Source organism: Rhineura floridana, chromosome 7 (assembly GCF_030035675.1).
Source record: "Rhineura floridana isolate rRhiFlo1 chromosome 7, rRhiFlo1.hap2, whole genome shotgun sequence".
Lineage (NCBI taxonomy): Eukaryota > Metazoa > Chordata > Lepidosauria > Squamata > Rhineuridae > Rhineura > Rhineura floridana.
In genome coordinates, this window is record NC_084486.1 from 34,706,185 (window position 1) to 34,828,080 (window position 121,896).

At 40.8% G+C, this 121,896-nt stretch overlaps 4 protein-coding genes, 1 long non-coding RNA gene and 1 pseudogene across 7 annotated transcripts; 4 read left to right on the forward strand and 2 right to left on the reverse strand.

Moving 5' to 3' along the window:
* Positions 1-4,216: 4,216 nt before the first annotated feature.
* LOC133388818 (uncharacterized) lies at positions 4,217-19,526 on the reverse strand. The gene is made up of 3 exons (XR_009763944.1): positions 19,456-19,526; positions 8,494-8,643; positions 4,217-5,046 (listed from the first exon to the last, which is right to left on the reverse strand). It is a non-coding gene; the product is annotated as an uncharacterized LOC133388818 (long non-coding RNA).
* On the forward strand, positions 9,928-22,639 carry SRGN (serglycin). The gene is made up of 3 exons (XM_061635197.1): positions 9,928-10,045; positions 18,837-18,984; positions 21,160-22,639. Exons 1-3 carry the CDS (start codon positions 9,955-9,957, stop codon positions 21,362-21,364), a joined length of 444 nt encoding a protein of 147 aa, XP_061491181.1. The 5' UTR covers positions 9,928-9,954; the 3' UTR covers positions 21,365-22,639.
* A 7,744-nt stretch (positions 22,640-30,383) lies between these two features.
* Positions 30,384-49,513, forward strand: VPS26A (VPS26 retromer complex component A). The gene is made up of 9 exons (XM_061635199.1): positions 30,384-30,680; positions 37,303-37,452; positions 38,660-38,735; positions 39,566-39,722; positions 41,350-41,514; positions 44,298-44,404; positions 45,156-45,224; positions 47,173-47,315; positions 47,917-49,513. Exons 1-9 carry the CDS (start codon positions 30,441-30,443, stop codon positions 48,028-48,030), a joined length of 1,221 nt encoding a protein of 406 aa, XP_061491183.1. The 5' UTR covers positions 30,384-30,440; the 3' UTR covers positions 48,031-49,513.
* Positions 49,514-50,972: 1,459 nt separating this feature from the next.
* Positions 50,973-71,311, forward strand: SUPV3L1 (Suv3 like RNA helicase). Its single transcript, XM_061635198.1, has 15 exons — positions 50,973-51,695; positions 52,484-52,561; positions 52,936-53,043; positions 54,946-55,060; positions 56,129-56,297; positions 57,159-57,270; positions 57,508-57,585; positions 59,230-59,321; positions 60,396-60,576; positions 61,894-61,987; positions 63,943-64,162; positions 65,092-65,172; positions 67,387-67,563; positions 69,207-69,355; positions 70,797-71,311. The coding sequence occupies exons 1-15, from the start codon at positions 51,425-51,427 to the stop codon at positions 71,275-71,277; spliced, it is 2,406 nt and encodes an 801-aa protein (XP_061491182.1). The 5' UTR covers positions 50,973-51,424; the 3' UTR covers positions 71,278-71,311.
* On the reverse strand, positions 66,003-66,134 carry LOC133389836 (5S ribosomal RNA; annotated as a pseudogene).
* A 2,705-nt stretch (positions 71,312-74,016) lies between the features above and the next one.
* On the forward strand, positions 74,017-114,315 carry LOC133388822 (hexokinase HKDC1). Of its 3 annotated transcripts, none has more exons than XM_061635204.1 (18): positions 74,017-74,302; positions 91,403-91,565; positions 92,510-92,658; positions 93,164-93,283; positions 94,661-94,756; positions 95,153-95,252; positions 95,495-95,678; positions 99,829-99,984; positions 100,670-100,903; positions 102,383-102,687; positions 104,280-104,428; positions 104,521-104,640; positions 106,179-106,274; positions 108,377-108,476; positions 109,906-110,089; positions 111,069-111,224; positions 111,911-112,144; positions 113,524-114,315. In XM_061635204.1, the coding sequence occupies exons 2-18, from the start codon at positions 91,424-91,426 to the stop codon at positions 113,663-113,665; spliced, it is 2,667 nt and encodes an 888-aa protein (XP_061491188.1). In that variant the 5' UTR covers positions 74,017-74,302; positions 91,403-91,423; the 3' UTR covers positions 113,666-114,315. The 3 variants fall into 3 exon arrangements, with proteins under 3 accessions (XP_061491188.1, XP_061491187.1, XP_061491186.1); XM_061635203.1 differs by having other exon boundaries at positions 74,017-74,157; XM_061635202.1 differs by lacking the exon at positions 74,017-74,302 and adding an exon at positions 80,952-81,033.
* Positions 114,316-121,896: the final 7,581 nt, after the last annotated feature.

The window sequence follows — 121,896 nt, forward strand, 5'->3', positions numbered from 1 at the left end:
ACAGGCCTTTTAAATGGAGATTTTTATCCCAGTCTATATCTGTATCTGTATTGGATTTGAAATTGTTTTTATGTATGAAATTGTTTTATATGTTTCCATTGATGATGTTTTTATTGTTAAATCAGTTTGAGATGTTTTATATGTAGCAATTCATAAATGGAAATAAATAAGCTGGTCATATTTACTCTTGTGTGTTTTGGCTGGGAAAAGTATTATTTGCTTTTAAAACAGTGTGCACATGTAACTCGTGCACATGCACAGAACAAAAAAGGGTAGTGGGGTGAGGGGTTAGAAGTGCCTGAGGTGAGGGACAAAAATACATAATAGGGATATATTTCATCAAGCTTTGCCTACTTGCATGGATGGCAAATGTCTGAATAGCAACAAATATCTTTAACTGAGCAAATGGAACATGTGGAAGCTAATGTGCTAGTTGTGCCTCCATAAAATCCAGATCTGAATGACCTGTTTGTGATATAAAGGCCCTGCCTGGAAGTACCCTAGAAATCTGGTATGCAGGAAAGTGGCTGAATTATACTTGGCAAGACAATAATAGACCATCAGTATATACCAAGTAGTTGAATATGCATCGTGGTAATAATGGGTTAAACTTGCAAATGGCCTTCTGCAAGAAGCCATGGTTTTGTTCTATGAATGAAACAGATCTTCTCTTCTTCTGGTCATAATGATTATGACTTACCAATGAAAAAAAATATACAAGACGTTAATGCAGTGGTAACATATGCTTATGTTTTGGACTCTGAAGAAGGGGTTAAAGACAGGAAGGCAGTTTATGCTCAAGAAAATATTACTGTTGAAGTGCAAGATAAGTCTTGAGGAATTTATCAACATCTTTGATAAGAAGGCAGCTTATATTTGATAAGAAGGCACTGTTTAGATTATCTTTAGACTGTGTCTTGGTGGCCATTTTGAACTCAGCTCTGTATCCATCTTTCACTAAACCAGCATCCCATTGAGGCACATATTTAGACTCCATGTTTTATCTCTCCCCAAATTTAAGCATTTCTCATATATGCCATTTATGGTTTTTGGTTAAATTAGCCTTCAAGAAAACTGTACAACTTACACCGGCAATCACACACATTAAATTTCTCTTCCACATTCTATCCTCTTTGAATAACATTCATATATGGCCCATACAGAGCAAAGGAGGTTCAGAAGCACTGTGTAGGACCAAATTACAGGATAATACTCAAATGTTGGGTTTGAAGTCTTGTGATATAACAGCTTTGAAACTAGTGCTTTAAAATCTACTTGGGGTGTGTATGTGTGTGTGTGTGTGTGTGTGAGAGAGAGAGAGAGAGAGAGAGAGACCAAATAATGGGTAGGAAATGCTCCTCCTGTCACTTCTCTGCTCCCAATCACCTCCTGTGAAGAAAGAGATACTCTTACACAAGTTTGTGCATACTGTAGTTTGTCTCTTAGTGTCTTCAGTTAAAATTGTTATAGCTTGGTTGGTAACCTTCTCTGACCTTGCTAGACCCCTTAATGGAGGATAGGGCTATCGATGGCTGTTACTGTCCATTATGGCTATGCATTCCCTCCATTGTCAGTATGCTTCTCTGTATACAGTTGCTGGGAATCACAAGTGGGGAGAGTGCTGTTGCACTTATGTCATGTTTCTGAGTTTCCCTTAACTTCTGGTTGGCCACTCTGGGAACTGGATGCTGGACTAGACAGGCCTTTGGCCCATTAGGGCTCTTCTTATGTTCTAATGTGTTTTCAACTCTGGCTCCTAAAGAGTACTTTCCATAATAGTTTCTTAACTATTCACTTTCTTATGTGCCTTCCTGTCAAGATTGTCTTTATCTACCCTTTGTACAGGTACATACAACCCCTTGCTGCTCTTTTGTATCCTTTCATTGATAGCACATAAGGCATTTCCTGGTGACATGAAATGTCTTGAAGTCATCATCACACAACATTTTTCACTGACCTCAGACATGCCACTTCGTTAAAAAACAACAACCATGTTTTGCTTCTTATATCTATGTTGGGAATTAATGGCTAAAAAGAAAAAGGAGGAGAACAAACTTTTCTAACATATCCTGTGCATGTCTTCTTGGATGGAATAAGTCCCAGTGAATTCAGTGGGATTTACTGCCAGGTAAATAAATGTGCATAGGTTGCAGCCTAAAGCTTCCGTCCTTTGTCACATGGAAATGATTTGCCACTGGGGCTCTATCTATCTATTTAATTTATATTCCACCCCCTCCTCCCAGTAGGAGCCGAGGGTTGCAAAGGACAAGCAATACAACACAAAAAACATCTTAAAAACAAAACATCTTATAAAAAATCATTACAAACAAAACACATTTAAAACATTTTTGAAAAAAACTAAAAAAAAAAAAAACTTTAAAAACACCTTAAATACAATTCCAATACAGATGCAGACTGGAATAAGGTCTCTCCTGCTTAAAAGGCTTGTTGAAACAGGAAAGTCTTCAGTCGGCGCTGAAAAGACAACGGAGATGGCGCCTGTCTAGGTGTAGAGACGCACTCACTGTTCTGCTGGATCCAGTGCATCTCCACCTCTCTCTTCTGAAAATGGGGGTGCACAACGCTAGTCAAACCCCACTCCTCTTTACTGTAAAACCTGGTGGGAGCAGCTTGAGTGCATTTTTTTAAAAAATTCAGCTTCAAAGAGATTTTGCAACTGATTGGCAAATCAACCTGTTCCCCCTCCAGGTATGGCTACTGGAAACACTTTGATCTGGCGACTAGTGTGTTTACAGCCTAATACCTAAGGGGAGTGAATTCCAAAGGGTAGGTGCCACAGCACTAAAGGTCGGCTTGCTATGTTGTGCGGAATGGACCTCCTGATGAAATGGGTCTGCAGGAGGCCCTCATCTTTTTACAAACCTAGTCTCAAGTTTTCTTATGACCTTCTCTCTGTTACCCATGTCTTGCAACTGAACAAAGGAGGAGGAGGAACTTCTGTGGCTGAGCACATACTTTGCATGCAGGAGGTGCTTGGTTCTACTCATGCTCCCTGGTTAGAAGGATCCAGTAGCAGGTAATATCTAACGCCTTGCAGAGCTTGGAAAAGTTACTTTTTTTAACAACAACTCCCATCAGCCCCAGCCAGCATGTGCTGGCTGGGGCTGATGGGAGTTGTAGTTCAAAAAAGTAACTTTTCCAAGCTCTGCGCCTTGGCCCGAGACCCTGGTGAGATGTTACCAGTCAGAGTGCTTGCAGATGGGAGCTTATTATGGAATTGGTACGTCTCATCCACACAAGTGTTTGACAGCATCTGCATGACATCATTATCATCATAATCGAAACGCCATCATACACTTTTAAATATTTAATCCAAATGTTCTATTCCAGTGGAAAATGTGCAAAGTAAAAATAACGCATTATACATGTTTTAAGTTCTTTAAATAACTCACAAGGCAAGATTTTTGGTACCCACCTATTTGTACTTGGGAGTAGGTGGATTGGAATGTATGAGATGGACAGTACGTGGAGGTAGAAGTGAATTTGTTGCGTGACCTTATAATAGCAGTCTAACGGAGGAGAGATTAACCAAAAAGGAAATGTCTGGGATCATGGCTACCTTTCAATGCTTGTGGAAGTGCAGAAGGAGGGAGTGTCGTATGTAGGTCTGAGGGCCCTAGAACATCTCTCACATTACGGCACCATGGGCTGTAACAGAACTCAAAGGATCTCATGTTTTCCCTTCTCTTTGGGAACTTTCCTGTCCTCATTCTCAATGTGAAAGACTGTTTTACCACTTATTCCTTACATTTGCAATAACAATTAATTAATCACAACAAAAGTCTCAGAGCTGCTACTTTTCTTCTTTCAGGGGTTCTGGGCATTTCACAGCTGCATGTCAAGGTGCATAGGAAGGTAGGAAGGTGCCTTATACCATGTCAGCGCATTGGTCAGTTCTGCCTCAGTGTTGTCTGTCCTGATTGGCAGCAGCTCTCTGGGGCTTCAGCCTGCCTTGGAACGGAACCTGGGCCCTTCTGCACGCAAAGCAGATGCTCAAAGGTGTGAGGATACAGGCATGGGGAAAGCTTCACATGTTGCACTTCTGCCTGTCACACAGCTGTTAAAGAACCAGGAGCCACATCAGGAAAAAGGGGCGATTCTACCAAAACAGCAGCAACAAAAAACAGTCCTGAGTCCTTCCCTGTCTGGTAAACCCAATACATTTTATAACGTGTGTGCTAGGACTGAGTTGCTATTAAGTGAGGGGACATAAACCACAGTATGGGCAGATGGGTGGGAGGGTGCTGTCACAATTCTGTTTTGGCCCTTCAATATTAGGCAAGAAAGAGTTAAAAGAATTTCAATGGCCAAAGGGAGGAGATGAGATGAATATGGTATATGGAGTAGCAGGAGCTCAGCTTGTATTGATGATTTTGGTGGGGAAGTTCTGTGTGCATGTTATTTCTTCAGTCTTTTGGATAGCTTCCATGGAAAGTTTGATAGCGGTATAAGAACATTTTCTGTGACATAAAGGAAGTTGCAGCAGATAGTGTTCAAAGCATTCAGGTTACAAAGTAATTCTGTCAAAGTTGTTTCCCGCTGAGGCTGGTTATCGTCTCTTAACATAAAGAACACAATTAGTAAAAATAGGAAGTAGCACATACTCTTACTGCTGAATGTGTGGTCTGTCAGTTCCTTGAGGTGTATGTGGTCTGTACTAACAGCACTTGTCCAGGTTTTGACGAGGAGAAAGATGCATACCAAAATACGTAGGAATAAAAAATGCTACATGTACAAATGCATCTTTAGAGTTTAATCTCTTCTTTTCTGGAAAAGTTGTGAACAGGAGGGGGGACATGAGGGGGGAACAGAAGGGTATGAATGGCAAAGAAGGCTCTTGATGCAACTGGTTGCTCCCATGTGCTTGTTTCTTGTAGTCTGCAGGGCGGTTGCTACAGTCTAGTGCTGCCTGGAGTCTGCCTGGGTTTGAACCACTCCACACACATACACTCTATGAAAATAATGTTCTAATTAATCTTTTCAGCACATCTGGGTCATGGTTCGTGCAAATGGTTTGGTGGTTTGCTGCGGAAAGAGAGAAATTACTATGGTCTTCTGATGCTCTCCAAACAAATATCTGCAGGATAACAAATTACTTTGTACAACCAATGATTGGTGTAGTTAAACTGACTGAGAATACTGGCACAATTGCCAGTGTGGTTTCCTTGTGTAGTCATTTGATTTTCCGCCAAGCTGTGTCATCAGGTCAAAATGGGACCATCCTAACTGCTGTCTAAAGATCAGCCCGCTACAGGTTGTTTTTGGTTTATTATTTCTTTATGTAAAATATTTCTAGCTTGCTTGTCACTATGAAAACAACCCCAAAGCAGGTTACAATCACAATAACTTAAAGCCATATATATTTTAAAAAGAAAAGATTAAAACATCAACATTATACTACAATTTCATAATATACTCCATGGTCAACAATTCACCAAAAGGCTGGGGGAAATAAGTAGGTTTTTTACAGGTGCCCAAAACTCATAATGGCTGGTATCAGCTTGGATTACAGCCTGTTTGTTATGTGTCTTCAAATCAATTTTGACATGGCAACCCTATGAATCAGCGACCTCCAGTAGTATCTGTTATAAACCACCCTGTTCAGATCGTGTAAGTTCAGGTCTGTGGCTTCCTTTATGGAGTCAATCAATCTCTTGTTTGGTCTTCCTCTTTTTCTGCTTCCTTCTGTCTTTCCCAGCATTATTGTCTTTTCTAGTGAATCAGGTCTTCTCATTATGTGTCCAAAGTATGATAACCATAGTTTCATCATTTTAGCTTCTAATGATAGTTCTGGTTTAATTTGTTCTAACACCCAATTATTTGTCTTTTTACGGTCCATGGTATCTGCAAAGCTCTCCTCCAACACCACATTTCAAATGAGTAGATTTTTCTCTTACCCGCTTTTTTCACTGTCCAACTTTCACATCCATAGAGATCGGGAATATCATGGTCTGAATGATCCTGACTTTAGTGTTCAGTGATACATCTTTGCATTTGAGGACCCTTTCTAGTTCTCTCACAGCTGTCCTCGCCAGTCCTAGCCTTCTTCTGATTTCTTGACTATTGTCTCCATTTTGGTTAATGACTATGTCAAGGTATTGATAATCCTTGACAAGTTCAATGTCCTCATTGTCAACTTTAAAGTTACATAAATCTTGTTGTCATTACTTTAGTCTTCTTGACATTCAGCTGCTTTTGTGCTTTCCTCTTTATTTTTCAACAGCATTCATTTCAAATCATGACTGGTTTCTGCTAAGAGTATGGTATCATCTGCATATCTTAAATTATTGATATTTCTCCCTCCAGTTTTCACACCTCCTTCATCTTGGTCCAATCCCGCTTTCCGTATGATATGTTCTGCATATAGGGTGCAAATAGGGTGATAAAATACAGCCCTGTCTCACACCCTTTCCGATGGGGAACCAATCAGTTTTTCCATATTCTGTCCTTAAAGTAGCCTCTTGTGCAGAGTATAGGTTGCGCATCAGGACAATCAGATGCTGTGGCACCCCCATTTCTTTTAAAGCATTCCATAGTTTTTCATGATCTACACAGCCAAAGGCTTTGCTGTAGTCTATAAAGCACAGGGTGATTTTCTTCTGAAATTCCTTGGTCCGTTCCATTATCCAACATATGTTTGCGATATGATCTCTGGTACCTTTTCCTTTTCTACATCCAGCTTGGACATCTGGCATTTCTTGCTCCATATATGGTAAGAGCCTTTGTTGTAGAATCTTGAGCATTACTTTACTTGCATGGGATATTAAGGCAATAGTTCGATAATTACTGCATTTCCTGGGATCCCTTTTCTTTGGAATTGGGATATATATTGAATGCTTCCAGTCTGTGGGCCATTGTTTAGTTTTCCACATTTGTTGACAAATTTTTGTCAAAATTTGGACAGATTCAGTCTCAGTAACTTATAGCATCTCTATTGGTATGCCATCTGTTCCTGCTGATTTGTTTCTTCCAAGTATTTTAAGGGCAGCTTTTACCTTACGTTCTAAAATTTCTGGTTCTTCATCATACGGTTCCTCCATGAATGAATCTGTCATCCTTGCATCTCTTTTATAGAGTTCTTCAGTGTACTGCTTCCATTCTCCTTTTATTTCATCTAGGTCAATCAGCGTGTTCCCCTGATGATTGTTCAACTTCCCCACATTTGGTCTGAATTTCCCTTTAATTCCTCTAATCTTTTGGAATATGGCTCTTGTTCTGCCTTTTTTGTTGTCCTCTTCTATTTTTATACAATAACTATTGTAATAGTTCTCTTTGTCCCTACTTACTAGTTACTGTATTGTTGCATTTAGGGTTCAGACTGTGCTTCTATCTCCTTTTGCTTTCCTTAAGAGTTTTGTCATTCATCCACTGAGGTCTTTCTTTTTAACTAGAGGTATTGTCTTTTTGCATTCTTCCTTGATAATGTCTCTGACTTCAATCCATAGTTCTTCTGGTTCATCTCGGTCAGTCAATGTGTTCCCCTGTTGATTAGTCAACATCCCTACCCTTGGTTTAAATTTCCCTTTAATTTCTCTAATCTTTTGGAATAGGGCTCTTGTTCTACCTTTTTTGTTGTCCTCTTTATTTCTATGCAATAATTATTGTAAGAGTTCTCTTTGTCCCTATGTACTAGTTGCTGTATTGTTGTATTTAGGGTTCTAATGTTTTTGCTTTCCTTCTCTCTTTAACCATTTTAAGAGTTTCTTCAGTCATCCATTGAGGTCTTTCTTTTTAACGAGAGGTACTGTCTTTTTGCATTGTTCCCTGATAATGTCTCTGACTTCATTCCATAGCTCTTCTGGTTCTCTGTCAACTAAGTTTAAAGCCTTAAATCTGTTCCTTATTTGATCTTTATATTCTTCTGGGATGTTATTTAAATTGTATTTTGGCATTATGATTGCTTTGTTCTTCTTTAGCTTTACTCTGATTTTTGATATTACTAGTTCATGATCTGTACCGCAGTCTGCTCCTGGTCTTGTTTTCGCAGAAAGTATGGAACTTCACCATCTTCTGCTACCAATTATATAATCAATTTGATTCCTATATTGACCATTTTATCACACACCAAAACAAGATGTCCTGATAATCATGGGGTACTGGAATGAAAGGTAGGAACTAGAGTTCCTCTAGTTTATTACCAATGGCCACTTTTAAATCCATCATCTCGTAATATGTATCAGCTAATTCAAACTGCATCTGCCTACTGAGCAGGAGATAATACTGAGGGTTTAAGCCTGCATATATAGGCTCCAGCATATCTATCCTACGCTTGTGCATCTTGCAACGCCTCTCATAATCTTCTTCAAAGAAAGCCAGCACCTTGAACAAGGCACTGTGGTCCTGAACAATTTCAATGTGGTCAGTGACATACCCATCCACCTGAAAAAACTCTTTTGCTTCATTGACATAATTCTGACCCACTAAGAAGACTTCTCTAGCTTCTTTGAAGTCTAATGGAAACACACAGCTCACTTTTTCTTCCATGGCCAAAATAGAATCACACAGATCACTAGTTCCAAAGAGAACAGCCTTCTTCCTGCCCTCCTCCTTCTCATCCTCTTCTTTTTTCTGCTGGGCTTTAAGCTCCAACTGCCTGTCTGGATCCAGCTCACCAATGTTGTCCTAAAACAAGAACACTTTGTGTAAAATATTTTGCCAGAAGAGGTCCAAAGATGAAATACTGCCAAGTTGCTAAGTTAATCACTTTCAGAGGAATATCCTCTGTTACCCCTATGATGGTAATTAAGAAGAAACGGGGTTGCTTTAATAGTGAGAAGTGATGTAGTAAAAGCAATTAGGAGCTATAACGCAAGGTTTGAGCAAGTTATATCAATGACATTAAATGGAAAATCTATTAACATAACCATCATCCAAGTCTACGCTCCAACAGCAAATGGAGAAGAAGAGGAATTGGAAAGATTTTACACAGAAGTACTGGAAGAAATTGATCATACACCAAAACAAGATGTGCTGATAATCATGGGGGACTGGAATGCAAAAGTAGGGAACAGAGAAGAACTAGGAATTGTGGGGAAATGGACCTTAGGAGATAGAAATGAAGCAGGAGAAAGACTTATTGAATTCTGTGAAGCCAATAATTTGTTTCTTGCAAACACATTTTTTGAGCAACCAAAAAGACGACTGTACATGTGGACATCACCAAATGGTCAATATAGGAATCAAATTTATTATATAATTGGATTGCAGCCTAAGTTACTGAAAAGACGCACATCTCCAAGGCTCTCCCCTTCAAAGGAAACCAAGCATAGGAAGCTTTAGCAAGCAATAGCCACTGCTTAGAAAAGAAGGTGAGAAGGATATTATTTGTTTCTTTCTTTCTTTATACTGGTCATCATCTGAAGCTGTTGTGGCAGTTTGCAATATTTAAAATAGTAATAGGCATTATTTAAATATTATAACTGCATTGTATTATATTACAGTTATGATATATGGTATAATTTTTTCAGCTCATTATTAAAAAAATATTGAGGTTGATACAAATGGCTAGTAGACACCCTTATCTAGAGCTGTAAAACCAAACCCTTAGCTGCTGTGTATTGAATTGACTTGTGTGTATAGATTCTGAGAATTAAAACTTCAAGGCTGCATCCCTTAACGTGCAAAAATTGTAACTTATCGGAATGAAGGCTATAATTCAATGTACTTTTACTTTAGAGTAACTCCCATTGAATTTGATGGGACTTACTCCAGAGTAGGCATGCATCAACATCCTTCCTGTAGTAAGTGAATTGAGCTCTGTAGAATTAGGGCTCTAGGTTTTGATATTAGATGTGCCACTTTTGTGTGCTCAGGAAGTTGTGACGCAAGTCATGGGTTGGGTTTGAGGTTTTGGAAACCTTTTGTAAAAGCAATCGCTCTCCTTGCCCTGTTGCATTTGCAAAGTAGCTGTGACGGTTGGCGGAGTGCGGAGGTATGCAGGCCAAAATGCAGATACTTGTCAGACGTAATGGGAGGATTTTCATGGCTCTTTGTGTAATCCTCTTTATGGGATGCACAGTACAAGGTAAAATTGCAAGTGGCTGTTCTTTTTGTAATCTCCTTGTTAAGCTGTGTAGCACTATATACCAGAAACCAAATACGAGGCTAGCTGTGAATCCTACACGTGTCTACTCAGAAGTTAGTCCTATTGAATTCAATAATACTTAACGTCCAACCAACTATGTAGAGGACTGCAGCCTAAAGCACAGGACTGTTCCAGACTATCTCCTTCTCTTCTGGATTTTAAGTTCAGCACTTTATACAAGTGCTGACATCAGCAATGGGATATCCCAACCCTAGGTACGAATGTGGAGGTAGCCTTGCTACAAGAGGGTCAGCCTCTTGTGGATGTATGGGTGGCAGCCCTGGTGTGTTGCTCTTCTTTTTTAAAAGGAGATGTGTGCTTCTGCTCCAGAAAAGCAGGAGCACACAGCTTCTAAAGACTTAAATAAGTAGAAAAGAAGAAGAAAAGTTACATAAAAGGCTCACAGAGTTACAGGGTACTGCTGAAGAAAAAGAGGGTTGTCTTGTAAATGTTCAGTATTTGTTATTATAGTAGTTTTATTTACAACGGGCATGATGTGCTGCCCTATGTTTGAGTAGTGTAATAGAGGAACACTCAACTTTTTTTTTCAAAGGTCACAGAATGGCACTGTTATGGGGAGGGGGGGAAGTCTGTCACTTGTCACCAATGATATCATGGGCATTATAATGTTCAATCAGCGTTCTACAGTTCAACCCAGCACTCTACAGTTGCAGTGGATATGCAAGCTCTGTGTGTGTGTGTTGGGGGCAGGGGGACAATCACATTTTCACAGCAATATAATAGAGTTTGAGTACTGCAAAAATGCACTACACATACTATCTAGGGAAGCAGCTGAGTAAAAACTTGCACATTTGTTACACAGTGAAATAGTCACTGGGAAAGAGAAACATACTATAATTCAACTATAAAGCAATAATACTTAAGGTTTTCAACATTAAAAAAGTTTCAATCTCTGTAATGTTAAGATTGCAGAATGAGCCATACATATTCCATTAGCAAAGAATAATATTTTTTATCTTTATATAAAAATGCTATTTATATTGTTTTAAAATCATCAATAGTACATCAAAATATGATGTGCATGTGTACGGTAACTTATGAAAAGTTAATAAAAACACTTTGCAAGGGATCAGGACTTTATCTTAGGCATATTTCACCTATGTCATCGATATTATAATAACAAAAAATGCACCAGTCAACCCAATCCTACGTAGGTTTACTCAGAAATAAGTACCACTGAGTTTAATGGGGTTTATTCCCAAGTAACTGTTAGGTTAGTCATAAATGCACTAGCCTAAGTAAACATATTAAGATTAAGCTGTTCTACATAGGATCATTTGTTAGTCTTCTGAGCCATTTCTAAAAAACTGACTCCGTTGTTAAATAATTAGCTGGAAAATGTACAAAGTTTGAAGTGGAAAAAATGTTGTTCTAACCCATTTTTCTCTCCGCTAATATCTAGGTATCTCATTTATTTTATTTGATTGTCTTGTGGTATTAAACAAAATAGTAAGATATTTGAAAAGGCATTCAACTTCCTCTCTTGGGGCTTCAGGTTGTCTTCTGGTGAAATTTATGTAAGTGTGAAGAAATTGAGGGTCCGGTACCTCAGAAGTTACCACACAGTCTACACAAACAGTTAAAAAGAAATGCTATTCACAAACTTCCTAGATGTATTTATCCTATATTCTAATAGCAACTCATTCTCTGACCATCATTCTCTGAGTGATGGTCCATATGCAGTGAATGTGGCGCCATCCCCACACACAAGAGGGGAGGTATCAGCAGGCTTAGGCGCACTCTAAGATTGGCAGAAATAAAAAAAAACTTTAGATAAAATTCCCTAAGGGTAGACCCCCTCCCCATAAATGAGGACAGCATGCTCAGCAGGCAAAGAGCACTAACTGACTTTTGACGGGAGAGGAAATGGAAACACTGGGGTAGGGAACAGAATGGAATGTAGTAGAGTTTCCTGGCAGGAATTCTGAACATGAGTTCTTAACACTGCAGCACTTTGTTGCAGGTCCCACTTGTGAGACCTCTCATTTTCTTTCCTGTTGGGCTGATGACATATTGCTACATGCTAAACTGTTGCTGATCTTATAGCATTGCCATAAGATATGATGAAATGTCTTTGATTCAAACCATTGAGCTCTACATAGGGATGGTTTAATGTCAATTTCGGTTTCTCTCTCAATTTCTAATTTTTCCAGTCTTAAATTCAGTTCTCCAAATTTCCACATCAGTCTGTGATTTTTTTTAAAAAAAGTACTAATGAAAATTCATCATCATTTTTGTACAAAAATAACTTAGTGCAAACTTTGAAGTACGTGTAATAGGAAAGACACTGCCATAAAAACTCAGTGGAAAAACATGGGTAAAGAAGCAACAAAGGATAGACAAGTAAAAAGCTTGCTATGTAATCAGTTAATGCTATTAAAGAGCTGGATGAAAGGTTAAATCCGTAAATTGTTCAGCATGATTTCAAATGTTTATTTCTGCTCCTTTGAACTTTTAGGGGGGAAGGCCTACATTGGAATGTGGTTAAGCTAAAAAGGAAGGAGTTAAATTGAAATACTTCAGTCAGTTAAGTCAGGAAGTAACTAGGAAACATCTGCACTATTTCCCACAAGAGGTAAACAGGCATTTACAGTGTGGTGTAGTGGTTAAGGTGCTGGACTACAGCTTGGGCCAGTTGTTGCCTCTCAGCCTCATGAAAACCCTGTTAATAGGGTCGCCATAAGTTGGAATCGACTTGAAGGCAGTACATTTACATTTTATGAGGATATTGTCTCTTCCTGTTGCCTTCATCTAAACCGCTTCCCCATCTTTAGTATTAATATGCCTATTGGCACTGGAAGATCTGAATGGAGGAAATATTTGCATATTTGGGAACAGACACTGAGGCTGAAAGTTCCCTCTTTATGTTCCTCCCTGCCATAATTCTCCCAACATGCAAGTCAAACATCCTCCACTTTATCCCACATTCGCCTCCTTATGTTTCTGATCATTTCTTTTCACTCTTGAGCACCAGGCATAGCAGCTTTTGGTTCCACAGGATTTGGTGGGTCCTGAAACTGGGGGGGTGGGGAAGGAATAGGCTAGGCAGCTAGCTGTTAGGATGTCTTAATACACAAACCTTTCCACCTGGCAAAGGTGGAGATACTTGGCAGTACTTTTTTCCTGCTCAGAATTGCCCCTCAGTTGGGGGCAGGAGGTGTCCAAATTTTTTTCATTTCATCATTCAGGTCCCCCTTCCATATGTAAAATTTAAGAATTTTATATCACTACCTAATGATTAATGATTATTTGTTGTGAAGTAATAAAGGGGCATATGTTTAAGCATGCACAGAGTACTTTTTCCAGACTCACTATATCTCCACATACATAGAGGATGGGGTTGGATTGAAGCAGGTCTGGAACACAGCCCATTGAGTCCACTAATCTTTTATCCTCACTTCCCTTCTAGCCAGTTTCACTCCCCCCAAAAGTTTCTTTTCTATGACTTTTGTCACTTGACGTGGACAAGGTTTTTTTTACAGAAAGGTTACACACACCCCAAGAAGCATAGTGGGAGCCTGGGTTCATCAGCCCAAGTCTTGGGATGGCTGTAATAATAAATAACACTTCCGAGCATGCGTAGAGTGCAGTTTCTTATTTTTTTATTTATTTAAAATATTTTGCTACTGCCCTTCATCAACATTGATTCCAGGGAGGAGCCAATCCTCATCACATACAATCAGCAAGCAAGAGTGTAAGATCCCAGGGCAGATAGCATGACTCTGATGCAAACCTGGACACCTTTTTTGGTCATGCAGAGACCCCACTTCCTTTTGGGTGCGTGCACAGAACACAATGCATGGATAAGCTGGAACACAGACAGCCCATTCCTTGCTATACCAAAACCCACACCAGTTTTCCTCACTTTCCTTCCTGCCCTCAACAACACAAAAACTGACCCTTTTTCATTATCTTTCTTCCCCGTTCTTTACAATAGGCAGGGCTCTGCACATGGTTAATCGGCTGTGGTGATGACTGTTTGGGTTCTAAGACTTCTGTCATAGGATCCCAGAAGGCTTCTTAGGTAGCTGATATTTAGCTTTGTGTTCCAGGATTTTAGATTTCTTAGCTGCTTTTGTTCAAAATAACAAACGCTTGCTTGCTTTGATCAGATAAAACACATGCTCAGGAAATTCTGCTTGGCCCCAGCCACTGACCAGAGCAACCTTCCCCAACCTGGTGACCTCAAAATGTTTTGGACTACAACTCCCAGCCAGCACAGCTGTCTGATGGAAGCTGTGGTCCAAAACATCTAGAGGGAGACACAGCTGTTGAGAGCTTATTTCCTCATCTTGCCCAAGAGACCTCTATGGCAACTGTCATTGCCTGGTGGGTACAGCTGTTAGGACGACAACCTGGCCCATTCACGGATCAGATAACTAACAGTTTCATCCTTTCTCTTCCAGAATAATTTGCATTATGACCAAGAGCTGATCTCTGAGTCACTGCTGTGTAGCGCACAAGCTGATTGGGAAGTTATTTAAAGAATATTCAGGGAAATTCCATTTCTTTGGGGCTTCTTCCTTGTTTAATATAAAAATATGCATATTGATGTTATCTGTATGCTAACCTGACTTTAAGGAACTATGGGAGGTTTAAATTTGATAGGTTGGGCTGACAGAGAGTGACTGGCCCACAGTCATCCAGTTTACTTCATTCAGAGCAAGGATCTGAAGTTGCCCAAATGTAACGTGTAGACATTGGGAGCAGGGCAAATGGCTATAATCCTACTGCCTGTCCCATGTATGGGCTGTATGAGTGGAGCTCTCTCTCTCTTTGTGTATTTTATTTGTGGCATTTATACACAACCCTTTAACCAAAAAGCACCCAGAACGGGTTACAAAAATCAGTACACTACTAAGATGGTCCTTACCTTCAGACTCACAATTTAAAAAGACATGGCACATGAGGAAAAAGGAATGGCAGGGAGGAGGGGAAAGCAAGCTCGTTTTTCTGGAGTTCTTACAGAGTTTTGTCCATGCAGATCCTGGCTGTCTAGCAAAGTAGCAACTCCTAGCCAATGTCAGTGACGGTTTTGACAGTCTTGCCCCTGATAACAAGCAGCTCTTCCTACTCCCCCACCCTCACCCCCCATATAGTGCTTGTTTACAGCCATAAATAACGTCCACTTTGGTGGCTGCTCACAGTCTGGACAGTTTGTCAGCAGGGCTTTAAAGGGAGAGAAAGGAAGTGGGATGGTTTTGTTTCAAATTTGGCCAGACCGAACAACATTCATTGAAAAGAAGTCAGATTGTTTTAGGTCTGCATGACAAGAAATGGAAGGGTATCCCACCTCATTCTGAGCAGTGTGTTGGGGATCCTGAGGGAACTGGGCTGTATTCAAGGAAGTGCTAAGCAGATCGTTCCATCAGGGCAAGGGCTCCTCCACGTGCAACAGTACAATCTCCCCCTCCCCCCCATGTGCCCCTTAAATCTGTTCGGGGGGGGTTCCACTGTTTTTGATCTTCCCAGGTCAATCTGCTCCTTCTGAGTTGTTTGTCTGCTTGTGTCAGTCCTTCTTTTGGACTTTCCCATTCGTCTTTGGCCTGACCCACTACTGGGTGCAATCTGGCTAGAGATCATGCTTACTCTAAGGTCCCAGGAGCTTTGATTTGCTGTTGGAGTGATGCAATTCCTTCAGTTTGGTCTGTATTTCTTCCCCTGCATCCTGTTGCCATTGCTTTGAGGTCCAGGGAACCATGGGGAAAGTGAGATATGGCTGATGGCAAAAGGCTGCTAGTGTGCACGATTTCAAGTTTAGGCAAGAAATTAACAACAATGCTTAGGGAAGAAACAGTGATGAAACCAGGTAATTTAAACTGTAGACTAATGGCGCTTTCAGCATGGTGAACTGTTTAAAGACTATTCAGTCTGATTTGTTTATGGAGAGATTCAACGATGCTGGCTATTTAATGACCATCCAGCCTGTTGTTTGCAGAGAGGTTAGATGCTGTTGCATTAAGCATTATCTCACACTTTCCCCTCATTTTCCTTATAGCAAAAAGTCCAGTCTCTTCAGAAGTGGGTTTGTTGCTCAGGAGCACCAAATCAACTTTAATTGCACAACCTGAGTTTGCAGGTATGCGATTGAATTGCACATGAAAATAGGGACAGCCTGGAAGTGCCCTTATTGGTCTTAGGCTTTACAAGGGTTTCTACATTCCTGACATGTTAGAGCAAACAAACAAAAAGCAGGCTCCCAATCCTGATTTAAAAATAATAATACTTTGAGCATGTGCAGTTTTGCATGTTAAATTGACTTGCACTGTCATGACTACAGGAATAAAATGGAGTTTATTTCTGCTGCCCTGATGCTAAACCCATTTACTTGGGAATAAGAATCATTTTGTTACAGAAAAGGACACAATATTTTTAAAGTGAAGAGAAATAAAAATAGTATCGTTAACAATGTTCTTGCCTGGCCAGCCACCCCTGACTATAATTAAAAAAGAAGAAGAAAGGATGCAGTAGCAACCTGTGTCATTCCTACTGGGCCCTGGGAAGCTCAGGTCTGACACAGAACATAATAATAATAATAATAATAAAATTTTATTTCTAGGCCGCCTATCTGGCCGAATTAACGGCCACTCTAGGCGGCGTACATAGACATGTTTGCCACTGTCCCCATCATCTGCTGCTTCCTAGGTAGTCATTTGGGGGCCCCTGGGCTATGGAGCCCTGGACTTGGCCCTGAGGTCCAGCCCTAGCTGCACCACTGGAAAATAAAAGTGGTCTGGTTGCCAAAGCCACTCCCTCTGGTTGCCCAGGTTCAGATTCTCCTGACGGGCTGGGGAGCCCTCTCCCCAAAGCCAAACTGACCGTGGCTTACTAGCAGAGGGCTCCATTCCTCTGTTCTTTGTTGATTGTTCTTCAGGCCCAGAATCTGTGGCTTTAAGAATTTTCCAGCGGATCAAGTATGAGTTTCCACCTGCCAATTCTGAAAGCTGAGCAAGAGAAGTGGACCCTGGACTTTTGCCCTGACCAAATCCATCATCCACCATTTCTGCTCTTGTTGCCCCCAACCCTCCACCCGTAGCCTCCATGTTTCTAAATGTCACTATGCTTTTAGGTGCCAATTTAAAAATGAAGCTATTCATAGTACTCCAATGATGTGGTTTTGTGAGAGGCAAATTATCATCCAGTGCAAAAAGTGCAGGGTGCGTACCTTCAGACCTTTGCAAAACACAACCCTGTTTGGAATGTGAATATTTCCAGCTCCCTTAACAAATGACAGTTCCCATGAATCTTTGGGGGAAGTCATGTGCTTCATTTGTGCACTGGATGTGCTTGATATGTATGGTTTGTATCAATATTTAATACAGGGCATTTTTAACATATAATGTGCAGGGGAAATTTGCCCTCTCCCCCTTCCCCCAACTCAGAATTCTCCCCTTGAAGTGTCTTTTCAATTCTGTTTGGCCCCAGTTTACATTTGGGGAAACCTAAATGCAGATTTAGATGCTGCTTGTGTTCTCCTCTAGACTGTCATTTAGGATTTGCTGCCCTGTTTTAAGCAAAACTTGGGCTTCCTTAGCCCATATGGCTTAATTATACCTGTTACTTCAAGCAGACTCAAGGCTTTCAAGCTCTTGTGTGCAGACTTGAGCGGGGAAGTACATGGGAGGAGAAGGCTTCTAGGGCTTTGGAAGCCATTTTAACTAAGAGGTCCAGGAGTCAAATTCAGGGCAGGCCCAGCCTACCTAGGTATTTTAAAAGATAAGCCCTACTTAAGTAGTTGTTATTCCTCTGGGGTCTCTCCAGTGCATATGGAAGAAGAAGGGATACTTAAAATAAAATTGTGAGTGTTTTTAATTATAACTGTTGTTTCTAGTACAGTGGCTCCCAAACTTGACTACAGACCACTTGAAAATTGCTGACCACTTAATGATTTTTCTACCCCTTGAAGCAATTATAATGCACTGTACTAAATGCTGTATGATTTAAAAATGTATTTTATTGCTTCTTTTATTTCTTATGTTGTATTTTATTACAAGCTGCATTCTATAAAATACAAGAAAAAAAGCAATAAATACACAACTAAAAATGAATATTTAATACAGACATGCCGCAGACCACCTGAATTAAGCTTGCAGGCCACTGGTGTTCCACAGACCACAGTTGGGGAGCCCCTGTTCTAGAATATAATAAAACTGAGCCAGGAGCTCCATTTCCCATCAGGCTGCCTGTTGGGACTCTTCCCCTTTCCTTGCAATCCTGCCCTGCCTGGATGGAAGAAGGCTTTGGCTCAGGGAAGTTTGTTGCTGCTCCAGTTAGAGCTTTAAAAGCCTACACTGAATTAAATTTAACACTTTGATGCCAGGCAGTCACATCTGACATAGGACAGTACTTGCTAGCAGGGAAACTGTGCTTGCCCATAGCAAAACCCAGGACAGTACTTGACTGTAGTCTCATATGTTTTAGTATCTACCATACAGGGGACTCTCCCACAGATGGATTTCAAGAAAAGCTTTGTGTGGTTGTTGTTTTTAAAAATGACTAACTCATCCTCCCAACCCCCATTTCACCCGCCACCACTGGCTGTCAGGGGAACTTCAGAAAGAATGTTTTTTGACATTATTTTAAAGTGCCCTTTTGAGTTCTTTTGTTCATTCCCTCCTCCACCCTGGGAAAACTTCCTTTTAAAAAGCCCTGGGGTTATAGATTGATATAGGCTATGAATACACCTGCTTTTAACTCATATTTTCATCAGGTGTTCCTGTTCAGATTGGCCAGTATGCATGGGTCAGGTGCAGACCCGGTGCCCATTCTGCAAACTGCATTGAAGAACGAGGAATTCGTTTCATGATTCCTGAGGGACATGCTAACATGATCCTTCCTCCCATGGCTGATCCAACGCTGTAAGTAAAAATATGCCTATGGTCCTTATTGTGAGTCTTGGCTGATCTTGAAAATGCCCAAATGTTTACTAAGCATGTGATCTTTGCAACATTACAGGGTGATGGTGCAAACTATAAGATATTTTAGGTAGCTGAATTGATGCTATCATATATCTTACCTTCGAGCAATACACATTTGTAGAAATTATGTTGCATTTATTTACTGAGATCATTACCTGAATTCTAAAAAAACATGAGCAGGTAAGTAGGAATATGAAAAAGAAAAAAGGGGGGTTCAAAACCCAGGATGACCAATGAAGTTATAAAACGATTTATTTTATCTTCTTAAAATGCCCAACGCGTTTCGGCTTTGTTTTATCAGCCTTCGTCAGGGGCTATAATACAAACACATTTATACATACATATGATTACATTTTGTTTAAAATTCATAATGAACAGTAAGAAAACACCAAATTTTGAAAAATTACTTACATTCTTTTCTATCTATTTCTTTCTCTAGCCGTTTTTAGTGTTCTCTTCGATTTCCTTTTTTAAGATTGTATAACTGGCATAAGAGAATGTGCTTTTATATGTAGAGTAGTACTCAGCTGTGATGTGTATTTCATTGTCTTTTCAGAAACTGCCTGTAAGGGATCCTCTAAAAACTCTAAATCATTATAAAAGAGGAAGAAAATCCAATTCTCCATTCAAACCTATAGGGGATAGAGTATTTAAAGCTAAAATCCACCATATTTCTCTTTTTAGGAGTCTGTTGTTATTTGGTCCCCATACTTTTTCCACACCCCAAAAATGAAAATCTTTCATAGTATGTTTACATTCAAGAAAATGATCTACTAGTGGTGAGCCCTTTCTACCACATCTTATATTACTAAGATGTTCTCCTATTCTAATTTTCAGGGGTCTAGTCGTCTGTCCTATGTATAATTTTGAACAACTACATTCTGTGGCATAGACTACCTGTGCAGTTGCACACGTGGTGTATTGTCGCAAAGGAAATTCTTGTTGGTTTTGAGAATTTTTTAGAAACATCTTTTTACTGGTATATTTGCAATATGTGCAGTGTCCACATGGATGGTGACCTGTTGGTTTGTTAGTTTCCATTATTGTGTTTTGTATATGAACGCAAAATATGATGCAGATCTCCAACCAAGCAATGTTTACAGAAGTGCATATATTAGGGGAAAGTGTGCATAAAATGAATATATTGGTGAAAATAACACACAAAACTGTATTATATTAGGATAAATTGCTTGCAAAAATGTGTACATTAGTCAAAACTGCATACAAAAATATATTTATTAGGAGAAATTCGCACTAACATGCTGACAAATTTTCATGAGAATTTTTTTTAAAAATTCACAAATTGCAGAAATGTGGAGAATCAAATTTAAGTTTAGAAAAATGAGAAACTAAGAGAACTGAAATTGACACATCCCTTCAATCCCTATCCCTAAGCTTTGTCACTTGCTCCAGCCAGGGTGAAAGGCTGGGGGGGGGGGAAAGTTTATCCCGACCCTCTCTGTTATTTTTCCCCCCAAGCCCTCCTCCCCGAGACCAATGGAAGTACAATAATTATGCCAGATTTAGGGCTAGCATAGTTTTCCCCCTTTTGGGGGTGAGCAGGGTATGTTGGAGAGATGAAAAAGGGCATTGGATCCAAGACTTCCCACAATCTGCCTCTGACATGCTTCATTTCTAGCTCACCTGCAGAGCACTGCCAGCAGAAGAGTGGCAGAGTTTTCATTGCTGCACCAAGGAGGCCTCTGCCTGTAGAAAGGGAAATCTGCAGTATCCTATGTCAGCTAATCTCCCAGTGAGCATAGGATTGCTCCGTAAATGTCCTAGTGGAATTAACAGGGCTTAAATGAGCTTAACTTTGCCTTAATTGTGCTCACTATGTGAAACAGCCTGTTGAGGAGCTATATCCATCTTCTTAAAAAGACTTCAGTAAAAGGATTCATTAACAAGTAAAACTATAAATATTTATTTATTTATGCTCTGTAACTTACTTTTCCAACTCAATTTTTCTGATTCTGATAGATCAGAGGCATATAAAGCTGACCCCATCTTTCATTTTAGCATCAAAAAGTTGATTCATTCTCAAGCTTATTTCTAAGAAGGAGGATTTCAAACTGATATTCAAGGTTTATAATTATTTTTTGTGCTGTGTTTCAGAATGAAGAAATTTCAAGAACACCCTGATACTTTCCTAGTTTCTGAAGATGAATATGGATCAGGAAATGAAATCGAACCAGAATATGGCTCAGGCATTGAGTCTGACATGGATGCTTCCATTATTTCTGACCAGATCCAACCAGACCCAAATCTGAAGCTTAAACTAAAAAATGAAGCTCTATTTCTCAAAGATAACAGACTGTGATCTCTGTTATGGCAATTGTGATCTTATTTCTTGCAAGGCTTTTGTCTTTTAGGATTAAGTGAAATTACATCCAGTAAAAAATGTTATAAAAACAATCAAACAAATCATAAACGCTTTACATTTTTAGTGCTTTCCTTTGGTATAAAATGTGTTGAACGGAATTTGAGATTTTTTAATTGTGGGAAAACAGAATTTGAAAGAATCAGCCATTTGTTCAAATAGCAGTTAAATTAGGAAAAAGAAACAACTTAATTTTTTAAAAAATCATTCAGTTCATTTTACTTGGCTATTAACTTAAGGGTGGCTCACCTTTTTTTGCATCGTCCAAGGCAAATCCAGAAGAGTGTGCCTATAACACTTGCAGGATTCTGGAGTATTTGGGGGCATATTCTTCGTTTGCAGTGAAAAAGTCCAGAATTCTACAGTGCCTCAAGTTTGGTAGGCATCCCTTAAGTTATGTCACCCTAGGCAGTTTCCTAGTCTGTATATTTTTCACAGTAATACACAAATAAGAGTGTTTGAAGTGTTTGTATTCATTTTTAAAAAACTGATATTCTAAGCAGTGATGGACAAATCTGTCAATGTCTGTTTCTCATTTTTCCTGTCTTGAATTGAGTTCACCACATTTGCAGTTAAGAAAGGCCTGACAGAAATTAGTATACATTTCTCCTATTGTGGTATAAACATTTTTTACATATATACACTTATAAACATATATATAAACATATATACACTTTTCTATGCAATTTTACCTAATATACCCATTTTTGCACTAATTTCCCCTAATATAATGCTATTTTCACTATTGTATACATTTTAGGCACACTTTCCCTGATTTACACATTTTAAACATATTTTTAGAACTGCATCAAAAATCCATAGAAGTTAAATTTCAAAGGGTAGCTCTGTTTCGATTTGTGTATGGTTTCAGAAATGCAAATTAAAATGCAAACTGAACAAAATTTCTCCCTCATCCCTCATTCCAGGTTACAAAATAGTTATACTCACGTTCTACCCTTCTGGAATTTGTTATTTGCAATCTGAGGGACAATACTGCTTTAATTGCCCAAATATCTTGAACTGTTTCAACTATATCACAACTTGGCCTTGTGTTTGCAAATCTGCATATCCTGAATCTTTTATTCATCTTAAAAGCAGGGACCGCACTTGTTTTATAGTACTTTAAGCCGCTGAAAAGACTTTCCCCTGATACCTGCATTTATTCAGAATAATTCTATTAAAATATAGATGCAACTAAAGACTTTTTTATTTCTTCAATACTAGCCTAAATAGTCCTGGCTATACTTCCGGAAAGATGGTGTTAATATGCTATCCAAACTACAAAGCCAGTGACAATGTTAGAATCTAAGCAGAGCTTGGAAAAGTTACTTTTTTAAACTACAATTCCCATCAGCCCCAGCCAGCATGGCCACTGGATTGGGCTGATAGGAGTTGTAGTTCAAAAAAGTAACTTTTCCAAGCGCTGAATCTAAAACACAAGAAAATTCACAAGCTGGAGAACTGAATACACATGAAATGCATTTTTCAGGGATGCTTTACATACAGGGGAGAGTAGTGGTTTAGATTATTTGTTGTTAGATTATTATATGATGTCATGTTCTCACTCAATAGCGCAGGAGTCCATGCTCTGCAAATGCCCATCGTAATTTTTCAAGCCATTTCTCTTCTAGCAGCAACGTCTCCCAAACAAAAACACACACACACGGGTTCCAGTTTGAGGAAGCTGCCAGAAAAGAAATAGCAGAACCAGTACATCACTGCCCCTCTAACATCAATATTATACATTGCATTAAGCTTTCTTAAAATACTAACCCATACAGTGACAGCTCACCCAAAATATCTTTTGGAAGGCATTATGATTTTGCCCTTCTCTTACCTGTATGGATTATAGTTAATTTCAGTGGGCATGAAACAGACAACCAAAGTCATGAAATTTTAAGGCTGCAGTGATGTATACTGATTAAAAAATGTCTTATTGCCAGTGAAACTTACTTCCGTGTAAACATCCATAGGATCATGCAGCATGGCCTATTGATTTCAGGAGTGTGAACCATGGGCTGTCTCTAGAATTGGACCTAAAAAGACTTAACTTTGGTTGATTTATATCCAATAAAAGTATTTGTAGTAACATAATATCAGATTTAAAGTTAAAAGTAAATTATAAAAGACAGTCCGTTACATATATATGCACACACACACATATATATACAGTAGGGCCCCGCATTACGGCATTCCGCTTTAAGGCGTTCCGCTAATGCGGCGCCTTTCATTTTCAATTTTAAAGGGTTTTTTCCCTTTTGCGACATTTAGCGCCGTTTTCACATCATTTTCGCGCAACGCAGCCCATTAAAGTCAATGGGGTTCCGCTTTATGGCGTTTTCCACTTTATGGCGGGGGTCCGGAACGGAACCCGCCGTATAAGAGGGACCCTACTGTAAAAGGAACAAGAAGAGACCCAGGCCCTGCAGGAGAAAGAAAGCATCGCCCCAAGGGAAGGAGAGGCTGCTGCTGCTGTGCTGCTGCTGCTGCTGTGCTGCTGCTGCTGCTGTGGGACCACCATCTCCACCACCCTTCCCTGAGGGACTTCTGCCTGGCAGGACCAGGCCCCAGGTACCCAGCCAGCCAGGACTGATTCTTACCACCTGTCCCTCTTTGGAGGGATACATAAGCCGGCTGGCTGAGGTGGCCTGGGAGACCCAGGGCCTGCAGGAGGAAGAGACCATCGCCCAAGGGAAGGAGAGGCTGCTGCTCTTGCTGCTGCTCTTGCTGCTGCTCTTGCTGCTGCTGCCGCCGCCGCCGCCGTGGGACCACCACCTCCACCACCCTTCCCAGAGGGACTTCTGCCTGGCAGGACCAGGCCCCAGGCCTGATCCTGATCAGGGCGTGGACGTTTCTGTTGCTGCCGTTGGGCTGTCCTGGAATGCGAGACTGAAGTGCTGCTGTTGCCTCTTCTGAGGTGTATGCCACCGTTGCTGCTGTCATTATCACCAGGTTGGGGGTCATTGCTGTCTATCGTTCTTGGGTCCCATTACATCAGCTACTACGGATTATCGGCTGCTGAAGCTCCTCGGATGCTGCTGTGTTGTCTGAATGTATGAGTGGGTTGTATGAGTGAGTGTGTGATTGTGTGTATATGCCATGAGTTTTATTATTTATTTTATTTTTATTATGTGCCTGGGCGAGAGGACAGTGTTGTGGGAGGGAGGACCAAAGGGGGCCCCTATTAATGTAGTGACGGGTAATGGGAGGTATGGCGCTGTGAGTAGGACATGCCAGTTAAGGGGAACTCGCCCCAGACAACTGGTGGCTGTGACGTGTTCCGGTCCTCCTCACACCCACAGGATTGCTGGTAGTTCTATCAGCCAACCCTCGGATCTCCAGTTGCTGCTTTTTAATGCCAGATCGGTAAATAATAAAACCTCCCTCATCCATGACCTAATTGTGGATGAGGCGGCCGATCTGGCATGTATTACCGAGACCTGGGTGAGCGATCTGGGAGGTATTAATCTCTCCCAGTTGTGCCCACCTGGGTATTCGGTTCAGCATCTGGGTAGATCCGAGGGTCGGGGAGGGGGAATCGCTGTGGTCTATAGAAGTTCCATCCCTCTTGTTAGGCACCCTATCCAGATGGCTAATGGTCTAGAGTGTCTGCACATAACGTTGGGTCAGCGAGACAGACTGGGAATTCTGTTGGTGTACCGTCCACCCTGCTGCCCAACAGCCTCCCTAACTGAGCTGACAGAGGTGGTCTCGGATCTCTTGTTGCGTTCCCCCAAACTTTTGGTATTGGGGGATCTCAACATTCATGCTGAGGCTGCTTTATCTGGAGCAGCTCAGGACTTCATGACCTCCATGACAGCCATGGGGCTGTCTCAATTTGTTACTGGCCCTACGCATGTGTTGGGGCACACTCTGGACTTGATTTTTGCCACTGGATTAGGGGATGGTGATCTGAGAGTGAGGGATTTTTCATCTATTCCTTTGTCATGGTCAGATCACCGCCTATTAAGGTTTAGACTTACACTGTTTTCTCCCCTCTGCAAGGGTGGAGGACCAATTAAGATGGTCCGTCCCCGGAGACTAATGAATCCTGAGGGTTTTCTGATGGCTCTAGGGAATTTTCCGGCTGATAGAATTGACGGTCCTGTTGAAACCCTGGCCATGCTGTGGAATACGGAAATGGCCCGGGCAGTTGACACGATCGCCCCGGTGCGCCCTCTCCGTTGCAGAGCTCAATTGGCTCCCTGGTTTACTCCGGAGCTAAGAGTGATGAAGCAAGAAAGGAGACGGCTTGAGTGCAAATGGAGGCGAACTCCCGACGGCTGTAATCATGCACTTGTGAAGCTCTCTACCAAACTCTATGTGAAGGCAGTGAGAGCAGCAAAGAAGCAATACTTTGCTGTCTCTATTCAGTCATCCCTTAACCGCCCAGCGGAACTTTATAAAGTTGTCCGGGGACTTTTACACTCTGGTCCCCAGGAAGCAATAACACCATCAATTGCCCGCTGTAATGAGTTTGCGCGACACTTTCGTGATAAGATCATGAACATCCGCCGGGACCTTGACTCCATTATTGTAGCAGTTGATCCTAATGAGGTATCCAGAGCACAGTCTTGTCCTGTTTTATTGGATGAGTTTCAGTTGGTACAGCTCGAGGATGTGGACAAGGTGCTTGGACAGGTGCGGGCGACCACTTCTGCTCTGGATCCTTGCCCCTCATGGCTAATAAAAGCTAGCAGGAATGGAACAGCCGGCTGGGCCAAGGAGGTGATTAATGCCTCTTTACGAGAGGGAGTGGTCCCACCCTGCCTGAAACAGGCGGTGGTGAGACCGCTCCTAAAAAAATCCTCCTTGGACCCTGATAATTTGGACAACTATAGGCCAGTAGCAAATGTCCCATTCCTGGGCAAGGTTCTAGAGCGTGTGGTCGCTCGCCAACTCCAGGCTCTCTTGGATGAAACTGATTATCTAGACCCATTTCAATCGGGCTTTCGGCCGGGGTTTGGTACAGAAACGGCCTTGGTCGCCCTGTATGATGACCTCTGTCGGGAGAAAGACAGAGGGAGTGTAACTCTGTTGGTTCTCCTTGATCTCTCAGCGGCGTTTGATACCATCGACCATGGTATCCTTCTGGAGCGACTTACGGATTTAGGAGTGGGAGGCACTGCTTGGCGGTGGCTCTGCTCCTATCTCGGGAATCGTCTCCAGAAGGTGATGCTGGGGGAACATTACTCGAGTCCCTGGGTACTCCAATATGGGGTCCCGCAGGGTTCAGTTCTGTCCCCCATGCTTTTTAATATCTATATGAAGCCGCTGGGTGAGGTCATCAGGAGTTTTGGAGTGCGTTTCCAGCAATATGCTGATGATACGCAGCTCTACTACTCCTTTTCATCTTCCTCAGGTGAGGCTGTTGATGTACTAGACCGCTGCCTGGCCGCGATAATGGGCTGGATGAGAGCTAATAAACTGAAACTCAATCCTAACAAGACTGAGATGCTGTTGGTGGGAGGACCCTCTGCCCAGATGGTTGACGTTCGACCTGTCCTAGATGGGGTTACACTCCCCCTAAAGGAACAGGTACGTAGTTTGGGGGTCTTATTAGATCCGCTTCTGTCACTTGAGGCTCAGGTAGCCTCGGTGGCACGGAATGCATTCTACCAGCTCCGGCTGGTAGCCCAACTACGACCCTATTTGAGCAAGGAGCATCTTGCCTCAGTTATCCATGCTATGGTAACCTCTAGATTGGACTACTGTAATGCACTCTACGTGGGGCTACCTATGAAGACGGTTCGGAAACTTCAGCTAGTGCAAAATGCTGCGGCCAGAGTTCTCACTGGGACAAAGAAATTTGACCATATAACACCTGTCCTGGCGCAGCTGCACTGGCTACCGATATGTTTCCGGGCCAGATTCAAAGTGTTGGTTCTTACCTATAAAGCCCTAAACGGCATCGGACCGCAATACCTGATGGAGCGCCTCTCTCGCTATGTACCTACCCGTTCACTACGCTCGACGTCGAAGGCCCTTCTCCGGGTCCCAACCCATAAAGAGGCCCGGAGATCAACAACTAGATCTAGGGCCTTCTCGGTGGTGGCCCCCGAACTATGGAATGCCCTCCCAGACGAGATACGCCTGGCGCCTTCTCTGTTATCTTTTCGGCGCCAGGTAAAAACTTACCTTTTCGCCCAGGCTTTTTAAATTTTGTAAATTTTTAAATATTTTAATTTAACATTTTAAACTCAATATGATCTTAATTTAAATCTCAATGGCAATTTTATTAATGTTTTATAATTGTACTATATATATATATATTTTCCACACTTGCTCATATTTTAATTGTGATTTTATTTGTTGTACACCGCCCTGAGAGCTTTCTGCTATAGGGCGGTCTAGAAATGTAATTAAATAAATAAATAAAAATAAATAAATGAAATTGACATTTGTGGTTTTACTATATGCTTCTTGGCAGGGGTAGCTGATATCTCCCATCCAAAGCCGTGATACTCTACTCTGCTCAATCTCTAGCTCTGCTCCAAACTCTGACAACCCACCTCAGCCTCTCCTACTAGTCCCACTCTCTCAGCTGCTATTGCTATTTATTTGCAAGAGTGCTTTGTAAATAAACATACCTTCTGTATATGTGTTCAAGACGGTGGCATACCAAATTATACTTGCATGAATCTAGAGAAACCATATGAGTGTTCTCTTTGTAAAGTTTCCTGAAATAACTAACAGGGCAGTCCTATTGTGTCTACTCAGAATTAAGTCCCACTGAGTTCAACGGGGCTTACTCCACAGAGTGGGTATAGGATGGCAGCCTAGGCTTTATTACAGATCAGATCAGCAGGCTTTATTACAGATCAGAGGTTGCTTCAGACAGGAGAGAGCATTTGAGATACCTTTTAAAAAAAGAAAACACTTGTAAGCATGTGGTAATCATACTCTAAAAATGCACCTGAAAAGCTGCAGAAGATCCCTGACTTTAAGAAAGTATTTACCTGCTGAACCCCACAAGCTGTCATCATCAGTGGGCTAACTTCACATGTACATGTACTAGGGCTTTTGACAGTTTGGCTAACTTTTAGGTAATAATCAAATGTCTTTTAACTGATTGATGAAAAGGCAAGGGGATAAGGTAAAGGGGCTACTTTGCTTTCATCTCACCAGTTTTTCCGTCTCAGTATTACTCCCAGGGTGCTTTGGTTGATGGATGGGGGAAGGTGAGCAGAAATGTAGCCAGAGGGGAGCACTCACTAGCCTAGCCTCATACAAAGGCAGGGTGTGCAGCAAAGCCCCTTCTGAAGATCTCAACAAAGAGGCAGTCCTCCAGATGAGTGCTCCTAACTTTCAGACCATTAATAAAAACTTGCTTTCCCTTGTTAAAATTGTCCTCCTGGACTGACTTCCACTTTGTGGAAGGAAACAAAGACATTTCCAGTGAGACTCAAAGGCAGAAGCACACAAACTGAAAATACCCAAAGTCCCCTGTATTGTCCATAAGGGCTCCAAGGCACATTCTCAGTACTGGGCCCAGCCAGCCTGGAGGTCTGTCTCTGTCTGACCCAGCCAGCTTCTCAATTCCTGTGTTCCACCTATCAAGGATCCCATGTATTTAAGGATGGAGTATCAGCCAGTTCTTTTATTTTCAGAGATGGGGAATCATCAATTTTTATGCTTCTTGTTCCCAGCAGACCTTGGTACAACCTGATACCCACAAAGTGCATGCATCCGTGTGCACACGCACACACACAAGCCTCATTTGAGTGCCTCCTATCTCCATTATCTGCTTACCACATAGCCTGATAAAAAGTTACGGAGAATTCAAAAGTTTGAACACTATTTTGTGATATTTTGGTTGGCCTAATAAAGGCCTGACTCAGTATCAGGCAGCTTCCTATGTTCAATGATGGCAAAAAACTAATTTGAGATCTAGGAAGAGTTGCCAGCATTTTCAGTGGGGAAAAATATATATGACTATACACACTTACCTGGGAGAACGTCCCATTGAAGTAGATGAGATCTACTTCTGTTCTGAGGAAACATCCACACCATATATTTAATGGACGCACCTTTCCTCCAAAGAAGCTTGGGAACTGTAGTTTTTTCAGGGTGCTGGAACTTGTAGTTGGGGGTAAACTACAGTTCCCAGAATTCTTGGGAGTGGGAATGTGCTTTAAATGTGTGGATGTGGATTGCAATGTAAATACAATTAAGAACTTACACGCGTAAGAAATAAGTTATTATATCAATGGGGCTTGCTCCTCACATATGCGTGCATTTGAATGTAGGCTTTACTTTAAAAAGCACAGCACTCATGACCTCTGAAAAACCTAGATACCCGAGCTTGTCGTAAAAAAATTGTTGTTTTTAAAGCTGCCACAAGACTGTTTTTTTTAAAAAAAACACCACCACCACATAATTTACAGTTAGAAACGAGAATATCTGGGTGTTTGGGGTATGTGCCATAATATTGTTTCCACACTACCATAACATATTATATATTGTATTTATATTACATACGCTATTAATATTGTTAGAACGGGTAACAATCCCTTCGGATCGAGTGGCGCGTTAGAACTGCACATTCACAGAACAGAAGGCATGAAGGGTGCGAGGCTAAATTTGCTGCTTCCTGTTTCACCTATTCTCAGCCTCTGTGCGAGGGCAGCGCCCTCTAGCGGCCATTGCCTTGCAGAGCAACTCCCTCCCTGCAAGCGACCTTTCCTTTCACCGCCCCAGGGAGGGATGGTCACGTGCTGGGGGCGTGGAGTGAAGTGACGGCCTCTACGGTCACATGACAGGGACACGGGCCAGAGTTGCTACTGTTGCTTGGGGAGGGGGGCTGGAGTCTGTCCGACCATGGTAAGTGAGCAGGGCCCGGGGGTTAAGGGAAGAGGGGGAGCTGCGACTAATAGTGGTGCCTCGCTTCGCGGCCAGAGGCTGGGGAGCCGTTGTAGTATGCGGCGCCGCCTTCACTCTTCCTTCCTCTTCTGAGGCGGGCCGGGCCTCGGGGGCTTTTGAGACAGGGAGGTTGAGTGGGACATGGGCCGTTGCCATGGATATGGTACTCCTCTCCGTTCCTTCCTTGCCGGAAGAGCCGGTTCTTCTCGGTGCGCGAGGAGTTCCACTCGATTGCACACACACCCGGTTCTTCCAGGCGCTTTCGCCGCCTTTCTTGGGGATGTTAGTGGCGCGTCTTCAGTTGCCTTTTGAAAGGAAGAAAAAGTGCGTGCGCTGGGGTTGGGAGGAAGAGAAGGAGGCCTCCTGTCCTGCGCCCCTCGCTCGTCGCCTTTCGGTATAGTTCGCGACTCCACCTTGTCTTTATCACGATGCCCGCGAGCCAAACAAGCAGGAATAAAAAGTAGCGGGGATTCCAGTGGGTGGGGACACGTCAGAGTCACCTGGCCTAGCTGGTGGCTGCTTTTCAGTTGGACTTTAAGAAGTCAAACCTGCCTGTAGGTTACACTTCCGGGGCCTGCTCCTAATTCCGTGTGGTTTACTCAGTAATGTGGGATAGGTACTCTGCACCATCCGGCCTACTGTTACCTGATATGCTGTAGTAGTATCTTACAGGGTGGTAGTAACTTACAGTAGTATCTTACAGGGTGGTTGTTGAAAGGTTTCATTCGGAGAACCGTAGTAGTAATTACCAGTAGAAATGAAAGTATGCTGGGGACCAAAAAAAGTGGGATGGGAGAAAGATGCAAAGGCAAAATTGGGAATGCTTCGCTGCTGATAGTTTTGCCTGAATAACTGATTGCAGCTGGTTTGGCTGAATCTGGAATTCTGGGCGTCACACTTTATAGAAGGACGCTGACAAATGGGCATGTCCACAAGACAGAGGTGAGGGGTCTTGAAACAAAGGCCTGCGATGAGTAGTTGAAAGAGCTGGCTATGTTTGGCCTGCAGAAGAAAAGATTAGAGAGATGATAGTGCTCTTCAGATATCTAAAGGACTCAGAAGATGGAGCAGACTTTTTCTGTGTTGTAACAGGGCAGGGGTGGGATTGGATTAGATAATATCTAATGTCCTTTTCAACTTTGATTTTTTTTCTTGGTGGTGGTAAATATACTTTGGTTGTACTTTGTCCTGTTGTGTTCCAAAGAGCTTTCCAGACGTTTTAATAGTTTCTTATTTAGTTATCTTCAAGAGTAGTGAGGGTATGCAATACAGCACAAGGAGCATACCTTACTTGGAGTGCTAACTATAGAAACACAGGGCCCCATGAAAGCTCCCTGAGTTTATTGTGCTTCATGGAATGTAAATACCTTTGAGCTGCCCGTTTCCTTTCTCTAGAGTTCCTTATTTTTCCTGTTAATACTTTGAAGGTAATCTGAATATGCAGAGGTTGTTTCAGACAGGAGAGAGCAATTGAGATACCTTTTAAAAAAAAAGAAAAGAAACTTGTAAGACCTCTTACTAGCCTTCCATGCTAACATTTTTTTCCCTGGCAATGTATACAATGTTCAGTGATACCTCCTAGGGGAGTATTTTTAGATAAGTAGCTTAACATGTTGTTGTTGTTGTTATGTGTCTTCAAGTCGATTTCGACTTATGGCGACACTATGATTCAGCAACCTCTAATAGCATCTGTTCTAAACCACCTGCTCAGATCTTGTAAATTTAGGTCTGTGGTTTCCTTTATGGAATCAATCCATTTCTTGTTTAGCCTTCCTCTTTTTCTACTCCCATCTGTTTTTCCCAGCATGATTGTCTTTTCTAGTGAAATGTCGTCTCATTATGTGTCCAAAGTATGATAACCTCAGTTTCATCATTTTAGCTTCTAGTGATAGTTCTGGTTTAATTTGTTCTAATACTCAGTTATTTGACTTTTTTGAGGTCCATGGTATCAGCAAAGCTCACTCCAACACTGCATGTTGATTTTTGAGTTATCCACTTTTTTTCACTGTCCAAATTTCACATCCAATCAATTGATTAAAAGTGACTTGGGCCTGCAACAAGCCTGAGGGCTGTTAGGGAGCTTCCAGGAGGTGGCTTTAAAATGATATGCATGTAAAAAGCCTTTGAGCTCTTGGGGAGCTTCCAGACAGAGGTTTAATAGGTCATTTAGATTTGTTTTTTCTGTGTGTGACTGGCAAGAGTGTTACACATTTTTCATAGACGCTCTGTTTCCTATCAACACCAGTGGGTGGTGGTGCCAGATAGTTTCTGTGCTGTGTTTTCTAGAACCTCCTTTCAATCACTACTCTCCTGCCCTCCACTAAATTTCCAATTTTAAGCATATGCACAAGTATTTATCTGGGCGCACATTCGTACATTTTTTCCACCTGTAAGTTCTCAAAAGTGAACTTACCAGCAGTTGTTATTATTATTGCCTGCCCTTCAGCAATAGTCCCGCCAGGATAGGTTACAAAATCTAAAATACAATATTAAAAAGAATTAAAATACATTTGATGCAATATGAGGCTCACAGATATCACACAATTGTATCATAGTTATGTTTTACAATGTGCAAAATGGAGGCTTGTGCTTCTTCAGGGGGATCCATTTCCATTTTTAATAAAAAATAAATAAAAAGTTAATACTGAGTTCTTGTGCAAGACCATAGAGGAAGGTATTTTTAATACGAAGATCTTGTGCAAGAAAGGTCTCGCACAAGACCTCTGTATTGAATGTTTTTAAAAGTCTAATATATGTATGGCAACCAGTCTCTGAGATATTCCCTACATATACTGCATGAAGATGCCTACCTCCTCTTAACTGGATGGCTGCAATTCAGAGGTGCCTTTTGTGTATTAATAAGCTTCCACAACAGTGGTGCCTGCTGCTGTATAATGGGTTGTTTTTGCTTACTTATTATTATTGTTATTATTGTGGTAAGGTGAATTCGGATTAAATGGAGGGAAAAGTCTGGCATGTTGATGTTGTGTGAATACTACAAAATTATGCATCCATGAGCAATGCTGAAATTAAACTCCTATCTGGAAGCACCCTTAGTCATTTACCTTATTTAATATTTTAAGGTGTTGTGACAGTGTCTGCAAGAATTACATTCAGGATTTCCTCAGTCTTCATAAGCTGTAGGAGCCTCTGCTGTAGTTAGTAGGGAGGAAAGTAACTGTTTCAGACATGGCTGGCTATAATTGCTAACACTTTGTCTGGTAGGACTTCTGCAACTTAAAAGCCCCTGACATACTAGAATTTTGCAAGTGAAACTTCTTTTTCATGTGCTGAACATCTGCTTTTCATGCCACTTTTAAAGGCAAAGGAGACCTGTCAGACAAAAAGGTTGGGAACTATAATTTGGTTTTGCTTTACTGACCTAATACTTACAAATGAATTCTTGTTGGGGTGAAATACTGCCTCTGGATGTTGGAATTGTGAAGAGAAATTTGCCAGGTATGCCCATCACTTGATGACTGCAACATCACTGATATATTCTTGTGAGTATGAAAGAGCCATAGCAGATAAATGTCTGAATATCTTCTCAAATACAGCTTATTCAGTGGGGCTTTGCATATATTCAGCTGGCAGTCATTGAAATGGTTCAGATTTAATGCCAATATTTGGTGTTATGCGAATGAGCCTAGCAGGAGGCTTTGGCTGAAATGTTATTTCCTTGCACTGCTGTGATTCCCCCTCTCATGGTATATGACAAACACAACTTGTCACTTTGTATGAAATGACAAACTGTGCTTTGTGCTTGCCCTGATCCTGCAAATTCTGGTTTGGAGGACAAGCACAAAGCATACTTTATCAACTCAGACAAACTGGCAAATTATGGTGTGTGTCATACCAGGGAAGGTAACTTATCATAATATAAGAGTGGGAAGGAATTTTTGTGCCTGAGGGTCCTGAGAGGCGAGTACATATAGTGCCAAACAGTAGTTGCCATTAGGTCTGAACCAGTCTGTTAAGCATTTAGTAGTTGTCATAGAATGTTCCATCAATACAGGCATGTGCAAACCCGCTGTTAAGGGCCACTGTGCATCTTTGTTTAAATATTTAATTTTTTTATTGCTTACCACTGCCAAACTTGAAGCTGTTTACAAAAATAAAAAATAAAAATACATTTTACAATTTCAATAAAAAAAATGTTGCAGAGATTACTATTAATATTGGGCAGTAGGATCAATGCTTACTAGTCAGGGAAAGCACAAACAAACAAATGAGTTCTTCACAAATGTCAGAAGTACCCCAAAAGTGGTGCCTCCTGAAGCATGGAAGAGAGGCCATTCCAGAGGGTAGGTGCCACTACAGAGGTGGCCTACTTTTCTGTGTGATGCTTCCTGTGACAAATGTGTTTTTTTCACAGTGTTTACTTTTGGTAGGGATTTGTGGACAACCGTGGTTCTGTGGCATGCATATTCCTGTCCCATGTGTAATTGAAAATACACAACTGTAACATACATATATTGGACTTGATCCAGTGTTACTGTGTGTGCAGTGCCCATTCACAAACTAATCCCAATAGGGCACAGCAGATTACACCCACACATGTGCAACCTCCCCTCCTCCCCATATAGATAGTGCCCTGGAGTGTCTGCATAAAGTTGTTATGGGGAATGAAAGGTATACAGGTCTCCACGTTTGCCAGTGTTTGTGCAAGAAGTATTTCAGTGTTTTTTTGAGGCCAGACTCTGAATATATTTAGCATTGATTCTGTAAAGCATTTTCATTGTTGAAACTGCTTATGGACATGTACATGATATGGTTATGGATGGATTTCTGTTCTCTCCCCCCTTTTTGTTAAATAGGTCAGATTTTTATTCGCTCCTCTCCCGCTTTTTCCTTGTTGGACCCTTTATTCTTTCAACCAGCATACTTGTGTTAAAAGTTTTTGAGTGTGCTGCTAATAATTTGTAAAGTACTCTTATGCTTTAGTATAATGTTAATGTGAAATTACTACTTTCTCTGCTGTAGAAACTGAATGGGCTTTTGCAATGCCAAAACACAATAGGATAAACAAATTGTATAGTTTAAAGTGTGCATCCATGTGTGCAAATATAACAGCAGGTTATTGCAAACATGTTCATTTTAGGATTTGTAGGTTTTTTTTAAAAAATCCTTTTATAGTAGAGCAAAGTTATTCCTAAAATATGTAGTGTGTTTAGGTACTTTACAGTGTTTTGCAATTCTGCCAGAAAGTGCAGTTTGATGGCTTATTGAAATCTTGTAGGACTCCTTTGAAGTATGGTCTTCCATTGTGCATATTGTTTAGATAGCTTTGCTTTTGTTGACAATTAGCAAGGTTTTTTATTTTAAAAATGCTTATAATAATAGCCAAGTTGAGACAGAATGCTACTTAGGATTTTTTCATAATGCTTTAAGAACATAAGAACATAAGAAGAGCCCGCTGGATCAGGCCAGTGGCCCATCTAGTCCAGCATCCTGTTCTCACAGTGGCCAACCAGGTGCCTGGGGGAAGCCCGCAAGCAGGACCCGAGTGCAAGAACACTCTCCCCTGCTGAGGCTTCCGGCAACTGGTTTTCAGAAGCATGCTGCCTCTGACTAGGGTGGCAGAGCACAGCCATCATGGCTAGTAGCCATTGATAGCCCTGTCCTCCATGAATTTGTCTAATCTTCTTTTAAAGCCATCCAAGCTGGTGGCCATGACTGCATCTTGTGGGAGCAAATTCCATAGTTTAACTATGCGCTGAGTAAAGAAGTACTTCCTTTTGTCTGTCTTGAATCTTCCAACATTCAGCTTCTTTGAATGTCCACGAGTTCTAGTATTATGAGAGAGGGAGAAGAACTTTTCTCTATCCACTTTCTCAATGCCATGCATAATTTTATACACTTCTATCATGTCTCCTCTGACCTGCCTTTTCTCTAAACTAAAAAGCCCCAAATGCTGCAACCTTTCCTCGTAAGGGAGTCGCTCCATCCCCTTGATCATTCTGGTTGCCCTCCTCTGAACCTTTTCCAACTCTAGAATATCCTTTTTGAGATGAGGCGACCAGAACTGTACACAGTATTCCAAATGCGGCCGCACCATAGATTTATACAATGGCATTATGATATCGGCTGTTTTATTTTCAATACCTTTCCTAATTATCGCTAGCATGGAATTTGCCTTTTTCACAGCTTTGAGGCACTGAGACAGGATACAGGTGCTCTGTTTTGCATTTCTTCCGCCACAAATCCCCATTAGGAATTCTAATGTCACACACTGTTAAAATATTATCTGGATACCTGAAAAAAACACTACTAACCTCTATTTTTATTATTAATGTGGTTATTAATATAATGAGTAATTTATATACCACTTACATGCCAGAATGGCTTCTAAGTGGTCTGCAAACATAAAATAAATTATAAAATCCACACATAATTAAAATACACAACAAAGTAATTCCATCAAAATAGGGTCTAATCTGTCCCTGAGTAGTGGTGCTTTTCTTAGATAGGGCAAAAAACAGCAGCGTTTGTGGCAGAGTGTAGGGCATGGAACCTTGGCCTGTGATTCCTTCATTCTGCTGTTCAAGTGGCCCTCAGGCAAAAGTAGTGTAGTTTTAGTATATCTTGTTGTAGTTTTCTCTTCCATCAATGCAGAAATGTATATTTTAAGAATTTTATGTTGTTGTGGATTAGTTATCTGTCACTTTATTGTTAAAAGTTTTTGTATTAAATTATTTTATAATTCTTTAAATAGTAAAGTTTTATAATTGGTGTGGAGTGACAAGCGGGGTAGGGGCCTACCTTAGTGTATAAGGCAAGGTAAACCTGTCTTTCTACTCTGGCACAATATTGTTCTGTTGCTGCCTCCCACCATTTGAGTTTATTTCTACTGCTGAAAGTTTTGGTAGAGTTTAATTTCTACTTATTTTAAAGGAGCAATTATAACAGGAACCATAGAACTTTCCCCTTGTTATTTAGCCACACTTTGTTGTTGCAGTATTGTACTTGATAAAGTTGCTGTTTATCCTGTCTAAGTGAATGTGGTTTTATTGCAGAGTTTTCTTGGAGGCTTGTTTGGTCCCATTTGTGAGATCGATGTTGTTCTTAATGATGCAGAATCACGAAAAACAGCTGAAATAAAAACAGAAGATGGTAAAATAGAAAAACATTATCTTTTCTATGATGGAGAATCTGTTTCAGGAAAGGTAAATGCAACATTTTAATATATTTTTTAGAAATCATTATTTTACAGAAGATATAGGACAGAAATATATATTAATGACGATATAGCTGTTCCAGTTAATTGATTTTAATTTTGCTCCCACAATAGAGGCTAGGCTAGAATGCATGCGGCAAGTTTGATTATTTGATGTTGAACTCAAGTGGCTAAAGAATTAACATTGCCTATAATAAAAGATTAACTTCTGTGGTCATGTCAATAAATTTCAGTGAGTCTACTGTAATGTTGGATACAACGCACAATCTCTGATACTATAGCCATCTTGCCTAGTAGCCATTAATAGTCTTACCCTTTACAACGATATATGGTGTCCAATAATACTACCCCTCCTGTAAAGGTTTTGAATTTTTCTTTAACATAATGTATACAATTCTGGCAAATTGTAAGAAGGGACCTGCAGTCCAGCCGCACAGTAGGGGTCTGATGTGCAGAAGAAGCATTTATAAGGTTTGGAGCTGCCCCGTCTTCTGTGTCAAGGAATATTTCATGGGTATTCCCTGACACATAAAATGGAAAAGAACAGCCTCTGTGTGCACTTTAGAGGCACTGGACTGGGCATCTGTATTCTGTTTTGCTGCTACTCATTGACATTTTAGAATGTTAGAAGGACTTGGACGATACTGTATTTCTTCCAGTTTTATGCTCTAAAATATATGACTTTTCCTGCTTCTTTTGTTTTATGAGCTTTTTTCACCCATGGCTAAATAACTGTTTTACTAGTTTCTCTTCCCACAATCATATCTTTTTTTAGCTTTGGAAATGACTGCATAAGGAGGAATTGGCAGGGGGCAGGGAGTGTTGGTGGCATCCAGAAAGATCTCAGCAAACATGGTTGAGAGAGTTCAGTTAGTAATAGTAGGAAAAATGAACGAGAAGACCATCTAGTCCAGTGCTGTAACATTGCAGAAAAGGGCAATGAATTGTAACTCAACTCCCTCTTTAAAAAAGATTAGTTTTTATCAACTGCACCTGTCTAACGCTGTTTTATTTTGCTTACTGTTGATTTTTTCCTGTTGGGTTGTATTGTTAAGCTGTTGTAAGCTACACTGACTGCTGTAAATACAATGAAAGGGTAGGATATAAATAATTTAAATGAAGATCCAAAGACAGTGCTTGTACAGGAAATGGATCTGTAAACTTACGTTTTTTTATTGGTGTCTTGACTTTTGCAGGTAAACATAGTCTTTAAACAACATGGAAAAAGGTTAGAGCATCAAGGAATTAGAATTGAATTTGTAGGACAAATTGGTGAGTCTCTTAGAATTACCATTGGGTATGGATAACTGTAAGTCTCATATATGGGAATAATAATCCTGACTGGTTTCCAGGATAGCTTAAACATATCCCGAGCATGTTTGCTTTGAAGTAAATAGCATTTGGTATGTGATCCAAATAAAAAGTTATTTTTGCAATATTTTGCCAAACATTATTTTTGCAGTATTTTGCCAGTCATTACACAACCTTTACATCTCTACATTAAAGGCATGGTCTAGCTAGAAGATAGTTACTGTGTTGATCCTGGAGATTAAGGTACAACAAGTAAAGATGATACAATTTATTGAGGTCACTTTTTTATATGTTCTGCTTTTTTCTTGAAGAGCTTTTTTAAAAGCTTGTATAGTATGTTTCATCAGCAGAAGTTTGTTCAGTAAGTTCTCTCTCTGCTTACAGTATAATGTAAAATAAAATGACTATTTTGGAAAAAGTCCTTTCGGCCTAGCTTTTGAGTTCTTGAATTTACTGCATAAACACCTGCTTGTTAGTCGTGCTGACTGTATTGATATTAAAATGTGGTGAGTTTTTCTGCAGTATAACTAACAATGCTGTTTTTTCTGTTTGCATGGAGAATCTTTGCAATACAACTGATATACCACAAGGTCACACCATAATATTAAAACTTCATTTTAAATTCATACGATTAAAATATTAGTGTTATTTCTAGCGCCATTTATTCTCTTTCCATTTTTTTCCTTCTTCCCTGCTACTTGCAAAGGTTCCAAACCATTGAAAGACTATTATGTACTCCTTCAGGAAAATTTATGTTGTATTCTTTCTGATTGTATTCTTTAATTTCTTAGAGCTTTTCAATGACAAGAGCAATACTCATGAATTTGTAAACCTAGTGAAAGAACTGGCCTTACCTGGTGAATTAACACAAAGCAGAAGTTATGACTTTGAATTTATGCAAGTTGAGAAGCCATATGAATCCTACATTGGTGCCAATGTCAGATTGAGGTATGAAAACTGAAAAGCACTATTTCTCCAGCTACAGTTATAGCAGTCTGATTAACTTACCTGTAGCAGAATATAGATGTATGTACATTTAAAAACCATGGGTTGGATCTGAGAAGCCCATCTGTTTGTGGAAGGGATTTTGATCGGCAGGGGCTGCCACAAAATGGTGAAGGGTTCTTTTGCCAATTTCCCCCTGCAGCCCCTTGTACCCCTTAACTACCCCAAAGCGGTTGCATGGAAGGTGGTACAGGGGGCTGTGAGGGGAAGGAGGTGTCTGAGAGAGTTGCTTCCCTTCCATTTGTGGGAGCCTCTGCTGGATTGAAGGCTCTTATGTTCCTGGAACATGTGTTTCCATGAATGGGAAGAGCCCATTGACCTTCAGTCAACTGTGCATCCTTTTCTGATCTGGTGGCTTTGATGGAAATTTTTATTTTATGACCTTCAGAAGCTGGACAAAGCATCTTGTGCATCAGAGTCCTTGTGCCCATCCAAGTTGGTAGGCTATTCATTGAGTATTCTGCAGAGCTGAGATTTTATGCAACCTGAATTCCAAAGACAAAGTGAGCAATTTTGTCTCTCAAACATCACTCTACAAAGGAACTTGTATCTCATGCTTAGAATAAGTTCTGCAGACTGCATAATTTTGCTAAATTAAAATTTGTTACATAGAGTGGTATCCAATTGTGGCAGCCCACTTGTGCAACAGCTACTCTGCTAGCGGGAGCCTTGTTCTGAGTGCAGCTCAACAGCTGAATCCTATTAAGGTGTCACGTTTGTGAAATAATTTATGGAACCACTATTATTTATACTCAGTGACAGCTAAGCTTGTGTGCTACCATTTGTGCAACAATATCAACTTTCAGACTTCTTCCACTAATGTTATGTTGGATGTCACTCATAGTTTCATTCAGTAATTATAAACACAGTTTTGGGGGGCTTGTGAGATACTAGGGAGGCATTGGGGCTGGAGGACTCTGAATTTGTTCTTTAGTAATTTTAAAAATATTTTTTAAAACATTGTTAATTTTAAGAAATACAAATATGAAAACAAGTTACAATACAGTGAAAGAAATGTAAATGAAAAAGTAACCTAATTTATCCATACTATCATTATGATTCCAAGAAACTATAATGGAAGCCATTAACAAAAAGCTTACACATGCATTCTTCTTTCGTAAACACTCTTGTAACACTAAGAGCATAATGGTCTGGAGGGTCCCCCCAACCTTCTGGAGCAGATTTTCATAGGGAGCTGCAAGGGGAAAGAAGAACTGGCAGAAATCGCCTCTTTTCCTCTGCCTGCTGAAGCTGCTTTTTAGAGGAGTTCTGCTGCAGGCAAGTCTAGATCCAGTTCATTGTGTTTATAAAAGTTGAAATAACAACTTCTCTTGCTGTGGGGAATGTAACCAATTCCTATGAAATTCAAATGCTGGCTTTACAACAAAAGGAATTAGAATTGTGAGCAGATTGGTCTAATTCAACTTTAACTGCTAATGTAATTTATGAACCTAAATATAGTATCCTGGTGTTAACTAATTTGAAAAAGTTGGCCACTTCTGCAGATCTAGCCCTATGTATACATAAAATACTTTACACATATAATCTACACTAATTTAATGTTTTATAGGTATTTCCTAAAAGTGACAATAGTAAGAAGATTGTCAGACTTGGTAAAAGAGTATGATCTTATTGTTCACCAGCTTGCAACATACCCAGATGTTAACAACTCGATTAAAATGGAAGTAGGCATTGAGGATTGTCTGCACATAGAATTTGAATACAACAAATCCAAGTATGTATGACTCTGAAAAAGGGCAAAGCATGATCTTGAAAAGGGTAACTAGGGAAGATGTCTTGGGAGAAAAGTGCAGTGCACATAGCATTAGTAACTGGATGCTAATGGACCATTTATAGGGATAAGTGAGTGAAGCATGTCCTTCCAAAGTTGTCACAATTCAGGATTGCTATCTATTTGAACCACCTGCTTACATGGCCTCTCTAAAAGAAGGCCTGGTCTATACATGCAGAAGAATGAGGTGGTCTTCATGTGATGGAATGGTCTTCAGATTGCAGGTTTTTGAACATTGACTGTATGTAAAAAGGAGAGATGGGGATATGTCCTGTTCTGGATGGGGTTGCACTTCCCTGGAAGGAACAGATCTACAGCTTGGAGTGCTCCTGGATCCAACACTCACTGGAGGCTCACACAGCCTTAGTGGCTAGGATGCCTGTTTCCAGCTCTGGCTAATTCACCACTCGTGCCCCCTCTTGGATAGAGATGACTTGACTACTGTACACCACACTCTGGTAACCTGCAAACTAGACTACTGCAATGTGCTGTATATGGGGTTGCTCTTGAAGATGACTCGGAAACTGATTGAAGATGCAGCAGCTGCTCTTCCATTTAGAACTCCTATAACCCCAATTTTAAAACAGCTGTACTGATTGCCAGTTCATTTCTGGGGCCAAATTAGCGTGCTCAAATTAGTATTGAAAGCCCTAAATATCTGAAATCCTGTCTCGAACCCTGGTGACTTTCTCAGATGTTAAGACCTACAGAGGGGGGCTCTCTGAGACTTCTGCCACCCTCAGAAGTGCAGGGCATGGTGTTTCAGGAGAGGGCTTTCTCTGTGGCAGGTCCTAAATTGTGGAATTCCTCACAGAATCTTTATTGTACAGTTTTCATGATGTGCTGAAGACACACCTCTTTACCCTAGCATTTGACAGTTAAGGTATTTTGTTTTGTAGGACTCTCCTCTTTTGCTGCATGTATACTACTGTGTTCCATTTGGAATGGTTTTACTTGTATAATTTTATCTGTTTTTATAATTGTATATTCTATTGTTGATCCTGCCCTGGGAACTTAAGATGAAGGGTGTGTAAGGAATCATATAAATAAAATTAAAGACAAAAACCTTCCTGAAAATAGAAAGCTAGCACAGCAGGGAGTGGGCTGGGCTACTACCTTTCTCTCTGATGTGCAGGTGTTTTTATTTGCAGGAGGTTTTCACATGAGGAGAATTTAGAAGCTGGTAAAGGAATGGCCCTTTTTGTTCAACTATATTGATCATCATATGATGTATTTTACAGAAAATTATATTGAAACTTTGTTTTTATTTACTGGATTTCATAAATGTTTTTAACTGCTCTGGGTTCTGTATGAGGAAGAGCAGGATACAAGAAATTAACTGATACAAAATACACCATCTACCTGCAGCTTCAAGTGATAGGAATCTGGCTTATACTGAGTCATACCATTGGGCCATCTTGCTTAGTATCATCTACACTGACTGGTGGTGGTTCTCTAGGGTTTCAGGCAGGGTTCTCTCCTAGTACTACCTGGAGATGCTGGGGATTGAACCAGGGATCCTTTGCACATAAAGCAGATGTACTGCCACTAAGCTACAGCTTTCCCATAGAGGGTCTCATTGTCTGCCTTAAGATTTTACCACTCATTTTGCAGTATGTTCACAATTTTGCAGTTTGGGTATACTGAACCTGGCTTTGCTCCTGGAGACTCAAGGGATGGCTATGGTCAGGAGTGCATTTGTACAGCTTAGGCTGGTGCACTGAGTACACCTATTCCTTGAGAAAAAGGATACCGTCCGTCGCACTTCTTGATTACATCCGAATGACAGATAGAGTGTTGATTACTATACCAGGTCCGGATATTGTAGTATTGTATTACATGATGCTGTGATTTTGATTACCATAACAGCTCTACGGACTCCCAGTCTGTTTGAGCTCAAGTAATTGGAGGAGACCCTGTCCCATCACTGTTGGAGGTTCAGTTAGCGGGTATGCACAAAAGGGCCTTGTTGAGAACGGCACCCAAACTCTAGAGCTCCTTGCCCTGGGAGACCCACTGGCCACTCCTTGATGGTGTTTAGATAGCAGGCGAAGACTATTCTGTTTCAGTGGCTTATGTCTTGATTTCTTGGCCCTACCCCCTTTAAAATTGTTCCTTTGGTAGCTGTTTTTCCTCTGCTGCTTTGGATCTTACTATTATTTTAAAATTATGCTGATTGTATGCCATCTTGGGTGTCCTGTTCCTACAAGTAAGATCTCTACCCTAAATTAGTTGCACTTAACTAACTTAACTAAAAGTTAGTAATGACTAACTTTTCACATTGATTGTAGTGGAAACTAAATGCAAATAACTTAGTCTGGATCCCACCCTCCATAATGCAGATGTGGTATACAATTTTTTAAAATGTGCAGACCAGACCTATGTTTTCTGCTCACATAGAGCTTTTAGCATTAGGTGACTAAGTAGTATGGAAGAGTCCGCTATTGCAATCTGGTTCTGATGGCATCACCATTTTGGAGCCTCCACTTGGTTATCTTCAGTGTATATTCAGATAGTTTGTAACAGATTCCTTTGCTACCAGCATTTATCCTTTAGTATACTTCGATATATTCTTGATTAAAATAAGTAACTCAGTTCAATAGGGAATAGTGTTTTCTTACCTTTTTTCAGCAATGTGAATACAAACATGCATCATAAAATGCTGTAAGGTAGTTTAAAAATATAAATTCTGCAGTTTACAATCCCTCTTCCTTTGTTTCCGTAAGGTATCATCTAAAGGATGTAATTGTTGGAAAAATCTACTTTCTCTTAGTAAGAATAAAAATTCAGCATATGGAATTACAACTGATCAAAAAGGAAATTACTGGAATTGGTAAGATGAATTATAAAACTGTCAATCTGATGAATATTTATATTTTTAATTTAATGTATTCTAGAACTAGCTTTTATAATAGATTTTTTTCATTTTATAATAGGCTACGCTATTCTGCTTATGTATGTGTAGCTAGCTTCTGACACCTTATTGTAATTTTAATTACACATAGTGACTAGTACTACTTTGCTGATAACTAGTCTATTTTTCAAAATGGCCTGTAAGTTTCTGAAGTCTCTACTTATATTGCTAAACATGGTCAGGGATTCAGTTTTGCTGCTCTTGAATGTGGAAGACGTTCTTGTACAGTTACTTTGCATTTTAAAATGTTGCAATATTTCAGAATTAGCACTGCATGCTGGTTCCTGGTGGCAGACAAATGGTTCATACTAAACTAGGGTAACCAGTTCAGATTTAAGATGGGGAGACGTTTGTTTACTTTGGAAAACAATGTACAGAACTACCCATCATAATGTTGGCCCTGATTTACATCTATAACATTGTTCAGGCTCAGAATTACCCTGAGGCTCTATTGTGCTGTGTTGAGGGAGCAGAAATATCTTGTTGGATGTTACTTGTACAAGCTGTGTCTTGAAGAGCTGGAAAGTAGTATTTCTATAGCTAACCATGCTCTTGACTAAGATACAACTGTGGGCTTTGGCCCACAGAAATAATTTCATTCAACTACATATGGAAAATTGAAAAAAGAACAAGTTCAAAATACTTGAAAATAACATGATTGTTTAACCAGGACCCAGTACCACAACAGAGACAGAGACCATTGCAAAGTATGAAATAATGGATGGTGCACCCGTTAAAGGTGAGTTGATGCTTGTTAACATAGTTGGAGTATTTATATGTTAAAATATAGGTCAGTTCTTTAAACAGTGTTCATTTATGTGTCATCCAGAATAGGATCATCTTGAAGTCTAGGCTGTTTCAAAAAGAAAATGTGAAGTACTAAACACCAACTCTTAACTTAAATGTCACTTAAATGCCTTAAATGAATAAGGGGCTTGTAATCCCAAGAATTCACTCCTTAAACAAACTTGATTGTTTTAGTAGTTTTCCAGATTTCCTGGAAATCTGTTTTCTGATTTGTGCCAGTTCCATCATTACTTTTGCTTGCATGTGTTCTTGCAGTCACACCTACTGAAAATACATGACTAATTTAGGCTCGTTAATTCCAGTGGGTCTACTCCAAGTTGGACTTTGTTGAATACAACCCATGGAAAAGAGTAGGGAAAATACGGTCAAAGGTGCAAGTCTTCAGCATAAGAAAAGCCGTACTGGATTGGACCAGTCTAGCATCTCTTTCCTATAGTGTCCAACTAGATGGTTATAGGAATCCGAAAAGCAGATCATGAAAGCAGTAGTCCTCTGCTGCTGCTGTTCTCCAGCAAATGGTATTCAGAAGCATGCTGCTTCTTATTCTAGAGGTAGCAGATAGCCATCATGACTAATAGCTGTTGACTTGTCTGGTCCCTCATTAAAACTATCTGCTGATCATCACCATACCTTGTGCTATGGAAGGAGTACTTGTGTGTCCTCAACCGTGCCCCCCTTCAGTCTATGACGCTGGGTTCCAGTGTGCTAGAATGACTAGACACAAGCATAGAAATGGCAGAACTGCTAAAACCAGTTGCAGATTACACCAGTAATTTTCATATGAACCATTCTCATTATGAGCACTTCCCTATACCGTGCTTGTTTTACACTCTAGTAGAGAAACAGTAAGGTCAGAAGCAGAACTTTAGATACTACTAAGATGGCTCATTTATCTCTTCTTAATACTTCTTGGTTATCTAAATGGAATTGACAATTTTACCTGTCTCACAAGACAGACTATTAAATTGCTCACTACTATAAGGTGGAGAGATGTAGCTGTAGTGGGCGATGCTGCAGTTCTGAATATGTTTGCTTAGGCTTTGTAGCGGTAGGGTAATTTAAGCGTGGAAAAATGACTATTTTCAAAGAAGTCCAGATGTGTACGAAGATGGTGGCAGGCATGTTTCTTAAACCCGCTTCCATAAAAGAATGTTAAGACTATTTTTGGACATCAAGAGATAATGAATTCCCTTCACCTAGCATTATTTCTTAATATCAGCTGATGCATGCTGTAAGTAATGGTAGTGATCATGAAAATATGCCATTTCCCCATGAAATGTACAGTGCCATAAATGGTTTAATATGAAATTTGCTATTGGGATAATCTAAAATCTGCATACTTAATAAACAACTGCCTGTTCAAAAGACAGATCCTTATTTGTTATTATGGCAAAAAAAACAACAACCCTGAAAAATATTTGAAAAGCTAATTTATGAAAGGTCCATCAATAGTATATTAAAATTGCCTGATTCTCATAAACTTTTCAGATACACTTTACTGTACAATAATGCTTGGGATTCAAAGGGTGGTTGTTCCCAGACAATTGTTTTCTAGCTCATACCACAATTTGAGGAGATCTTCGGTTCCACATATGTCTCTCGTGGTTTTTGAACTCTGGATGCCCATTCATGCTTGCATCCAAATATTTTGTAGTTTTCCTTTTTTAGAGGCTGCCCCTCAAATGACAAATTCCACAAATTAAAAAGTGTGTTGAAATTTGGTGCAAGTGGCTTAAATCCCCCCCCCCAACCTCCTTCTTTTGAAATCGCTCTTATGCCACGTCCCCTGTGACTCCAAACCATTCACTGGCAGGAATGATTCTAATCCTTTAAATGCTGATGAAATAAACAAAACTAATCATGACTTCTTTTTATTTAAGGTGAATCTATTCCTATAAGACTCTTTTTGGCAGGCTATGATCCTACTCCTACAATGAGGGATGTGAATAAGAAGTTTTCAGTAAGATACTTCTTGAATCTAGTATTAGTAGATGAAGAGGACAGGCGGTACTTCAAGCAACAGGTATGACATTCTGCAAACTGAACTGCTGTAATGGGGTGGATTTATTTGTTGCCTTTTCTATTAAAAATATTCAAGGCAACTTGCAAAGTACTAAAGGCAACACCCAATAAAACAATAATTGCGATACTAAACAGAAAAATGCAGTCCTAAAACAACAATAAACACAGAACAATGCTGACAAAAATCTATTTCCCATTGCCTGCTTAAGGGGGCTTTATGAAGCAAATGTATTTATGTCCTGCCAGACTGTAGAGTGTGATCAAGGGAGGCCTCATTATTGAGGGAGCTGCACCAAATAGGTGCCACTCCATGGTTCAACACAGCATGTGAAAAGGGATTGTGGGTTTGGGTATCTATGCTTTTTCAGTAGTTTACACGGAAATGTAAAGGGAGTTGGAGTAGGGAGCTTTATTCCAATTCCATAATGAAAAGTGAAGCAAGACTGTTTTCAGCATTTCTATCCCACTTGCTAAAAATACTCAAGGCTTTTTGAATCTGTTTCTGGTACAGATTCTCCTATCTGCAACATCAATATTTTTGCGATATCAATATGTGCAAATATGAAGCGTCTAAGATGTATATTTCCTTCCACCTTAAATAGGAGATCATTCTTTGGAGAAAAGCTCCTGAGAAACTGAGGAAACAACGAACCAACTTCCATCAGCGGTTTGAAAGTCCAGAACCACAGGCATCTGCAGAGCAGCCTGAAATGTGAACTGGGTGTTGGGTGAAAGAACTGTTGATAGATCAGCAGGTTAAAGGTGGCAACAGCCTGTAGGGAAGAAGGCCACACCTCCCATTTCAACCATCTTCCTCATCTTACAGTGCTGCATTTCCCACACTACTAAAACATTCTCTAAGTTAGCATTCAAGTGTGTACATACATTTAAAATAAGTGCTTTCTCAAACACTGGAACTTTCTTAAACTATTTTATACTGCACATTTTACTTTTTGTCTGGTGTGATGCACTCAGATATGCATAAAGCTTAAAAAATTTGTTCCCATGCATGTAGGCTGGTGCATTTAAGTTTTGCTTATCATTGATGGCAAACTATAGCATTTCCTCTTCCTATACCACATTCATATTGTACATTCATCCTCCCTCATTATCTGATGCTTGTATGCTTGCACTAATAAATACCTTGTCCTAAATGACAAATTCAGGGTTTATAATGGGATTTTGTCAATGCAGATGGGATAGTTCTCATACCATGGTTTTCAGACCTTGTATCTTTGTGATGAATGTGTATTATAAGGCAAGCTTCTCTCTCATTATTAGCTTTATAAGAGGTGACTACTCTTCTGATTCTTTACTTGGCACCTCCATCCCAATGACTCTGTTATCCGATTACAGTGCCCCTGAAGACTTGTATGCCCTGAGTTAAAATATATAGAATTTTTCCATTCAGCTGTGTTTCAGTGACATGGGTGTGTGTGATAATGTAGCTTTTCCTGATTACACTGTTGGAATCTTGGTCACATGCACAAAACTGAATTCAAATGCACACTTCATCTTACCACCTTCCCTCTAATACAGGGAAACATCCAAATTTTGGTCTCTGATCTTGTATAAGAAAACCTGGGCTTGTAGGAAGGTGTGCGTATGGAAACTAAACTGAATCCTAAGTAGCTACTGGAAATCTGTCTAGTAAAACACCCAATCATTTTTATCTTTACCGGTGAGTGAATTTAGTGTCTTTGGACGAAGTCCATTTCCATCTGTCCACAGTTAAGCACATAGTTTTCTGGAACACGGTTTACTCTGGGCACAACATGGAACCTGCTGACTTAGATGGCTACTCACATTTATAGTTCGCTTGGCCTATCTACCAAGAATGTTTCTAAACTTCAGTGCAAGTGTTATTGGTTACCTTACTTTAAGAGTAAGAAATTTCTAAATTATACTTCTGTAACAACTGTTTATTACCATGGCACTTTGATAAAACATTTGGAGATGCTGCGTGCTGGGATATTTCTCTTAAGATGGATGCCTGTGACTGAGAGAACTTAACTCCCTCATGTAAGTGCCTACTCAGAATTTCAAACAAAAAAATGCCAAATATTTTCATGGACACTTGCATGTTGCAATCTGGAAACTATTCCAATAAACTTTTGAAAACTGATTGTATTTAGCCAGCCTCAAATTGTGCAACTATGTATAATAGACATAATAAACTGCTATTTGAATTATTAAAAATAGCTGTATTCTCACTAAAATATATTGTCTTCAATTGTACACTGCTCTAATGAGTCTATTACTTATAGCTGTAGAATTGTTAGTAGATACCTTTGAATGAGACTTGAGTTGCTCTTAAATAGCATTTAATCCATTCTTGGGGTGGAAGAAACTAGTTTCATCTCAAGTTAGTGATCAAGGCACTACCACACCAAAACTAGGATTCTCAGTGGGGTGACACATTTTGAATATGAACCTCTTCATACAGTTACCTTTCTGAAGCTGGCACAAAAAATTGGTAGAAGTTGAACTGATGAGAGGCATATAGTCAACAAAGTTCTACTCTGACTAGACCCACTGACATTAATGGACCTCGGTCATGCCCAATTCTTTCCATTTGCTTGTACGCTATATGTAGATCAGCTTCCTCCTGTGCTATGAAGACTCTCATCAGAGTACTTGTGGAACTCTGGACAGAGACAACTTTCAAATCTAAAACCAAGCCATTATCATTGCAACTCCAGCACTTTGTAAAGAAATGTGCTACTGTAGTTTGAGTGAGGCATTAAAAATCAGTGTGATGGAATTTTTATTAGTCTCAAAACTAATTTGACCAAGCTTGAGCAATGCATCTGAAGTCCAGTCTTTCATATTGCTGTTTTCTTAAGGCTACATAATATGTCTACTTTAAGGCAGCCTTATGCATTCTCTAAAGTGAAACTACAGAATACTAACGTTAGAAATAGATGAAAATTTGCTGTTTTTTTCTGTATATTTACTTAAAAATATGCACACCTGAAACACATCTACTTGAGGTGTTGCTGTTAGTCTCAAGACAAAAATGACCCAAGGCTAGAGTTTTCTTAAACTTTGCCCTGTGCAAACTGCCTGGCCCTGCACAGCTGTAGTTCCCTGATGTGTTAAATTTATAAAGTATGAGTGCATTTTAAGCACTTCTAAGCACTTTTAAGTGCTTCTCGTTTTAGTATAGACTGCATAATGATCATAAACATCCCCTTTGCTTCATGCTTAACAGAATGTCTTGAAAGTTTAGTAAAAAAATGCAGCATTCTTTGGAGCAATCATAGTACCAAGTTGGCTTCTGGAAACAGCTGTAATCCTTCTGCCCCCCTAGTGAAATGGTTTTACAACTAGGCAGGGTACACAGCTGCAAGCCATTATTAGTGAGGCGTTTTTATTGACAGATTTGTTTGTCCGACGTATATTTATGCCTATATTTTTGAGTATGGATGCAAGGTTTTCCCAACGGCATACGTGCAAGCCCATTTAGCCTGTGGCCATGGTTATCCGATACAGGATGCTCAAAAAGCAGGGTCTTGGCGAAGAGCGTCTCAAAGAACTTCTGATCTATTGTAGTTTGGGTGGAGCCTAACAATGTGACCTTCGCTTGAACAGTGATGAAGTCTAGACTGCAGGGCGGGCTCATACTGGTCCTGTTAAGAGCTACTGCTAAGGTCTGAGGTAGGCGTGACGCGATCCACCAGTAAGGTGCTTACCCGTGTTGAAGGGAATATTTCCCGTCTTTTCGTCACCTTATTACCGCAGTCGGTGGATTCTCGTCTACGTCAATATGTCTCTGACCCTGTCAGCCTGAGCTAATGCTTATCACGCACACCCTCGCCTAAACGCACGTGGTTGCCAGAGAGGTTGCTTGGTTGGGGTTGGCACTGCCTGGGAGACTTTCCTTTTTAGGGAGCAATGGTGATGGGAGGATCGTGGTGACACTGTTGTAGCTCGGAGTCTATTTTTCTAGCAGTCCTCTTAAGCTTAACTATGTCACCCACCGCTGTTTTTGTCAGCTCTTTCACTCTACCCTTCAGGCACTTTACCAGTCTTTCCTAGGGGGCCTCGGTCGCGCAGCGATGACGAAATAACTACGCGACGGAGAGCTCAAGGCGCCTTCTTGTTTCAATGTCCGGGAGTTTCTACGCGAGGCTGCTTTCTCGGCTCCCGGCTGGTCCGCTGCGCTATGGCGGCTCTGTTGCTCTTCGGAGCCGGCGCGGTGGACCAAGTCGGGCAGCCACAGCGGCAGTCTTCTTCTCTGCTTCCTCCGACGGGGACAGCAGCGGCACGGGGGTCAAAGCCCTAGACACTTCCCTGTTCGTCCCGCTCCCTGTGTCTTGTTCGCCGCCTGGTCCGGAGGGGGATGTTGGAGCCGAGCTCACACAGCCGCTCAATAAGAGTAAGCGATAGTGCTTCGGGCATTGGGCGGAAGATAGACACGGTTGGGCCTATCGATATAGAAAGCCAATATTGTGCGTTATGTTAGATTGTAGTGAGATTACTCTTTACTTGCCCTTTCCTTGGATTTTTCTGTCATCTAAATAGGGTTGGCCAGTTGGCAGCCTGTGGGTCACATCTAGCCCTCAGAATGATTTTATCGGACCTTTAGTAGTCCTTCAAAATATAAATTGAGGTATGGTAAGAAAGACTTTTAACTTGTATAGAAAAGAACAATTGTTAAAGATTGCTTGTGTATTTCATTGTATTGTTGTCTTCCCTGTTTTCTGGAAAGTGAAAGAACTGCTAATCTCTTGAGGGGATCTTTAAAGAAGCACATTTATTCCACACACACATAGCCCCCGTGAATGACAACATATATGAAACCCTTACTGTAGATCATGCCAACTTTATTCAAGAGCCTGACCTTCCATGAAGACGCATACAGACACCAACCTCAGACCACTGTCAGGAGAACAGAAGTTGATCATCCCTGATCTGAAGGGGCATCAACTTATTTAGGTTGACAGTTCTGAAGTTACTATGAAGGTAACTGTTGCCAAGATTGTTAGTCTCCATCGCAGATTTGTAGAAGATGAATTTAACAGTATGTTTTGGGTGACAGCTGCTTCTTTCTGAATATATATCTTGATTATACATGAAGCTTACAGACTACAAAGTTTAAACTGTGTTTGTATAATTAATTTCTCATTCCACTTAGCATGACAGCATCTGTATTTTGTCTTCTAGGTGAAGTCCTGAAAATATTAAATAAATTTTACAAGAGGAAAGAAATACAAACACTGGGTGCAGAAAATGGACTAGATGGTATGAAATATGTGGTTCTAGGGCTATTAAATGTTGTGTGTTTTTTCATGCTTTGAGAGAAGCACATATCAGGACTTAATCTCTTTTTTAAACTTAAATTATTCTAATGAAACCTAAAGCTGGCTAGATTTAAGATAAAACTAGGAGTGCCTAATAAAATAGTGTATTCAGATTGTTAGGTGTCTAACCTGATTTGAATGTGTGGAGTGTTTCCGTGATTATATGCATTGATATAGTCCCACTGAAAAGAAAGTACTACATAATTCTTAAGCTTAAGTTCTTGGTGTATTTTCATGAAATTTCTGGTCCAAGTTTTAGGAAGTGGAATTTGTGTGCAATGCTGAATGTGTGTGTCTGTTTTCTTCCCTTTATAGCTCGACTGTTTCATCAAGCATTTATAAGCTTTAGGAAATACATAATGGAATCTAGTTTCTTGAGTCCTGATGTGCACATTATTCTAAATGATATATGCTGTGGTGCAGGTAAGTATATTGAACATAATTTTCCCCCAAAATGATTTTTTTATAAAAGACCTTTGCTTATAAATAGCTGGGTAAATGTTATTTGCCCTACCCTTTTTATAAGGATCTTGTAGGGTTAGATGAGAATCCTTGCTGCTGTATCATCATGGCTAGGAGTGTGAGTTGGGAAGTCTCTTCAATTCTCAGGGTAACCATGAACCATTAAATGGCTGTAGACAACTCTGTGTTGAATACATGAAATAAGTGTTAAGTGCTGTTACATCAGATACTGGCAAATTGCCAAGAGAGGTGTGACACATTACTGCACAGAGCACCAAGAAAAACAAGTAAAAGATCCTGTGGTAAGTGTGACCCATCCCTATTTGGTGGTGAATCGACAAAACAAAATGAACAGCACACTTTAAAAAGATAAGGACAGGCAATTATTTTCTGTAGAGAGCTGGCCACTCACAGTCTCTATTGAGTCAAAGTCTTGGCTGTCAGGTCTGCAGATATATTCCAACTCAGCAACTGCATACAGAAGTCTTCCTTTGAACCCTTTTTGCTGAAGTAGGTCAACTTTGACTCTCCCCATAGTTTGACTGTTAGCATTTTTAGTGTTTTGTGTCCATTCATTCAATTGGTTTCTGTTTCAGTGCTTACTGCTCTACTTTTGCAGCGCCTGGAATGAGCACAATGTATACTTGTGCTCGCCATGTGCATCAGCATCCTTAACATCATAATCATGAGAATGTTAGTAAATTATTGTAGGGGGAGCAAAGAGTGCAAATGATACAATGTACCTGTTTTATCTTTCTGCTACCCTTCTACTACATTGTATGTTCCTTGGAGTTGGCTCTCATCCGAAGGTGCAGCAAATGAACAATTATTGGTCAAGAGTTCAGTGCTAGTCCTACTCAGAGCAGACTCGCTGAAATTAATAGGCATAACTAATTTAGGTTCATTAATTTCAAATGGTCTACTCTGAGTAGGACTTAGTTGAATACAACCCAAGGTGTGGATGCTCCTGACGTGCCAGATATCAACAGCATAATAGCCCAGGGGCCTTCGGCATTTCCCTTGTGTAGGGCATTCCGTTTTGCAGGCCCCGTAACAGGAGCAGAAGTAAAGAACTGCTCATGGTAGCACCTTGGCCTTTCCCCTCTTAAGGAAGATCAGAGGCAAAGAAGTTGGGTATGCAGAGAGCGCTGAGAGTGAGGGAAACAGAGACTGATCCAAACTGCTCCTTTCTCCTGCTCCCCCTCTTGCTTTCTTCCTTGCTTACATGGCTTCTTTCCTCCATGCATGGAACCCCTCTGCACTCCAGGTGGGGTGAGCAGGATTACAACCAAAATCTCATGGAATTCTTTTGGTGGGATTTCTTAATTTGAAGCAAGGCATGTGAAGTTTTGATTCTTGAGGCTATGGTTTGCATTCAACTAAGGCCTACTCAGAGTAAACCCACTGAAATTAATGAGCCTGTTAGTCATGTCTGTTAGCTTTAGTGAGCATACTCTGAGTTGGACCAGCATTGAATACCACCCCAAGACTGAAATTGTGTGTTTAGTGTAGTATTAGAGAAGAGCTGTGATAAATGGGCATGTAATAAAGAAAAGTTAGTATAAATTTTCAAAGTATATTAGAAGCTTTTTATTCCACAAAAGTCATTTTTAAAATCCTTCTTTGAAGATATGTATATCTTGTAAAAATGTCAAGTGTCTTGTTTAACTCTGAAAACTTGGGTTTTCTTGTGATACAACAGTAATGTAGAAGAGTCTTCCCAGTTAACAGGGTGCAAAGAATTGTCCACTGACATAGAATCTGGCTAATCAACTTTAGCGAGATTATAATTATTATTCTGAACGTACCACTGTGATAGTTTGCTAGTTGTCATTTTTAATACATCTTTCTCTTCCTTTCTAGGGCACATTGATGACCTGTTTCCATTTTTCATGAGACATGCTAAGAAGATTTTTCCAATGCTGGAGTGTATGGATGATCTGCGTAAAATCAGTGATTTGAGATTGCCACCCAACTGGTAAGCTCTTTAAAATCACTTCTTCCTCTTCCATATGATCGTTAGTAGCGTGCTGAAACAATGTTCATTTCATGTTCTTATTATGTCTGTTATTCTCACTGTAGTGTAGTTAGTGTCAGTGTCTTGTATATACTCCCTAAGTAAATGTTCATAGGATTGTAACCTAAATCTGAGCTGTACTCTGTACGGAGTTTCATTTAGTGATGAAAGCATATGTGCTGTTTGTGTTTGCATATCTTAGCTTTTTTTTTTTTTTTAAGAATGCAAAGGCCATGTATTTAATGAGAAGAGCTGAACTGGTCTTAGCACATGGATTCATTCCAGCTTCTTAAACATTTAAAAAACATCATGTGCCAAAATTCTCAAAAATTGCATTTGTGTGATGTTTGAGTTTATTAAGACTAGAAAATCAAGAAGTAAATATAAAAACAAATTGATTGTTCCTTAAATCTTGATTTCTCCATTTTTGCCTTCAGCTAATTTAGGAATATAAGGAATATATTAGGAATATATTTAGGAATATAACATTAGCCCTTAAATTGTAACAAGCAGTATTGAAGTAAAATAATGTCCTAGGAATTAAATGGATACTTAATTAATCTCAGTGGGTCAGATTCTAAATCCAGTTACTATGCACACGTTCCATTGATTTCTAAATACTTAAAAAGTAAAAGTGATCAGAATTGACTAAAAGCTGCTATTTTCACTTCAATATTTCAGAAAAGACAACAGCTCACAATAATGCAAGGAAAGGAGAAGTTGTTGCCTTGGCAAAGAGAACAGCTTGCCCTTTTAGTTCATTGTTGATGGCCAAGAAGATTAATTTTCCCAAGGAAGAATGATGCCACTCAGAGTGCATGCTTGAGGGACTTCTCTACAAATAATAAAGCTTGTCTTTGCACCCTTGGGCATTTTTCCTTCTCTTTCTCAGATGAATTTTTAGGACTATTTAATAACCAGGATAACTTTTTAAAAATAGTCTGAATAACATAGGCTACAAAATGAAGTGAGGCTTAATCAAACAGATTGCCTGGCTCAGTTATGCATCTCTCTCTCTCTGTGTTCCAGGTATCAGGAAGCCAGGGCTATCCAAAGAAAAATTGTGTTTCATGCTGGGCCTACCAATAGTGGAAAAACCTACCATGCCATCCAGAGATATTTAGCAGCAAAATCAGGAATATACTGTGGCCCTCTAAAGCTTCTGGCACATGAGATCTTCCAAAAGAGTAACAATGCTGTCAGTATGTTAATGTATTTTCACACTTCTGTCGCTATGTTACATTCTGCACCCTTATATGAAATATTTTGATAGTGTTATTATTATTATTTAAAATATTTCTGTCCCTCTCTTCTACCCTACAATGGGGCACACAGGGCGGCTCACAGTACAATCACACAATAAAATCATGCACAATAAAAAACACAAAATGCATAACATGCAGTTAAGAAATATAGGGGAGTAATATTAAAAGGGACTAAAGAGGGTAAAGTGGGGGAAAATAAAATCAGTTTCAGCCTCTGCCTTTGGTCCCTCCCAAAAGCTCTCCTGAACAAGATGGTTTTCAGGAGTGTCTGGAACACCATCAGGGATGGAGCAGAACGGACTTGTTGGGGTAAGGTATTCTAGAGCTTGGGGGCCACTGCTGAAAAGGCTCTCTCCCACATGCTTGTCAGTCTAACGCCTTTCATTCCAGGCACACAGAGTAGACTAGAGGCAGCTGATCTTAAATCATGGGCAGGTACATATGGGTGTAAGCAGTCCCTTAGGTACATTGGTCCAAGGCTGAAGAAGGATTTGGTCTTTAGGAGTTGATGCAAATCTCCAAAGGTTCTTTTCTCACTTTGAAGGGATTCCCTTCCAATCTACCCTTGGAATCTACTACAGTTTGCATCCATTTTTTCCTAGATTGTTTAAAATGAAAATTTGGGTGCTCTGGTGTTTTTGTTTTGTTAGATCTTTTCAGCACCAAGTGCTTTATTGGGCTGTATGCTGTCCGCTCTTGTGTTTCACTGTCTCCTTGGGGAGCTCCCTTTGTTTTTTTTCTTCCTAAAAAAAAATCACCTGCATCCTTTTTCTTTTCTTTTTTTAACCTTGTAGAACGTGCCATGTGACTTGGTAACTGGAGAAGAGCGGGTTTGTGTTGATCCTGAAGGCAGAGCAGCCGCTCATGTTGCCTGCACTATTGAGATGTGCAGTGTTACTACACCCTGTATGTATATTTCTCTCTTTCTTGTTTTTCAAGTGTTCTTTGAGGGTATTGAAGCATACTACAATTTTATAAATTTGCCTCTACAGTGTACTGGTATATGTTAATTTAGAATTTGTTCTGTGTTATAACAGACCAGATAAAGATAATGTAAAATACTGGAAATGATTTTTTCTTCTGACTTTTACCAAAATTTGTTTTACTGGTGCTTTTAACCTCATAACTTTTCATCTTTTTAAGATGAAGTTGCTGTGATTGATGAAATTCAGATGATTAAGGATCTTTCCAGGGGTTGGGCCTGGACACGAGCACTCTTGGGTATGTTTTCTGTGAGTTTAATGTGACTGAAGCATGTTACCAAAAAGCTGCTGATGTGCAACTTCCCTTTCATATGTGTAGTACAGTTCTCCAGAACAGCCTTCCCAAGGAGATGTCTTCCAGATGTTTTGAATTGCTCCCCTTGCCATTTGTCGTCCTGATTGGGACTAAAAATAACTTCTGGAAGGCAGTCAGTTGAGGAAGGCTGTTCTGGAATATTAATATGACATGTTCTCTCTCTCTCTCTCTCTCTCTCTCTCTCTCTCTCTCTCTCTCTCTCTCTCAATATATATAAATAAAAGAATATGTGGTATAGACACATTGGATTGTATCCAGTGTTAGTCATATTCTTAGTAGATCCATTGAAATTAATGGATAACTTTGGTCCTTTTATTTGTATGGGTCTACTCTGAGTAAAAGTTAGGTGTATACATCCTATTGTTTTGCAAGTGGTGCATCCTCAGTTTGCTATGTTGCCTGTCAACTTGAGTTCCGTTATAAAAAAATTGCTGATACTTTTTTTTTATTATCACAGTAATAATTATGATAATTAATAAATAATATCTCACCTGTTTTCCAAGAAGATCAAGGTAGTTCTCTCCCATACCATTTTATCTAACAACTCTGTGAGGTAGGTTAGGCTGAGAGAGAGTGACTGGCTCAAGGTCACTCTGAGCTTCATGGCTGAGTGGGGATATGAAACTTGATCAGTTAAGGAACAATTCACATGTTAATAAAACTATTCACGCTTCTCAATAAAGTCATTATATCTCTTTGATTTAATGGTTCAGGACTGTGCTCGTAGGTTGCACCGACCTAATTGGCTCAGTGCAGGTCAAAATGCTTTGGGAGATTCTGTGTCAATGAATTTCACATTTCATTTTCTTTTTCTTCTCTGTATGAAGTGTTGTGCAATACCACTTGAATGCTGATGGTTGTTGGCATAACAGCATTAACAGAACTAGAACTTAAATCTTCTTTGGGATGTATACAACTAAGTCTTATTCAGAGAAGACCCAATGAAATTAATGAACCTATATTAGTAATGTCTGTTAACTTCAATGGGTTTACTCTGAGTAGGACTAGCATTGCATACCACCCGTTGGATCAATAAAGAAAGGCTCAATAGCAGACTCTCATACAGTGCCAACTGTTCTTGCAAATCCCCCTCAGTTTCAAAGTCTGTTTGCTATTTGGCTTGAAGCGTCTGCTGTTTGAGAAATAGGGTGCATAGAACCAGTTGCAACGATTTTGAACCCAGCAGTTGCTTTCATTTTGGGCAATTATTGGTAAATGAAGCACAGTCCAGGTTTAGACATGCTTACTCAGAAATAAATGCTACTGTCTTCCTTCCCACCAAAGTGTGTATAGGGTTTTACCTTTAGATGGAGAGTTGAGTGGGTTCAGTTATTCTCCTCAAAATTATAATTTTGAACAGATGGCTTCATGGAGGCTGCATAACATTTGAACAAAGCGGTGAAAGTCTGGGTGGACAAGTCTTGTTGGGCTTTGCTAGCTGTGACAGTCAGCAAGCAAAGGATTTGATTACAGTACCCTTACGGTAGCAATGCAAATAATGTCTGTTTTCAGATTTATGATCCATGTGAACTGCTTTTTTATTACGTGCACTTTTAAAACATTCAGGACTCTGTGCAGAAGAAATCCATGTTTGCGGTGAAGCTGCTGCTATTGACTTTGTGACAGAGCTCATGTATACTACAGGGGAGGAGGTTGAGGTAGGCATTGTTCTCGTTCTCTCTCTCTCTCTCTCTCTCTCTGTGTGTGTACATATATGCATATACATATACATGTGCGTGCACACATCTTCCAAGCTCCCTTTCCTTAAAATACTTGTTAGAGCCAGTGTATTAAAATCTTGTGTCATCCATCAGTTAAAGTGCGAAACCCTTAAACCAAGACTTCCTCATTAACAAGATTATGGATCAGGGACCACCACCTTGCTAAAGCTAAGCAGGACTGGAGCTGGTCAGTGCTGAGGTGGGTGTCTGCCTGGAAATCATGTACGCTGCCTTGGGTTCTGTGGTAGAAGAAAGGTGGGATATAAATGTAAGAAAATAAACAAACATTTATCATATGCCAAAGAGTGCTTGTAGTAGCTGCCTCATAATTTATACTCTAAGAGCATAAGATGAGCCTTGCTGGATCAGACCAAAGGCTTGTCTCGTCTAGCGTGTGGTTTTCCATTGCAGCCAGCCTCTGGAAAGCCCACAAGCAGATCATGAGGGCAATAGTCCTCCCACTGATGTTCTCCAGCCAAAGGGGAACATTTCTCTAGGAATAACATTGCTAATGACCAAAGCATACAATAAAATCAAGTGACACTACAAGTGTCTCCCCGCCAAGTGGTGGTAGCTTCCCCCGCCAGCGCACTGAACAGTTCTTAGGACCTTGATTTCTTCCTAGGGCACATCTTTAGAGCACATGGTTCTAAAAGCCAGAAGAGGTGCACTCAGTAATTTAACTGTAAAACTTGCCTAGGAGAGAGAGTGTCAGTTAGGAGCCTTCATTCCAATGGTTGTTTTTACAGCCTTGTGATCCAAGATCCAGAAGGGACATAAGTGTAGTAAGATCTGTTCACTGCCTCCCCTGTTCTGTGTAGCAAGCTATGTTTTAAACCCAGAGACAGAAGGCACATGTTTGTGGGCAGAAGGAGGTGATTGGGGAGGAAGTATCACATGTGCAAGCCCTTCTTGTCTTTGCCAAAGGAGTTTACTCGATTGCTACCCATGTGTCTTGTTGACTACAGTGGTGTGATGGCTACAACTGAATATAGTGCTTTCTGTCTCCAGGTGAGAAACTACAAGAGGCTTACTCCTCTCAAGGTGTTGGATGAGGCACTGGAGTCTCTAGACAAGCTTCGCCCTGGAGACTGCATTGTCTGCTTCAGTAAGAACGATATTTATTCAGTGAGCCGGCAAATTGAAGCACGGGGTCTGGAATGTGCCGTTATATATGGAAGCCTGCCACCTGGTAAATACTCTTGAATGTAATGTATGTTTGGGGAAGTTGTGGGGAGGCAGGGAAAGGGAAGCAGCTCTGCTTTAACTGGTATGTGAATAATTATGGAAGTTCTGTTTGGTATTTGGATATTGAAGTACTAGCAGCCTTGTACCCGCCATTGCTCGGGAATGGTGAGAAACCAAAACATGGATGCAGTTTTAAAAGGTTCAGTCCATCATCTTGATTCATCTTGACGTCCAATTGTATCCAAGCATAAACAAAAACCTGCTCCTTGATCTCAGGAACCATCATGCAAAATTTGGTTATGATATCTTAGGAGCTGTTCACATGCTAGTCCTATCCAGAGGAGACCCGTTGAACTCAATAGAATGACTAACAGGTCCATTAATTCCAATGGGTCTCCTCGGAGTAGGACAACTGAATACATCCCTGCAGATTTAGCAAACTGATGCTGTGTTAGCTTTTAAGTGTGCTTTTCTTTTTGGCACCTTGTCAAATTCTAACTTTCAAATTTGGTGTTTGCTTTGTGTACGTATTCTTAACAGGGAGAGCCTTGATTACCTTCAACTATATATCTGCCCATACAGCTTTGAGACAGCCTACCAGTATGCAGCTCAATCTACTTTTTCTTGTCAGTTCTGTGCTTGCCATGTATAGTTTGCATTTCCTGAAGCATCTCTTGTTCCCCCTTCTCCCATGGACATTTATGTCTTGTTTGAGCATTTCCAAACTGCCCTTCATCCGGACAGATTCCAGGGCGATGTCCTACACTTCACATGGGACGTAGACAGCATGAGGGGAAAATTGGCTCCTTGGACAATGTCACACAGGAAGAAGGGAAGGCAGTGATGGTTTCTTTCTAGGAGCCGGTTCAGGCATGTCAGTGGGCCCCGTGCAATCCTCTTGGAAGTAGGCAGGTTTGCCAGGCTTCTGCAGAGGCCTTGTTTGCGTGAACTGGCAGTTCTGTGTGGGATGTTATGTGCAAGGCCACCGTAGTGTGAAGTGTTGATAAAATAAACACATACAGTGGTGGCGATTTGAAGGTTCCACTGTCATCGTTAGCATGTGTGTACACTGCTCCACATGGAGATTTCAGCTCACACAAATAGCGCTTTCATGCCTCCAAGGTAATCTCAGTGGGCTGCTGGCATATCTGAACTGGTCCTAAGTAGTCTGGGATATTATATTTTTCACTGTCCCCTGCAAAACACCATTGCGGAAGGGAAATTTTAAATTTTGTAGGTACTATATTTCATGTCAGAGTTATAACCATAAACATCAATATATCCTTACTGGGAACATAGTATGTACTTGTGATTGTTTCAGGAACAAAACTTACACAAGCAAAGAAATTCAACGATCCTGATGATCCGTGTAAAATCATGGTTGCCACAGATGCAATTGGAATGGGACTCAATTTGTAAGTATCCTGGGTGAATTAAAGATTGTACTGGAATGAGATCAATGTGATGGTAGTTTTTGACTTTTTCTGCAACTGTTTCTCAGTGTTATGTATCCCCTATGGCCTTTTGTGTATGGCCAAGTCTTAGATTTCTTTAATTTAACCTGATGGTTGATTTAACTTGACGGGAATAGGATTTCTAACCACATTTCTGCCATTAATCAATATAGTGCTACTAGTGCAAATACGTTAGGTCATGGGTCACCAACTTGTCACCCGCGGGCACCATGGCATCTGTGAAGGCTTTCAGTGGCACTCCCAGCAGGTAGGCCAGAATCTGAGTTTATATTTAAAAAGAGAATGTAAGTCTCTAGCCCTCATAGAAAGAAAGTTATGAAACAAAATGTGCAGGTACCTTTCCAAGTGATTTTTGTGAAATGAGCCAGCCTGGCTATTCCTGCCTGTCAATGTTATTAGCCAGTGAGGGAAGTCAGAGCTATGACTGATAAGTGAGTTGTTGGATACCAGGCAGTAGGAATCCCTGGGGTCCTAAAGAACTGCTGTTTTGCTCTTCCTTTTCGTGCACTTTGCCTGATTCTGACTTTTTCTCTACTCCTTGGAATCTCCATAGTTTGCCTTTCCTTTTGCCCCAGCAGTTAGGATGCATCTTTCCTGTGCTGCATTCACCTGAGATCAGGTAGTGCCTAGAAATTATTTCCTGCAAATACTACTACACAATAAGAGTGGGTGAATGTTAAAAAATCCCCCTCCCCTAAGAGGCAAATGTGAAAATTTTGCAAAGAGGCTCAGGCACATCTCCTGCTTTGCAGGAGCTAAAGACCAGGGACTCATTAAGAATTCATTGTAGTTAACTTATAGTACAATGGTACTCAGAAGTAAATGTTTGTGTTTAACGGGGCTTACTTCCAGATAAGTGAGTACAGGATGGCAACCTACGTTTTGGTTTAGGATTGGCATTAGGGAAAAGCAGAGTTCTTGTGCCTTGAATAGCAGGCAGAAATTCATCAGGTGAAGCCTTGTCTAGTATGGAAATACAATTATGGGGAAAGCTTCACCATGGCTGCTCTCTAATTTTGTGTTATGCCACGCCCCCATGGCAGCCATTTTGTGACTGGTGCCCCTAGAACTCTCTCAAAATTTCACATGTGCCTTCTGGTCCAAAATATTTGGCAACCCCTGAGTTAGTTGACAGTCTAGATAGCTAAGCAGATTTTCTGTAGTTATTATTTGATGGGACAGCTGTTCACAAGAGCCTTTCTGTGTGTATTGAAGTTCAACATATATCTCATACCCTTCCAACAGCGCGGACATTTGGATGCCATGGAGAGTGAATGAGCTTGGTGCATCTGTTTGAGTTGCATTCCTGGCGAAATTAGATGCATGAGGGTGGGAGTGTTTGTTCTCGACAGTGCATGCTTTCAAGCAGAGCTTGGAAAAGTTACTTTTTTGAACTACAACTCCCATCAGCCCCAGCCAGCATGGCCACTGGATTGGGCTGATGGGAGTTGTAGTTCAAAAAAGTAACTTTTCCAAGCTCTGCTTTTAAGATGTTTTTATTGTTTTGCTTGTTTTTGCTTTCTTGGGCTCCTTTGGGAGGAAGTGTGAGAAACAAATTTAATAAATAATAACAGTAACAAACAGTAATTGATAGACAGCTGGGGGTTTAAACAGTGGAGCATCATATGTCCCTTCAGATCATACCCAAGTCTTCATAGAGTCCAGAATGAATGTTGGATAGCTAGCAGTCATCTACTAGTATATAATGAACCTGAGACTGGAGATGATCTATGTTCAGAGTCATTGGTCGACACACCGTTTCTTGACTTATATTTGGGTCCCTAGTCAAATCCTGCATTGTCTTGACAAGGATCATATTTTGAGAATTGTCTTATATAGCAAACATGAGAGCATCTGACTTCAGTGTTAATCTATTACCTGTGTTTTTGTCCTAGGAGCATAAAAAGAATCATTTTCAACTCTCTAATTAAGCCAACTGTCAATGAGAAGGGTGAGAAGGAAATGGATACAATTACAACTTCTCAGGCTCTACAAATTGCAGGCAGAGCGGGAAGATTTAGCACTGTGTTCAAAGAAGGGGAAGTCACCACCATGCATCGAGATGACCTTCCTTTGTTAAAGGAAATATTGAATAAATCTGTGGAACCCATAGTGGTAGGATCTTACAACGTTTTTATCTTGGTGGTGCATTTTTCAGCTCTTTGACAGTAGAGCAGCATTGGATCATTTTAAAATGAGTTGATTGGTCATAGGAACTGTCTACCAGGTCAGACTATTTATCTATCTAGCCCAGTATTGTCTACTCTGACTTGCAGTAGTTCTCCAAGACCTCAGCCATGGGCCTTTTCCATCACCTGCTACCTAATCCTTTTAACCGGAGACGATGGGGAGTGAATCAGCAACCTTCTGCATGCAAAGCATGTGTTCTACCACGGAGCCATGGTCCCCCCCTAAAATGACTTTGGAAATATGCAGGTTGAATAGGCAGCTTATGTGCTGGCTTATTTGTGCAAATAACTGCTCAGTGATTTGTGTGACCTGGAATATCAGTACTTCTGTGAGCGGTGGCAACTTAAACAAGCAGATTACTTTAGAAATGAAGAAATCACTGCTCATGGAAGTTATTACTGCTTAACTGAATGAAGATTATAACCTTTGAGTTGGTTCTCTGGAATCATTACATTCATGTTAGTGCTGTACATGTTGCGTAGGGCATAAGCTGAATGGTCACTTTGTTGTTTTGCAGTGTATTGAGATTATGGGTTGCATCCAAACTAGCACTAAGGAACATGTCCCATCAGTGCAAGGATTTCTGCTTGTGTAATAGGATTTCCCCCCTTTCCTCCTCCACGTGCCTCCAGATCTATTCTAAGGGTTAACCCAACCCTCCAGAGCAGATTTGGGGAGGGCAGGGGGAGGAGAGGAGGGAAGTCGCATTGCGCAAGCAGAAATCTTTATGCAGATAGGATGTGTGTGTTAGGTACTACCCTGTGTCCTCTCGTGGTCAGATGTAATAAACTTAGAAAGGTTTAATTCCTGTAATAATGAGACCCTTCTCTCCCCCCCCCCTTTTTTTTCTTTAGACTGCTGGCTTGCATCCCACTGCTGAGCAGATTGAAATGTTTGCATATCATCTTCCTGATGCCACTCTATCAAATCTACTTGTAAGAATAAGGACAACTTATTCACCGTAACATTTCTGTGTATAACAGATTAAGTACTGTATTATTTTAGTTTGGGCACACTATCTATGATTACTAGGAGCTATTTATGCACATGTAACCTGCATGGCCAGGGCCACCTTTGCCGTGTTTGCTGTTGCAGCTGATATGCTTCACTGTTTAAGTCTTAACGTGGACATGCCTCATTAGCTGTGGGAGCTGGTGAAGAATATGTGCTGTCTGTGCACGTGATTTCCTTTTGCACATTACTCTTTAGGATCATAGACTATGCTTTTTAAATAAAAAAGAAGCTCTGCAGATCTTACCTATGATCAGTTAGACCAGGATGGCAAACCTATGGCCCTTCAGATGTTGCTGGATGACAATTCCCATCATTCCTGACCATTTGCCATGCTGGTTGGGGCCAATGGAAGTTGTAGTTCAACAATATCTGCAGGGCAGCGAGTTGTTTTTCACCTCCCTGAACTAGACCTCTCACTTTGTAGCAGTGCAGTAACTGCAGATACTTGGGGAGCAAATACAGAAAGCCACCTTATACCGAGTCAGACCATTGGTTCAGCAAACACTGACTGAGAGTGGCTCTCCAGGGTTTCAAACGGGAATCATTCCGAGCCCTTCCTAGAGTTACCAGGGATTGAATATAGTGCCTTCTGCACGCAGAGCATGTGCTGTGCCATTAAGCTATTCTTGTTATATGCCTTTCAAGTCGATTACTACTTATGGTGACCCTATGAATCTTTTATATATATATATATTCATAGGGTTTTCATGGTAAGAGGTATTCAGAGGTGGTTTAGCATTGACTTCCTCTAAGCCTACAGGACCCAGTAGTTCCAGGCGGTCTCCCATGCAAGTACTAACCAGGCCTGACCCTGCTTTGCTTCTGAGATCAGATGAGATCAGGTGTGAAGATCAGGCGTGTTCAGGGTAGTATGGCCGTAGTACCATTCAGCTATAGCCTTTCCCTAATTCCAGCAGGCTTTTTCTTTTGTTTTGCTTGCACATAGTTTTTTTATTTTTTTAATCTGAAGAGCATGCTCCTTCCTTGTGCCAGGCTACGTCACAAGTTGCTTTTGGAATTTCCTGTGTGTGTGTGTGTGTGTTCATTCAACTGAACATTCTTATTCCTTCTTCTGCCCGCATTTTAATCCTTTTATGCTATAATCATTTACTTCCATTGGTCTAAAGTTAGAACCAGATGCAAAAACATCTGAGAAGAGGGGTGGAGAAATCAGCACACCTAGAGACCTGGAGAAAAACAGGGCAAAAGACGTAATTGCCAACAAACTTACAGTGTCCAGAGCAGAGGCATGACTTTGCGACTTTGCAGCTGCCCACTTGAATACTGGCAAATCAGATCATCTGGGATTGTGGCGCTTTATCCCTTTTGGTTGTTACAAGGGGAGGTCTACTAAGATTGCCTTTCTCTGCCCAAAACAGTTGGTCCAAGAAATCATTTTACGTCATTATGTGTCCATGTTTGTCCCAGGCTGTGTGGTTTCTGTGACTCTCAAATTCCATTGTACAAACACATAATTTGGCACTGGGTGTAGAATTCAGCACCCTGAGAACTTCATCTTTTGTTAAGAAGTGAGCTTCTGGTCTTTTAGGCATGCAAGAGTAGACTTGAAAGTGTCTGGACGATACCAGACGATGTTTCAAGATTCTGAAAGGAGCTGAGCCGGGATTCCATCAGCTTGTGAAAGGCCTTGGTGATGTTTGTAGCTCTTTGCTCCTCCTTGTAACTAGTAAAAACAGAGTAAATTCTACAAAGTAAGCAAACCTGTTCAAACTTGCTTGATTTGCATGATGTATATATACAAGTTGAAGAGTTTGTCTTTCTTTGGCATTTATTTATTTACTACATTTATATGCTACTCGATAATGAAAGCTCCCTGGGCAGCTAACAAAACAAGTAAAAACAGTGACATACAAAGATCAAACCGTACAATTTAAATACAGCATAAAACAGCAGACGATAAAACCAATATAACCAAACAGCAGCAACAAAAATCTCATTGAAATTTGACTTCTTGCGTTGAGCATATTGCACAGATCTGAACATGGCACTCACTCTAATACAGTCCTGTTTTGAAAGAATCGGCAAAGCTATGAGAAACATTGATAGGTTTCCATTTGGATTGTCAGGGCTTTGTTTAGCTAAGAGCATTTCTTATTTTTATTTTTTCTAAACAGGATATTTTTGTGAGTCTCTCTCAAGTTGATGGCCTCTATTTTGTCTGCAACGTTGATGACTTCAAATTTCTCGCTGACATGATTCAGCACATTCCACTGAACTTGAGAGCAAGGTACGTGTTCTGCACAGCACCCATCAACAAAAAGCAGCCTTACGTGTGCACCTCACTCTTAAAGGTAAGTGACTTGCACCTCTTTAGTAATATGTAGTGTGTGTGCATCTGCATGTATTTTGTGGGAGTAGGTTGTGTTAGATTTAGTTGGTGTCAGTCTTTCCATCCTCTGGGCACTAGTCGTAGCATGATAAAAATTAGATCAGAAAAATCATTATAACTTTTTTTGGTAGGGGAACGCCATACAAATATTTTGCTGGCCACCTGGCAGCGGCATCACTGCCTCATACTGGGACAGTGAGGGGTTGGGGTAGAACACATGCTTTGCATGCAGAAGGTTGGGGTGGTTTGGGCCCACCAGTGTGAGCACCAGATTGGCTCTTCTGGTGCACCCAAACTGCCCCACCCTCACTCCAGTCCTACCCCTACATCATCCTGGTATGCAGCAGTTGCACCACGCCCAGAAGGCAAGATCCACGGTGGCACCTCTACCCGCCAGCTGCTTCTCAAGCTTGCAGTATAAAAAAGCCTTCAGTGCGCTCTGGGATTTCTTCCAGTGCTCTAAGCAAGAAACATCCTTTGCAGCAAGTGTTGCTGTATTGTTGGTCTCAGGAATATAGAAACTGGCTCACTATAAGTGGCAATTATATATCTGTTCCTCGGAATTGTATATCCAAATGCCAGAATGCTCTGGCTTGTTTCATCTTAACCAATGCCCTCCTCAATTCATACTTGGCATTCCAGCAATCTCTATCAAATCACTGCTTGGACTGTTTTCTTCCCCCCAAAAACCCTCTGACTTAGCAACTTTGATCTTTAATCATTCAGTAGTTTTTTTCAAAGCACAACACAATTTCTCCAGCATCCAAAGGTACTTATTGCCCATCATTGCTTCTGAATTAAGCAAAGTACCCGGGTCTAATTCAAATTCAGGTGACCACCGAACCTTCCTTTGCAAACCTAATTTTGCTCATGTAGGTTCGCTAGTTTAATTGAGCGTAGAATGAAATCCATCATCACTTGCATGTTCAGATATGTTTATCAAATGAGCTTGTGATGTATCAAAAATGAGCAGATGGCTGTCAGATTTAAAATTGTCCTTGCACTAATGAGGAGGGAAATTAGTGGGAGATCATATAACTTTACCCTCCTTCCTTTTGCCCTGCAGCCAGAGCTAAAAGGACCACAGCGTTGGAAACTGACACTTGGCCAAGGGCCACCTCCATTAACCAACCAGTCTGACTCTTGTCTGAGGGGCCCATATAAAATCCTACTGATGTGGTTTTTGGAGGATAAACATCCCATTCAGTAGCTGAGCTCAAGAATGTGTGACATTCTGAGGAGTGTTTGTTCCATATAGCACAAGAAGTTACCAGAAGAGTTTGCAGGCTGGTAAAAATGGAAAATTATTTATGATTATGGAAGCATTACAATTTTCGAATGCTGGTCTTGTCTTTCCATTCTGATGGGATTCTGATGTTTTTTAAAAATGGATACATGCTTTTCTCATTACAGCGTTTCCTCTGTCCACATCCAAAGCATTGTAGAAAGTTTATACCACAAGCTACTGTGATTGCTGTACCTGAGCTTGGCAGGAACAAAGTAGCCTGTTGCATAGGGAAGGAATTTGGCAGTCTGAGAGATTAACTGTGATGTTGTTCTTGAGAAAATATTTATTGCTTAATGCATTTTTCCCCCATTTTCTAGTTTGCACGGCAGTTTAGTAGAAATGAACCTCTGACTTTTGACTGGCTGTGCAGGCATGTTAATTGGCCCCTAAGCCCACCCAGGAACATAAAGGACCTTGTGCATCTTGAAGCTGTTCATGATGTCCTCGATCTCTATCTTTGGCTGAGGTATTGGAGTGGATCCTTGGTTCCTTCTTCCTCTTCTTTGTTAAGATGGGCAGAAGATATCTTCCGCTTTGAGTAAAAGTTGATTAAACATAGCATGGTACAATCCTCCTATGAGACTAAACCAACTCAGAACGCTGAGGGATTCTAAAGTGCCTCCTTGTCAAAATTCTTGGCACATGGAAAACACACAACAGGGTGACATCTTCTAACTTAGCCTCTTCCATGATGGGTTTGCTTTCCATGTTCAGGAAGATTTTAAAATGAAGGCCCTTTCAAACAAGTGATCTCCCACTTAGATTTTGAGAAGGTACATCTATGGGAGAGAATTATGCCATATTAGAACTGCATGTTGAATTGGCTTTAAGTTGAAGGTACAGGAATCATATACAGAGTCTTCAGAGGCTCAGCTCAGACAAATGCTGATCAATCGGTTCTTTAGACCTGTTAAGAATTGTTAACTATTGCCGCCTTGGGCTCCTACTGAGAGTAAGGGTGGGATAGGAATTTATTAAATAAATAAACAAACCATTCAGTTATCACAGAAGAGAGACAAACCTTTTGGAGGCAGACAATACATAAGGGTCCTGGGGAGGGGGTGGGGAGCATAGTGAAGGTTGGACATGGACCAGGGACAAATCCATGCTCAGCCTAACCTGCCACGCATGACTATTGTTAAGTATAAAATGGGTTAACCCCCTGTGTATTGCTGCCCTGAACTTCTTGGAGAATTGTGGAATAAAACACAATTATTTTATAGATGGTTGACCATCATTCTTGGTCATTGGGCCAAGCTGGGTAAGGCTGATCAGAGTTGTAGTTCAGCAACATCTGGAGGGCCACAAGTTACCCTTCCCTGGTTTAAAATATAATATCTTTTCTACTAGGCTACACATAAGCTTTGTGTGACATTTAATTCTTGATTTAAGCTTTTTGGCTTAATAGCCAAACATAAAGTATTAGAAATCCCAACAAGGTATTTTTTGAGGTATAAAAACTAGCAGTGGTTTGCTGTAAATTGCTATATACTTTGATTTGTATCTCACCCTTACTTCAGAGACTCCACATGTATAACAGATAATATATACTGATCAAGCAATGTTCAAGACTGTTGGGATCCAAAGGAGTTTGAGTTGAATCCAACTGAGTCCCTGTGCAAGCGAAGCAATTTCTGCTTCTTTTCCTTCACCCTGTTCCTGCACACATACACAAATCCCAAATCTGCTGCACTGGGCTGGGGAAGCTGGGGGGATGGAGATGGAGGGAGAAGGAGGAGTGGAAGTTCCATTGCACGAGCGGAAGTTGTTCTGCTCGCACAATGACTTTGCTAGATTCAACCTTTTGTTGAAAGAGGTCCAAAGGAGTTTGTTGAATTGAGGGGAGGGCTGTAAACCTTTCATGAGTCCTTGATCTGAACTTGACATACATGCTTGTTTTCTTGTAGCTACCGGTTTATGGACATGTTTCCAGATGCTACCCTAGTGAGGGACATACAGAAGGAGCTGGATGACATTATACAAGTTGGGGTGCTTAACATTACAAGACTGATCAGAGCTTCACAGGCCACGTCGGGGTCTGTAGCTGTTCCAGAAGATTTTCCTCTTCAGAGAGCCAGCATTAGCGATGGGATGTTGAACGTAGAAGACCTCCCACAGGCTAACAGAGAGCCTTTCCGAAGTGATGTGAGGAGCCAAGGGCTCCGAAGAGCAAGAGGATCTAAAGCGCTGAGTTATAGGCCTGCTGGAGCACAGCTGGGCCCCCAGGGCCGAGTCCAGGGTGCTCTGGCTGCTAGGCTGATACAGCAGGGACTCCTTACCCAGGATATGCTGAAGCAGTTGGAGCATGAGTGGCTAGCTCATCGCAGCGGGAATGCCAATGATTCTGCTGAAAAGACAGACCCAAACAAAGGGAAGAAGAGGAAGTAAAATGCTATGTTTTTGCAAAATAAAGTTCTATTTAACAAGCGTTTGTCTTTCAGTGATGTAGGTAAGGGGTGGGGGACCTGTTGCCCTGTAGGTGTTGCTCCAGTCTCACAATATCAGGAGAGGCACAGGCTTCCCACCCCTGATGTAGGTGTAGATTTTTTAAAATTCTCGTTATAAACTGTAAAACTGCCAATGATGAGTTATATATTTGTACAGTACCTTAAATAGTGCTTTACACTGGAAGCAAAACCAACAAAAATGGGGTACTTGGAGTCTAGTGGGTAAATGCTTTTACATGAACGTTGTTGTGCTTGGAGCTGAAGTCTTGAGCCTCAAGCAGTAAAGGCTGCAGTAAGTACATTTCTGTTGATACGGTAAAGGAACTGTACATCTGTACTTAAAGATTGAACCTCAGACAACTCAACACACAATGAGTCATGTCACAAAGTTCAGGCACATTCTCGTTTTAGACACGTTCTTCTAACAATGCAGCATAGTTTATTCTGTTCTGTAGTTTGTCGTTCATCACATTCTGGAAGGTACATAGTTCAGCAGATAAATGTATTATAAATGGTAATAGACAACTTCACCGGAAATCAGATGAGGAGAATAGTCTTTTGACTTGTACCTATCTTGGATAGGAAGTTGTCACCTTTTAATTGTCCTTCCCAAGAAGAAAGTTCATCGTATTCTCTGGAAAGGTGCTTTGGAGAAAAGGTCATGATTCTATCTAATGGTGTCTTCTTTAAATTTTCAGTACCTTTGAAGGTACTTGGAAAATGTATACAATATTTCATCATAAAGGACGAAAACTGTTTAAAGGAAAGTGCCAAAAGAATTAACCCTTTGGTTCTCTGAACACTCCCACTTCCTGTCAGTGGAGTGGGGAAGACTCACAAGGTTGACCCTGCCCATATTGTGATATTCATGGGGAACCAGACTTGGAAAGGGGGGGGGACTTTGCTCCAAGGAAGGGCGGTGGTGGCTCTCTGACGCTGCTGTTGTAGGCTTACCATTTATTGCTATAGCACAGATTTCAAGAATGAACTTTGCTTATAGCGGCAGAGCCCTTTTCTACAGAGGCATAATGCAAATCCGTGCAGAGGCAAACTACCGTGGTTAAAGTAAAACGTCATTTGTCAGATGTTTTATTTTTTAAAAGATCGGTTACCTCTGAGTTTATGAAGTTAGTCTTGCCAGATAAAGTTTCTTTTGTGTGTGTGTGTGAGAGAGAGGGAGGGAGGTTGGGGGCAATGTTAGGAAGTATCCAGTCAGCCAAACCAATCCAAAAACAGCAGCTTGTGGTGGAAGGAGCCACTTGAGCAGTGTGACATTATTTTGCTCTTACAACTTGTATGCTGATGATGCAGCCTTTGGGCAATGCCTGGATGTTGCATGTGCTTCCGTGTACATCCAAAACCCTGCCCTATGTGCCAGTGTGCCTCTTATGCTGGTGCTGCACTGCACATCCTGAGTGTTAACTTTTAAGAGCAATGCCATGGGGCTATGGCGAGACCTATTTGTTTATAGTTGGCAGATGGCTATATGTAGTGTGACAGATGGCACAAGGCTCAACAAACATTTGGGAATAAGGTTGAGTTGCTCATTGGGCTGGAGTACAGCTGTTCAGGACAAATGATAGTAATGAAGGGCAATGTAATCTTAGTGGTCTGAAGACTACACAGCTAAAGGGTACAAAATAAGGTATCACAATTAGCTTCAGACACGGGTGATCTCCTTTCTCTGCCACCCTCTTCTAGCCTCAAAAGGTGTAGCAACACTGTAAGGTTAGAAATGGGTGAGCAGAGGCGAATACAGTGACAAAGATGGGGCACAGCAGCCACATGAAAAACTTTAAAAAGGCAGGAATTGAGCTTTTGAGTGGCTCATAACTTTGTAGGTGTTCCACACAAAAATAGAACATAATAGCCCAGCTGGATCAGGTTCCAAACCCATCTAGACCTGCATCCTGTTCTCATAGTGGCTAACCAGGTGCTTGTGAGAAGCCCAGAATCAGGACAGTGAGTACAACAGCGCTCTCTGCACTTGAGCTCCCCAGCAACTGGGATTCAGTGGCATCTTGCTGCCAACAGTAGAGGTCCAATAGGGCATTTTATACTGTAGAAAAGCGTTTGGTTTGAATATCTGTAGGTGAAGAAAAGTTGGGTGTGTCTCAGGAGCTCATTAGAACCATTTTGAATATTGCACGTTTGGGGTTTTTAGGTATATGCCTAAAAATATAAAATGGGTTGTGAAAATGCTTGTATCGTTCAGATTCACTCATTAGTCAGAGCTGGCTGTGACTCCATGCACTTCAAGGTGACCCTGAGCTTGTGCCTGTGTGACATGTGAATGGCTCTGGAGGGGATCCATTTGCTCAGAATTTCCTGTAGAATATCTGACAAGAAAGCACTTGAACTGTGCACTTAGAAGGTATAAAATGAAATATTGGGTTCTGAGTAGTGAGCCTTTAAGGACTAACACTAACTGGGAAATTCTTTTGAGTTTTGCTGAGATTAGCACTTCTTTTAATTCGTTGCATGTTCCTATGGTGTCTCCATAGTAACTGTTACAAACACTCTGAAGTTTCTTCAAGCGTTTCCAAGGTTGATTTGGATCAAAGTTTTCTTCGGTACTAATGATGCAGATGCAATTAAACTTGATGAAGAGCTAACCGGTTTCACATGATCTTCTAAATGCATCAGGTGTACTAACACACTAATCCCTTGCTAACAAGTTCTGTAGCTAGCTAAAACAGAACAGAATCCTTCACATCTCATTGACCTTAATGGCATTTTAGGATTTTATAGAGTTTGGGAGTATAGCAGTATGAGACTGGCATAGTACATCAATTTTGGAACCTGAATGTGCTGTGGGGAGGTGAGTGAAGAAGACTATAAGATTCTCTCCAAGCTTGACTACATGTGTGAGAACGATCCTGAACACATCTGCTCCCTACAGAAATAATATGTTATTTGTAGTATTAATAGAGAAGGCTTGCATTTCACCCATCTGATCCCCTGTGGTGAGTACGAAATGCCACTGGGTAACCATATGAATGTACAATCTCTCCATTTGTTTTAAAGCATTACTACAGCCCCTTTGAGGTTATACGAGTTAAATGAGAATGCAGTGCACAGCCTCTGTAAATGCATCCCTGCTTAGTACAGGTTCGTGCTCTGGAGGCTGCATTTAAGAGAGAGTTTAGTCACACTGTGCAGGGGAAAATATAGCACTGTGCTACTAATTGGCTCCCCATCCAAGCTCTCCCTATGGAGCACAGCATGAGACTGGACACAGTACACAACGGGATAAGTGGCAAGAGAAATGCAAAGATCCTGTAGTGGAAAGAAGTGCTCAGTTTTGCTGCCGATCCCTGCTCGGCCAGGGAGCTGAGTCACCCCCTCTCAGCCAAATGTGCTTTAACAATAGATGCAAGCGAGTGATCCTACAGGTCTACGACTTGAGCTCCTGAGATACAAACATAACAAAATCTGCCGTGAGATAGGGAAGGGGAAGCCCTCAGGGTTGTGGAGCGGAGCCTGAACTTTTCTGTACAAAGCTGTGATAAGTTCGTAAACTTGTCTTGTTAGGGGAAGGGGCAAGCAACAATCTTGGGGTGGTGGCTACTGCTGAAGGAAACCCAGGGAAAACGTATTTTTTGCAGCATGTTTAACCTTTACCCACTTTTACAGGAGTCACCTCTAGCCCAAATATGCATTGGAGACCCACTTAATGTTTTTACCATATATTGGCGTGGTGGTTAGTTTGCTGTTGTACCCACCTTAGTCCAGGCTGTGACCCACCAGCTGAAGATCAATGGGTTTGGGAAACGTTTCTTGCATTCTCCCCACCCCCATTCCCATTTCCCCATCTGTTGCTTCCAGGTCATCTGAACAAGGACAACACAGCTATATTGCCATTGTTATGTACTCTGTAGCTGCTTATTTGGGGGCTGGAAGGCAAGGGGGATGTCACTGGTGGACAATGAATCCATTGTTCTTTATTTCTGTGTGCATTGTGTGGCCTTCAACTAGAGGGGCAAGGAAGAGAGTGCGAGCAGTTGTAGCGAAGGCTCTGAATCTCAGTTGCTGGGGCTCACAAGCGGGGAAAGTGTTATTGCCCTCCAGGCTTCCTTGCAGGTGTCCCACGGATATCTGGTTGGCCACTGTGAGAACCGAATGCTGGACTTGATGAGCCTTTGGCCTGATCCAGCAGGGCTATTCTGTACCTCTGTATGTGCCAAGCATAAGCCTGAGAGGATGATGGTTTACTTACTAAGTGGAGATAATCTCTGTCTAAGGTAAAGGTAAAGGTGTCCCCGCACTTGTAATGCGAGTCGTTTCCGTGACGTCTTGTGACGTTTACTAGGCAGACCGTATATATGGGGTGGGATTGCCAGTTCCTTCCCTGGCCTTTCTTTACCCCCCAGCATAGGCTGGGTACTCATTTTACCGACCACGGATGGATGGAAGGCTGAGTGGACTTCGACCCCTTTTACCGGAGATTCGACTTCCTCCTTCCGTTGGAATCGAACTCCAGCCGTGAGCAGAGCTTACCACTCTGTGCCACAGAGGATCTAATCTCTGTCTAGGGCAACAAAAAATGTACACCGTCACATGGTGTGAATGTCTGTTATGCTGCTGTGAGGTGACAATGGGGAACTCGTTGTTTGCAGTGGCTTGCCAACATGTGGGATTGTGTCAAAACAAGGACCTGTGACGTCCTTCTCCACGACCGTGTGCCTTTCCCCCCCACCAGAGACATTATTTGTGTTAGGGAAAGATTATATTTGAAACAGCCTGCAAGTGACAGGGACTGAAATAAATGCTGACTTGGATTATGCTCCCTTCTGCCTCTCGGCTGTGCACTTTTTAAACGTGATGGGGGAGGTTTAAAAGAGCGAATTGAGACTAGTTTTGATTTCAACTACATCTTATTCTGATTGCCTGTAAATACTATTTCTCTGCCACTCAGTGATCCTCAAGGCAGCTTACAATCAGTTATATAAAAATACAAAATGAGTCAGTTAATTAAATTACTTAACATCAAGAATCAAAGAGCAGCTGAAAGTTATAAAATCAAACAGAGAATCTTAAACAATACATCTAAGTCACATTCCCTTCTCTGTACATTCTATCCAGCAACATTCCAAGGTAGTAGTGAAGCATTGGTTTGTACACAATCAGGAAGGTAGCGATAGGCATTTGGTAGTAGCCTGGAACCTGGTTACTTTAGAGCAGCCTTTCCCAGCCGGTGTGCCTCCAGATGTTGTTGGACCACAACTCCCATCAGCCTCAGCCATTGGCTGAGGCTGATGGGAGTTGTGGTCCAACAACATCTGGAGGCACACTGGTTGGGAAAAGCTGCTTTAGAGAAACCTGTACTACTAACTGTTCAACTTTCAAGCACAGGAGCAAGAAGGTTCCTCAGACATGGTTGAGCACAGCCTTCACCAACCTGATACCCTACGGATGTTTTGAACAACTCCCATCAGTTCCAGGCCATAGAGCTGTGCTGATGGGAGGTGTAGTTCCAAACATCCAGAGGGCAATAGGTTGGTGAAGGCTGGCTTAGCAGATGGAGCAGCCTTCTCTTTGGTAGACCTCATCCAAATTTGATGAGCTGCGCGCCTGCCAGAGACAGATCCAGTGTAGGTAGTGGTAAATTCTAATAAATAAAAGTAACAAGCAGCTGTACAAGTGCTATGATTTTGGTGCCTTCTATTTGCTATGAAATTATTTCACTTCCAAATCTATACCTGCTATAGGAGGCTGGGGATTGGTCGTGTTGGAAGATGTAGCCAAAGCAGCAGCTGTCTAGCTATAGCCATCTCCTTGGTTGTGAATGCTTAGCATTATAAAGGGAGGTTTCTTTGCACAGTAATGGTAACCATTTGTCATAGGCTAGGTACATTGCCATCTATGGATCTAAAGTGGAACGCTTCTGAAATCTCTTTGAAGTACCATGTAGCTCAGCTCTTTGTAGTTACTGTAAGATTTCAAGCAATAAGCAAGGCTCCCTTCACACCTCCTGCTGCCTAAGATCCTAACAGGCATGCCACCCCACTCTGCTAGAGCTGTACCCAAGGATCAGCCATTCTCTTTCAACGCCCAGGGCTCCAGCATCAGTGTGCGTACAGGCACACCCACAGGAATTGGGTGGGCAGAGACAAAAATTGTCAGGGCAGAAGGGCTGGGGCATCAGACACTGTAAATGAGGTTTCTGGGGGAAAAGATTTCCATCAATAATGACCTACATAACCCCCAATTTATGCATTTTAATTAGGAACTATGACTTGTAAAGTTTACAAAAAAACAAATCAATTTAAATACAGTATTTTCCACATCTGATTGTCCTGATGCGCAACCTATACTCTGCACAAGAGGCTACTGTAAGAACAGAATATGGAGAAACCGATTGGTTCTCCTTCGGAAAGTGTGTGAGACAGGGATGTATATTATCACCCTATTTACTTAATCTATACAAAAAGCAGGATTGGACCAAGATGAAGAAGGTGTTAAAATAGGAGGGAGAAATATCAATAATTTAAGATATGCAGACGATACCATACTACTAGCGGAAACCAGTCATGATTTGAAATGGATGCTGATGAAAGTTAAAGAGGAAAGCACAAAAGCAGGACTACAGCTGAACGTCAAAAAGACTAAAGTAATGACGACAAGATTTATGTAACTTTACAGTGGACAATGAGGACATTGAACTTGTCAAGGATTATCAATACTTTGGCACAGTCATTAACCAAAATGGAGACAATAGTCAAGTAATCAGAAGAAGGTTAGGACTGGCGAGAACAGCTGTGAGAGAACTAGAAAAGGTCCTCAAATGCAAATATGTATCACTGAACACTAAAGTCAGGATCATTCAGACCATGGTATTTCCGATCTCTATGTATGGATGTGAAAGTTGGACAGTGAAAAAAGCAGATAAGAGAAAAATCAACTCACTTGAAATGTGGTGTTGGAGGAGAGCTTTGCAGATACCATGGACTGCGAAAAAGACAAATAATTGGGTGTTAGAACAAATTAACCAGAACTGTCACTAGAAGCTAAAATGATGAAACTGAGGTTATCATACTTTGGACACATAATGAGAAGACATGATTCATTAGAAAAGATAATAATGCTGGGAAAACCAGAAGGAAGTAAAAAAAGAGGAAGGCCAAACAAGAGATGGATTGATTCCATGAAGGAAGCCACAGACCTGAACTTACAAGATCTGAACAGGGTGGTTCATGACAGATGCTCTTGCAGGTCGCTGATTCATAGGGTCGCCATAAGTCGTAGTCAACTTGAAGGCACATAACAACATTTTCCACATGCAAAACAGTTGTGTAAATGAAAGAACAGTGATTAGGAAGTAAATGTATGTTATGCAAGTCATCCTATCATAATGATCTGAACTGTTAATAAAGTCTAATGCACCGTGATTTCTCTGCAAGCTGGCACTGTTCACTTGAAATTCCTTCAAATATGTGACTTTCAAAAGCCAAGATTACTACGTTTGTTTTTCTCTGATGAAGCATTGAACACCTGTATGGTGTCAACACCTGTATGGTGTTAACACATGTGTCAAAGTTGAAAATGAATTTTCACACACAGCTGTAGATGCACCAAAGATGAGTCCTGCAACATACAAAATGTGCATGTGTGGAAAGGGTTCCTTGTACAGGTACAATGTTTTAGTAAACTCATGGACTGTGAGTTCAGTTATCCTAAGACAGCTGCTTCCTGGACCTAGCTGCCCTGATCTCTGTTGCCATGACAGGAAAGCAATTCAGCGAAATTTCACTTTAAAAATTAAATTAATATCTATAAACATCACTTTTCATAAATAAATACTTGACAGCATGTCTCATAGGAATTATACGTCTCTCCAAACTGCAGGCGCAAAAATTAACTGTACAAGCACATAATCTCTGTTCTACAGAAAGACCCTAGCGCTGCTTCTGATGGCTCTACCAGCAAATCACACACCCTAATTTGGTAGTACATATGTTCGCATGAGAAAAGTTGAATAAGGTGAATTATTTATAATACTCATTTGCACGGTTAGGTGGAGGTCTAAAACTGTTGCAACTGAAGCTCTAGCCACATTATACTCTTCAAAACCATTTTGAAATAGAACCAGCTGAAAAGGATATATTTTTCAACTTTTTTTTAACAAACTAGGGAAGAAATGCCCCCCAGACATGCACACACACATACACACCCACACAATATTCCAGGTCCTCATTGACTGGGCTGAGTTAGTAGGGTCTAATTAGGCTTCCTGGGCCTTGGAGAGCCACCTTCTTCTCAGGTCCTGCCCTGGACTTGGCTGGGCTGCTGCACAGTCTAGGTCCCAAAGTCAAGGCACACTCACCAGATGCACTAACACGCACCATCTACAGAGGCTGGCTGAGCACTACAGGGGAGGGGGAGATGCTCTGCAGTGCATAGCAATGCTGCCCTTCCCGCCTTGCCTTCCTCCAATTGCAAACCCTTAGGTTTGCCAACTCCCTCCCCCATTCATCAAGATTTGTGTTAACTTCATTCACACTTTTAACTCATATATTTGCGGTGTCCGTGTTCCCTTGGTATCTTTGCCCTGCATCTTTGGATGCCTAATCTATTCTTCTAAAAGCTCAACTGAAGTTTTAAGTTATGCAATGCTAGAAATTTGGGGACTGAAGGAGAATTTCATTTGAGCAGGCAGAACTGTCATGGGGGGAGCAATGCCCTCATTCCCCCCCCCCATAGCTACACCCCTGCATGCACACACATACAATGGAGAATACTGGTCACCACGTAAAGTTAAGCAAGGTAAGTGGCAACTCCCTCCCTAAAATTTCAGGCGAATTTCTCTCCTGCAGTTATCTTTGGGGAGGGTTTCATTTCAATGAATAGTTGAAAAAGATTTTTTTTTTAATGTTTGGCGCAGCTCTTAATTATTTCATTTCTTAAACTGTTTGAGTGACAAGATCTATGGGCTGTGTGGTAGACCATTGGTCCTGTGAACATGGTGAAGGGCCGCAGCAGAATTGCTGCAAAGAGCAGTCCTAGATGCGACACGAATGTGTAGTAAACACAAGTGTCGTGCCATACTTTGACTGGGAAAACGCACGCAAAGATTTGTTGTAATGTTACAGTGCCAACTGGGTGGGTGGCTGGGAAGGAAAGTATCCTACATTCCCATACCCTCCCCCCCCCAAGTAATGTTTCTAAGTAATACAATGCCCATTGAAGTGGCTTGTTTTTACTACTTTTTCCCTACTGGAAATGTGCCATGCTGTGGAAGATTGTACTGGGTTTGGGTTAAGCAAGAAGACTCCATAGCAACTGGATTGTTCAGGAGTAAAACATTTCAAGTTGGGCCAGTAACTAATAACTTCTTTTTCTCTGATCTTGGCAGTTAGCCACCTGTTCAGTACCGTATTAGACTGTACCAAGTGGTGGGAGGGACTCTGTGTGTGTTGTGGCAGAGAGAGCAAGAGGCTGAAGTTTAATCATTGAACCAACTATGCTTGAATGGGATTAGTTTAGGACTTACTGCTCTGGAGATTCTTATTAACATCTCTGCTGGGAAATGGCACTGGAGAGGGAGTTCTGTTCGTCTCTTAGCATATGAATAGGATCTGTTCTGGAGTTAGTCGTTCACAGCTATTTGCCGAAGTCGAGGAACTAGACAAAAATGTTTGCAGTACACTTAGTGGCTTTTTATTTTACAAAGCTAAAAGAGGATCAGATCAAAAAGGTAAGATTTGGTTGTATTTGCTGTTTTAACAGTGACTTGTTTTAACTAGAGAATGTTTTTGTATTAATAAAAGAGGGATTTTGTGGATGGAGTTACTATGCTATTAGCAAAAACAGGAAGAGGGTAAGTTTGTTTGGCTAGTTTAAATTTAATTGCACTCTCATAGGTGAAAAACAAAAGGGTTTTATACAAGGAAAGAAATCTTGGTGCAAGTACTATGCAAAGTTCAGAATCTGTGACAGAACATATCAACTAGAATGGTCACTTTTAGATTTAACAACAATGATCTGTCCCTATACTTTGTGAATGGAACTATGCAAGGCTTGAGCTGCTCATCCGGATTATAAACTGCATTTTAATACAAACTTTTTATATAAGGACACACCCATAATTGTCTTCCCATAGGTAAACAGGAAGCCATAAATAAAATCTGGGGGAAATGATCATTTCTGCAATAATTCCTTTGATAATCAAATGTGCTATAACTTAAACTGGCATTCCAATTAAAAGTACTATGATCTATCAATCTGGGAAAGGCTTTTGGATCTAGTTGTCCCATTATGTGACTCCCTAGGTCTGTTCTTGCCATTCAGTAATTCTCTGAGACCACTGCTCTTCTATTCCCCCTTTTTAGTCACGGGGGGAGGGAATTCCTAGAACTGTGTGAGGATTGCCACATAAACACCCTAATCTCTAGAAAGGATGGCTAAGTAAAGCAATTTCACTAACTTGGTAATATAAGTCAACAGACTTGTGGAGAGAACTGATGCCTTAACATAATAACAATAAAAAGAGATGCACCCTCAATCAGTCTTTTTAAACATGGATGGTTTCTCTCTGTTTCATTACAATTCTGTTACACCCATTCTCCAACTCACTGAGGGCAAACATGCATTAGGTACAATCCCATTTTATCCTCCCAACAGCCCTGTGAGGTAGATAAGGTTGAGATAATCCATTGTTACGCATGTGCATCCTCCTTCTGAGTGGTGACACATTTCAGGAATGCAGCGTTCACCCAGGGATCAGTTTGCTTGGAAAGAAGGTCACTGGCGGTGTCTGTGATAAAAGATTCACCACTTTAATAGTCCAGCAGCTCCCCCATTAGGTTTCTAGGGAGCCACTAGCACCATACAATTTTCCAGAAAACAACTCAGCCTTCTGCGTATGTCTGTTTCCCCTTAAACTGCATGTTGTGAGTCTTCCAGCTGATAGAACATAACTTTAATCTGCTCCAGGAGCTGTTGCTGTTGCACCCTCCATTCAGGCACACCTTGGCTTGCAAGGAAGCACAATCCTACTGCTAACACCAGCGTTATCTGTACCCCAACCTCATGGCAGTGAGATCAAAGAGCAACAGACGACCTGCAGGGCTTTGAGCACACATTTCTCAGATGAAGTTTGACACTCGCCATTGAACCACACTGATCCTTTACATAAATCAGTGGTGGGGAATCGCTGGCCCGCGGGCAGTATTAGGCCCGCAAGACCATTTTCTCCAAATCACGCCCACCTGCACAACCCCTGAGGTCATATGTGGGGCAGGTAAAGGTGTGGTTGGGTTTGGCTGCATTAGGGTGTCTTGCTCTGGAAATGTAGGGTTGGCTCCAGGTTTAAAAGGGCCTTTTGCAAAAAGCCTCTGCTGGGGTCACCCATTTTAATTTTCACAATGCTCCAGAGCAATGCTACGTTGGGATATCGTAGGAAATTAAATTAGTCTCTCCCAGACCTAGCTGCTTTTATAAAGGGATGCCCAGGGCAGGCACAGGCTGTGGACCTTGCTGGGTTGCTGGGACCCTGGTAGCAGCCAATGATGCCATGGACTCATGCCAAGCTTACATAGATTGATAGTAAAATGCCCTTATGGCGGCATTATACCAGTGGTGTGGTGGTAAAGCACTCTTCATGATAACTCCCACAGCCATGCCCCTATAAGCTACTCCCTTTCTAAGACTATACAACAAAAAATAGTTTTTGACCAATGCAGACATTATCAACACCAAGCCAGCTTTTTTCTCACCCTCTTCCCGCTTTGCTTCTCATCTAGCCTGATGAAGAGTTCTGGCACATTCAAAAGCTTGCTTACTATTTTGTGACATTTTAAACTTGGAATGTTTCAAAATATACATGGCAGCTTAGCCCTTGGTCATGCAGTATAATATAACCTGCCCCATCCTTTGTTTAGTTTATTTGGTGGGTTTCTCCCTGAACAAAGCTTGCTTATTCTTCATGCAGAGGATTGACAAAACAGCGCTCCAGGAGACGGTCTTCTTGTCTCTGCTGTGAACTCAATGGTGGTGGGTGTCCCTGTCCATTTCTCCTCTACTATATAAAATGGCACTTCAGAAGTGTCACTATTTTGGGGGTGCGTGGGTTTCCATCACATGCCAGCACATTTAGATTGCATAATTAAAGTTGATTTGGTGCTGTTGTGCAGCAAACCAGCATCTCTACAAAATCAGATAAGGCAGATAACCTCAAATAAATCAGATAACCACTGCCAAATAGAGGGAAACCAATACTTCACGCAGCTTGGAAATTATACTCTTGTTATTTATTTATTTATTTATTAGATTATTAGTCGCCCATCCGGCTGGTTGTCCAGCCACTCTGGGCGACGTACAGAATCAAAACATGCAGCCTACAATAGCATTTGGCTTTTTTGCAGCCACATTGGTTAGTTTGGTCCTACACTTGGGTCTGCCCCAATTGAGTATGAGGTGGGTCTGATTTCTAGAGAAAAAGAGGTGTGGGTGGGTGTGCAATAGCTTCCTGCCCCCCTTGCTCCTTCCCCCTTTGCTTTACCTCCCCACAGTCTCTTTTTGTGCTGCCTTTCTCCTCAACTGAACTCTGATACCAGAAGTGAACTGTGTTGGGGAGACAATCATTTTGAAGGCAAGAGGGAACAGGGAGGGAGACAGGGAGGTCGCAGAGCTTGGAAAAGTTACTTTTTTGAACTACAACTCCCATCAGCCCCAGATAGCATGGCCACTGGATTGGGCTGATGGGAGTTGTAGTTCAAAAAAGTAACTTTTCCAAGCTCGGGGTGGACATGGGGAGAGTGCACTCCTCCTCATCTTCATGCCCTCTTTGTGCTAAAAGATTTGACACCCCTTCTTTGTTTTATTATGCCCTTGGGGGCAGGTCCAGGTTTAACCAATAGGCCTGTTGCTGCCATTTCTAGTTTGGCTTTAGGAGTACTCGCTTGGTAAACTGATTCTGGCAGCATGTAAGAGGTTAATGATACATTGAAGATTGCACGTCTCAAAAGTCCGTTCCTTTCCTGACAGAAGAGTTATCAGCACCATGACTAATTTGTAATCTCTGATCCTTTAAAAAAAAAAACAACTTTAATTATTGCCTACTTTGCCCCTTGTCACCATCAATAAATGAAGTCTCTAAGGAGCTGGCAGAGCGGCTTCATATACTTATATGTTTTTCCAAAGCTTTAAAGATGCCAGGTACCCAGAGCTTGGAAAAGTTACTTTTTTGAACTACAACTCCCACCAGCCCCAGCCAGCATGGTGCTGGCTGAGGCTGATGGGAGTTGTAGTTCAAAAAAGTAACTTTTCCAAGCTCTGCTGAGGTACCACTGGTAAAATGTTCTATTTTTCCCCCCGACCAGTTTCTGGCTGCATTAGCTCAGATCCACCACGTTAACATCTTGTGAGACTTTCATGTTTAGAGAGAGCAGATGTAGTATAGTAGCTAATCCCCCCCACCAAGGGTGCAATCCTATATTGGGACTTACTCCCAAGTAAGTGGATATAGGAAGTCTCCAGTTTGAATCTTGCTTCTTTCATGAATTGTTAATGTGACTTTAAGCCTCTTAGCTTCAGTCTTTCTATCTGCAGGGGGGAGGGAGTAAAAGTACTGACTTTACAGGAGTGTTGTATGGATTACAGCTTGATAATGCGTGTGAGGTGCTTTTAACTCATGAAAATGGTGGCTATTATTAAATATCATTTTCCATTTAATGCCTTTTGAATGCTATCCAAACTCACGTCTAGCAGCCCAGCATCGATATTGTTATTAATGATTTCTTGTCTTGCATCGATCAACATTCAAACTGTGATTTTTCCCTGATCCTTCTGAAATAACACTAGATCCAAGGACTGTCCAGTGAATATTGAAAGATTCAGGGTAGACAAAAAAAAGAACTTCATAAAGTGCTATGGATAGATGAAACTATCAATTTTGGTTTCTCTCTGTTTCTCAGTTTTCCAGTCTTAAGGTCTCTTCTCCACATTTCAGCATCAGTTTGCCTTTTAAAAAGTCCTCATTAAAATCCATCAGCATTTTAGCCTAATATATCAATTTCTGTATGCAGTTTTGCCTAATACACACATTTTTGTAAGCAATATTCCCTAATATAATGGATTTTATATGATATTTTCATGAATATATGCATTTTTATGCACACTTTCCCCTAACATACCCATTTATGTACAAATTATTTGGTGGACGAACTGCATCACAAAATTTGTAGAAGTGTGAATTTCAAAGGATAGCTGTGTTTCAGTTTGCATATTATGTCAGAAAGTACAAATCAGGCAGATTCACATTAGATCCTAACTGAATTAAATTGTCTCCCCATCTCTACACAGCATGTACAGTCCCTTGCAAAAGTATTCGGACCCCTGACCAATGCTCTCATATTGCTGAATTACAAATGGTACATTGTAATTTCGTTCTGTATGATATTTTATTTTGAAACACTGAAACTCAAAATCAATTATTGTAAGGTGACATTGGTTTCATCCTGGGAAATGTTTGTAAGAAACATAGTCAGCTCTGAGCCCCCAGACCTGGCTCCTCATCTGGTGCTCCTGTAGCCTCCAACTCTGTCCAGGTCACTGCTGGATACAGGGGTCATGACACCTCCTGACATTTTTGTAATCATTTCTTAATTTGAAAATTGATAGTCATTACTCAGAAGGCTCTACAAATAACCTGTTTTTGTTTGCATGGAGTTATATGACTTCCTATCAATTAATTATTATCCCACACTTTTCCCTGTCACTTTCCTTACTTTTTGAAAGTGGGTTTGTTGCACAAGAGCACCAGAATACTTGAACTGTGCAAATCTAAAATTGCTACTTTGTGACTGAATCCCTCTTGCAAAATAGTGACTGTCTGGAGGCGACCTAAATTATAGTGTCTTTGATTATCTCCCTCTTTATATGTATATCTGACCAGTGGGAAGAGGGAAAACTGTATCATTCCTTTTCTTATTTGTAATATATGATCTATATGTGACATATTTGTTTTTAATAAACCTTTCCATACCAGCGAGCCCTCCTCACTGTATAGATGTGCAACTGGTGGGAATGAGAGAAGGGCTTTTTCATTTGTGGCAACTAAACTATGGAAGATGTGCAGGGGGGTAGGGAAGAGAAGTTTGTCAGGATGTTGAACAGCATTTTATTCTGTCAGGTTGCCCACAAAGAATAAACAAAACAATGATTCCATGCAGGAATGTTGAAGACTAACTGAAAGGAAGGAGAATTTTATTCTGAAAGATCCTCTTTTGTCTGTTGGGTAATATATTGGTAACTGGCTATTAGATCTGGCAAATAAGCCAAAGGATTGTCCAGTTTTACACTTTACCACCTCACCTCTCATTTTAATCCCCCATGGGCAATTTTGCTGCAGTTGCTCTGTTATCCAATGCTAACTCTTAAAAGGAGACTTGCAATTGAAATGTAATGTTATGCTGCTACTGATACATGCAGTAGATGGAAAGATCTGTCAATTTCAGTTCATTTTTCCACTCTTCAATTCAGTTCTCCACATTTCTGCAGCAATTTGTGATTTAAATCCTCATGAAAATTCTCCAGCATTTTAGTGCAAATTTATCCTAATAATCACCTTTTTGTAGGCAGTTTTGACTTACACATCATTGCAAACAATTTCTCCCAATATAATGCATTTTTGTATGTTATTTTCACTTATATATTAATTTTTATACACATTTTCCTCTAATACATGCATTTCTGTAAGCATTGTTTGGTTGGAGAGCTGCATTGCAAAATTCAGGTAAGTGTGAATTCTGAAGGATGGCTTTATTTTAGTTCCCATAATGTTTTGGAAAGTGTGAATTCCATAGATTTGGCTTTAAATGCAACCTGAATCAAATTTCTCCCCCATCCCTTGTAGTGGTATATTTGATGAGTATAATTAGAATAGTGTTTCTCAGACTTTTTGAATTCAGCTTCTGTTTAACTTGCTTTATATCCAAAGGACACACATGCACACCCAATTGTCTTTTTGGATAGGCTGAATGCGGATTGATATTAGGCAGATTCCTTCATAGAGATGTGAAGGCCTTGGAAAAAAACAACAGGAAAATTCTGAAAAAAAGTTTTTCCTTAAGATTTTCCACTTTTTCCCTGGGCTTTCATATCTCTAGGGCGGCCTTCATTATATTGTTTTCAGTGCCTGCTAAAACCATTTTTGTTTAGGTAAGCCTACAAAGGCATGTAATTTTATTATGTATTTTTGCTTTTAAAATCTATTGATTGTATCTGTATTTTGATATTTATTTATGGATGTGAAAGTTGGACAGTAAAAAAAAGCAGGTAAGAGAAAAATCAACTCATTTGAAATGTGGTGTTGGAGGAGAGCTTTGTGCATACCATGGGCTGCAAAAAAAGACATATAATTGGGTGTTAGAACAAATTAAACCAGAACTATCACTAGAAGGTAAAATGATGAAACTGAGGTTATCATACTTTGGACACATCATGAGAAGACATGATTCACTAGAAAAGACAATAATGCTGGGAAAACCAGAAGGGAGCAGAAAAAGAGGAAGACCAAACCAGAGATGGGTTGATTCCATAAAGGAAGCCACAGACCTGAACTTACAAGATCTGAACAGGGTGGTTCACGACAGATGCTCTTGGAGGTCACTGATTCATAGGGTCACCGTAAGTTGTGATCAACTTGAAGGCAAATAACAACAAACTGTTTTTAAAGGCTGCTTTTCTTGCTAGATTTTAAGAAGTTTTTTATGATTTCATGTAAACTGCTTAGAGGTTTGGTTTTTAGTAAGCAGTATATAAATCTTGCTGCATAAATAAATTAATTACCCTGTCACATGGCTCCATGTTTGCAGTCCACTGCTGTGCATGAAAGGATATGAGGTGCTAACCCAACAATGACATTAAAAGACTGCAACAGAGCATCTGAGACTCCCTCCTAAAACCAGCCAGCCAGGAAAAGAGGCAGGGGAAGGAGATCTGCTGTAACCAGAAGCTTTCATATGGTCTCTTTGCAATTTTCATGGATAGCATAGTAGTTCCATGGTTAGCATAGTAGCATAGTGCCTCCTAACTGCTCCAGCATTCTCTCCCTCCCCCATTGTCATGCCTCCTGCCTATTTACCCAAGTGTTTGGATGTCAGAAACTCAGATAAGTGGAAAGTGGGATTGTTGTTTACACAGATAAAAATGGCAGATAGCCAAGGCAATCCATTGCGAGGGGAAGTAACATTAGGGTAATAAACTCTATTAGGATCAACTGAAAATCATGATGAAATAAGCAAGCTTTCAAGTTAATTGAGACTGTGCATCAGACTGGACGTGAAGCAAAAAAAAGCAAAAAATGGGTGGGGGAAAAGTGGAAGGAAAAGATGTTGTCTAGGAAGATGGGAAAAGCTCAAATCTGTGGATTGTAGTAGACTTAAAATTAAATCATACAACCATACTCGTGGTTGTAGTTAGAAGGTGTCTCACAGCTCATCTAGTCCAACTAACTCCCTGCTGAAGCAGGAAATCTATTTGTACAGCATGTCTGATAGGTGGCAATCCAGCCTGTGCTTAGAAACCTCTAATGAAAGAATCCATCACCTTTGAAGGTAGTACGTGCTACAACTGAACATCTCATACCATCAGGAAGTTCTTCCTAATGGAGTAAGTGTTAAACAGAATTAGGGTGCTTCCAGGTGAACTTTTTATTGAGCATACATTCAACAGATGAAGTGTCAAAGCAAGTGTTATGCCACTGCATCTTTTGGAGAGGTGGGTTTGTTGCACTAGACCTCCCAAACTGTAATTGCAGAACCTGAATTTGCTGGTATGTGACTGAATCTGACTTGAAAATAGTAACAGTCTGGAAGCACCCCTAATTACACCATCTGAAAATCAATACAGGATTGCTCCAGAAAACTGACCTGATCTGGTATTTATAAATGGTAGGAGAGCCATTGGCATGGAAAACACGATGCCTTATAAGGACTACCATGTTTTCTTTACTTCTGCTCTCTGCCTCATAAGGGGCCCATTTTTATTAAACCAGCAGCTTGCTCACTTCTGTGTGAGTTTAAATGAAAATGTTACTTTGCCATTTACATTCAGCAATACCTCAGTTAACAAGGTAGATGCATTCCTCAATATTACTTCTTTAACAGAAACTTTGGTACCAGAGGTAGGAACAAATGGAAAGAATAGGGATAGGTTCCTACACTCACTCATAGATGGTGGGGACAGCTTCAAGAGGGGCTTTAAAGGGTGTCTACCTGTCACCCACCCCCTCTCCTTCCTTCCCCTCCTCTGAATTGTATTGGATTCTTCTCTCCCCAGCCCTGAGAGAAAGCAAGAGATCTCTTTAATGCTCAACAAACACCCAGGCTTGTCAGTTTCACTAGAGCAAAGCAAAGGCACAGGCTTGAAAGTTTATCCATAGCAAAGCAAAGCTGGTCAGTTTCACTTTTTAAGAAAGCCTTAAAAATAGCTTTGTTCCTGGAGGATTAGTTACCTGAGGTATTACTGTAGTTACATTAATAGAGTTGTGCACGGCAAGCACCAGACTTCAGTGGAACCTCAGCATGGGCCATTGATTGGCCCCCACGTGATGCCAGCTAGGGCTCCCAGTAGCCCCCTTGCTAGGCCTCCATGTATGTTTTAGTCATGAGCAGTGGTGGCGCTTTTGAATAGTTGCTGAGCTGGTGCTCAGTTCTGATCTGTGGTGGCACTGCATTTTGTGTAGTTTAACGCGGTGGGTGCATATAGGAGATTATCTCCCATTCAAAAGTACCACCGCTGCTAAAACACATCCATGGATCCAGAGGGGTGAGATGAGTGACTGGTGGCAGAGTTGGGCTAGTCAGTGGTGGTCCCTTTTGAGTTCTGGGGACCTGGAAAAGTGCCTGATCATGGCTGAACGCTGCCACTGGGTCTGCGGAAGTGGCACAGTGGCAGGGAGAATAATATTTAGAAATAACTGTTTATGTGCAGCAGAATGATAGCAAAATATTGTGGCACCTTAAAGACAAATGAATTTATTATGGTATGGATGGTCGTGGACCAGAGACCACTTCATCAGTTACAAGACTGGTGTATTACATTTCAGGTCTCCAGCTCTGTAATAAATGCAGAAGAGGCAAACGTGTTGGCTGATGCCCATTTTGACTGATGGAACAGAAGGCAGGGAGACCAAAATTAGGAGGAACCACAGCCAATGAAAGGCAGTCTGGTTGTCAGTAAAGAGGCAAGCAGTGGGGGGCTGGTTGAGAGCAGACTGAGGTTGGTAGGACAGCGCCCTATTTGCCCTAATGGACCAGCCTCCACAAGGTGTTGTTTCAACTCATTTAATGTGTATATTCCCCCAGGGCTTTTACTTTCAAAATCTTACTGTTTTTGTTTAGAACATTAATACTATCAGCCTAAAATGGGGAACTACAGACCTGTAGGCCAAAACAACCCTGCCCTTGTCCATGTCCGCTCCACACCCATCTCCCTTGCAGTTTTCCTATGGTAATTTGACTTCTTCCTTCATGGGCCATGTCATCCATCAGTTGCAAATCTATTTGACCACTGTGCTTCCAACCCAGGAACTGGAACAGTTGTGAATGGGTAGGAACAAGCTCTCTAAGGGTTTATCTGTGTGGGGGTTTACTGTGTTTTTGCAGCTTCTCATGTTCCCTCTTACTTTGCATCTTTTACATGATGTTACCCACCAACAGAAGCTGTTTTCCCCCTATAAATTCAGAGTAACTCAATCTGCCAGTAAGAGTTCTCATCATCCTAAAAAATGTTGTAATGTAAATGTGCCCCAAGGCAGGGGCTTGCTTAGTTCATGTTTTTTTATCTAAAGCAAGTGAAACCAGAATGAGGAGTTTTTTGTCCTTCCTGTGCATAGTAGCAACTCACATCTTGAAGTTCCTTTGTGCAGGCACAGGGTATTAATGGGATGTGCACCAAAAAGATTGCAAGTGCATGCCTGTGTACATAGGTGCTGTAGCTGTATGTGCATGTATTCCTGTGTGTGTGTATTATTACTAGGCAGTGTAAAAAAAATCCTTCTGCAGTGCACTATATTTATTTCATAATAACAACTAGAGAATATCCTGAATGTCTTGCTCCAGGTTGATCGGTACCTATACCACATGCGTCTCTCTGATGATGTCCTCCTTGATGTGATGACACGTTTCCAGGCAGAGATGGTGAAAGGCCTGGGAAGAGACACCAGTCCAACAGCTACAATAAAAATGCTGCCAACGTTTGTGCGGTCAATTCCTGATGGTTCAGGCAAGCAGTTATTTTTTATTCCTCCTATTGCTATCAGTGATAGTGATCAGACTATCAATGGCCAATAGCCACAGTGGCTATGTTCTTCCTCCACATGCATGAAATTGACAGGGGCTGGTAATAGACCGATCCATCCATCCCTAGGCACTGTGTAATTATGAAAATGTGGCTAAACCAAGTCTTCCAGACCGATCTGGTTCATACTAAAAGCTGGTAGGTTATTTTCTCTAAAATTGGAATATACCAAGTTTTTTCAGCTCATTCCTCTATTGACACATGTGTTTTCTGGTTATAAGCAATTGTATGTTTAGCAGCCATCAATGAATGCACTAATTCTCTATAGGAAGCATATTATTCCTCTCAACTGTGATCCTCCAGCTGTTGCTGGACTATGCTTCCCATAATCTTTGACCATTGGCCACAGTGGCTGGAGCTGATGGGAACAGGAGTCCAACAACATCTGGAGGACCACAAGTTCTCCATCCCTGCTCTAAAATCAACTTTTCCCAAACATGTTAGAGGATCCATAAGGACTGGACAGCACACAATTGTGTTTACATCTCTGATGATCTCTTGACTGTGTTTTCTTTAATAAGTATATTCTTGCTTAAGATCCAGAATTAGGTTATTTACAAAGGTATTCACTGTATTCATGACTTTGGGGAAGGCCCTCAGTCACTGTGATACAAGGTATGCTATGTAGCTTAATGCTAGATGCCTGGTGGAGGTATCTCTGGAGAAATCCAAGCTAATTGTTTTTGAAGAAGCTCATATGCCATTATGTGGATCTGGGTTCCTACAATATTTGGCTGTAAAAAACTATTATAAGAATGGCAGCCATGCCCATGTTTGACCTCCATGCTGAGAACCTGCACGAGCTCATGATGTAGAGTTACCCAAAATGTGGAAGACCCAGCCATTTCTATCTGTTGTTTGTGTTACAGAAAAGGGTGACTTTCTTGCTTTAGACCTTGGGGGCTCCAAATTTAGAGTCCTAAGGGTCAAAGTATCTGAAGATGGGAAGCAAAATGTTCAAATGGAAAGTCAATTCTATCCAACACCTAAAGAAATCATACACGGGAGTGGGACAGATGTAAGTAGCATATCTTCCTCCAAGACCTACTCTCTCTGATTAATGTATTCTGAGATGTGAAAGAATATACTAACCAGTTTTCATTTGATATTTGCAAACTCTCAAAGCATACAACTTTATCCAGATTCAGAGCACCCCAGTGTATGACAGCTGCATCTGAAAATGAGCATGGCTTACTAACAAACCAACAAACCATGGCTACCATATGCTGAGAGCATCATGGGAATATGCATTAATTTTTAGTAAAACAAGATGACCATGGGATGATGGGGTGCATAGGACACTGACTGGGGATAATAGGTATGCTGACCTTATGATGTAGCTTAGGTTTAGGCTTTCAATTATCATATTGTACAAAAAATATTGTAAATATAGGCATTGTTTTGTTTCCTGTTCCATTTCAGCTGTGCAGAGTCTTTTAGTTGGGAATGAATGCAGAAGGGATTATATACTAATATGTAATACATCATCATAATTGGCACTTACTCTCTTTTTTTTAATGCAGCTGTTTCAATACGTAGCTGACTGTCTTGCAGACTTCATGGAGACCAAGGATATAAAGCATAAGAAATTGCCTCTTGGCTTTACCTTTTCTTTTCCTTGCAGACAGAACAGATTAGAGGAGGTAAGACCAACAGTCTTTATGGTTTGATAATAAGCATTTCAACAAGCCTTTTAAGTAGACACCTTTAACCCACTCTGCATCTGTATTGAAATCATTTTTGAGATGCTTTGTTTTTAAGATGTTTCTAGTGTTTTATCACTTGTTTGGTGTGCTGGGCTCCTTTTAGGAGAAATGGCAGGATATAAATTTGATAACAGCAACAACAACAATCATTATATGAAGAATCAAGTTTTGCAAAAGTATGTATTCTTTCTGCTAGCTGTGAAGCTGTCTGTTCTCTGAGTGCAAAGACCATGTTTTCTAAATTTTCATTTCTAAATATCAAGGGCTGAGGATGAGCTTGGAAAAGTTACTTTTTTGAACTACAACTCCCATCAGCCCAATCCAGTGGCCATGCTGGCTGGGGCTGATGGGAGTTGTAGTTTAAAAAAAGTAACTTTTCCAAGCTCAGTGGATATGCAGCAATAAGAATACAGGGCCTCAAGGCACTACATAGTACTGTGAAACCATAAGATGCTAGTCCTGCTGCACTGGGAGAGTTTAGAGCGCATACATGCTAGGGATGGACAAATATCATTTTCAGTTTCTCTCAGCTTCCGTTCTCCACTTTTCCAATGTACAATTATTATTTTTTTTAAATCCTCATCAGCATTTTAGTGCAAATGTCTCAAAATATCCACATTCTATATGCAGTTTTGAGTAATATGCACATTCTTTGCAAGCAGTTTCCCCTAATATATGCATTTTTGTATACATGGCTTGCTTGGAAAAAAACATTGCAAGATTCAGAGAAGTGTGAATTTTGAAGGATAATTGTGTTTTGGTTCATGTATTGGTTGTAGAAGTGCAAATGAGGTAGTTTCTCATTAAAATCCAATCAGAAGTAAATTTCTTCCCCATTCCTGATTCAGACATATGTGTGAACAGGAGTGGATGCAGAGATTATTTGGCTATGGAGTGAGTTCTCTCTCTTCCTGGACTTCCACTCCTGTATACAGTCTGTGGGCTGAATCCTGATCGCCTCTTGTGGTTCTTTCCTCCCCTGTTCTTCACATGCGCTGCTGCTTTTCTTCCTCCTCCAGTTAAATATTATGTTTTAATGTTTTATATGCTGTAGATTTTTAATTTTTAAAAAGTTAATACTTAAAATTAGAGCAAAACAATACATTAGATCGTATCTTAAATTATAGTAAATCTGTTGTACCAGCATGTGCATAAGCATGTTCATAGAGAAAGGAAAAAGAAGGATCACCATTGTAAAGGAAAAGCAGGGTCTGTCTTTTCTTTTTTAAGTCACTCTGTAATTCACCATGTACATTGTTGACACTTTGTTGTTGTTAATAAGAATAACGAATAATTGCTACATTTTTTTTTTAGGGTGTGCTGGTTTCTTGGACAAAGCATTTTAAAGTCCGAGGGGTACAGCAGACAGACGTGGTGAGATCTCTCCACAAATCCCTCAGGAAACATCAGGCAAGTTCAGCGTTAAGATTTGTTTTTAATAATTCATTTCTATTTTGAACAAAACAAATTATGCTCCTAGCTCTGGTGTACATGCTGAGATGCTGGCATATGTATAGAGGTCTGCAGAAGAAGAAATAGCCCCATTTACTCCTTCTAAGGCATTGTTCTCGTGGAGCCTTTCCCTACACTGAATAAATAAAACTTGTGTATTTCTTTTCAGTATAATGGTTTCTCTGTCTGAATCCATGGGTGGTGGTAATATCCATTCTCCACTTTGAAATTCCTGTTCTTATAGATTAAGCTGATTTTGTTTAAAAATACAGTATTTTTTATTCCATCCATAGCTGTAAGAATCTGAATATGCCTTTTTTTTATTTTTCTGATATGTTGCATTTGCCTCATTAGGATATTGACGTAGATGTCTTGGCTTTGGTAAATGACACTGTTGGAACAATGATGACTTGTGGATATGATGATCAGCGATGTGAAGTTGGTGTCATTATTGGTAATTCTATATCATTTTTACAAGAGGCAGAGTCAATTTGGCTTAAGTTAAAGTGAACATTCTAGAACTATAGAACAGTTGGGTTCATGTTAGATTGCATGCGACAAATAAAAACAATTTTTCTTTAAAAAATACTCAGATACATTCTAATTTTTATTTATTTATTTATTTTGGAACTATGCGACCTACACATCTCTCTGTGTTTCTCTCCCTGCTTGCCCAAATGAATTTGCTGGACTCAGGAACAGGCACCAATGCTTGCTACATGGAAGAAATGAGCAATATTGACCTGGTGGAAGGTGATGAAGGAAGGATGTGTATTAATACTGAATGGGGAGCCTTTGGAGATGATGCGTCACTGGATGACATCCGGACAGAGTTTGACAAGGAGATTGACTTGGGCTCTATCAATCCTGGAAAACAACTGTATGTTTAGTCATCAGTTTGGTATAAGTCTTCTTTTGAGTAATGTAGTTGTATTAGGCATGTGCACAATCTTAAAATAACCAAGAAAAACCATGGGAACAGAAGTAGCATTGAATACATGAGGTGGCAGGTGTGCACTGTGTTTGGATAACTGTCAATCCAGCCTAGGAGGAATGTTTTGGTCAAGAATATGGTTAAGTCCTAAATCCCCAGGGGAAGGTGAGGTAACTTAAGACATGTACACTAGCTACAAGAGGAGTTTTTAAAAATGATTTCTATCCCACCTTTTCACTTACCAAACAACAGTAAAGGTAGCTAACATTCAAAATACAATAAATCAAGCAGCAATTAAAATAATTAAAAGCAAAATAAATACATTTTAGTGCTGTCTGTCCAAACTCTTCCCTCTAACACGACTTAAACACCACAAGCTAGATTTAAATTACTGTAAAAGACTGGCCAGATACCAGCTGAGGATATTTAGATATTTGGCATCCTGTCTTAGGGCAAGGGCTTGGCCTAAACTTTCTCCAATTTTTTTGATCTTTTAGATAATTTATAGCCTTTTTTGTTAAAAAAAGGATAAGAAGGATAATGTTTATAAAGTATTCTGATCACAAGCCATACAATTTCAGATATTAGTTCCAACATCCAATATATTTTCCTTAGCTAAAGTTTTTTTTACTTAGCTAAACAGACACGATTCACTAGAAGAGACAATGATGCTGGGAAAAACAGGAGGGAGTAGAAAAAGAGGAAGGCCAAACAAGAGATGGATTGATTCCATAAAGGAAGCAACAAACCTGAACTTACAAGATCTGAACAAGGTGGTTTATAACAGATGCTATTGGAGGTCGCTAAATTCAGAAGGCCGCCATAAGTCGAAAACGACTTGAAGGCATATAACAACAACAAAATATATTTTTAAAATACATCCTTTGAAATGAAATTATTAAAAAGAGATACACTGAAGTACATTTAAAAAAAGAAAACATTCTCTTTGAGGTTACAACTTTTATAATGAAGTATAAAAACAATATATCTTGAGTCAAGGGTAATGCTGGGAGGGAACAAGGGCAGGCAGAGACGAACAGGCTGGGCCAGAAGCTCCAACTGGTGCAGAATGCAGCTGCTAGACTGCTGATGGGTGCAGACAGCCAACAGCAAGTGATATCCCTGGTAGAACATCTGCACTAGGTGCCCACATGGTACCAGGCCAGTTCAAGATTCTTGTGTTAATATCTAAAGCTCTAAACAACTTGGGTTCAGGATACTGTAAGGACCACCTGAACACTTATATCCCAGTTTGATCACTGAGAACATCCAGAGGAGTGCTGTTGTTGTCCCTCCCCCCTGCACACCTTTTAAAGATACAGAAACCTCTTGGTTGCCAGGCCCGGCCTCCAAGGGCTCTGTATCTTTCAAAGTTGTGCAGGGGGAAGGGAGAATTCCACCTTGTGGTTTTTCCCATTATAGAGTTGCAAGAACACCTGCACTTGGCTGACTTTCTCTTCTCCTAAAGATACAGGATCAGTCTCAGGCCCTGAACCTGGCAACCCTAGTATATATTGTTGAATATTGCCTTGGTATTTTATTTCAGTTGGTGGTATATACATATTTTAATTAATAAATAAGCAACACAACTGGAAGCCTTCATTAACAGATATCATCATCACCATCACCACCACCCACCCACTTTTAACCAGAACGTCTGCCTTCCCCAAACCTGTTATAGGCAAGGTTTGCAGTGAATGTCCCTACAAACAGAGGGCCACAGTTCTGCTGGCTGAGAGGACACAGAGCACTTGCTTCTCCTCAGATATCTGGTGGCTGGTGTTGAGGGGGCTTTGCAAGCTCAGTAACCTGCAGCGGCATCACTAGCGGGAGTGCGGGGGGGTGCGGACCTCCGGTGCGCACCCTCCCAGGGGCATGGACGAGGTGGCTGGGCTTGCGTGCGTGCGCACTCGAGGCCAGCCACCCCGTCCATGCCCCTGGGAGGGCACGTGCCGGAGGGGCACCCAGCCGGAGGAGACCTGGGAACACCGGCGCGCCTCCCTCGCCCCGCCGACGCTGCTCCCGGTCTCGCCCTCCTGCCCGCCTCCGAGGAGGAGTTGGAGCAGCCTTGCCGGGCAACAGCGCGGGGCGGGGCGGCTCTGGGTGTCACCCCCCTCATGGTGACACCCGGGTGCGGGCCGCACCCTCCGCACCCCGGTAGTGACGCCCCTGGTATCCTGTCAGTGATTGTGTGTGCGCACGAAAGATCAGTCTGTTTCGGTTCTCTCTGTTTCTCATTTTTTTAATGTTAAATTCAGTTCTCTACATTTTTACAGTGATCTGCGATTTTTTTTTTTAATCCTTATGAAAATTCTCCACCATTTTGGTGTGAATTTCTTCAAATAAAACACATTTTTGTAGGCAGTTTTGACAAAGGTACACATTTTAGCAAGCCTTCTCATCATTTCATGCCTTTTTGCCTGTTATTTTCACTCATGTATTCATTTTTATGCACACTTTCCCCTAATATATGCATTTTTGTAAATATTGTTTAGTTGGCAAACTGTATCCCAAAATTCTCATTTCAAAGGATGGCTGTGTTTCGGTTCTCATATCGTTTGGGAAATTGTGAATTTGATAAATTCTGCTTGAAATGTGAACTGAATCGAAATTCTCATTCAGGGAGGGGCAGTGAGAAATTGGGCTGAGAAAGTGCACTCTTTTTGTCATGTTTTCTCTGAGTCCATATACATCCCTAATTGTAGTTTCAAGAACAGACAGATGCTGAGCTGAAGGGGCTACTGATTTTGGGAAGCTTTGTCTGAGCCCTTCCCCTCTTCCAAGAAATTACTTAACTTCAAAGAGGAGGAAGGCGGACAAAGGAATAAAGAGACCTTTGTGGCCAGCTTTCTTCCTACAATACTTTGTGGGTCTCCACTTGTTGTAGTAATGGTAGTAGTAGTAGGAAATGTTAATAACAATAACAATAGGGGGTGTTTGCAGATAGAGGCTTAATATTGCAAATATGTCATTGGGAACCGGTGTTGTTGTTGTTTGCACCTTACTAGATTTTCCCTTGAAAAGGCAAATCTGGATTAAATCAGAAACAATTATGGGCTGGCATTTTGATGTCAAAATGTGTCAATTTTGATTTGGTATGGACACTGGAAAAAACCTTGCATGCATGAGGTGCACCAATCCCATAATAAACACCTCTCTGTAAGCATCGTTTATTTAGTCGTTTGTCTAACCCAGAGGTGGCCACTCCGTGGCTCTCCAGATGCTGCTGGACTCCAGCTCCCATCATCCCTGACCATGAGCTGTGTTGGCTGAGACTGATGGGAGCTGTAGTTCAGCAGCATCTGGAGAGCCACAGAGTGGCCACCCCTGGTCTAACCTATGGCCCTCCAGATGTTTGTTTATTATTATTTATTTGTTACATTTATACCCTGCCTTTCTTTCACCATGGAAACCAAGGTGGCATACATGTGGTTCCCAGGTGGTCTCCCATCCAGGCACTGACCAGACCTAGACCTGCTTAGCTTCAGCAAGGTGGTGGCCTCATGTGCCTTCAGACCACAGCCTTGGGACCATGTTGCTGAACTACAACTCCCATCAGCCCAAGCCAGCATGGGCAAGGGTCAGGGATGATGGCAACTTGACAGAGAACACTTTTCCTAAGTGTTAAAAGAACTTGAGGAATATTGTCGTAGCTATCTCTACAGCATTACCAATGTGGAGGCTGAGTAGCTTGCTTAGGGGTACCAAACCAGTTCATGGCTGAGGTGAAATTTAAACCAGGGATCCTCCAGCTTGTAGCTTGTGCTCTGTGCTATACAAGCTCAAGGCTGTTGTTGTTTCCAGCTGTTCAGCACTAAGCTTTAAGTTTTGTGTAAAATCATGCTGCTTTAAAAACAGTAACTCGGGCTTCTAGGGTCAAATTTTGAGCCATATTTTGCAGTATATGGTACATGAAGTATAGAATACAAACAAGCTTGCATATTACTTATGGTAGTCACAAAAACGAACTGCCTCCTGCATTTTCTGATATACTAAGACATATTTACATATTTACCCATATAATAGTATCAAATCAATGTAATTTTTATTAGCAACTCTTGACATTATTTAACAACAGTTTTCTCTTCAATTACAGGTTTGAGAAGATGATTAGTGGGTTGTATTTAGGAGAACTTGTAAGACTTATACTTTTGAAAATGGTGAGGGAAGGCTTGCTTTTCAAGGGAAAATTATCAACAGCTCTCTGTACCAAGGGCAAGATTGAGACAAAACACGTCGCTGCCATGGAAAAGTAAGTGGTTTTAGTCTGTTTCCATAAGCGCAACTATAGTTGGCTTCCATTCTCCTGAGCCTGGTTTTGGGGCAGCTAGATTCTGTCTTTAGTCAAAGCTGTCTGCGATAGCAAGGCCAAACTTAGAGCAGCCATCTTCTTCCTCCTGCTCCATATTTCAGATCAGGTAAGACAAGATTTCAGGAAGGGGGGGACACTTATAATCATCAAAAAATAAAAAAATGTGTCACTGCGAAAACAGGATACAGATTTGCATGTAATTTGCATATGCTGATGTATATGTATAGACACACATTTAGAAATTACTATAATTGAAACAGAAATATAGTACATCTCATGACTGTGGGGAAGACTGTGACCAAGGGATTTATTTGCCTCTTCAGTCTGCTTACCAAATGCAAGCGGCGGATGGGCAACTTCAAGGACCCTGCTCTCTCCAGTCTTATGGTTCTTTATCTTTACACTGGATTTAGACCAGACAGCCCTTCAAATAGTTGATGCCTTCAAATAGAGGACCATCCTCTGCAAAATGGGACACATGGTCACCCTAATTTCAGGAATCACTGCATCTCTGGACTACACATTGGTTCTACACAGAAGGTGGCTGACCATTGTCCCCCTCTCACTATTGCACACTGAAATAGCACCTACAGGCATGTTTCTGATTCCTTTGTTTTGGGTTTAGGTATAAAGAAGGCCTGAGCAATACTAAAGAGATTCTGATGGAACTGGGCCTGACCCCATCTGAGGATGATTGCATTGCTGTTCAGCACGTCTGCACTATTGTTTCATTCCGCTCAGCAAATCTGTGTGCCGCAGCTTTGGCAGCGATACTGACACGCCTCCGTGAAAATAAGAAACTGACAAGGCTCCGAACAACTGTTGGAATGGATGGAACACTGTACAAGACACACCCTCAGTAAGTTAAGAGGGGGGATTATCATTGTTCATCTGCATATGATAATTAATGTCATTGTATGCAGATATCAAGTATTGTAATGGCTACAAGTAGAGGTGGCTTTGAAAAAGGGTTAGGCAAATTCATGAGCTTCCCTACTACTAGCTGAGATAGCTATACGTAATTTTTATGTTCAGAGCAGGAGGTTATATCCCAATATGTCCATTGATTGATAAAAGGTGTTTTGAACTGGTGGGAACAGAATGGAGAGAGGGGCTAATTTGTTTCTCCCTTCGGAATAGACTATAGAAGGTGCTGTCATTTGACGGGCACCATTGGATACAACCTGCTATGTCTCTGGTTACAGGTGCTACAGTCAAACAAGAGGAAATGGCTGTTGCTACTATGCCTGTCTGATGAGCTTCCCAAAGATATTTGCCTGGCCACTGTCTGAGACTAAATTTTGATCTAGCAAAGATTTCTGCTTTGTTCTTGATTAAAATTGGCCATGAGCTGGCACTGAGACTGAATTTAAAAGACATCAGGGTAGAAAATTCCCCTCTTTTGATACCAACATGCTATTTTTTAAAAAAGGAAAGAATACCCAATCTGGTCAGATTGCTTTACAAACAGTGAAAAGGCAGCCCTAGAATTGGCAATTTAAAATTATGTATTTTACTCTTTTTGACTGATAATTGGTTCCATCTCTAGAGTTTGGTTATAATTTAAAAATGACAGTGCATACTTACACTAGATATGTGAATTTTTCAGAAAACAAACAAACAAAAAGGCTTGGGGGAAAAAGAGGGGAAACATCTTTTTGGGGAAAAAAAGTTGGCTTTTTTCCCTGGGCATCTCTAACTCAGACCAAATACAATAAAGAAAAGACACTCTAAACCCTCAAAAACTATGATGAGTTTTCGCTGAGCCTTGAAGACCTGGCTCTTTAGGCAGGCTTTTGGGGTGGGCTAGGTTTTACTATTATTGCTTCAGATTTTTAAAGTTTAATGTATTTGTACGTTCTATTTTGTACCTCACCCAGAGTTGCTGGATAACCAGCCAGATGGGCGACTAATAAATTTAATAATAATAATAATAATTTGGGTCAGCCAAGACTAGCCTGAATAAGAAGATCTTATGGAACTTCAGAAGAATGCTTTGACATTGGATATCTCCAGGGAAGTCTGTGGACAGCCTCTGCACTTCATTCTATTGTCCTCATGGTCCTGTGTGGGGGCTTTCCACTGGCATCTGGTTGGCCAATGTGGGAAGCAGGATGCTGGGAAGGACTAGGTAGGCCTTTGGCCCAACTCAGCAAAGCTTTTCTATGCTCAAGCTGTGCGGACTTGATGGCATCATCAAAACGTTTTTCTCGGTTGATTTGAGAAATTGCAATGTGGCGTAAGGGTGGAGGAAATGTCGCACGATGGCATGTGCTCCCTTGTATTTCATTGTGCACACAGTATTTGCAAGGACTTAAAAGACCTTTTTTTCTTTTAGGTATGCTAAGCGTCTCCATAAAGTAGTGAGGAAGTTGGTCCCCAACTGTGACGTTCGATTTCTGCTCTCTGAGAGTGGCAGTGGAAAGGGGGCTGCGATGGTAACTGCAGTTGCCTACAGACTCTTATCACAGCGCAAACAAATTGATGAGGTCTTGGCGTACTTCAGATTAACCGAAGAGAACCTTGTAGGGGTAAAAAACAAAATGAGGGCAGAACTAGAGCGTGGCCTGAAGAAAGAACTGCACCCTCTAGCCACAGTGAAAATGCTGCCAACGTTTGTTTGTGGAACTCCAGATGGAACAGGTAAGGGCCTAGAAGATTATACATCACAAAAGAGCCACGGAGAGCTATGCCTGAATTACTTTTGGCTCTTGAGGTGAGGCATTTTATTATTCTCTTGGAAAAGCTAGCATGGAATAGGGATTGACAAATTTGTCCATTTCTGTTTCTCTCCGTTTCTCATTTTTCCAGTCTTCAATTTAGTTCTCCACATTTCTGCATCACTTTGCATTTTTTTAAAGTCCTCATGAAACTTTATCAGCATATTTGTGCTTGTTTCTCCTGATCAATACATTTTTCTATGCAATTTTCCCTAACATGTTTACAAGCAATTTTCATGAATAAAATGCATTTTGTATGTTATTTTCACTGATATATGCTCTCTATGCGCACTTCCCCCGAATATAATGCAGTTTTGTACATTTTATTTTGTTGGAGAGCTGTAGCTTAACATTCAGAGAAGTACAAATTTTGAAGGAAAGTTAGTTAATTATTTATTTGTTGCATGTATATGCCACCTTTCTGCCAGAGTACCCAAGGTGGTTTACAATTGTAAAATACAAAAACAGATAAAATGATATAAAATGGGAAGCTTGCCCTGGTGGTAGATGTGGGGGGTGCAACTTAGGCGGGTCTGCAGTAAAATGTGAACAGAATTTCTCCCCATCCCTAGTGTGGAGCAGGTGTTTGTGAATAACAGATACCAAATTTTCTAAGTGCCCATTCCATATGGGAAACCTTTAGTGCAAAAAGACAAACCTGCAGCCCTTGGTTAGAAGGTCTAGAATGTTTGTAAGGCTGTTACTCAGTGGTAAAAGCTTTGGGTATATACATTTCACAGTGTGTGCCCAAGGCTTTAGTTTCCGGAACATGCAGGGAAAAATAAATCTGTGTGTACCTAAGTGATTGATTCTTAATGTGAACCACATTAATCTAGGGTACATCTGCATAGGAACATCATTCAGCTTTAGAACTATAAATAACAAATAGGAAACTGTCCATAAAATAAGCTGTGGAAAAACATGCAAAGTGGTGGCATGGCACCTTGGTGTTTTGGACTCATCTGCTATGTATATTGGGTAAGAGTCCAATGGGAGCTAAGTCTAGGGCTTGCAGAGATCATGCATATTGAATTAAGCACATTTGATTCTCAAGAAAGCCCTGAATAGAAATGCTCCAAGGCTTTGTCCCTGGTATTTTTCTTTCCTTCCACTCCAATAGTAAAAGCAAGCAGCAGTTCCAGCCAGGCCATCCCACATCTCACTAACTTGTATAGCGTCATAGACTTGGAATGCAGGGTTGCTTGAATTTGGCAGTTTCTGAGAAAAATGTCAAGGATTGGTCAATCTAATGAGCATTGTGCAACTACATACATTTCACGTACAAAACATAAAATTTGAGATTTGTAGATTAGTACCACAATTCTGAGCACAATTACCTGGAAGTAAAGTTTCATAGGACTTGATTGGTTAAGGAAAAGTTAAAAAGCCATTATTGTTTTTTGAATGAGAAGCCCACAGTCAGCAAATTTGGCTGGAAAATCCCATCAGCCTTTCTGTTTAATGGTTGATATGGAAGACTTCAGTAAGATTAATTAATTGATTTTTCTCTTTCAGAAAAGGGAAAATTCCTGGCCCTTGATCTGGGGGGAACAAATTTCAGAGTTTTGCTTGTAAAAATCAGAAGTGGAAGAAGTAAATCAGTTCGCATGTACAATAAAATCTTTGCCATTCCTTTGGAAATCATGCAGGGAACAGGTGAAGAGGTAAAGTAAGACAAGCCAGTTAGTTAATTATTTTTGTTGATCCTAATACATTGAAAATACTGTTTTAAAATATTGCCTTATTTTTCTTCTAGCTGTTTGATCACATTGTCCAGTGCATTGCAGACTTTTTGGAGTACACTGGTATTAAGGGTGCCCGCCTTCCTCTTGGCTTTACATTTTCTTTCCCCTGCAGGCAAGCAAGCATAGATAAGGTAAGGAGCAGAACTGATGGAAGCTGAGATCTGGCATGTTGTTTTGTTTCCTTTCTTTAATGTGGCTTAATCATTGCTGATCTTTTCAAAGAAACATTTTAAAAATTATTTTTACTTTATTTTCCCCGTTGGACTCTCTCTATCAGAGCTTTATCACTGGTTTTATCAGAGTCTATAAAAGGAATGTTGTGATAGGTGAAAATAATCTCATTCTTGCATGCATCTTGACAGATTTCCTTGAAACAAGGCATGCTGACATGCACTAATGATGCATAAAACACATGGAGAGTTAATGTGAGTTATTAAGGAGGTGTGGAATAACAAAAACAAATTCAGTTTGGGCCCAGTTTATATGTTGTTGCTGTGGTAGGGTTGCCACTGAAAAACTATTTCTGCATTGTCAGGGGCTCCAGGTTGCAATTAGGGTTGCCAGGTTCATGGCCTGAGACTGATCCTGTATCTTTAGGAGAAGAGAAAGTCAGCCAAGTGCAGGTGTTCTTGCAACCTTGTAATAGGGAAAACCACAAGGTGGGATTCTCCCTTCCCTCTGCATAACTTTTAAAGAACAGAAGACCTCTTGGTTGCCAGGCCCAGCCTCCAAGAGGTCTTCTGTATCTTTAAAAGTTGTGCAGGGGGGAGGGAGAATCCCACCTTGTGGTTTTTCCCACTACAGGGTTGCAAGAACACCTGCACTTGGCTGACTTTCTCTTCTCCTAAAGATACAGGATCAGTCTCAGGCCATGAACCTGGCAACCCTAGCTGTAATAGTAACATACAGGAGTGGTGGTCACTTGTGTTGTTTGGAATTGCACAGCTACCCCCAACATCAATGCTGCACCTCCTTCAGGGATGCTGCTTATATAGGAAGTAATGAAACCACCCAGCTAACTTAAGATGGTTTCTTCTTGCTTGCATGTATTACTGCTGCAGTATGAGACTTACCTTGCTGAATCAGACCAAAGGTCCATCTAGTCCAGCATTCTGCTTTAGCTGTGGCCAGCTAGATGCCGCTAGGATTGTGTTTTTCAACCAGTGGTTGTACCACCTGGTTATTGTAAAGTAATACCGGTTGACACGTCCTAACAGTAAAAGTGGAACAGACTGCCTTGAGAGCTGGTGGGCTCTCCTTGCTGGAGAATGTAGAGTTGAAAGGTATCTTAGAGACCATCTACTCCAACCCCCTGCTTGGTGGAGGAATTTCGTAACTACAACTTCCTTGGCAGATGGCTGCTTCAACTGTTCATGCCTGTATTCTCTTTAGTAAAAGGAATTCTTATGTGAATAAAAGTCAAACCAGCATTCACGCAACACTCTTTTCCATCTGTGGAAATGATCCCTGTGATCATCCTATGATAGAAGGCAAAGGTATGCTGTTTTTGCTCCACCTCATCCTTTGTTTAAATACTCAAATGTGACCTCCTGACATTCTCCCCAAATGTGACATGTTGAAGCAAGCTCCTCTTTGAAAATGTAATCCAAAGATTACATTTTGGTGTAAACATCTATCACTTCTCATTTCTGCTACTCCCCCATTCTAGGGAACTCTTGTTGGGTGGACAAAAGGCTTCAAGGCAACAGACTGCGAAGGAGAGGATGTTGTGGATATGCTTAGGGAAGCTATTAAACGAAGGAATGTAAGTATGATAGAACTCCCATTACCTAAATCTCAGTTACCCAAATGTAGCCCCATGTTAGTGTAAATCATTGTGTACTGCAAATTTTCTATATGAGAGGACTTCTAATTTCTTTCAGATACGTTAGTTTCATTCCATGGGCTCCTCCAGATGTTCTTTTGATTGTGCATTCATGAGGATTTGTGATCATGATGATGCCAGGGCAATTGTATGCAATCCCACGTTCAATGCTGCTTATACCTACAATTGTTTTGGGGTGGATATACGGTTTCATTTCCGGTCAGTGCATGTTCCCTAGCGTCCTACTGCAATCCTGTAGCTTTTCACACCAGAAATGTTCTGGGGCTTTTTTGGTCCCACTTTGGTTGTGCTCTAGCTAGGGATGGGGCTCGCTGCTTATTTCCGATCTGCTTGTATTTGGATAGTCCATCGTTCCATCCTGATCCACCCTTTTGTTGTTCCCGCTTGCTTTGGCACTTACCAATTCAATCTGCTGGTTTGTTGGGGGGGTGTAGCAAAAAAAAAAATTACGTAATTTTTAACGTAAATACTTAGGTAAATGATCAGGGTGTTCCATGTAATTTATTTTTTCCTATTTATCATACCTACACACGATGAATGCCTCAAATTAGATGAAATTACAATGGGGGGGGGAATTGGGAAAAAGCCCATGCTAATTATAGCTGTGGCCTGCCGCAAAAAATCAGTGCTGGTCTGAAAAGATAGCGGACTGTCAAATTCAGTCAGAATCTGGTGGTAAGTCCAATTTAGTGGATATTCTTCCACATCCCTAGCTCTATCATAAGATTGCTGCTCCAGATGGCCATAATTTATTGTATTTATTTATTGTATTTATATACTGCCCCATAGCCGAAGCTCTTACAGTAACTGAATGTGGTAACACTGGGGAAGCATCACAGGACAACTAATAAAGCAGAATGCAGTATGGATGGTCCAGGACAAATCCACCACTAATGCACTATTATTGCATCAATGACATGTTGAAGAATATGCTCCCAATCCAGATCAAGGCCCTATCCCATTCTCCTGCTGAAAAGCCCCTCATACTATTTGCTATTTGGAAGCAGGGGCAAATAACCTAGGAGAGGGTGGTTTTCAGCAGGAAACGTGCTGGTGTGAGGTCCTGATCCAGATTGGATGTTCTGGATCTGGGCCCTGTGGCTACTTTTTCTTCATAATAAAAGTTGTCAGGTTAACCATGCTTTTTTTTTTTAATGTGAATAATGCAGGATGTGGTTTGATCCTCAGAATGAGGAAAGTACGGCCCACCAGTCAAACAACTGTGTACTTTGTAAGACAATGATTTTTCCATGCATAATTTTTTAAAAATGTAAATGTTTAGACTTTATTTGAGAATGTGGTTTTAATTTAAAACATTGCTACTAGGGTCAGTAATCAAAAACAGAAGTGGAGAAAAGTGAGAGCTACTCTGGACTTCCAAAATGTTGGACTTGAAGTAGGATAACCCAATGTATGCTGCACTGAACTCCTCAGATGAAGTGTGGGTTATTAGTATTGGATCTCCCGCTTTCTCAAATCACTCTGCCCTTTCTTCCTTGCTGTTTCCTTGTGTCTGGAAGCACCGCCCAGAACACCTGCATGAGATCTCCCATCTCTCTCCTGCATCAAATGCCTCCTCAAAACCCAACTTTTCAGTGAATACATCCTTAATCCTCATCCCCTCTGCAGAGATGGGGAATCTGCGGCCCTTCAGTTGTTGCTGAACTCCGTGATGAGGGCACCAAACAGTCCAGATAACTAGATAGTAGTAATAAACAATAAGTAAGAAATGAAAAATAAATAAATAAATAAAAGCCCAGTTTCATTCTTTTGTAATAGTTTGTTATGCATGGTGTTACCCCTATAATCACATAGCTAGATTTTTCAGGGACTGCTTCAATTTATGGGCATTTATTGTTTGGTAAATTACCAATTTCAGAATAATAATACTAGAATGTCCAAAATGTCACACCGATGATTTAAATTAGTCCACAAAAAGAGCTTATATTCTGGTTCACTATATGGCGTACCCTAAAGGAATTTTGTTGCTCTTGATACATTCACTTAGTTTTCTGTTGCAGGAATTTGATTTGGATATTGTAGCAATAGTAAATGATACAGTTGGGACAATGATGACATGTGGTTATGAAGACCCACATTGTGAAATCGGCCTCATTGCAGGTAAAAAATAATACGGTTAACACCAAATACTATGTATGGATGATCTAATGTGTGGCAGAATAAAACTGGTAACCAACAATGAAATTACATGCTAAAATTCCTTTGGAAGTGGAATCTAGGTGTCTCTGGTGGAGGATTTTGGTGGGTAGGGATGGGGAATCTGTGTCTGGATGTTGTTAGACTCCAACTTCTATCAGCCCCAACCAGCGTGGCCAATAATCAGGAATGGTGGGAGCTGTAGTTCAACAACATCAGGAAGGCCACAGGTCCCCCGCTCCTGCATTTGGGCTTTGATGGGAATCATGGAAACTAATATACTAAGATTCTGGCACTATGAGCAGAGAAAGGAGCTGAAAGTGTGCATACCACCTTGTGGTATGAGATATATACTATACTCTGAACCATGACATGAGTATGTCCTAAAACTAAATTCACAAGACCAGCCCTACCATTAGATAGACTGGGCAGCTGCACCTGGCAGCAGATGCTGGGTGACAGGGAATGATAGTGAACTGCTGGAGGTCAGAGTTGTGTATGCCACATGGCCTGTCCTGCCCATTCTAAGCTAGCCTATTGTCTTCAGGTGTGGTAGAGGACATTGTCCCATCACTAGCATTGCAGTAAGATTCAAATGCCAATACAGTTAGGTTTTGCACATGGACTGGGGAGGGGTCCCATCTCGCCCTTTGCCTCAGGCAGCAAAATGTCTTGGACCAGTCCTAAACTCATGGCTTGTTATCTTGCAAATCCTGAATGCACAGAGATCTTGTAGCTCTTTTGTTTTTTAGTAGTAGTGATGGTGGATTCTATGCATGTGTAGGGAATGGTCAATTTCCATAGCTAAGGGACTACCTGACCCCTTATATCCCAGCTCAATCACTGAGATCATATGCTGCAGGAGCGGCTTTAGTTGTCCCCCGAGTTGGCGAGGCTCATTTAACATCGACACGAAATTGAGCCTTCAGTGTCATTGGCCCAGTTCTCTAGAATGCTCTGCCAACAGATATTCAGCAGTTTAAGCGCCTGCTGAAAACCATTCTGTTTCACCAGGCTTATGCAGGCAATTAAGAAGGTTCTTAATCTTTGTTTTTATTGTATTTTTAATGTTTTTTATTCTATGGTTGTTGTTTTTAACATGTTGTAAACCGCTTTGATGTTTTTAACAAAATAGCAGTATACAAATATATTTATAAATAAATAAATAATAGCTGCCACTTGAACAGCCCTGACTGGACTTGCTGTTCTGCTTTTCTGGATTTGGCGCCATAGTTTTTAGCCCCTATATTTTAACTCTCACTCAGAGGAAAAATCCAATTTTTTTCCTGGAAATTTTTCTTCAGTTCCCAGTTCTCATGCTTCTCCTGTCTCTGTTTTAAATACATTTTCACTGTAATGAAATAAAATACACATGCCTCTTTCATTTTTCCAGGGACAGGCAGTAATGTGTGCTACATGGAAGAAATGAAGAATATAGAAATTGTAGAAGGAGATGAGGGAAGAATGTGCATCAATACAGAATGGGGAGGATTTGGTGACAATGGCTGCATTGATAATCTCAGGACAAAATATGATAGAGAAGTGGATGAGGGGTCATTGAATCCTGGGAAACAGAGGTAAATGCAGGTGTTTTATTGCAATGTTTTCAGGGCACATGTAGGGGTGTTGGAGAGTTCTATTGAAAATGGAAAAGAAAGTGGAAATTGCTACAGTTTGTGTGTTTGTAGTCAGGAACATAGACCCTCCGTGGCGCAGAGTGGTAAAGCAGCAGTAACGCAGCCGAAACTCTGCTTATAGCCCGAGTTTGATTCCAACGGAAGGAGGAAGTCAAATCTCCGGTAAAAGGGGTTGAGGTCCACTCAGCCTTCCATCCATCTGTGGTCGGTAAAATGAGTACCCGGCATACACTGGGGGGTAAAGAAAGGCCGGGGAAGGAACTGGCAATCCCACCCCATATATACGGTCTGCCTAGTAAACGTTGCAAGATGTCACCCTAAGAGTCGGAAACGACTCGCACTATAAGTGCGGGGACACCTTTACCTTAGTCAGGAGCAGAAATCACTTGAGCTAACATCATTGGTTTTTCATTCACATCATTGCTGGTTTTTTAAAAGTCCACAAACAATTCACAATTAATTATTTTTTATATTGTTTTGCTGTTTCCTTTATATTGAAGTGAATGTATTTAACATAAGCTTCATAACTTATGTTAAATTGTGGCGAGTGAGATAAACAATGTCATATTTGGTAGAAAACAAACTGCAATAGAACGGAAACATTGCAGATTGTGACAAATACAGGTTGGAAGAGAAATCACTGACTTCTTACATCCCTAGACTTATGCAAACTTTGATAAATCTTTTCAGGTTGAAGACACTGTCAGTATCCTGCTTTACAGCTCTTTGGAACAGCCACATTAGAAAGCATCGGCCTGTTACTGTTATGTTTATCTCCACCCTAACAGCCAATTCACATGTTCAGGAAAAGCTTGTGTTGCAGATGATGCCCTGGGCCCCATTTAATAACGCATATTGCATAATTGACAATACGCTCAATGTTGCCCAAATTCAAATGCTTTTTTCTTTTGTGTAAAAGGTATGAAAAAATGACCAGTGGAATGTATTTGGGTGAAATAGTGAGACAGATCTTGATAGACTTGACCAAGCAAGGACTTCTCTTCAGGGGCCAGATTTCAGAATCTCTGAGAACAAGAGGAATATTTGAAACCAAATTCCTTTCTCAAATTGAAAGGTAATAAAATGTGTTGTACTAAATAAGAGTATGTTTCCACTGCCTGCCGCTTCTGTGCGTATAAAGTTTATCTCACAAGACTTTTGAGAGACTGAAGGTTTAAAGCTTTGTAAATATAAACTTTATGTGTGAATTGGCAGCTATCCAATATATCCTTGCATTGAGTAAGGGAGTATGGATGGTGCTGATTTGAAAAGGACAATCCACCCAGGAGGGCAGAAATAGTTACATTCTGCTTTCAAACTAGCGGCTACATTCAGATAATCATATCTTGGCTGAATAAGTTGAGGTATGAACCAATATTTTGCCCATGCGCACAGCTTCTTCTCCTTCCTTCACAGTGAAATCAGGAAGTCTTTAGTTGTTAACCACAGTTCCCTGTTTAGTCCAAAGAAGGAATATATGATTACCAGCTTCAGAACAAGACAGGATATTAAACCATGGTGTGAAGTTGGTTCGATATCCTGGACGTTTTCCGAAGCTGGTAACCATAGCTTCCTGGTTCGTTTGAGCCAAGAAACTATGGTTAAATAGAGGCTTCCTGATTTAGGCTCATGCAAATAGAGGAGTGGAAGGGCTGCATGCGAGGGGAGAAGGCTTGTTCATATCTCTCTCTCTTTTTTTTAAGTTGGGGTATTGGCACAAATCCTAACCAGAAGTGTGTGTTGTGTTTTGGCTGAGTGTAGTGACCGGCTTGCTCTGCTTCAAGTGAGAAGAATTCTACAACAGCTTGGGCTTGACAGCACTTGTGATGACAGTATCATTGTAAAGGAGGTGTGTGGCTCTGTTTCCAAGAGAGCAGCCCAACTGTGTGGGGCTGGACTGGCTGCTATAGTGGAGAAGATACGGGACAACAGAAACCTCGAGCACCTAACAACCACTGTAGGTGTGGATGGCACCTTATACAAACTACATCCACAGTGAGTACTTAGCATCACTTTATAACAAACTATAACAAAATATTTCTTTGTGGAATGTTCCTGTTCAGGGTTTCAGCCAGCCATGCTCTTTTCCAGGCTGTTCCATTCTATTTTACTCCCTTTAAAAAATCTGTCAGTATTCTGTGCCCACTGAGCATGGTCATTCCTTTGTCAGGCTGTTCTGAGCATTTTTGTCCTCTAAAGATATTTTGTACTTCTGCAATCCTTGAGGTTTCCTTTACTCTGAGTCCACTGATACCTCCCTCTTTTGCATGGATGGTGTCATTTTAGCTACATTAGGATTCACACTCAGATAATTAAAATACAAGTCTCGATGTACCACGTTTCTTTGACAACAAATAATATATTTCTAATAAAGTATCAATCAATCAATCATTTATTACGGTCAAAGACCAGCATTATATCTAATAAAGTATATAGTTATCTAGTTCTATACTCTTGCGTTTGTAAGAAAAGAGATGTATATTTGTGTAAACCTCTCTCTTTCTATGTGGTTTTACGAGTCTGCCAACCAATTAGAGAATTTTTAGTTGATTGATCATACACCTCTTAAACAGTTTAAACTTTATTTGCATGTTACCACAGCTGTAATATTAGGTGTCTTTTTTACATATTGGCTGTGTTCACACATCACAATAAACAATTGTTAGTGCTTAATTATGGTTTAATGCTGCTCAAATTCTCTGCTTTGCTCCTCTCTTGCTCCTGGCTGCTCTGCAACAAACCACACGTCTACAATTGCTCGGAAAATGTGTCTGTGGTTTCAGTTTTAGGCAATGACAACAACAAAGTGCTGGGGAGCATGGGTCCAAGATGGATGGATTTGAAGCATTCTTTATATCACAATGCTGGTCCCATGCATTCCATCACGCACTAATGTGACCAACAAATACAGCCAATGACGGGCCTGTGCAAACTGGAGCAGTATTGGTTTTGTGTGGCTGGGGTCACCGATGGCAGGGAGCTGTTTTAGCCTATCCCAAAGGGCATCTCTACTTTGTCCTTATAGTAGTGAAAGCTTTTCATTCACCAAACCATCCACTCCTATGGGAAAGAGCAAAGTGCTGCATTTGGAGATACTGTTGAAGTGACAGCAAAACCTGCCCTCTTGCCCTTGACATTGGATGGCTTAGCTATCACTGGTAAGGGAACCTGGCAGGGGCTACAATGTGTCTTTGTGTGCAGAGCATACAGAGACATACTGGATCACTCTCAGTCCTTGAAGTGTAAAAGCCCTCTCTCCATATCCTCCTGTCCCTACCCACGATACTGATGGGCATTTTGCTAATGAAGGAATGAACAGCAGTATGTTAAACATTACATACATTGTAATATTTTGTTTTGTTTTTCCTGTTTAGCTTTTCTAGGATCTTGCAGGCAACGGTGAAAGAACTGGCACCTCAGTGTGATGTGACATTCTTGTTGTCTGAAGATGGGAGTGGAAAGGGAGCTGCCTTAATTACTGCTGTTGCAAAGCGAATGCATGTTGCGGAATATTAAGTGTTCACCCAGGCATCTGTGCACAGTAGCAATTTATTGTGAAACCAATCAAGGCAGTGGTTCAAAAGTGGTGCACACTTCTGTAGCCTACGGATAGCCAATGTAGTGCCTTCAGGATGTTGTTGGAGTAAAACTCCCATCATCCGTCATCATCAGCCATGGTGGCTGGGCCTGACGGGACTTGTAGTTCAACAAAATCTGGAAGGCACCACATTGGCTACTCCTGTTTGTAACCTGGTGGTTGGCCAACTGTGCCAACAGTTGTCTTGCCAAAACTGAAGCAGGTTTTGGCTCATCTGAACATATGTTGCCATAAGCTGCCTTATGTCTAGAGATACAACAATGTACTTGATATCCTCTGTGCTGTACCTAATGCTGCTTCTAATATAAAACAGCCAGGTCATATATAATGTAACTATCTTTCCAAGAAATCAGTGTATTTCAAACGTATTTATATGTTCTGCTGTCCCTTCTCTCTCTACTTTCCCATTCAGTACCTTTCTTGTTTATTTTTAAATATCCTTTGTACTGTACAAGTAACACTTTGGAAGTAGTTATGATGTTTCTGTATAGCCTCGGATAGGTCTGTGCCAAGAGCTGGCACTCTTGCTCTACTTTTTATTGTTTTCTTTTAAAAATAAAATAAAAAAGCGGATGTGCATCATGTAATAAATTAATGTTCTTTTTCAAACAAACTGTAGTGTTTCATGAGTGGCACACAGGTGGTGCCTCTAGTCACAGGGCTTGGGGTGGAAATCCAGGACTCTGTGCAAGAAGGGGAGATGGTCTCCTCCACCCTACTTTGTTTTTTTAAAAGAATGATATACCGGCCACCCACAGCAATGTACAAGGTGGTCCAATGACTTTTTATTACCCCATGTAACACTTTAAAATCAAGCCATGAAATTTCAAAGCCAAGCTGCAGGGCTTCACAGCGTCCTTTGGAATGCAGCTGTACACTTTAAAAATAGGGCTGCAAGTGCCTCTGGGATGATACCGTTGTTGATCCAGTTGCGGCCCTACTTCAAAGCATGTGGGCAGACACACTATATTCCAAGCATGCCACAAAGCCTGGCAGCTTGGTTTTAAAAGCAGGAGAATTTTTTTTTAAAGCCTGCAGACCACCTTATATATAGGGGGAGTGGGAGGGAGGCTGGAAGTAGAGAGCAACAACCTTGTGCAAGGTGGTTGTGGTCAGTCCCTCCCATCCCAGATGAAGAAGAATGGCCGGTGTCCTCTTTTCTCTCTCCGTTTCTCCTTTGCTTTAAGTCCAAACAGAAGCCCCTGGAGAATAGCATGGGCAAACTTGTGTACTGAGGTGTTGCTGGGTTCATGAAACATGGAGCAAGGGAAAGCAGGCGGGGTCCAGATTTTAATAAAGCTGCCAAATGAAGTGGGTGAAGTAATAAAACTCTGTCTAAAGGTGGTGGGCGTAAGACCATTGCGAATAAAATGCATTACTGATATTTTTGTTCATATTGTTGTTTCATTTGCGTTTTATTCAGAGCTGCTTTCTGTTTTGCTTTATTGGGTGTCCTTCATTTCAGTCACCATGTTCGATAACAGTGATATGAAAGACAAAAAAGCAAAATCCCCAGAAGTGACCTTCATCAGAAAGAATTAATACTTCCAAAATATGCATGTCACCCGTGCATTCTCTTGAAAAATAAATAGTGTCATGTTAAAGGCATATTCTGTGAACAATGTCAGGTTGGAAAAGATGGGTGATGAACATATGTTTTTCTATGGATGTCAAAGTAATTTAAATCCTTACCCTAGACACATTTGCTTCGTCAGTGACAAACAGAATGCCAATGCCAAATAAAATGTAGGATGCCTCAGCCCATGCATTCTTCCCCAGATGCCCATTCTTAGGGCATTGTACACCACATACCACATGCCCCTTGACCTGAGTCTTCACCAGTCCTTTGAATGGCCAAAAGGGAGCACCACACGGATTGTACTAGCCAAGGAGCCCAGAGCGCAATACCAATGCAATTTCTGTCATGCCACATTTTGCCTACATAGGAGATGGGGGTGGGGGAGAGAAAGGGTGATAAAATCATAAACCATAAATAAAATTAAATCCATAGAAATTAAGTGCTTAGCTGTGTTCTTATTTACATTTCCTTTTTCTGTATTTAAGAGAATATCATTGGCATCTTTCACTGGAAATATATGTTGAAATGATGAAGGCAAGGTAAATAAACCTTTAAAAGAATGAACTGCACAAGATTATTTTTGCTTCTTGTATCAGTAATTTTTAAAGTGTGAAAGATGAGGATTTATGATGAAATGGTAAAAGATGTGGTTCATGGAATCTGGTGGCTTTTACAGAATCTTGAATCAGATTTTATTAAAAAAAACACCACAGAAGTTTCTAGTCATCATCATTGCTAAAATAAGATTTCAATTGCATGGGTGGTGCTTTTGGAGGTTTCTGAAATAAGGAGGTGTAAATGATGGGACTGGAGTTCTGAAGTCACTCACCATTTTGCCATTACTTCCAATCTGTATTCCTATATCATTTGCCTTCATACCTCTTTGTGTGTCTCTCCCTATTTCACAGATCCTTCCGAAAGCATTTCTGCAAGAACAATATTACAATCAGAGCAGCTAATGCAAATTAAGTAGATATATGCACATCTATATTTGAATTGTTTTTAAGATGTTTTTGTTGTTGTTGTTTGTAGATCCTCCATGGCGCACAGTGGTAAGCAGCAGTAACGCAGCTGAAGCTCACAGCCAGAGTTCGATTCCAATGGGAAGTCGAATCTCCGGTAAAAGGGGTCGAGGTCCACTCAGCCTTCCATCCATCCGTGGTCGGTAAAATGGGTACCCGGCATATGCTGGGGGGTAAAGAAAGGCGGGGGAAGGAACTGGCAATCCCACCCTATATATACGGTCTGCCTAGTAAATGTTGCAAGACGTCACCCTAAGTCGGAAAAGACTCGCACTATAAGTGCAGGGACACCTTTACCTTTTAAATAAATCACAACACACAAATTATCATTTTGCATGAGAATCTCAGAAACTGGATTGTTTTAATATAGGGTTCCAGATGAGTGGTGTTGCTGATAAGGGAATAAATATATCAGACTTCAATTGGCCAGTACAGATCTCTGAGGCAGGGGATGAAAAAGAGGCTTTGAGAAAAGTTGGGTAGAAGGCATGTAGCCACTAGATTGGAGGCTAGAATGAGCAATTAAAGTGGAAAGAACCAAAATGCTATCAGCTGTTCCTGAGTTTCTGTTGCAGAGCATTGAAAATACCATGGAGTGAGTGCTGGTGTACACACAACGATCACCGCACAAAGGTGCCCACTTTAAACCATTCCCAAATAGCGACATTACAATATGCTGAGTTGTTTGTGTACGTTGGGCTGATCAGCTCACTTCATAGATCACTTTGTCTTCTTTGTTACAGGAAACGTTTGTTGTTGTTTAATGTATGTGATGGCATGGGGAAAATTGCCTGAGCTGCTTTGTAACAGTCTGAGCCAACACATGGAAAGATATCTTGCAGCTGTATCATTCATGTTTACTATTCCCGCCAGTAAATATGCACTTCATGGTCTAATTGTATAATGACACCTCCAGCTGTTAAATGTGCCCTCTTGTCACATACCCATCAGGCAACTTGGGTTAGGGTAAATTCCTCCTCAAAATGTGTCAGAAATGTTGGTATAGATTGCACATATTCTCAGTGGCAAGCCTGAGTGTAAGAGCTTGATTAGTGTTCAGCATCAAGAGGAAGGCTGTGGTATTTGTTTAAAAGGGCCTGAAAATGATGCCATTTCCTGCTGCTGTCGATCCAACCAGAACTATTTCCATTTTTACAAATAAGCTAGTGTGCTTGGGAAACTCAACTCCGGCAGCTGGTTATTGCATTAGCACGGCTCACTTACGGTTACGGAACTCCTGCCGAAGTGATGGCCACCTTAGTACAGGGCAGGCTTTTAAACTGGGTCTCAAAATCCACTTATTTTGGGTTGCTTTTTCTTAAGATAATTATAGTGCTTGCTGTTGATTTGAAACTGATCTAAATTGTTTTAGTTAACTTTATAACTGTGTTGCTAGCCTTCAAATAGCTCTTTACTGAAATATGAAATTGTATTTTCTGTTTGTTTTTATGAAAGCCACCTTGTGAGGGCTTTGTCCTAAAAGGTGGCCTAGAAATATACATGAATGAATGAATGAATGATACATTTATGCAGGATTGCCAATATTTTTTTATTTTAACATCTGTATGATAGGCAGATATTTAGCAGGTGAAACTTCCACTATTTCTTCGCTGATGGAAGCTTCATCTATTGAACTTTTGCTTGTCATAAATGTGAGCAAGGCACAGGAGTCTTGCAAGAAATAAGATGGCTGCCCAAAGTGCTGCAGTAGATCACAGGATGCCATTTGCAAGGTTGACCGAAGTTACCAACTAACACTAACAGAAAAAGATTTAATGAAAGTATTTCAGTAGGTATTTCCAGCCTCTTTAGGAAGCTATAAGGAAAGCAGAAGTTCCATAGATGCAGCTCTTCCCACAACTGTGTTGCAGTGAGCGGGAAAGCGCTATCTGACCTGGCCTCAGTCATATTAAAGCAGCAGAAAATCTTGATCCTTTTGTATTATGGGCACCCTGATTGGAGCTTCCACATGACAGAGGAAGGAATGTTATGAATTGAAACAGTCCCACGGAGTTGATGTATGATCAGTTAAACAATTAAGTATCGAGGAATGAGTGAAGGCAACTGAATAACATTTGGAGTGGGAAAGGAATAACAATCTTGGTGTCTACTTGGATGTAGATGAGCATTATATGATTCTTTTTCAAAATAGTCAGACTTCTCTATCTTTGGTTAGCATTACAGCATATATTTCAGATGATGCCAGCACAAAGCATAAAAAGAATTTTGCAAAGTTGCAATCCTACATGTTCATACTGTAAGAGGAACAGAAATCTCCTTTTAATGTAAGAAATAACAATGAGTCTTTTAATTAGCTAAGAACAATTACATCAGAGGTGGGGTACCTTTGGCCCTACAGATATTGCTGAACCAGAACTCCCATCAGCACCGCAAGCATGGCCAATGGCCAGGGATGATGGGAGTTGTATCTTAGCAACATTTGGCTTCCCCACATCTGTTCTAGCATATATAATATACCAATTCTCTAGAGAAGGAGATTAGAATATATATCCATGCTAGTATCTAGCAATGACTCACAAAGTAAATTGTGAAAAACAAGTACACATTTGCCCAAATAATGATTGATTAGAATAATGTACTGTATAGCTTATACCATCTGTTCTTCTATAATTGGCAACATGATTTCATAATATAAATATTTCTGGAATAAAAGGAGGGCACTGTAGAACTGGTAATGGCTTATAATTCCTTTAACACTGGGCTCATTCTGGGATGAAGGGCAAGATATAAATTTAATAAATGAATAATAAATAGAATATGCTGCAATAATCTGCTGTTTATGTTTACTTAATAGAGATATGCTCTTGGGTTAAGCTTTGTAGATGTGTATGTTACTGAATGCCCAAAGAAAAGGAATGAGCGAACTTTAAATATTTTCTGTTCTCTGCAGGTCCTAGCATTTTATTATTATTTATAATAAAAGCCACATTAATCATAATAAGAATGAAAAAGCACATAGCTGGTGAAAAGTAAATTGAATTATCAAAGTATACTTTCAATATGCCTTGAGATTTTACAAACTTGTCTTTGTTTTAAACTCAGCTGTTTCCCTTTAAGATCACACTCCACTTGTGCTTTCAGATTCACTCTTTTGCAACTCGCACTGTGGTACCCAGCATAGCCACTGCAGGGCAAAACACAGTCTCAAACAACGGAAGAGCCTGGCACATGCCTCCTGCAGCATGCAATTCTGCTTAACTGGCTTTCGGAGACACATTACAATGCAATCCTATGTGTGTCTACTCAAAAGTAGGTCCCACTGAGTTGTGGGACTTTTTCCCAGGTAAGCGGGCATAAGATTGCAACCCTAATATGTTACAAACCATCATATGCTTATGATCAAACAATTGCTGAAGAATAAAAGGTACCAGCAAGGGTACATATTTTCTAAAGCTATAAAGGGGAATACGTAGGATCTTGTAACACTGTTTTCCACCTTGGTGCAAATTTAGAACAGGTACTAGAATTAAAGGGTTAATTCCAATAACTTTATTTCTGTTTGAAATCTCCTACTGGTTGCTTGGTGAACAAGTGTTTATAATGTGTTAATTTTCCAAATCTTGCTGCTGGTAGTTGATAGTGTTAGTAACGGAAGGCATCCAACCGGTATGGTTTTACTACTTAGGCCAGGGATGGGGAACACCTGTGGCCTTCCAGATGTTGTTGAACTACCACTTTCATCATCCCTAGCCAAGCTGACTGGGCCTGATGGAGCCCAACAATATCTGGAAGGCCACAGGTTTCCCACCCTTGACCTCAGTTCCCTGGGATAAATTTTATAGAGCTTTCCTTGCGTGAAGCTTAGATTCCATTAAATCACACTTACTAACATTTATGTAATGTGCTCTTCTCATTGCCTAGAAAGGACCTTTAGATATGAATATGCTAAAAACTGGTACTCAACTGCCTGTCACCCACCGTATTGGCTGCTGTGGTGCCATGGAATGTTTGATAGGGTCAGCCAACCATTTTGAGCCTGTGGGCACATTTGAAAAAAATGAGAAACTGTCATGGGCACGACCATAAAATGGCTGCCATAGTTGGGCCTGACTAGTTGCAAAATGGCTGCTATAGAGGTGGCAGGTTTGTCATCCCCCCAAAATTGCCAAAACAATTCCTGTTTAATTTTCAGTCCCCTCATTTCCCCTCTGCCAGCCATTCCCCCATCTGTCACTCTCAACCCCTCAGAATTGTCATCATCCATCCATCCATCCCTTGCACTCTTCCTCTCCCAGAATCACCTCCCTGACACACATGTGGTCTCTCTCTCACACACAAATACGGATATCACACACAAACACCTCCCTTCTCCTTCCTTACACTCCACTCTGTTTTATCCCCCACACCTTGTTGAGACTATTGTTGTGGTTTTTAATCCTCCCCGGTTTTTCTATTTCCAGTCACCCCGGCCTAGTTTGCATTCCACCAACACAATGCCTAACTTTTTGCACTGCTCAGTTTGCTGTGTCTCCCCTTCTGTTCTCTCATGCTGATCTAAACACCCACCACTGTTGGTGTTTGTGCAATTAGGATGGAAGGGGGGGTACGTGCAAGCAGAAAAGTGCCAGCAGAAATGAACTAGGCCTAACTAGGCATCAAAGCCACTCCAGTGGTCTTTCAGGTCAGCAGCTGGGCACAGGAGAGACCTGTGGTTGCCTTGGCATTGCCTTGGGGGCACCCTGGCACCATGTTGGCAACCCCATTTTTAGAAAATTCAAAAGTGCTGAGTTTGAAGGTGTCTGTGGTAGAATGCTGACAGTGATGCCTTTCTGAAGGAGGTGAAATGTCAGCTTACAGGAAAATACTACTGAATAGGGACAGGAGTGGCTTATGTGCTCTTGATTGGAACAGAGTGGGTAGTCAAGGGATTCTCGAAGGCATGGGTGAACTAAGGGAGCAAAGAGGTCAAGGAAGAACTGTGGGGAATGCAGCTGGCACCTAGATAGCTTATTTACATGTTATGAGTGTTGGGATTTTGAGGTGTATTTTTTGGCAGGTTATTACATACATGCCAATAGCATAATGTCTTAAATGGTATCTCTCAGATCTTACATGCCAACTTTTCCAGGTACATGTATCTAGAACGCTGGAATTTTAGAGATCGGAGATCTGTCTGTGGTAAGCTATTGCTTCCTCAGTTACACATCTCACGTATATGACTCAAACTGTTGGAACTTATGTCAAAGTAAGTGACTGCACTGGGACTGTGGTGTAAAGTTAACTGCTTTAAAGTGAATCTTATGGGAAGCCTTACACCAAGGGTGGGGAAAACTGTGGCCATCTAGATGTTGTTGGTATATAACTCACATAATCTCTGGCCGTAGGTCATGCTGGATAAAATAAACTGCATGGTCATTAAATTTTATACAAAAAAGGAATTGACATGATCACAGCAATAGCAAAGCCTTCATTCATTATGGCAAAGTTACATTGTTGGAGAACATAGTTTATGATTATATTTTTTTTGTCCCTGAAAGATTAAGAAGAATTTGTTTTCAGACAAAGAGGTTTTAATTCAGCAAAGCAG

Bases quoted from the DNA above. Each gene is read 5' to 3' on its own strand.
- SRGN (XM_061635197.1), top strand. From the start codon at position 9,955: ATGCAGGCCAAAATGCAGATACTTGTCAGACGTAATGGGAGGATTTTC. The intron at 10,046-18,836 runs GTAAAATTGCAA...TATTTTCATCAG, and splicing joins TATGGGATGCACAGTACAAG to GTGTTCCTGTTCAGATTGGC. The intron at 18,985-21,159 runs GTAAGTAAAAAT...GCTGTGTTTCAG, and splicing joins CCCATGGCTGATCCAACGCT to AATGAAGAAATTTCAAGAAC.
- VPS26A (XM_061635199.1), top strand. From the start codon at position 30,441: ATGGATATGGTACTCCTCTCCGTTCCTTCCTTGCCGGAAGAGCCGGTT. The intron at 30,681-37,302 runs GTATAGTTCGCG...GTTTTATTGCAG, and splicing joins CCCTCGCTCGTCGCCTTTCG to AGTTTTCTTGGAGGCTTGTT. The intron at 38,736-39,565 runs GTGAGTCTCTTA...TTAATTTCTTAG, and splicing joins TGAATTTGTAGGACAAATTG to AGCTTTTCAATGACAAGAGC.
- SUPV3L1 (XM_061635198.1), top strand. From the start codon at position 51,425: ATGTCCGGGAGTTTCTACGCGAGGCTGCTTTCTCGGCTCCCGGCTGGT. The intron at 51,696-52,483 runs GTAAGCGATAGT...TTTGTCTTCTAG, and splicing joins CACACAGCCGCTCAATAAGA to GTGAAGTCCTGAAAATATTA. The intron at 61,988-63,942 runs GTAAGTATCCTG...TTTTTGTCCTAG, and splicing joins ATTGGAATGGGACTCAATTT to GAGCATAAAAAGAATCATTT.
- LOC133388822 (XM_061635202.1), top strand. From the start codon at position 80,971: ATGTTTGCAGTACACTTAGTGGCTTTTTATTTTACAAAGCTAAAAGAG. The intron at 95,253-95,494 runs GTAATTCTATAT...TGCTGGACTCAG, and splicing joins TGAAGTTGGTGTCATTATTG to GAACAGGCACCAATGCTTGC. The intron at 99,985-100,669 runs GTAAGTGGTTTT...TTTTGGGTTTAG, and splicing joins CACGTCGCTGCCATGGAAAA to GTATAAAGAAGGCCTGAGCA.